This window comes from Dipodomys ordii, unplaced genomic scaffold (genome assembly GCF_000151885.1).
Source record: "Dipodomys ordii isolate 6190 unplaced genomic scaffold, Dord_2.0 Scaffold150, whole genome shotgun sequence".
In the NCBI taxonomy this organism is placed as follows: domain Eukaryota; kingdom Metazoa; phylum Chordata; class Mammalia; order Rodentia; family Heteromyidae; genus Dipodomys; species Dipodomys ordii.
The window spans coordinates 4,280,900-4,425,078 of record NW_012267366.1 but is presented as its reverse complement, the minus strand read 5'-3'; the positions used below and the strand labels follow the sequence as shown (position 1 = coordinate 4,425,078).

The 144,179-nt window shown below is 38.8% G+C and overlaps 4 protein-coding genes across 5 annotated transcripts in view; 2 read left to right on the top strand and 2 right to left on the bottom strand.

Moving 5' to 3' along the window:
- The window catches only part of Ca5b (carbonic anhydrase VB, mitochondrial), a 29,007-nt gene extending 25,607 nt beyond the window's left edge, over positions 1-3,400 (bottom strand). The window contains exon 1 of the mRNA XM_013032151.1: positions 3,320-3,400. The gene's annotated coding sequence lies outside the window, so the exon portion shown is untranslated. The remainder of the gene's footprint in view (positions 1-3,319) is intronic.
- A 47,283-nt stretch (positions 3,401-50,683) lies between these two features.
- On the top strand, positions 50,684-78,624 carry Tmem27 (transmembrane protein 27). Its single transcript, XM_013032169.1, has 6 exons — positions 50,684-50,993; positions 51,296-51,354; positions 53,486-53,571; positions 65,785-65,898; positions 69,379-69,573; positions 77,990-78,624. Exons 1-6 carry the CDS (start codon positions 50,936-50,938, stop codon positions 78,144-78,146), a joined length of 669 nt encoding a protein of 222 aa, XP_012887623.1. The 5' UTR covers positions 50,684-50,935; the 3' UTR covers positions 78,147-78,624.
- Positions 78,625-96,002: 17,378 nt separating this feature from the next.
- On the top strand, positions 96,003-138,228 carry Ace2 (angiotensin I converting enzyme 2). 2 transcript variants are annotated; one of them, XM_013032118.1, is made up of 19 exons: positions 96,003-96,087; positions 96,744-97,033; positions 105,951-106,109; positions 108,443-108,536; positions 108,941-109,084; positions 110,841-110,953; positions 111,617-111,722; positions 113,630-113,727; positions 118,062-118,231; positions 120,551-120,777; positions 123,417-123,561; positions 125,284-125,382; positions 126,059-126,181; positions 127,103-127,275; positions 128,595-128,653; positions 131,693-131,793; positions 133,134-133,250; positions 135,147-135,341; positions 137,470-138,228. In XM_013032118.1, exons 2-19 carry the CDS (start codon positions 96,848-96,850, stop codon positions 137,576-137,578), a joined length of 2,418 nt encoding a protein of 805 aa, XP_012887572.1. In that variant the 5' UTR covers positions 96,003-96,087; positions 96,744-96,847; the 3' UTR covers positions 137,579-138,228. The 2 variants fall into 2 exon arrangements, with proteins under 2 accessions (XP_012887572.1, XP_012887573.1); XM_013032119.1 differs by lacking the exon at positions 135,147-135,341.
- Positions 138,229-142,504: 4,276 nt separating this feature from the next.
- The window catches only part of Bmx (BMX non-receptor tyrosine kinase), a 45,905-nt gene continuing 44,230 nt past the window's right edge, over positions 142,505-144,179 (bottom strand). The window contains 1 exon segment of the mRNA XM_013032120.1: positions 142,505-142,965. Within this exon segment, the coding sequence (XP_012887574.1) occupies positions 142,891-142,965 (75 nt within the window). The 3' untranslated portion in view covers positions 142,505-142,890.

The following is a 144,179-nucleotide window of genomic DNA, read 5'->3' as shown; positions in this document are numbered from 1 at the left end:
TCAGTTTGATTTTGAGAATGGGTGGGAGGAGGAGGAGAATGTTCTGGACACAATGGCTCATGCCCATAATCCTAGCTGTTTGGGAAGCAAAGATTGGTAGGATCATATTCTGAGACCTCTTTGGGCAAAAAAAGGTAGTGAGACCTTATCGCAATAAATAAATAAGGCATGGTGATAGGTATACATCTTTGATTCCAAATACACAGGAGGCCTGCATAGGAGGATCAAGGTTTGAGGCTGGCCCTAAGCAAAACCCCCAAAATCCTATCTGATAAAATGACTAGAGTGAAAAAAGGACTGGGAACATGACTCCAGTGATTAATTGCAAATATGTGACCCTGAGTTCAAACCTCAGTACCTAAAAAAGAAAAGGAAAAGGAAAAGAGTAGGTTTTTTTTTTTTTTTTGGTCTGGTCATGGGGCCTGAGCTCGGGTCTGGACGCTGTCCCTCAGCTCTTCAGCTCAAGGCTAGCACTCTACCACTTGAACCACAGCACCACTTCCGGCTTTTTTCTTCTTGTTTATGTGGTGCTGAGGAATCGAACCCAGGGCCTCAGGCATGCAAGGCAAGCGCGCTACCACTGAGCCACCTTCCCAGCCCAAAAGTAGGTTTTTATATTTGGTGAAGAAGTAGAGGTCTTGTGATTTTATAGCTGGAACGCTGTTGGTAGAATGAAAATGAGGAACAGACACTGGTATGAAAACCAAGGGAGGAGATGATTTGAAGTGCCAATGGGAAAGCCAGAAGGAAAGGTCTTGGACAGGGTTAGTAATGCATCCATCCCACTCAGGAGCCATCACAAAGTGAAAGACCAAAGGAAGATCCCTCCCTGTATAAGTTACAGGTATACTATAAAAGAAGTATTACAGATGCCAAGGCAGGTGCCTGTGACTTATATCTGTAATCTTAGCAACTCTGGAGGCTGAGATCTGAGGATTGTGATTTGAAGTCAGCCTGGGCAGAAAAGCCCATGAGACTCTTATGTCCAATTAACCACCCAAACCACTAAGGGATAGTGCTCAAGTCCTGAGTTCAAGCCCCAGGAGTGGATCACACACATCCACAATCCACACCTCCCCCACCTCTCCCCCCCATCCCTCCTTCACCCCTGCCCCCCATCAAGATGCTAAGAGATTGTGAGGGAGCAAACAGTCAAAAAAGGAACAGAACCTGGAGTATCAGAGAAAAGGAGGGTTCTAAGAAAATCCAAATAGAAACTCAATTTGGCATCACTAGCCACAAAACTTACAACAATATATGAGGAATTTAATACTCAGGTCTATTTTTTCTGTTAAACTCAAGGAAATGATTTATTGAGTTAGTTACGTATAGCTCTCTTGCTGAACTCAACATAGCTAAGTCTGTGAAACCATAAATAATAGTTTAAGCATTAAACATAGCATATAACAATAGACTACCACACATTACTATATTTCCTAAAAAATAGCTTATGTTTAAGTTCGTCCATAAAGATATATCAATAGACTCAATGTGCCACAGGAAACTAAGCTTTGCCATGCTATGCACTTTGCTATAGCTGATTATTTAAATGTACATTTAAATTATTATATATAAATACTCTTGGATTTTCCTGACATGTTTCTTACCTGTTGTTTTTCAGACATAGAAATGTGTGGAAAAGAAGAAAATCTGAAACCCCTTAAAGAATCATTTGAAAACTGTGTGTTTATTATAACAAGTAGCATAAACTCTGCCTCATTAAATTATTTGTATCTATGCAAAACAGATAGCAAAATAAAAGAAACTGTACTCAGACTAAAAGTTACAACTGCATTGAAAGAAATTCCTTGGTTCCCATCAGATTGACCCTTCATTTTCTTGCTTCTTGCTTTCCAAAAGAAGAAGATCTTTTGCAATTCCCTGAAATCTAAAATAGAGATGATGTTGCCTTATCTTGATAAGAAAGCTTAGCTTCCTCCTCTCACCCATTTCTTCTCTAGGAGTGTGATCCCAATCTGAGATGTTTCAAAATACAGGTCTAATAATTGTTCTGTGTGCCACAACTATCTGCCCCAGTGTGGCCATGAGAGTAATACATTTTCCTCTTTTCATCAGATTTCAAAAATGCTCATAGTGGCTTGTTTACTCACAATCCACTCAAACTGCATTTTGTTCCAGTTGTGAGTGGTGACAGACTTTTGCCTAGCTTCAGGGAGAACAGAGCAGTAATATGCGGGCACACACAACGGTATCCTTGCTGCTTTTGATCTTTCAGCAAAGGTGAGTCTTGGTCTAGGTACTGATTTTAAAGGATCTGAGAAAAGAAAGGAAGACCTAAAAACAAAACAAAACAAAACTCCAAAAACCAAACCAAAACAACCTGAAAGGGCTTCCATTTCCAACAGATCCATGACCCATCTGAGGAATATGGGGTTATTTCTCTCCATATTTTGAAAGAAAGGCTTTTAAACAGCAGTGTGGAGATCATTCCCATTATCAATCAGTGAAGAAAGTGGAGAAAGAACTAATGTGGTTTTCAGTGGCTGAGAGAACAAGTTCTGAAGTATATACATATAAAATTAACACTTGGTATCTCTCAAACTTTCCCAGGGGAAAATACATGGGAGGGGAGAACACACATTAATATTCATACTTTGCCACTAGCCACGAAACAGAAGTGTTTAAGGATGAAAGCCACAAAGAACATCAACTTCCAACAAGTTTGCATTTGGGGGTTCCTCTTCTTCAGCTCTTAGAATGGGACACAAAAACCAAAGGGCCAGGAGAAGAACTTGGGGAGTGGGAAAAAAAAGCTCAGATTTCTCCACAGGCACAGCTGTGATGGTGATCCCTACCTTGGGGGTGACTATGAGTCTGTCCCCAGTTCCTGGCACCGTGGGGATGGGGGTGGGGAAGAAGCACAATGCAGTGCTCAGTGAGTTCCAGCTTACTGCGTGCCTTGGTTTCTGGAACTGTAACTTAAGATTTGTAGCCTTTACCCTGGTCTGCAACTGTTTCAGAGCAGGCTGGACTTGATTAGATTCATTCACCGCTGGCAACATGCCCTCTGAAGTACTTGGCCTCGTGTCCCCCACAAATTCTCTGGGACAGCTATTTTCTGGTGAAGTGCAAAGGACTGTAGTAGAGGAAAAGGGCTAGGGTACAGAATACGAAGTCCTTAAGTAGGCCCTCTTTAATCTGGGGCGCTCTCCGGGAACTCAGGAAATACTTGTAAACCCAACAGCTGCTGGGACTTGGACACCAGGAGGGGAGAGTCATGGGGAGTCGCGGCCTTCTTTGGAACTGCCCGTTCCGGCTTCAATAGGGAGATCCCACTCCACTAGGCAACCATCCTTACCTGAGGGTTTTCTTATGAGTACTCACTCAGCTCACAGCCCGCTAGTCTCTCACGACCCGGGACTTGCGCTCGGCAATCAAAGCCACGCCCCACAAGCCCGAGACCTGCCTCTTCCTGGAGGCCACGCCCCCACCCGATATTAGCAGGCTCTACTGCAGTCTCAGAACTTCAATCCTGGCCACACCCTTCCCACCTCAGCCACGCCCCTTCACCCCTCACCACGCCTCTGGGCTGTACTGCCAAATCATTCTGTCCCCCTTTCTCTGCCCATCACTCTGCTTCCCTTTCCCTGCCCACTGCCAGCCACATTCATGGGGTGAAATCAAGACTGCTAATCCAGGAGCCTCGTCTAAAAAGTGACTTTCCTATTTACACTTTCTGGGTAGCTGATGGGACAGGCTCGTGACAAACTGGTCCACTCGAGCAAAATGGGAAACCCCATTGGAAAATTAAAGAAAGCTAAAAGGAGTAGGGGCAGGGCTAACGTGATAGAGCTCCAGCCTGGTTAGCAGAAAGCCCTGAGTTCAAAAATCCGTACCGCCAAAAAGTGACTTTCCTAAGGTTTCTCCTGTCTCCAAACAGAGTGATTTGTGGTAGGTACAGGTGACTCAATCGGGAAACAAATAATGAATGTATTTTTTTATACAATTTACTCAAGCTTCTAAACATCCTTTGAACTTGAATTGTGGGTCCATGTGTCTTCCAGCCAGTTTTCATATTTTTTAAAACCAGAATGTTTTTTTTTGTTTTCTTTTTTTACCGATCCTAAAGGCTAGGCAACTGTATGGAGTAAGTAGAATCCTCTGTTGCCTATTGTCTCTTCCAGGTGAATTTTTCTAGAAACCCAGTACCCTCTTGATAAGGCATGTCTCAACATCACCCCACTTACACTGATTCTGATTATGCTCTGAGAATATTCTGTTCTTGTTCTCATTAACAACTCTGCACACACACACACACACACACACACACACACACGGAGATTATACATCCAGAAATCTTGGAATAGAGACTTCTGGGAGAAAAGCACTCTCCTTTAGCCATTTGACTGGAAAAAAAAAAAGACAGGCCACAAGGAGTTAGTCCCACTTGGGTTTTCACAAAACAAAAATGATGAGAAAGTAAGTGTGGTAAGGGAGTTGATAGGTTAGAAAAGGCTTGGTAATCACAGGTCTTGGTGTCATTAATAGGGTATTTTGGGTCAGCCACTGTTAGGCATTTTTATAATCCTTTATAAAATCTTTCTTGTATGTATATTGTTTAACATGAATAAAAACAGTCTCCTCCACTTTATAAGCATCAAGATTTTCTGCATATAATTCTTCATAGGGCAGCAATAACAATTTTACATTCATATTTTTTACAATTTTTATTAGCATATGTTTGTGGTAGAATTTTTCATTGTAACATTCCCATACATATAATGTATCCTGATAAAACTAATCCGCCTCTTTCACACTCCTTTATCTCCTTCTTCTATCATTAAAACAATTTCAACAGATTTCACAGTTCTGTTTTCATGCATGCAAATTAGCTACTTCGATTATATTCATACTCATTCACCCCCACAATTGGCCCTCCCCTTTCCTGCTGAGGATCATACTTTCATTCTCTTTTACCTATTCATCTTTCCCTTGGAAACACTGGCAACATAGTTGAGCTAGAAGGAGCACAGAGAAAATAATTTTCAACAAAATGTTTTTATTCAGTTCACTCCGACCTTGACTCTGCCTTATTTAAATAAGATGTTTCAAATGTAAGTCATTTCTTCCACGTACAATAAACAAACATGAAATGGGAGCAGATACAGCTTGAATACGTTACAGTGTTCATCTTAATGTAGTTAACATATAACTGATCTTTTACAAGTGATTTCAGGAGCTTACAAAAAAACCCCAAAGGAATCTAGGAAAGAAGACTTTTTAAAGAGAAAATAAAGCTGTTAGTAATAAGATATAGTTAGTGATAAGTACTTAAGTACTTTCTCTTTCTGAACCAAGAGGAAAATGCCCTGGTAAATGGTGAGCCAGAGATTTGACTTTAATGTGTCCATAGCAGGAGAAAAGACAATCATAAGTTATTTTTAGTTCTCATAAAATAAAGGACAAGACTTGGTTTGATTGACTTTTTGAAATTATCTTTAGGTAGCTATACAAAGGAGTTTCACAGAGAACTTAAAAAATTAAACCTTCAAAAGACCCTCAAAGACCAACAACCTGGCTGGGAATGTGGCTCGGTGCTAGAGTGCTTGCCTAGCATGCATGAAATCCTGGGTTCGATTCCTCAGTAACACATAAACAGCAAAAGTCAGAAGTGGCGCTGTGGCTCAAGTGGTAGAGTGCTAACCTTGAGCAGAAAATCTCAGAGACAGCACCCAGGCTCTGAGTTCAAGCCCCATGACCAAACCAAAAAAAGAAAAAGAAAGAAAAAAAGAAAGAAAAACCACAACAACCCAATTAATAAATGGGCTAATGAGTGAAATAGAATCTTCTCAGAAGAAGTAAAAATGGCCAATGGGCACAAGAAGAAATGCTAAACATGCCTGGCCATAAAGTAAAAGCAAGTCAAAACATCATTGAGATTCCACCTCACCCCCATATTTAAAAACAACAACAACAAAACAACCCAAGGACATTTTTGAATGATTTTTGAGATGGCTAGTTTTTTTTTTTATTACCAAGAAAAAGTCCTAAATCCTTATGAGGATACTGTAAGCAAGAAATAAATGTCCCAAAAAATTACACACAGTTCCCTTCAGAGTAAACTGTAGTTTCTATCACAAAGCAGAATGCATTAAATCAGTTCTACAAACTCTACAAACTTCCTTGTTTAACTGGGTACACAAGTTGTAGAGCAGCACACACTGGCTTACTTCAGTGTAGCATTTAGATCACTATTTCTCAGGATGGCAAGTAAGTTTCAATCTGAATCTCAACTCTGAACCATTTACATTAGCTGCTGGAATAGACATTCTTGTGAAATTCTGTTGCTGAATCTAGGCTCAGAAGAAAAAAGTTCTATGTAGGTTGACCTAATGTAACAATGAGATGTATAAGACACTATGTAGAAAACGAACTTTACAACTTTGTAGGGGCAGGGGAGTTGCAGAGGTGGAGAGGGAGGGAATGGTGGGGGAAAAACAAAGGAGGAGGTAACAACACTCAATAGGAAATGTACTCATTACCTTACTCATGTAACTGTAACCCCTCTGTACAGTATTTTTACAGTAAAAATCTATACAAAAAAGAAAAGAAGTCCTATGGATTAACAATGCCTGTCAAGAATAAATGACTGGCTACAGGACAGACTCTATTGGACATCTCTCATTTGTATTGATAGAAACCCTGTATGAAGTAATTTAAAGTCCTTCAAAAGTATTTATTATTACAAGCATGGTAGTTCAGTCACTGTTATTAACTAAAATAGAAGGCCAGAAATTTTGAGATGTTAAATAATTCATGTTGTGTGTGTCAACTAGGAGTAAAATAATTATTTAATGTTCTGTTATGAGATCAACAGCATCTAACCAAAGCCATACATGGCCTAATGCCCCCTTCATCTCTTTGAAAAGCCTGACAAAGGAAATTCATTTGGGCAGGGCTAAACACATTTGTGCAAATTCCAAGAGTCAGCCAAATTAGTGATTAAAAGATCAAAAATCCTACCACCTTCCTCAATGTGTGGCTGTGAGAATTTTAACTCAGAAAGAACATGTATTATGTACCAAATCATGGAAAAACTCCAATATAATGGTCCAGAAACAGTGTACATGTTTGAATATCTGGGAGGAAATGCCAAAATATTCAGTATAGTATTGTGTTTACTTTATGTGACTAATTCTGACTTATTGATGTGTATTTATTCACAAAATGTGACAGACAAGATACCTATGCACTGTATAATAAATCATCTTTTTAATCCTAACCATAGGAAATAATATTGGCAAAATTACATTCACTCAAGTCTGTGTGAGTTAATTTTTATTCTAAAGCAGCAGTGATTAACTTTTCCTGAAGTAAAAACAATGTTAGCCTGTGGAAAAAAATCAAAGTTCATAGTAGTTACACTATTAGTTAACCTATAAAATTTTGATGAGGCTTTTGAATGTACTAGGTTTATAAGGTATTTTCATCTTAAATTTGCATAACATATAAGGATAGAGACAAAAATATGAAAAATCTAAATGTCTTTGTTTATGCTGGAAGCTGAATTCTTTTCTCTCTGGCCAGGAGGTTAAAAAATGTAATAGAACCCAAGATACTTCATTCTGAATAGTTTTAGGCTTCTTGAAGCTCCAATTTATGATCAATTCAATCATATTCAAATATTCATGGCTACCTGGTACCAGGGGTTCTCACATATAATCCTAGTGGCCTGAATATACACAAAGGAGCCTAAATCATACTAATAGAGAGATACAGCCACTATGGAGAATAGTATGGAAATTCTTCAAAAACTAAAATTAGATCTACCATATGATACTACTCTACTTGTAAACATGTATCTGAGGTAATGTAAGTGAGCATACAATAGAGATACCTGCACATCCATGTTTATTATAGCACTATTTAAAACAACCAAGTCTGGTGCCCATCAACTGGTGAATGGATAAAGAAAATATGGTGCCTGTACACAATGAAATATTGTGCATTTACTGAAAAGAATGAAAACATGTCATTTGCAGGAAACATATGGACCTGGAGATGATCATATTATGTGAAATAAACTAGACTCAGAAAGACAAGTAGCCTGCTTTCTCTCATATACAGACACTAGACCTAAAGACAAATATGTGTGTTTACATATATGTGTGTATATAGAGACAAGTTTTCACTCTGGAGCCTCAGCTGATCTTGTATTAGAAAGCTTGCATCAACTTCCTGAGTGCTGGGATATAAGACACATTATATTTAACAGTGACTCATCAGATTCTGTGATGTAGAAACATTTCCTTTAGAATAAGGAAAGAGGTATTACTCTCTTTTGGTAGTGCCACAATTAAACAAAACAACAAAAACAATCTGGGAGTCCTTATTCACACCTGCAATCCCAGCACTCTGGAGGTTGAGGCAGGAGAATCAAGAATTCAAGGCCAGTTGGGATTCCATAGCAAGACCTTGTATCAAAAACAGCACAATGAAAGGAAATAACGAAAGTATCATCAATGATGAGGTTGTGTTGAGAAGCAAAATGGAAGTAAGAGAGAATGATAGAGGAAGTGCCATTGATAGGGAAACATTGCATATATGAGTGGAAATGTCGCAAGGAAATCCTCCACTACAACTAATGTATGCTAGTGAGAATGTACCCCCAAAAAGGGTAGCTATGATGTTGAAAAGGCAAGGAACTTAAGTGTATAGATGACATGAAATACAGGATTGCCTTTCAAAAAAATGCAAGAGAATGATAATATAATGAATTGAAAATTGGGATAAAGGAGAGAGAGAGGGGATGAATTTGATTGGGTTATATTGTATTGTTTGCATGTATAGAATGCCACAATTTGAATCCCTCTTTTACAACTAATACATACTAACAAAAATATTTTAAAAATTGAAAAGTGAGCTAACAAATGATGTCTGTACACACACACACGCACACACATGCACACCCACGCGTGCACACACACACACACATATCCAGGCACAAAAATGAGAATAATGAATACTTCAGTAGGATAGAGGGATAAAGACAATTTTATCTTCATAAAATTTATAAAAAATATACATGACCATTCAACATATATAAATGTTCAACTATACTATGAAACAGAGGTACAAAATCAGTGCAAGACTTAAATACTGCTGTTCCATTTGTTTTGCCATGCTATGAGATCAGAAGAACAATAATATCTGGTAAAAAAATACTGGAAGATGGACACCACGTACTATAAAAAAAATGCATGCTGACACATCTTTTTGAAAAAAAAAAGATGCATTCAACTCTGTTTATCACAACCTTTGACCCCTTAATTTATGTTTATAACATGTATTAATAGAGATTTGTGAAAAATTGTTAGGTTATAAAATATGTACAATGATTATTATGGTGAAAAAATGTGATTCAAAAACATTTGTAGACCCATAAATGAATGCACTACTAGTTATATTACAGAATATTTCATAATGCAGAAGTATATCATTAAGTTAAAGAAGATGACAAAACTATAAGAGTATGCATGCACCTTTTTATTCATGTATATTAATTATATAAAGGAGTTTAGTTTGGCCATTTCCATACATAAATATATATCAATCATATTTACCCTTACCCCTCCTACCAGTTTTTAAAATCTGATCACATTTTAAAATTATCTTTTTATTTTGCTAGTCATGGTGCCTGAACTCTAGGCCTGGGCACTGTCCCTCAGCTCTTCAGCTCAAGGCTAGCGCTCTACCACTTGAGCCACAGCACCACTTCCAGCTTTTTCTGCTTATGTGGTGCTGAGGAATGGAACCTAGGGCCTCATGCATGCAAGGTAAGTACTCTACCACTGAGCCACCTTCCCAGCCCCCTTAAAATTATCTTTAAGTAGTTGTAAAAAGAGGTTTCAGCTCAACATGTCAGCTTATGAGTATAATGAATCTTGACCAAGTTTTGTTTTCAAGAAGAAATATAACTGCATTTATACACATAGACACAATAGAAAACATAGGTTTAAAAAAGTATGTCCTAAATATGTGGAAAACAATAATATTGGTCATCGATGCTGGTGGAATAAGTTATATTCTATTTTTCTCCTTTTGTTTCTCTATTTTCTAGAAGGAACTTCTTGGCATTACAAACTGAGAAATCACAATTCAAAGATTTTCTCCTCGTTTTTTAAAAAAACTTTATTAGCACATTTATGTATCACAATCTCACTCCATCCATCCTTTTTGTTGTTGTTTTGTTTTGCCAGTCATGGGGCTTGAACTCAGGGGCTGGGCACTGTCCCTGAGCTTCTTTTGCTCAAGCCTAGCACTCTACCACTTGAGCCACAGCTTTTTCTGTGTATGTGGTACTGAGGAATCGAACCCAGGGCTTCATGCATGCTAGGCAAGCACTCTACCACTAAGCCGCCTTCCCAACCCCCATCCTTTTTTTTTTTTAATAAATGATCTATACTAAAAGTCAATATTTACATTATCTTTAACTTAGGCATGTAAATAGCTAAATAAAAGCCAATGAGAAAGAGACATTTGATACTTTTCTGAAATGTAAAACTAAAAGAATGCTTTACTAAAAGAAACAGATTTATTTCTAACATGGCTGTGCCATTTCATGCATGTAAAACGCTCGGTTAAATCCCTATGTGTACTGACCTTTTCTTCCCAGGATAACTTCATCTAATTTGACTTTCTTTTTTCAGAGGCAGTTAAGTAAACTCTTCCTTTTAGGAAATTTCCATTGCACCTAATAGTGACATTGCTAGGATGGCTGGGCTGATTTGGGTGCCTTTCCCTCTGGGACAGTTTTTCTTGCTCTTGCATCGGAAATGAAGAAGATGAGGAAAGACTTCTTCATGTGGATTTAGATAAGATAATCGGTCTTCTCCAATAGAATGCCAGCCTTCCTTGAAAGGAAAAAGAAATCATACATCTCAAAATGTCCTTGCTGCTATCTTCTTATGAAGAGATCACACTTTAACAACCCAAATTTCCTGTTTTTCATCAGGGTGACCCAAGCTAACATTTCCATGATTTCAGAGGAATGAGGTAGAATTTGGGAACTGAATTCATGAAGAAGCAGCTTAAGAGAGGAAATCCCTGGCATGGAGCCCTGGGGCTTCTGCTGGCACCATCATTGTTGGGGTGGTCTTTTCCACTCACCATCTTAAATCTCGGAGCATCTCTGGGTTTCGTTTCAACCTCCATTTGGACCTTGAGGACTAGAGATGCAGAAAGGCTCAGCGTGGTTGAGATAGGGTTCCAGAGTTATCCAGGCTGGGAAAGCCCAGGCCTTCTACTTATCCATTGCAGCCAGTGATTTTAACACTGGCCAGGTGCTGGTGGCTCATGCCTGTAATCAGAGCAACTCAGGAGACTGAGATCTGAGGATCACCGTTCAAAGCCAGTCCCTGAGATTCTTATCTCCAATAAACCACCACAAAACCGGAAGTGGCACTGTGGCTCTAGTGTCAGAGTGCTAGCCTTGATCTGAGAACAGTGCCCAGGTCCAGAATTCAAGCCGAGAGGAGAGAGAGAGAGGAGAGAGAGGAGAGAGGAGAGGAGAGGAGAGAAGAGAGAGAGAGAGAGAGAGAGAGAGAGAGAGAGAGAGAGAGAGAGAGAGAGAGTCTGAATCGGGATGAAGCAGGCAAAGTTTGGAAAAAAACCTAACTAATCTGTAGATTTCCACAAATAACGAGCCCTGAGACTGGCTGCTTAAAGTATTAGCCCAAATAATGAAAGTTAATTATTAAACTTTCTAGATGGTACTTCAATTGTTTTTCTGATATCATAATCAGACCATAGAATGGCTAAGGGAGCTAGAAGGAAAGGGCGTATTCTTTTCTCTTTTGTTCTCTCCCTTTACCCTACCAAGTCCTCATGCTCTCATTCAACTTTCTTGCCCACAGCTGACATTTAAAACTTGAGCCAAATCTCCAGTCCTGCCTTTCTTTCTTTGCCTTGTGTTTTTTCCTCTGAGATAATGCTGTCTTAACAGTAAAAGGACTGGGGGAGGGGTAATGGTGCATATGCTAGATTACTTGCCTCTCTGGCAGGCTCAATCCCTGGTAGTGGAAAAAGAAAAATCACTCCGAGAAAAATAGCCCCTATGAACACCTGTGGAGATAGAGTACAAGCTGAGAGAGGATTAAGAAGGAGGAGCCTATAAGGGGGGAAATGTTCAAGGCAAGATGCTGGCTCTTAGCAGGATGCTCTATGTTGGGGGATGTGTTGCTCTTGCTGCCAGACTGCATGAGTCCAGCAATACTGCTGTCATGGGGATGAGTACTGGGGGCTATTCAATGAAGCAGGATGTATTTAAGATGCATCTCAAGTACAAGCTGGATGTCACATGGACTGCCATCTGCATTCCTCCATGCACAGCCTTTTCCCATGGGAAAGGGATCCAACCACACAAGGCAAGATGGGATTGAAAATCTTTGCAGAAGGGCTCCCTTTTGAGAATGGTGGACAGTTGGAACACATCAGTAGCTGGCAACTTGGTCAAGTTTTAAATCTTCTACCTTTCATGCCAGGGGCTAGTGACTCATGCCTATAATCCTAACTACTCAAGAGGTTAAGATTCTCTCATTTTTTACCTTTTGTCCATTGTGGGGCTCGAATTGGATGCTGTCCCTGAGTTCTTAACCTCAAGAAGAGTGCTCTATCACTTAAGCCACAGTGCCACTTCTGGTTTTCTGGTGGTTAACTGGAGGTACGAATCTCATGGACTTTCCTGCCTAGGCTTTGATCCTCAGATCTCAGCCCCCTGAGTAGCTAGGATTATAGACATGAACCACCAGCACCCAGCTCAAGAGGCTAAGATCTGAGGATCACAGTTCAAAACCAGCTGGGGCAAGAAAGTCCATGGGACTCCAATTTCTCACCAAAAAAGCCAGAAGTGGATCTGTGGCTCTAGTGGTAGAGTTCTGGCTTTGAGCAACATAGCACAGGGAGTGTCCAGATCTGGAGTTCAAGCCCCAGAACCAGCACCAAAAAAAATCTTTCAGAGGTCTTTGGGTGGCAATATGGGCAGGGTACATTCTAAAGGGTGCATGTTGTGATCTGAATTGTGTCCCCTTGCAGTTTGTACGTGGAAGTCCCAATTCTCAGTACCTTATATTTGTTTTGAATATTTTTGTGTGTGCCAGTACCGAGGCTTGAACTCAGGGACTGGGAACTGTCCCTTGGCTTTTTGCTCAAAGCTGGCATTTTACCACCTGAGCCACAGCTCTACTTCTGACACTTTTTTCTGGTTGATTAGATGAGTCTCATGGACTTTCCTGCCCAGACTGGCTTTGAACCATGGCCCTCAGAACTCAGCTTCCTGAGAGGCTAGGATTACAGGGGTGAGCCATGGGCACCAGATTTCATCTAACTTTTGATGTGGTCCTAATTGAGAGATCCACCAATTAAATTTAGTCATCACCAATCATACAGAGCTCATTTGTCTCCTGAGGATGCCTTTATAGATGGCAAATACCTGCAGTACAACCTTGATTGTTGAAGAAAAAGAATATCAAGTTGGAGCTGTTCATGGAGCTGTAAGACGAAAGACAGAGCAACATGGCTGGATGCTCCTCAACTCACAGATATGGAGTTGCTGCCTGTTGGGCTGAGAACTAAGCACAGGGCAAGCTGGGTAGTAGAGCAAGGTTGGAGCTGTACTGCTGGAGGCAGAGCCTAGGGAGCATGGAAGATGATACAGGCTAGAGGTACCTGGAGGGGTCTCCAAAGGTTCCACAGGAACACTCTGAATGCAAAGCATCTGGGTGGCAGATGAAAGTGGAAAAGCAAGTGGGAACCACAGAAGACTCTGGCCAAAGCAAGGCTGGGCCTTTCTTATCTGTCTGAACCCCAACTCCTTCTCCCGCCTATAAATGGGGGAGAATGAACATGGGGGAGGGTAGGCATACAGGACAGAGGGCAAAGGACTGCCACTCAGTATCCATTTGGGCAGAACAGATGCATGTTGGAGGGAGGAGGGCAGTGTATTCGACTGGCCTGGATGATGTAGTGGCCGGAAGTGACAGGCAGGTTCCACCACATGTTCCAGATGCCATCAGGATTACGGTAAGGCAGAGAGAGCTGTCAGGGCAGCCAAAGGCAATGGTGTGGGTGAACATAACCATCTTCGTTCATTCTCGGCTACACAGTCAGCCTCTGGAGCGAAGTGACATTCAGGACCAGGAGCCAGCAAATCTCAGCGTGATGGCCAAATCCAATCTGATGCCTGCTTTTATATGGATCCTAAGATAACAAGTTAATAGATTTTAAATGATTTGAAAATTAAAAAGGTTTGTGATACTTGTTACCTGAATTTCCAATTTTAGTCCCATATGAGGTTTTTATTGAAATACTGGTTTAGAAATTTATGTAGCTAGTGTTTCCTGTCTACTTGTCTGCTAGAAATGCAGATGCCACATGCTTTTAGTGGCTGCCATTGTTACCATCTGGCCCTTTCAGAAAAATCTTGTTGACCATTACAGAATACCACAGTTTCTGATCCTAAAGGAACTCAGTGTGGCTTGCAAGGGAATAGGACATAAAAATAATTTCAACAACAAATTACTTTGTGTATTTGAATATTTTGCCAGTCCTGGGGCTTGAACTCAGGGGCTGGGTGTTGTCCTTTAGCCTCTTTGTCCTCAAGGCTAGAGCTCTACCACTTGAGCCACACCACCACTACTGGCTTTTTTGGGTGGTTCATTGGAGGTGAGTCTCATGGACTTTTCTGCCTGGGATGGCTTTGAACCTCAGATGATGATCCTCAGATCTCAGCCTCCCGAGTAGCTAGGATTATAGGTGTGAGCCACTGGCACCTGGCTTGTCTTTGAAATTTTATGCTATAATGACACATTCCTTAGAGTGCACTGAACTAACCATCCATCAATTTTACTATTGAATGAAATTTGTGGTGTGAGACACTTTGAAGGATACAGGAAAAACCCTCAAATATATGGTATATTATTGAACAGTATGGAATTCTCATTTTGATTCTCTTTGTAGAAATGGAATAAGCTTTTTAGTTTACAAGCCCAGTGCAAGATGCAAATGGGGGACTTCTTGTTTAAAACTGATCAAGAATTTTGAGTATTACACCAACCTCTTAAGGGTAGAGATTCATGTGACTTCACAGGACTCAGACAGAAGAAACAAGTGTAGGTAGAAATTATATATTCTAAATATGAAATTTCCTTGAAATTATCAATAAATGTATTTATTTGTGTGTGATATGGAATCTTTCTATGCTACTCAGGCTGGTCCTGAACTCCTGGGCTCGTGTGATCCTCCCACTTCAACCTCCCAAGTAACTGGAAATACAGCCATGCAGTATTGCACCCAGCTGTACCTCATGGCATCAAATGATCTTGCTGTAATCTGTTCATTTTTCTTAGAAGTAGAACACAAGATGAATGAGAAAACTTGATGGATAGAAGGATCTTTCTATTAGCTTATATTATACAAGGTGGCAGATATTTCACTGTTATATGGCCTCACATCTATACTGTATTCCAATCACTCTCACCCTCTCTACCATACTCCCTGCCCCCATATTCCCTCAAATAGCATCCTCAACAGGTTCTCTTCCTTCATTTTCAGAGATGCAAATAATCTTTTTCAACAGCATTCAATCTCCTTTAGAAAGCTCTGGTTTTTATACGTCGTGCTACTGGAGATTTTTAGGACTTGGATTAAACACAGAAACAAGGTGCTTTCAAGTATTTACAGAAATACATCAAATCTACCACAGTGACTACAAAGGAATGTTAGAAACCTTGAAAGTAGTTTCTACAGACTCTAGAATCTAAAGTTGCATCTATTTCCCAGGCAAAGTGGGTAATTTATCTACCAAGTTGATTCATACATTGGCATCAGATAATTGACTACTTTCTGTTAAAAAGAAGTATATGTAACCCTATCTCTTTCAATCTTTCTCATTTAGATGGTGATGGACATGTGATGGGATTTTTACTCTGCTTATTTAAGGATGAATTCTGAGATCTAAAAGGAGTAACATGCTCATCTGTGGACAGGGGATTAATGGCCTTGTGCCTATTAAACAGCAATCCAGCTTCCACCATTGAATCCTGATCTCCAGAACCAATGGCTGGATTCTTACACTTCCGGGAAACCATTGGCACATCTGGCTCCATTGAAGAGAAACAGCAGCAGAACTGCTTCCAACATGCAAGCAGTGAGAAGGAACCATTTTGTTTCTTAACTAGTGATTTCAAGAAGCCATCAAACATCTTGGAATTGTAGAAATTTAATTGTGCTAACAGCATTGGAATTTGTTACATCAAAACATGTTTTGTGCAAATCTTGGGAAGATTCATCTGGAAGATCAGGAAGTCACACTGGTTGTACACAGTCTATAAATAGAAGGAAGCCAGTTGGTATCCTCTGATTCCTTAATTAAACTACTAATCCTTTACAATAATTCTTCATGTTACTTCCTTTTGTAATACCATTTTCCTTTCCCCGTATCTATAGTTCCTTTACAGTATATTCAGGTTTCTTTGGTTTTGTGCTATAATTAGTCTAAATATTTGTTCCTGGGTAAGGGAACTATTAGTACTTTTTCTTTCTTCCCTCTCACATTTCTTACTGTAGCCTCTGTTCAACTGGATTCTCACGAGGTATTTCAGAGAAAACTTTTATAAACAATAGAATGTTAGCCTTATTTCTTCCATTCATTCATTCACAATCACTGAGTGCCAATGGGCTACCATTCGGGAGCTCACAGCACAGGACAGACTTGTACCTTGTCCTCACGTCCCAGGGCCCAGAGAACTCTTCTGTCTTGCAGGTGGACAAACAGTATGATGGTCTTCCTGATGATCCTGCAGCTGATTAGCAAGTGATAAAATTAAAGAGGGTGCTCTTTGTTTAGAGACCATTAAGTTCAAATCACAGCAGGGATTAGAGTGACCCACCCCCCTTTAAACAAAGACTTTGAATAAGCCACCATGAAATCTAGAAGCCCTTTGTCCCATTTCTTGTGTCTATTCTCAGAGCATAGAAATATGGGCATGATTGCTGGGATCACAGGCACACAACACTCTGTGCAGTTTCCCTCCATTGAAATGGTATCTTGTGGGCTTTCCTGACTCTTCTAGGTATTGACTCACATCTGTCATCTTAGCTGCTTATGATGCTAAAAAACAGGAAGATGGCAGCTTGGAGCCTACACAGGCAGAAAAGTTCTGGATTCATTGCTGGATGTAGGAGTACATGTCTACCATTCCAAGCTACACAAAATGTTCAAATTTAGGATCATTGTACCTGACAGCCTGAGGAGAAAAATCTGTCAGACTGTCTCCATGGAAGGGAAGCTGTTTATGTGAACCCAGAGATGACCGAGAGCCTGAAGTAGGGAATAGAAGCTCAGGTGGACACTGGTTGTGAAGTAAGACTCGATCCTAAAATAACTGGTGAAAAACAGGGCTGGAAACACAGTGTTGTGCTAGCCTAGAAAGTGTGAGGACCTGACCTCAACACCCCGCCCCCCCCCCCCGGCAGCCCCAAGTATCACCAAAATCAGGGACTAAAGTGTGTGCTGGCACACAATTATAATGCCAACACTCTGGAAGCTGAGGCAAGTTCCAGGTCAGCCTCAGCTAACCACTGAGACCCAGTCTCAAAAAAGGTTTGTGTGTGGGCAAAGAAGGTACTAAAGTCTGCCCAATATATCTTATGGTTCTTGATCTATGTCATTCTATTTCTTCACAAGTTCACAATGTTCCAATCAGCAAAGGTGAAATAATCTGAAAGTTCTTGACTATAAATGTGGCTTCTTTGGAAAACTTCAGTGTACAGGTGTCAGGGGTCATTATATGCACCAGACATCACTGCATGTTCACATTGATCTCTTGGATAGGATGGCAACTTGTCCATTTCCTTTTCCAAACAGAATTGGTTAGAAAGAAATCTTTAGGTTCTTACCCCCAGGGAAGAGGAAGAAGTATAATAACATTATTGTACCATTTTTATTTTGATTAATTGACAAGTGAAATATAAGTCTTGTGGAAAGGAACTTTGGGATGAATGTTCACAAAACATACATTGAATAAACAAGACAATATTTCCAAGAATGAATTGTTTTGAAAAGTCTATAAAGCTATACAGTTAAACTACTTAAAAAAAGAAATACAAAGCCAAAATAAACGTATGATCATCAGCTCTTATTTAGAGTCACAAAATATATGATTGTAAAACACACATTTTTTGGTAAGAAGTTTGAAAACAAACAAAAGAGGTACAAGGTTTTCTTACACGGGCCTGACTATGCCCAGGGAACATGTAACAATGGAGAGAGCTTTATCCATGACTGGAATGAGGTATAGCATTTAGAGGGCAGACCAAAGAGACAAACAATGTGGTCCAAGGCTCAGGAGAGTCCCATTTATAATGCCCAAAGTACTTCCACCAATGCAGTCCAGTCCAAGCAGCTTCTTACGCTTCATTTACACTGCAATGCTGTATCTTGAAGATAGGTGTTTGTTTTCCTAGTTCAGGGATGGAACCTCCAGCTTCAGATATGCTAGGCAAGCATTCTACTACTGAGCTACACTCCCAGGCCTACTTTTTCTTTTACAGCACTTGGCATCCCCGTCTCCCCAGTGTATTTATTTAATTACTTATCGTCAGTCTCCACCCTGTTTGAAAACAAGTACCATGAGAAAAGGGACTTTACTTTGTTGAACAGCTATATCCTCACTTCCTAATGGACAAAAAAAACCATGAAAATTATGTTTGAACAATATACACAGATTGTAGATGTAACAAAGTATGAAACGACCCTATACCTGGCTGTTGGCTTTCTGTTACGCCAGAAACACTTTTATATTTGTTTTCATATAGTTTATATAAAGAAATAATATTAATTGAACTTAGTAAAATATTGCCAGTAGGAACATCAGTATTTCAAAATAATTTCAGTTAACTTTATTAATTTATATTTAATTGAAAATACATGTCAGAACAATTCTAGTAGTATATAAATGTAGGTATAAAATATAGATATGAATTAAATAATTTTATTAAATAATATTTTGTAGAAAGGGCATTGCACTACATGTTTGTAATCTTTTCCTTCAAAAGTGTATTTTTAAGATTTCGCTTCTGTTTCTTTTGTAAGTGGATGCAGCTCTAGTTCAGTGGTAATCATCAAAGGGTGATGTTGTACTATGGGGATACATCTGCAATGCCTGGAGACACTATTAATAGTTACAACTGGGGTTGTGCTATTAGCATCCACTGGTCAGAGGCCAAGAATGCTGCTTATGCACTCTATTGCTCAGAAAAGGCTCCAACCACGAAAAATGTTCTGGCCCCAAATGTCAACAGCGCCAACTGGCGAAATCATGTAGACTAGTGTTTGCAAGAAAAAAATAAGGCGTTGTCTAGGGTAATGAAACTTCCTGTCTTTATTATTATTACTATTATTATATAAAATACGATCAAATATTTAGCTACACAAACTGGGCCCTTTGCGGGGAGCCCACCTATCTAAGTCTGGGTTGGCAGGGGAGAGGCCTGGCAAGTCTCTTAAGTGTGGGCTCAGCAGGGTAAGGAGGGGTGATCTGGGAGTGGCAGACTTATCAACTGAAGGGATGGGAAGTCTCTGACTTCTGTGGGGGTAGAGCAGGGGTAAGTGGGGTGCAAAGGCTGTGGCTTCAGGAGGCAGGGCCCTGCCTCTGAGGAGCCAAGGGACCAGCAGGGTGGATATGCTCCGGGGCAAACTGTCCCAATGGGCTGCTGGGACGGTCAGGAGGCTTGGTGGCTGGTGGAAGGCTCAGTATTCGCTTGCAATTCTCCAGCTGAGGCTATGAAACCCAGTCCTGAGCAGGTTGGGCAGCAGGCCGGGCAGGCTGATGGAAAGCTACAGCTCTCCCTCTCCGTCATCCTGGTGGCATCCATATTTCTATTCAGTGGCCCTGGCCTGGGCCTAAAGGGTTGGGCCACTCCTTGTCTGATGACAGGTGTGAAGGCAGATGGTCGAGGTGCAGGACTCTGCCCACTTCTCTTGGGGTGTAGAACCTCAAACCAAGGAGGGTTGTTCAACTTCCTTGGGCCCTGTTGCGTTGGCTCTCCTTGGAACTGGCATCCAGCCTCTCCTTGTGGGGAGGGTGGCTGATGTGACACACTCGGAGATGGATCTGGCCTCTCATCGGGCTCTGTGCCCGGTGAAGAAGCTTGAGGAGACCAAATCCTGTGCTTCAGGTAATGGTTGTATTCGCCACCAGGATAGTCGGGCCTCACTGGGAGCCACAGAGACAGCTTGCGAGGAAAGCGGCTTGGAGCAGGTGTGGCGAGCGCCCTTGGGCCTCTGTTGCGGTCAGGGTCAGGCAGCACACTTGGGGTGCGCACCCTGAGACCTGTGTACCTGTGGGCATTCACGGGCCTCACAGAATGGTGCTTCTGGACAAAGCGTTGAACGGTGGCTTTGCGTGTAGCCAGGTAGGTACTCAGGCACCTGTCCAGGTAAATGCCTATGGAGCTATTCATGATTGCATTGCGACATAGGCGCTTAGGCCTCAGAGAGTGATACTTCTGGATGAAGGGCCGCATGGTGGTCTTGCGTGTAGCCAGGTAGGTGCTCAGGCACCTGTCCAGGTAGTTGCTGATGAGCTCCCCACGGCGGGCAGGGCTGAGCTTCACAGAGTTGTGCTTCTGGGCTGAGGGCTGCAGCATGGCCTTGCGTGTGCGCAGGTAGCTGCTTAGGTACTTGCCTAGGTAGGTACCCTGGAAGGTGGCCAGGAAAGTGCTGCGAGGGGCGCGCTTAGGCCTCCGAGAGCGGGTTTTAGAGGCCCGGGGCTGCACGGCGTCCTTACTTGGGCTCAGATAACTGCTCAGGTAGCTACCCATGAGAGCACTGAGCTAGGGGGTCCGGAGACCTCAAGTTGGGGATCTTGTTCTCGATCTCAGTGGACTGCTAGAAGAGGATCGTCCAGGATTCTAGGATAGTTGGCCTCAGGGGAGTACAAAAAGCAGGTGGCACAGGTGACCCATTGTTCTCAGGGTACTGAATGGGCCAGGGACCTGTACAGGGTCAGGAAGACACAGCACGAGGCACAGTGGCAGCCGGGGTGGGGGGGAAGGGGGGGCCTCAAGCTACCTGGACGACAAGGACAGCTCCAGCTTCTTCCTTTCCCATTGCTGGTCTCACACACTTAGCTCCTGGCCGAGGGGCCTGGCACTTGCCTCTACTTTTGTATCAGACACTGAAAGGGAGAAAATATGAGAACTTTTGCAGAAAGCTATTGACAGAGGGGGCTTTCGTTCATCATTGTAAAATTGAGCAAAATACACTTGGCTGCTCTTTTATGGGAAAACAAATAACGAATTTACTCTTTTCAGTAAAAGTGATGGATGCGTCTCATTCTTGTAGGATGGATGGTAATGCGACAGTTTGCAATTTAGCTGTTAAGGAAATGAAAAAAGTCATCCAGGATTTACATTTAGCACTGGTGCTGTAGACTTTTACATGGACTCTCGTATAATTTCCAGCCTTCATAAATTCACATACAGATGGTGGATGGTTACCTTTCCCAATATTAATGACATTACTCTCATTTCTTGCAGTAGAGTGAGGCACATTTTCTGCTAACAGTTGAAAATGCATAACATCAAAACCAAAAGTATCCAAAGTCTGCAGGGGAACTGGAGTACTCCTATTTGGAGATCTGTTCAAGGTGTGGTCATAATCTTTTCTTGAGAACATTCCCTTCAAAATGATGGGGACAAGGGCTGTCCTGAACGTTACAAATGTAAGAGTGCTGAAGCCTGCAACACAGGCAAGATGGGGCAAGAGATTCAGTCTAGATTTGAAGTAGAAAGCGGAATGGTGGAAGACATCTAACAGAGCTTTAGGAAGCAAGGCAGGGTCTGAGTTCAGAGGGACCTAGAGTTTTGGGGGAGATGGGGTGGGGGTTGGGTCAGTCAGCAATGGAGGGGAATGAGATCCTCAACATTCTCTGCTTTTTCATGGAGTTGGTTTTTGGCCAGTTCTAATAAGGAATGATCCCCATGTATGTGATTTTTGAAAACAAACATATTCCTATGGTGTAATCTTCCTCTTAAGACAGATTTCATGACAGAAGTGACTTTTCATACATATCTGAGGTATCTTTTAATACAGTAATGGCACCACAGTGAACAGTCTAATGCCACTGAGTATAAACTTCTTAGTAGGTATTTTTCTTTCCAATGTCTATCAGAAATCCACATCCTTTTTGGCAATATTAGCCCCTGGATATCATTCTAGTTTGCAGTTAAAGGGTCTGTGGCAAACCACAGCCTTCTGGTCACCTACATGTGGATGTAAGTAAATGAACTGTAAAAATGCCATGTACTGGTAAATCAATGTGTTGGTAAACTTGATGTTTTGGTGTTTAATTTTCTTGAGTTCATTATATATTCTGGATATTACTGCCCTGTTGGATGGATGAGTAGCTGGTAAAGATTTTCTCTCATTCTGTAGTCTATCTTCACTCTGTTGTTTCTTTTGTTGTGCAGAAGCTTTTTAATTTGATGCAATCCCATTTGTTAGTTCTTACTACCATGTGTTAATTAAGTCACTCTCAAAGACACTGAAGACACTGGATTCTTCTTCTTTTGCACCAAGAGACAAAGATTTCACGGGTCAGTTGATGTTAGAGATTAATTTCTATCAGTGATATTCAGGCAGGGTAGAACTGGCAAGCAGTAAAATAATGTCTAGAGACATTTTGGGTTGTCAGAGGGAGGAAGGGGAATGGCATTCCACAGGCTATTATACAGTGGATGCCACTAAAGGTCCTGCAGTCCAGCTGGGCAGTGATGGCTCTCGCCTGTAATCCTAGCTACCTACTCAGGAGATGAGATCTGAGGATCATAGTTTGAAGCCAGCACAGGTTAAAAAAAAAGTCTGTGAGGCTCACCTCTAATGAACTACCAGAGCACTAGAAGTGGAGCTGTGACTCAAATGGTAGAGCAATAGCCTTGAACAAACCAGCTAAGGGACAGTGCCCAGGTCCGAGTTCAAGCCCCAGTACAGGCACAAAAAGTTAAAGTAAAAATGAATCTTTATGGTTATTTATGCTTTCCCACACAAACGCTACAAATACTATATATTCATTTTAAAAGCTGTACAGTTAGTTGTTTTTTTTTAACTAGGATCAAATTACAGTTTTTAGAGACAAAAACTTAAGGAAAGCAACCTCAAAGGTGTCTTCATATCCAATAACATGATGAATTTTATTAAATCCTCTCTTCTATATTTCTCAAGAATATTTTTGTTTTCTTGTCTACATTTATGTTAAGCTTATTCAAAGGTATTTTAGGTTTTCTCCTTTCATTCTAACGTTCTTTTCTTGTCTTCTAATTGGAAGTTATATTATGCCCAAATAAGTGATTACAGCTGGGTACTGGCAGGTTACACCTGTAATCCTAACTACTCAGAAGGCTTAGATCTGAGGATTGAGGTTTCAAAGCCAGCCTGGGAAGAAAAGTTTGTGAGTCGCTTATCTCTTATTAACAAGCAAAATGCTGGAAGTGGAGTTAACAGCTCAAGTGGTAGAGTGCCGGCCTTAAGTGAGAAAGTCTGCCAAAAACATGAAGCCCTGAGTTTAAGCCCCAGAACCAGTGTGTGGTATGCGTGTGTGCACGTGCGCAAGCGTGCATGCACACACACACACACACACAGACATGAATTGATTGCTATAATTTAGCACAACAGTCCACTAACTGATGAATTATTTTAATCTTGTTGTTATATGGTTTTCCTAGTGTTCTTTATCCTTTTTGGTCTAACTTCAATAGGCTTCTATCTGAATTTAACTCAATTTAATACTTACTGTGCTAATAAATAGAAGATATCATTTTTGCACTAATGTGCTATTTATATTTGTACTGAGATTAATCTATTTCATAAAGTTAGAGAATTCTCCCTTCATATCTATTGTTTCAGAAACTGATAAATGGGGATGGGGGAATTTTGTATGAAATTGAACCGCTTACATTACTGGAATATAGCCTACTGTACAAATTGTTCTAACGTTAGTGTTGAGTTCTTGTTCTAATGTCTTGTTTAGCAGGTTATTTTTCCAGAAATTATTTATCAGTTATTAGCAAAATTACTCCTTTTTTAAGGAAAGGTATAACAACTTTTGCCATGCAGGCTTTGTAAAACAGTTTCACCAGCTTTTGTTATGGTGAAAACAATCCAAGCAATGAAAGCCAATATAAACAAGAAAAGCAGTTATCATTATTAGAGCTTAGTTGCTTTACAAATTAAACAGGATGTTGTGATTCCAACTAGTTCAAGTTCAAAACCCAAGTCACTTACAAATTTCTGGAGAACCACTGCTGGATTCTTTACTCTGAGATTCTAGTGCAAAATTAACCTTATAGATTTTTAAGCGTTTTGAACATATCCACTGCCACTCTTTGCTCTTCTATTTAGAAGACTTAATTTTTCTAGATTGTACACATGTATAGCAACATACATGTCACTATCAAGAATACAAGTAGAAATTTTTGTTCCAAGTTTTAGCTCTTCTCATTAAGGCCCTAGGTGAATTCACGGCTAAACATTAGCACATTCTAATTAAAATGTACAAATACTATAGACTTTCAAACTGATGGCAAAGTTTGAGCTTAGCCTTGACTTAAACGGGGTAAATTAGTATTTTCTCAGATGAAAATGTGAAGAGAACATATCTAATTAGGATAACTCCTACTAGCTGCTTCAGAATGATTCAGGTGACAGACTTGAGAGAGGAGCAGGGTAGTCAGAAACACCAGGTAGTTCTAATAATGGGGACAGGTGAATATTGAGTGAGAAGAGTTAAATGATTCACAGTCTTAAGAATATCTTGGTGAAGAAAGGAGTTACTGAGGCATTATTTAGTGGTGAAAGCCATCCAGGAATCAGACTATTAAGCAGTGACTCTCAGGGGTGCCCAGGGACCAGCAGGGGACCAGGGATACTCTAGATACCCTGGGCTGCTTCTGGAACACTCACTACTGCTTAGAAAAGAAATCATGCTGTGTATTTCTGACAGTTCTGCCTGGGAAAATAGCAAAAAGCATTTTATCATTCAGAGTGAGTTTATAGCTGCCCCTACAATGTGCCTTCTTGCACAGGGGCCATGGAAATCTCCACACTGTTCCTATTTGAGGATATATGCTTCTGAAGTGCACATGACAATTACCCTTTTGAACTTTTTTTTGCTGGTTCTGGAGTTTGAACTTGAGACCTCGTGTTTGCTAAGCAGGCACTCTACCACTTCAGTCAACAGAATAAAGAAGTAGCCTTATCTTTTAAAAATGGAGTACAAATCAAGAGATGGCACAATCCTGGACTAGCATGCATGAGGCCTTGAGTTCTAACCCTTTCACTGTGTACACACACACACACACACACACACACACAATCAATCAATCAATCAATCAATCAATCAATAGGAATCAGGAAAAGCCGGAATCTTGGACTACAGGAGAAGGGAAAAGAGGGAGATTGAAAGGAGCAGACAAGGGAAGTGAGGAAAGGGGAAGAGAAGGAGAGACGCATGAGCATAGATTTCCAGTGAGCAGACCTTTGGGATTCTGAATATTGCAGAACGCATCTTGGGAACTCAACAGAGGCTATAGGTAACTTATCTTTAAAGCCAGACAAGTTCAAGTTTCTGTGGAACTTTTCTCATTCCCTACTGTGTGAAGTAGCTGGAGAAAGGAAGGCTGCTTTGAGTGTTTTGTCAGGAACAAAGGAGAGGACAGTAGTGGGTTCCTGAGTCTGAGATCGCAATAACAAAGCAGCAAAACTAGTGCTCAGTCTGTGCCCTGAATCGTGGACCACGGCCAGAGCCTCTTAACACAGCATCATACAAAGCAAGTCACGGTGTGCAGCAAAAGGGACAAAGAACCTGAACACAGTTCACCTTAATTACTCTTCCTGATTCAAAGTGCCTCTTTAATGTCTCCACTCTGATAGTGAAATTAAAACATATTTCAAGTGATTTAGAGAGGGAGATTACCTTATGTGTAATCGATGGTAAAGTATCCACCAACTTCTGTAGCTTTTTGGTAACTCACATCTGTGTTCCTAGTTCCTTAAGAGGTTAAGATCTGCAGGATTGCAGTTCAAAACTTTTCTGGGCAGAAAAGTCTGTGAGAGGGGCTGGGAAGGTGGCTCAGTGGTAGAGTGCTTGCCTTGCATGCATGAGGCCCTGGGTTCTATTCCTCAGCACCACATAAGCAAAAGAAAAAAGCCAGAAGTGGCGCTGTGGCTCAAGTGGTAGAGTGCTAGCCTTGAGCTGAAGAGCTGAGGGACAGCGCCCAGGCCCAGAGTTCAGGCCCCACGACCGGACCCCCCTCCCCCCAAAAAAGAAAGAAAAGTCTGTGAGATTGCTGAAACACAGGGCTCAAATGGCAGAGTCACAGCTGCGCAGCAAGCAAGCCAATTAAAGAGAAAAAAAACGTGAGAAACTATAAAAAATAGTTGATAAGCAAGCCCTACATTCAAATCTCACAGAAAGAGAGAGAAAAAACTGAGACACTATAAACAATCAACATCTCACCGCAAAGTAGGAATGAAATGTAAACCAACTACTTTTTGATTATAAACAAAAAGGCCAACAAACAAAACAATCCCCAAATCTGAATGTATACTTAGATTGGCAAGTGAGAATGCTAGAAAAATTGTTGAATTTAATCAAACACAAAACAGAGAAGTCTAATTTGTGGACATGTCCGCAGGTAAAGATGGCCTAAGCTTTCCTCACCTGTGATGGTCCTTGGTTCCCAGGAGCTCTCTAGCTGAAGCCCAGGAGCACACATCTCAACACAGGAAGATTCTACTTTCAGCAAAAGGAGGAATATTCAAAGGCATGTGCCGAGACAACAACTAAGATTTCTATCTCTTATAGTTGATGTCTTATTGATACTGGGAGGCTGGGGCTGTCTTTCCTAAAGGGTAGTTTCTAAAGAACAAATAATTAGGAATGTATCTCTCAAGTATAAACCATCTCCCCCCTCCCATCCTTTGCCCTAATCATTCCAGGTCAAGTATCAGTCAAACATGGAAGGGCTTTATGCCCAGGAGGAGGCTGAAATTATAAAAACTACCCAAAGCATAGAACTGCTTACAGTCTTACCCTTTTTTAGCCATGGAGGGCAATGGAAAGGCTCTTACTCACATTTCCTTGTTTCTTTGGCCTCCTGACTAGCCCAGGCGCGTTTCCCTGAGCCCCTACATGGTATGCCATTCTTCCTACTTCTAGGGATATTAGTATAATAAAATAAAATCCCTCCTTCATGACAGTTGTTCCAAGTCTATGTATTTTATCATATCTGATTAAACCAGACCCTGGGTACCAGTAAGACACTGTTCCTTCAGATCCACAACATTGTGATCTAGGAATGTGTAACCCAATTATCTACTGGCTAGCTAGCTAGCCATGTGACCTGACAGGAAAGCACTTAACCTTGTTGAGCTTCACTTTCTTCATTTGAAAAATGGAGATGATAATACTGTCATCAGTCTGCTCCTGGCAAGATAAACTAAGCACTTAGTGAATATGGAGACACATGACACTCAGAAATATCAGTTCCTCTGATGATCAGTTCTCAGTGATTTGCCTTTGTATTTTTATTCTGTTTAAAGTATATATTTTTTCTTTTTTTTGTGGTACTGAGGGTTAAACTCAGGATCGCATGAAAGAACTGTACCATTTGAGCCATGCCCCCAGTGCAAAAATGTTTTTAATGAGTGGCACATTTTTGTCATTGCTTACTTGTCTTTATCTTTTTATACCAGTGCTTCAAAGCAGAAATATGATGCAAATTTTAAATCTTCTAGTAGCCATTTTTCAAAAAGGAGAAAAAAAACAGGTAAAATTTATTACAATATCTATTTAGTCATATATACTTAAAAATATTAACTTCAATGTGTAATCAGCATGAAAAACCAGGGACTGTTAGCTGTTTTTCTAAATAAACTCAGGAAAATCTGTTGTATATGTTACAAATATTACTTTGTATGCAGTATGTTCAAGTACTGTTTTCCTAAGTATTTCAAAATAATAATACTGTAATGATCTACTTTTTCATTCTCAAATACACCATATCATGTAAAGTTGGTAAGAAAAGTTTTGTGTGTGTTGTTCTTGGGGCTTGAACTCAGAGCCTGGGCTCTGTCCCTAAGCTTTTTTTTTCTCAAGGCTAGTACTCTGCCACTTGAGCTCTACTTCAGAAATTTTGGGGTGTTTTATTGGAGATAAGAGTCTTCCAGGCTTTCCTGACCCCGCGGTCTTCAAACTGCAACTCTTAGATCTCAGCCTCCTCAGTAGCTAGGATGACAGACATGAGCCAATGATGCTCAGTGATTTTTTTTTATTGTGAAAATACCATACAGAGGGGTTACAATTACATGGGCAAGGTAATGAGCATATTTCTTATCAAGCATTGTTGCCTCCTCCTTTGTTTCCCCTTCCCATCTCCCCTTCCCCCGGCCCCCCCTACTCCCCCCTCAGTGATTTTTTTTTGACCTTTAAAAATACTCCTATTGGGCCAGGCACCCAGCGCTAGCACCAGGTACTGAGTTCAAGCCCTAGGATCAACACATACACACAAACACTCCTATCACAGTCTTATTCCAGGTTTGTGTGTCCTCAAAGCTTTCAGATATTACTGCATTCCAACTGTACCACATGTAGCCTAAACATGTGAAAAGTGAGCTTAACAAGGACCATATAGAACTGCTCTAAAATAAGCCAACAGTCTCAATCAACATACAATATTTATAGTGCCTCCTCATCCAAAAAAAGGCACTATGAAAAACCTAACACGATGCTGTGTGAAGTGATATAAAAAGAAAGAAGACGACGACGAAATAGAGACAGGAGTAAGTAACACTGTATTACTTTGGAATAGGGGGACTGACCTGCAGAAATATGAAAGAAAAGACCTATAGTACAATGAGGAATCAACATTTATTTCCACTATAAATTTCTTCTTGTTCATCACTCAAGCTTCATTTCTAGCAGCTCTATCCTTTGAGCCTTCTAACTGCTACACCTCAACATCATGAATAACTGCACTCTGTGTCCACAGATCCCACCTGCAAGTACGATTGCTTTTTATTTCAGGAATGTTTTCTAAAATTTGTTCTTTTTGCATCTCATTGACATTTTCTTGACCTAGGCTCCTGCCATCTGTCATGAGGATTAATCTGACAACCAATAGCTCTAAACTGTTCCCTGAGTTAATATGGAAAAACAAAGTAACTAAATAAAAGTATACCAGACATTCTTCTGTTTTTCAAAAAAGTAACTAGTGTCTGATATGCCTGTCCTCTATCTACTCTTGTCGTCTGCAATAGTCACCATTCTGCTGCCTCTTCCCACAATGTACATTCTACATTCTGCCTTGTTTTGGGGACCATTTCCTGAACATGGCATTACATCTGTTCCCTCAGCCTTTCAAATTGCTACCCATCATGAACTATCCAATATAAACATACCCTCCTTATGAAATCATTACATTGCCCTGGGTAGTACACATACATGACTTCCTCTGTGGTACCACAGCACTCCTATAAGCCTTTTCTAAATCACAATTGCTTGATAATTCTAATTGCAAGTATGTCCCTTTCACTAGACTTTGAACATTGGGTGGTCTTGGCATTTCGTGTACCACCTGGCACTCAGTAAACAATGAATGAATACATGAATGACAAAAATTAATACATATTTCTAGGTAACCAAAATCTCTAAATATGCTTTTTGGTCTAGTTAAATGGTATTATGGGTTTTTTCTTTCTTTCTTTATTTTTTTTTGCCTATCCTGGGGCTTGAACTCAAGGCCTGTGTGCTGTCCCTGAGCTTTTTTTGCTCAAGGCTAGCGCTCTACCACCTTGAGCCACAGCACCACTTCTGGTTTTCTGGTGGTTAATGGGAGCTAAGAGTCTCATGGACTTTCCTGTCTGGGCTGGCTCTGAACTTTGATCCTCAGATCTCAGCCTGGACTATAGTGGTGAGCCACTAGTGCCTGGCCAGTATTATGTTTTAAATTATAAGTTATTTGTAAAGTCAGCAAGCAGAGGGAAATTAGCACATATTCAACACACACACACACACACACACGAGCCCTTATCCTCTATACTAATTATAAAATTTGCATATAGAGATATATGTACTTATTAATAGAAAACTTTACCTATATTAATAGAAGGAAATGTGCATAGAAATATAAGAGAAATTTTTTCATGCACTCAAAATATTCTAACAATTCTGCTTCTGGATATATACCTAAAAGAATTGAAAACAGTATTTTAAGGAGACATTTGAATATACATGTTTACAGCAGTATAATTCCTACTAATCAAAAGGTGAGGGATAGGGGCTGGGAAGGTGGCTCAGTGGTAAAGCGCATGCCTTGCATGCCAGAGGCCCTGGGTTCGATTCCTCAGCACCACATAAGCAAAAAGAAAAAAGCCGGAGTGGCACTGTGGCTCAAGTGGTAGAACGCTAGCCTTGAGCTGAAGAGCTGAGGGACAGCACCCAGGCCCAGAGTTCAGGGCCCATGACCGGACCCAAAACCAAACAAAAACAAAAAAGGTGAGGGATAAACAAGACATATATAATTTCCAAATAATGGAAATTATTCAGCCTGAAAAAGGAGGGAAATCCTGTCACATGCAACAACATAGATAAATCTTGAGGACATACTAAATGAAACAAGCTAGTCACAGACAAATACTGTATAATTCCATTCAAGAAAAGTAGAATGGTGGTAGTCATGGGATGGAAACAGAAAAAAGACAGACTTGTTAAATGGGTACAGAATTTTGGTTTTACAAGATAGAGAGTTCTTTTAAAATGGATAGTAGAGATAGCCACACAATAATGTCAGTGTACCTAATATTCCTTATCTGTGTTTTTTTGGTACCAGTCCTGGGGACATAGGGCCTGGGCACTGTCCTTGAGGTTTTTGCTCAAGATTAGAGCCCCCCCACTTCTGGCTGTTTATGCTGGTTAACTGGAGATAAGAGTCTCATAGACTTTCCTGCCGGGGCTGGCTTTGAACATCCATCTTCAGATCTCAGCCTCCTGAGTAGTTAGGATCACAAGCATGAGCTAATGGTGCCAGGTCTCATCTTACCTGTATTCTTAAAAGTTAGTATGATGACAAAAGTCATGTGTTGTAAATTTTAACACACAAAAAAAGACCACTGAGTTTCATACCCTTTTTAACAAAGAGGTCCCTACTCCCATGGAGACAATTTGATATGTTTTATGTTGCCATCACACTCGTTAACTGAAGACTAGACCACCAAATCTTGTCCTTACCTTATTTATCTGTAGAATCTGCCAATTCCCCAAGGAAAGAGTATCTGTTACTCCAGAAATGAAGACAGGTGGCTGGGTCACAAAGGATGGTGAATGGTTTTAAGCCAGGGTCTTAAACACTGTTGATTGTCCACTGCAAGAAGGTCCAAATTCTCCCAGGGAAGAGGCACTAGAAGACAGCAGTACAGGCTGATGAGCAAGGCTGTCCACTATTCAGCATCATCATGAGGCAATCCCACTTGGCGTGAACTCACAGAGCACAATGCAACTAATGGTCTTAGGGATTAACACTTAGGACTTTAAGCAGTGGCCTAAAGCAGAGGATTTTTTTTAAAAAAGAAAGAGCAGCAAGCACCTTAGATCATCACTGCGTCATCTTGTAAAAACAACTAATATGTAATAGTCTACACATTAATGTTACCTAAGCCTAGTATTACCAGTCTTCTTACAGCCACAAAGGTATGGAGACAAGCACCATGTAGAAATAAGAGTTTTAACAAATGACGTTCATCTCACTGTTAATTTCCTGAGCTCTGACCACCCAAACCAGCTTTATATAGAAAGACAAATACTTTTTTTATGTGTATCCATGTTCTGGTATTGGGGCTTGAACTCAGGGTTTTGTGATCTCATTTGGTTTTCTTGCTTACTGCTGGCCCTCTACCACTTGAGCCACGCCTCCAGTTAATTGGAGATGGAAATCTTGGGGACTTTTCTGCCTGGACTGCCTTTGAACGTTGATTCTCCAAGCATCTGCCTACAAAGTAACTAGGATTAAAGGCACGAGCCACTGGCACACTACAAATAGGAATTTAATTTTCAGCAACAGATTTTACTTTTGACCAAGGAAATGGGGGGGGGGGATGGAGAGAAAGCAAATATTCAACATCTATCATCAGTATTTAATTATTTGGCTAGTAGAAATAAAGGCTCATGTAATTAATTCCTGTAAATTGCTCTTCCCATGTAACTGTGCCTGATGAGTTCACCTTTAAGTAAGTCTGAGAGCTAGGCAGCCACCATTCAAAACCCATGTTGATTATCTCTCAGGGTCACAGTATATCGCGTGACAGTATTATCTATCACAGTATGCACCAATGATTTGTCCTACACAGGAACAAACTAATGGCTGTTGATGTTCTTCTTCCATAGAATCAAGCCCAAAGTCTCCAATATCAGCACAGATATGGGATTGAGGTATTGCTCAAGTAGTAGGATACCAATCTAACAAGTACAAGGCCCCGAGTACAAACAAACAATAAAATTTAACATCTTATCTACTTTAAAAAATTAACGTAGACAGAGATGCATTTTAGAACCACCACAACTGGGTAGAATGAAGACCAAAAGGAAAAATGAGTAGAAATATGACTTGACAAAGGCCATTACAATAACATTCTGCATCTTTCCCCACCACTAAGAATGATTATTGTAGAAAGTGAAAAGTAGCAGCTACTCAGTCAAATTCCTCATGTGTGGCAGAGTCATCCACCTATTTTCTTAAGAAACAGTAACCTACCTCTTATTTTAGTTGCTTCCTGAAGACAGAAATCCAAAGTCTTATCCTTGGCTCTTCTTTTGGGGGATGGAGGAGGCAAAAATGTCCCAGAAGCATAGATACTGAGTCAAGCAAGAGCTCTTGAAAGTGTTACTGCAAGAGGCTGTAATCCTGCCCTGAAAGGATACTGGCAAGATCTGGCAACGGTTTTCAAACTGTTGCAACGGAAGAAGGGTGCTAATGCCACCTAGTGGGCAGTCCCTACAATTATGACGACCAAAATGGTGAGTGACAGTGGAGAAATCTTGTTCTATGAAAAGTGAATATTCCTTTTTTATTCCTTCCTATAACATCTTGTGTCTAGAGAACTCAAAGCATAATGTCTTTTTCTTAATATAAAGAATGTAGAAATGAATAAACTTCCTTAGGGAAGATGAGTAATTTTGAATTTCAGAAACTTGAAACAGAAAATGCATTTGTTTTGAACAGGTAATTTTGGTATTATAACCTGACAAGAAATGTAGATTCCTTATAAAAAGCTTTTAAATGACTGATTTTTTTATTCTTTGCACTACATGTGGGGCTTGAATTCAGGGCCTTGAGTGCAGTCACTGAGCTTTTGTGCTCAAGACTAGCGCTCTGCCACTTGAGCTACAGATCCACTTCCAGCTTTTTGGTAGCTAACTGGAGATAAGTCTCATAGATTTTCTTGCCCAGCCTGGCTTTAAACTGCAATCTTCACACCTCATTCTCCTGAGTAGCTAGGATTACAGGTGTGAACTATTAGCACCAGGCATTGATTGCTCTTTTGAGATTGAGCTCCCCAAGTGGTCCAGGCTAGCCTTGAACTCAAAATCTTCCCATTTTAGGTTCTTGAGTACTAAGATGAAAAGTGCCCCACCACACATAACTCCTGATTAAAAATGTCTACCACAAAGAAACCACACATCTTCTCCTGTGAGGTATTGTGGCTAATAACCCAAGAATTAACATTCTCCAAAGCCAATGAATTAGGGTCTCCTTATGATCAAGAAAAGAACTGGAACAGTGATCAAGTCCCTAAGACAATGTCCTCAGTCATCCCTAGCTGTTACTTTAATTAGGAAATGGGTATTTTCAACTCACACATCCATGTGAACACCAGCTCAAGAAAACTAGGCCCTTTTGTTACTTCAACTGCCCTTGTAGATCATCAGTTTTTGATTTTTAAGTTTAGCTTTTAGTAGGTTTTCTTTTCCCACATTCACCTCTTCTTCTATCAACCTAGACCATTCCTCCACTAGGAGTAGGAAGACTTCATCACTGTTCTCTTGCTAAAGCGAGATTTTTGCAAAGAATTTGTTTTTCTTAAGATAAATTCACATTTTTGTTTCCCCTCTATTTTTTCCTCCTTGTGAACAAAAAGCAGATTGAAATAATGTTTTGCTCATATTCCCCTGAAAATGGGAAGACGAAAGGGTGTTCTAAGAGGCTTTCTTGTCAGGAGTTTCTTTATTTTTTTATTGTAAAAATACTGTACAGAGGGGTTACAGTAACATGAGTAAGGTAATGAGTACGTTTCCTATCGAGCAGTTACCTCTTCTTTTGTTTTTCCCCTACCATCCCTTCCCTCCCCAACTCCTCCCCCCACCCAAGTTGTAAAGTTCGTTTTCAACATAGTGTCTTGTCCATCTCATTGTTACAATGGGTCAACCTGTACCTAATTTCAGCATTTTATTATTTCCCTTCCCCTCCTCAAATCAGAAAAATGATATACAAGATGCAGGACACCGACATCAGGGATTTTCTTACATGTAAGAAATCAATTAAACAGAAATGGTAATTTTATTAGAGATAGTGATTCTATCAACCAAGGCTTACACATGCAAAGGCACACTGTCATTTAGAAGCTATCAGTGATCCATTGCAACATAATCCTTTTAGATTCTATAGTAAGAATGTGCTCAGTTTTAGCTCTTGCATTATGGCTAGTTCTATCTAGGTTTGATTTATTTTACAATCATGCCATGCATTTCATTAGCTCTCTGAATGTAGAAAGTGCACTCCTACATTAGTCCCTTAGGCTGTGAGCTTTCTCCTTTGCTCCAATGTCTCCTCATTCTGCTTGGTGCTTGCTTCTATTTATTACTGTGTGTTTCCTCCTTACTTCTTTGCCACCCTGGTAACAGAACCCCTGTGTGTTATATTTGTTAAAATGATAGTATTCTGATTTTTTCCATTATGATGCTTATTATATGAGTGTAATAATCATATGCATATGTGCTTTTGCTCCTCCCTCGCAAGTCAGGTAACAATCAATACTTTTGGATCAAGGGAGTATGATGAATATCATGAGACCAATTCCATTCTCCCTTTGGCTTTATTTCCTTTTACCCTAATGATCACCACATTATTTTTTCCTATGGATTTTTCAGGGGCATTTCTACCTTATCTTGCCCACAACCATGGGTCTAGTTCAGGCCTCAGCACCCCAGACTTAACAAGAAGCCTACTTAGCAGTGCCCTTAAACTACCAGCTTTGCCACGTTGTACCTGAGCTGAAGGCATCGGGCTATGTTTTCTGTGTCCACATGCCCAGGGGTTCCTATCCAAACCTATCTCTCTCATTTCCTCTTATTCCTCCTCTTTCTTCCCAGGCTTTAGGCTTCCCTGTTGCTCCTGTTGGTCAGTCCAAAATGTGAGGTACTGGAAATGGAAAACCACCACCAAACTTTGAAGACTTGGTAGAAAAAATGCACTCAAGAATAACTGTTATACTGATTATACATTAAAAGTGACTAATATCCTACACATATTGGCTTAAAGAAAATGCACTGCTAAAATTATTTCCAGTTATTATTTACATTTCTTTTACCTTTTGTAATCTATTAGAAAAAATTAGAATTTCCTTTGTGGCTAATATTATGTATCTATTGTCATGTGCCGTCCTTTTTTGTTAGATTGTGCTATTTCCACACATAATTGAAGAACATGTTTGCAAGCCTTTTCTATAGTGTAGTGACAGGATACACAAGGACTCCTCATATGACTTTGCGGAGGAACATGATGGAATTATAAGTTACCTGCTGGGAGCATTAGGGCTGCAGAAGTCCCTCTGATACAGTATCTATTATTCTCAGGATACCCAAGCCATTATCAGCATAGGAAACAAAAAGCCCACATTTTCCCACATTTTCTGGTGGCCAGTTTCAAGGCTATTTGTTGTTCCCAGGGAGCTGAAGATAAACTGGAGGCCACTAATAGATTCTGAGAGGTTCCTAACTGGCTCATTGTTTCCCAAGGTTATTGGAAAAGAAATGAAAGACAATAGAGTCTAGGCATCCCTTTGGCTCAATCAGTTTGTGTGAAGACACTGCAAAACAAGCCTTTTAATACTGTTTTTAACAGGTATGGTGGATTTCAAAATTAACTAGAAAAATAAGACAACCTAGTAACACAGTTATAACATTGATTGTTGTGATATGTACCTTCCGATGATAATGAAAATGTGCAATATAGTACAAGGCAGGCTACAAAATTATGATGAAATTAAATTTACATGTACATTATTATAAGTGGTCTATGGCCACATTTTAGACAGTGCCATTCAAATTCAAATTATCTTTCATTTTAAAGGCATTTTCCAGGCAGGCCTATTTGACCTCAAATTTGTGATCCTCCCACCTCTGCCTCTCAAGTGCTGACATTACTGGAATGTATACTACCACACATGGCTTCCATGTTATCTAAAAGAAAACCCTTCTTTCTAAAAGTAGAAAGATCATGAACAAGAGTAACATAAAACTTGCACTATTTTCATTCTAGCTGATATTCTTTATATGGCATTAAGAATATTATTAAACTCAACTTCCTGTGACTTAGGATCTTATGCCTACATTTTTTCAAAGTGACCACTGGGCTCAATTTCGTACTAAGTGAAACAGATTTTGTTTTCAGCTTGCCTAATAGGCTTAGGTTTTATTGTTATTTACTTACAAGTCCCAAAGTTAGAGCTGTCCAGAATTATAGTCTATAACTGAGATAACAGCAATCAGAGCTGACAGGCAAAAAAGAAAAGCCCAAAGCATAGGACTATTGTGAAATGCTGCTTCCCAAATATTCCATAACCGCCTATTTTCCTTCACTCTTCTGCTGCTTTATCTTAAAAGTAGCCAAATTTAGGGGACAGGCAAACTGGATAAAGTGGGAAAGTTCCTAACAAGCTTGAGACCCTGATTTCAAATCCCAGTGCTGCCTATAAAAAGGTAAGATTTGAGCATCTGATGGAGGCACTGATCCAATGAAGATGGAAAAAAATGATGATGATAACTGTCTTACCAAAATTAGTTGCTAAAATTGAGTCCCAGACATGTGGTAGGTACTAGGATTCTGCAGTTTTATCTTTTCATCTTATCTTTTTTTCAGCAGACATGGTAGTTGTTGGTCATTAGTGTTCACTGGGTATTCCATTGGGGACCTGGAATGCTAGAAACAATGAATATTTTCTTTGCAACTGAGCAGGTAGTGCATGAAACACTCAGTGAGGCAGCAAAACCACTATGCTCTCCTGGGTGAAACAAGTGAAGATAGTGTAATATGCCAAAAGCCAAATAAATAGTCACGTACCTTGCATTCTCTACCAACTCAAAAACAAAAACATATAATCAAGTGGGAAATAAATCAAGTAAAGCTCTACCCCCTCAAGCTTCGACTTTTTCTTTTTTTCTTTTTATAAGCATATTAACTTTAGACCTTAACTTCCCACTTCTGTACATAAAAACATACAACATAACTGGGTGTCGGTGGCTCATGCCTGTAATCCTAGCTACTCAGGAGGCTGAGATCTGAGGATCGCAGTTCAAAGCCAGCCTGGGCAGGAAAGTCTGTGAGACTTTCATCTCCAATAAACCACCAGAAAACCAGAAGTGGTCTGTGGCTCAAGTGGTAGAGTGATAGCCTTGAGCTGAGGGACAGCACTCAGGCCCAGAGTTCAAGCCCCATGACTGACAAAAAATAAATAAATAAAAATAAAAATCAAGAAAAGGGCTGGGAGGGTAGCACAGTGGTACAGTGCTTGCCTTGTATACATGAGGCCCTGGGTTCCATTCCTCAGCACCACATAAGCAGAAAAAGCCAGAAGTGGTAGACCACTAGCTTTGAGCTGAAGAGCTGAGGGACAGTGCCCAGGCCCAGAGTTCAGGCCCCATGACAAAAAATAAATAAATAAAACTACTCCCACAAAACATTAGTAGTTACATAAAGAAGGCCAGTTGCCCCATATCACCCCCCCTGTACCTTGCCTTAGAACACAAAGTGCCAATGTTGTGACTAACTAGCTTAGATAAAATGGGTCATAATTTTCTCAATAAGAACTACACTGAAAAGTAAAATAAAGTTACAATAAAAATTCACGAAGCAACTTCAAGGTAACAAGTTTAACTAGATTAGCCCTGGCACTGCCAATGAATTCCTTTTCTTATGTGCATATAAACTCAAATTCCAAGAGAAAAAGTTGAGAAGGTAAGATTTGAAGTAAGGCAATATTTGCAAATGATTTTAATATATGGTAAATAGCAGAAATACATCAAGTAACTTTAAAAGATATATTTAGCCATTTCATTAATTTCCCCACATTCAAATATACTCCATTTTACCCCAGTGATTTTCAACCCTGGCGTAGATTGGGAAAATTTCATTTGGGTGAGTAGAGATTAGAATGCCATTCAGCACGTACAATGCTCAGGACAGACCCCACAACACAGAGCAATCCACCCCCCATATTGATATCACAATGGAGGATCCCTGCACTGTTATGACATGGCCACCTTATATTTCTGGGGAGAATTAACAGGTTTGAGAAATATCATCTGCCTCCTCACTTGATCTTCCATGCTTACAGTGGAGCATATGCTTGCATGCCTGTCAGTCAGAATTAACTCTGGGATTTGGACTTCAGGACAGAATATATCAAAACTGCTTATAGACATTAATAAACAAAAGAATGAAGATTCACAGGAATATTTTGAAGTCTGTGGATCAGCCTTAATAAAAAGACACTGCTAATAGGAAATGATATAGCTACCAGATTACAAGATATTTGATTCTGGACATCTCTTGTTGTTTCAGTATGACATCATTTTGACATAATAAAACTGGTCAAAAAAGGACTCCCTACATTTAATGAATCACTAGAGAAAGTTGTGCTCACAGTTGTTAGGCATATAATCCTACACTGGAATGCCAATGATGCTGTATCTTCTTAATATGTGCACCTGTTATAAACTCAAGGAGACTTTTTGCTCTCTTTAGGGAAATGGGAGTACTCACAGGCTCAGTTCTGGGTTCTGTAAGTGCAGGTAGAGACTTCAGGGCCTCACTGGCATGAATCTCAGTACCTGGAATCTTCTCCACAGCAATTTTCATGGAGCTGTTTGAAGAATCCCCCTCACTTCATTCTTCACCAACATCTTGAACTTGAGAATTCCATCAGCTGCCAAATAACTTACAGGGATCTAAAAACCTGGGGAAAGACAGAGGAGGAAAAAACTGTCAACAACAGATTGAAAACTCACATGGAAACCTATTAGAAGGACAGCATTCAGAGTAGTAGTTTATACCCTGATATGGGTGCTCATTCTTTAAGACTGCTCAAGTCTTTCCTAATAAGAACTGAAGGAACCACAAAGTTCTTCTGAATCTCAAAGAGATCAATGAATCTAAGTTCCAAGGTGAGGATTCTGTAGAATACATTGTTTCTTTTGTGTGTGTGTGTGTGTGTGCGTGTGTGTGTGCGTCCCACAGTATGGTACTGGGACTTGAACTAAGGACCTGATTGCTATCCCTTAGCTTTTCACTCAAGGCTGGTATTCCACATTTCTACTTCTGGCCTTTTGTGGGTTAACTGGCAATCTGTGGTTTTGAATCAAGATCCTCAGATCTCAACCTGAACAGAGCAGACAAATACAGCATTAGAGATATTGCTGGCTGTACATCTTGGGTTCATTGGACATTCAAGTTTCAAGTCCTGAGGTCCAGTAAGCAACCAACAATAACCAAGCATCAAATGAATAGTTAGTGAACTCTAATACACTATGGTGACAAACAACAGTGCATGAACCACAGGTGCCTGGAAAACTTTATGTATTTTCACTCCAACATTCACTGTCATTTCCTTTGCTCTTGGCAATGTTGGGAGCTGACGCAAAACTAGAGATTTGAAATCTACTGTCAAGGCATGCCATTTCACCTCTTAGGAGCTTCATGAAATGTACACACTGTAAGTGGGGGAGAAAGCAAACCAGTTCATGGCAAGGTATTTTGTTTTCTTAGATTCCATCTTCTACTCCCAAAAGGAGTATGGTCATGTTGGGGGATCAGGTGAGGAGCAAAGGACACATAAACAAAAGTTGGGGGCAATAGCTCATTTTACTTACGGACTTAAACTTTATTTCTTCACACTACCTTTCCAAGAGTTCACGATAGAACAAAATCATAATCTCTAGCAATGTTGAGCAAGGAAGCAAATGGGAATTTCATCCTCCCATTCCTTATGCATATCCTTGTTCTGAACTTGCTCTAGTCTGTACTGCTATTCTAGATATTGCTCTCCTCTGAACTAAAGAGAGAAAAGATCCACGTAGGTGCAAAGACACGACCCATCTTAGTGTGGTATACCCAAGCACAGCAGGGGAATTGGTGTATGCCTCATTTTGCTCCTCTATACACTGAAGTAGAGAGGCAGGGAGGTTCAGTCATTAGGCACATCAAAGGAGAGTGGTAAGAACTTTGGGAATTCCATGGAGGCTCCTGGCCTGCACATGTAACTCCAAGCCTGAATTCTTTAGGGTTGCATTTTTCACGAGATTTCTGACAATTCTGTGTATTCTAGTAAGACTTTTAAATACCAGAGTGGAGACAAACAGTGAAAGAAGCAGAAGAAGGAGAAGGAGAAGGAGCAGCAGAAGGAGAAGCAGAAGCAGAAAGAGAATCAAAAGCAGAAGTAGAAGCAGAAGAAACAAAAAAGCAATGTGGTTTTAAGTGGCTAACACAAGATAAATTCTATCCAATAAGGTGCAGACATTTTTAACTTCAAGTCTAAAACAAACAAAATAACAACGATACTAACACTAATGACGCAAAGCACCAGTTGCTCACTCCTGTAATCCTAGCTACTCAGGAGGATGAGATTTGAGGATTGTGGTTCAAAGGCAGCCCCGGAAGAAAAGCCTTGCGAGACTCTTCAGTTAACCACCAAAAAATAAGTCCGATGTGGAGGTGTGGTTTAAGTAGGAGTGAGCTAGCCTTCAGAAAAAAAGCCAAGTGAGAATGCAAAGTCTTGAGTTCAAGCCCCAGTAAGGACACAAAAACAGAGCCCCCAGCTGCCTCGGGGCAGTAGCTTTAAAAGTCGAATGCTTCCAGAGAATCTCAGGCCCTAACTGTATTTTAGAGGTTCCTCTCCTCCAGCTCTGGGATAGAATACACACCCACACAAGGAAAGACCTGAGGAGTGAAGGCTCAGTTTTGTGCACAGGACACAACTACACAATTATGCTGTTGGTCTCCAAGGCCAGAAATGGCTGAGTCTGTTCAGATTCCTGGCACAGTCAAGGAGGATCAACAATACATCCCCTAGGGAATCCCAGCCTCCATTTCTAAAAACAGCAATTTTCCTACCTTCAAGGTCGCCGGGACAACTGTTCTACCTTTAAAAGGACAGAACCTTAAAAGATGGGGACCTTTTACGGAGGAGTAAGAGAGCCAGAGTGGGAAAGAAATAACTTGCCGCGGCCGCCACCTCTCCACCCATATCCCTCCAAAAACCTTCACGGGCTGCAAGGTACCTCTGAAGTCCACGGGGTACTGCCTGTCCTCTGTGGCAGGCCACGCCGCTCTAATGTTCACCCTGCAAATCGTCGCGCGCTCCCAGACCCCGTGGCTGTAGCGCGCAGCCATTTTGGCCACGCCCCCTCGCACTCGCTCCTCCCCTCGCGCCAAGAATACCATTCGCTAAATCAGGATACGTCCCCATGAAGCCGGAAGTCCCGCCCTAGCCATGCTCCCAGGCGAACTTTCCTGGTTCCTCACCTCATCTCCTCGCGAGAGTCTCGCAGCACTTAGGCGCCCGCGCAATAACTTGCCTGCGCTCTTGCCCTCCGCTTGCTCCCTCTTTCTCTCACGCGAGAGCGGGAAAGCTAACCCTCAAGCATCGGCTGGGCCCTCAAAATTCAGGTCAGCTCTGTGCCCCGCCTACTTCGTGCTTTTCCTTCCTGTTTACGTCACCGGCCCTCGCCGGAGGCACGCTATACCCTGAGTCCTCTTTGCCTATCGCCACGTCTCTGCATTGCGGCAGGCTCGTTCTCTGAGCACTGTTCAGTTCACTTCTCTATAATCAGCGGGACACTCCCCCTCCCCCAAGTCCTCTTTGTGTCCCCCTCCCAGTTACACACTCCAGAAATTCTTTCCCATGGCTGGGGACCTGAGAATTGGCTCACTTTTGCCACGCCCCTTACACGCAGGCTAAGTCATACTTACTCTAATCACGCTGTTGGGAGACGCCCAGGCTACGCTGTACTCTTCCTCTGGACCGTACCTCGTGCGCTTACTGGAGAGGGGGGACGTCCTCGTGGTACCCACGTTCTTTTCCTGCTGTCTGGCCTGGCCGGACCTCTCTGCTTCGCGTCACATCCCTTTTGACCTGTATTATGCACCCCTCCAGCCAAGCCCGTTTTAGCGGTCCTCACAGGCTGCAAACCAGGATTATAGGAATTGTGTTGGTCCACCTAACCCCCCCCCCCGCAGGCGCATTTACCTGTATTAGGTGTGGGCCGCGTCCTGGGTTGCCAAGTCACTGACCATCTATCTGTTTTACAGTACTGCGACCACGCCTCCCTGCCCCCCCTTCTCCCCCCCCCCCCCGCCGGACTAGTTTTCCTGCTAGAGGGGGCCCAAGTTTCTTTAGAAAATATTCCTTGGCCCCACAACTGGATGTTAGTGTTTATAGCGTAAAATGAGTCAGTGGAGCTCTGATCCCCCTTAAATTTATTTTCATCTCATTTTTCGCAGGTCAAAGCTCCATCACTCGATGAGCAAAAACTGAGTAGGAACCCAACCTGGGGGACAAGTGGAACTGTGTTCTTTCTGGTTGGGGCTTCTGTTCCCTAACATGGCCTGGGGGGCGGGGAGCCCGTTGGTACTACCCTTCCAGCCTCTCGACACACTTTAAAGGCCTGGCAGATGTGTGGATAAGTACACTTTATTTCCTGATGTGTCTTTGCTATGACTTTTCCTAGACTTCAGGTCCTCTCATACTGTCCAGAGTGGAGACAATACCACATTTAGATTTCTGCTTGCACCCCCTTGCACCCACCATTTACAATTCTGGGTCTACAAGCATTGGTACTACTTATTCAAATTTAGAAACCTTCCAAGCTTTCCATTTCATCTGATACCCATTGATCTGGCTTAATTCAAACTAGCCTTAGATGTATCTCTATGACAACAAATAAGTTTCAACTCAATTCATACTAAGTGGCTGAGTTCATGCTCAGAAGAAAACAAGTTATGTAATAGTCTAGTAATGTCATGGGTTGGTTGAGCAAGTGTCTGCAAACAAGATGATATCTGATATCTTACAGTAATAAGGGTCTGTCTCGTGCACATCATTTATTAAGCTCATAAACATAGCAATTAGAAAGCTTTTGATGGAATTTAGGCACTACAGGGCCTCAAGGTCAACATTGTTTGCTAAAAAATCTATAGTGAAAACTTTAAGATACTGATTCATGTTTTCTATACCAACCAGAATGAGATCCCACCTCTATTCTCAGCTACTAGGGAGCTGGAGATACTAAGAATTGTGATTTTATGTCAGCCTTGGCAAAATGTTGGCAACATCTCAACAAATAAACTTGCTAATGTGTGCCTATCACCCTATCTACACAGGAGACCATAAGTAGGAGGGTTGTGGTTCAAGGATGACCAGGGCAAAAAAGTGAGACTCTGCCTTCAAAATAACTAGAAGCACAAACAAAAGGTATGAGTATGGTTAAAGTGGTAGAACAACTCATTGTCCATCCAGCAAGTTTGAGGCCCTGGTTCAAACCTCAATATTGCCAAATAAAGAAAAACATACTGTTATGCAAGTAAGAGCATGTAGTCTAAAAGTTATGTGGCCTCAAGCCTCCTTACCACTTTTGTAGAGATTAGCAAAGGAAGTACCTATAGACGGAGATAAATGTGATTGCATAAACTCTGCCAGCAAAATAGATAACTGAGGATGGTTAATACTACTTCACAGAGCATGGCTGTAATTTTATTAGCCCATAAAAAATATTATGACTTACTAAAACCATGAGAAGACTCTTAGAACTGTTTGGAGACAAAATGACAGAAAATTTAGTTATAGATCTAATTGACTTTTGTGATTCATGAATTGGGTCAACTTGTATTTTACCAAAAAAAAAGCACAAAAGTTCACACTGGGCAATAGTAAAACAATAGACTTTTGTAAGATGGACAAGGGAATAGGACAATAGAAAAAAGTACTGATTGGTTTAAGTTTCATGGGTTTCTCTTTTTGTAAGGGTAAAAGCAAAAGGGACTTCCTTAGTATGTATGCTGAATGGAGTAAACTAGAATTTCTTTTTTCCAGGAACAGCTGATGTGCTTGGGATTTCACTGCTTCCTTAATCCTTTTGTTTGGTAGTGTAGCATTTAGCATGAGGGACTCCATTTGGGTTTGGTAAGGCTTGTTGGGATTAGTGCAGACCTGAGTCCACAACAGTGGCCCACCATCATTTTTGTTTACCTTAGCAACATGAAACAGATAAATACACAGAGAGAAAGAAACATCAGTAAAGTGTCACTTTTATTACGAGACCCATTATTACGTATTGCTTTTCTTGCCCGAGATGAGACACACAGATACTACTATATCCCATTAAGAAACTGCTGTTTAAATTCCTATCTTTGGAATATAAAGTTGGCAGAATTACATTCACCCAGTTTGTCTGAATTAATTTTTATTTCTAAGCAGTGGTGATTAACTTTCTCTGAGGAACAAAAATGTTAACCTGTGAATAATAGAACAAAGTTCATAGTAATTATGGCTATTGATTAACCTACAAAATCTGATGAGCTTTTTGAATATTTTGGATATGATATTCTTATTTTAAAAAGGGCATCAGGTGAGAGGGTGTGGAGCCAAAAAGAAAGGCTACCAAGCCCAGGGTTCCTTATTTATCAAGGATACTAGAAATTATTTATCTGTGACTAGGAATGAAAAAGTAAAATTGCAGAGTCCATCACATTACTGTGCTTCATTCCCAGTGCCTCAAGCTTATTAGAATTTCAGTTTATGGTTCAAATTAGTGCATTTAATTTTCTTAAGCTATTCATGGAAGTGAAAAAAATGAACAAAATATAGTCCCTGCCATCTAGAAACATACAGGTTTTTTTTGTAGCACACAATAATAAAGTCATGTTTTGTATAGATTGATGCAAAAATGCTTTGGAAACATGGGGAAAAGGTCAGAATAAAAATTTAGTGAATTAGACAAGGCAGTTATAAATCTGGACAACGAAAAAGAGAAAGGCAAAAGAAAGTTAACAATTTAGTTTCACAAAATCCTGTGAAAACAGATGAACAGAGTAATCCTTAATCAAGTTGCAGGAACTACCTGGGAGACCAATTCAGGGGAGGATGGAGGGAGGGAGCATAAAGTATATGCATTGGAAAATCTATGTTGGTTTAGATCTTAGAGGATAAAGAGTTTTGATTCTCTTACCTCCACAATGTCATGCTATTGAAGATTTTAATGTGGAAATGACTTATGTATAAATGATAAGAAGGATAATGGAAGGTAGAAGGGTATTCCATCAGTGGATATTCAGTGTGCTGGTACTTATTAATCATGGGCCATTGAACTGCCAGCCCAATAGTTGTGCCTAGGAGTTCCAGTAACCAGACAATTATTATTTCTCATTATCTATATGAATAAAAAGATAAATAAGCTTATTTGAATGAGTGGTAATTTGGGGATATAGAAGTAATGGTGTTCTATCTATGATGAATAAATCTTATAGTATGCCTACTTTTAAACACACATGTTCCCTTTCATCTCCTTTTTCCTTGTATGCTTTGTTTCCATTAAGCCAACTACAAGGAGAGAAAAATTACCAGATACGGGCCTACATGATATCTGTAGAGGTTGTAGGATGTTTACCAGTATCCCTGACTTCTACCCATCTGATGCCAGTAGCATTTCTCTACCATTTGTGATAGCCAAAAATATCTTCTTCAGACACTGCCAATGTTCTACAGAGGGCAAAAGTCATCTTGACTGAAAAATCACTGAGTTAAAGTTGAATATTTTTGTGCAATAAACAGAAATATCTCCCCAAGGGTCTTAATACTGACTAGCAATTTGAAAAAAAATAAAAGTATTCCTGTTTGTAGCAATGAAACAGAATAATCAAGGTCAAATTTAAAAGGGTCATTCATTCTCCTTACTTCTTGTTTTATTACAGGTAAATGGAGCCTACCTATTCCTACATGCTCTTACAACTCTAGTAAGCATTAAAACCCTCTCACATGAATCAAAAGAACACATGTGTTTTCATTTTATATGTTCTTATATTTTATTTACCCTACAGCAGTAGATCAATAGTTATGTGCCCAGAAACTGCTTTTCAGTAGTATCCTGTAGTATAAAAACATGGAGAAATCAATTTTTCTTTCTTGTCTCAGGATACTGGAGGCCCTGTTTTGTTGATCATGGTGACAGTAGTCTAAAACTTTTATTTGCTCTAAGTGTTGAACATTTGGTAGTACATAGTAATCTATTCACAATGATTGACATTTCTTCATTTGTCATTACTGGATACAAATATGTTATCAAGTGCTCATGAAATTGTTGAAATGAGCAGTTTATAAAACAAGTTACACAGGTATATAACCTCTGGAAGCTTGATATTAAAATCTGTACATCAAAGCTGAATATTAAATTTGTAGAAAGTTGTGAAATGTGGGAAAATAAAGACAGTAAATTTGAGAAGTAAAAACTCTGACATCTAACTCTGTTTTCCATCTATTTTGTTAAGATCTTTATTAAGCTACCTTCCATGTGATAAGTAACTTGTGGCATCATCATATTTGAAGTCAAATTATCTTATATTCATTATTTGAACTTTTATGTTTTTATCCACAGGGCAGAACATGTACAAAGCTGTATTATTAGTTCCATTTTTGACTGCTATTTTTTGGGTATAGCAAAAACTTTTCTATGCAATTACTGGGTGGAGTATTGAAAAATTAAACCCTATAATTGTGAACTATTTAGAAAATGTGAATGACATCACTGTGTATATATATGTTATATGTCATGATATATGGGAAAGATTAAAATTATTTTAAGTTTATATAAGCCTACTAGCTAATTCAAGATTTATAAATATAACATAACAAATATTTCCAAGCATAGTGATGTACACTTGAGTCTTAGCACTCAGGAGGCTAAACTAGATAATTAGGAATTTAAGGCCATGCTGGACTGTAGAGCAAGTTCTTAGGCTGTATAGTACTACCCTGTCTCAAAAGCAAGCAAAAAAAAAACAAAAAGAAAAAAATGTAACAACTAAAGAAGGATGTTTGTTAAGTATTAATGAATTAGAAAAAAGAATGGAATTGAAAATTAGACCCATGATCTTGTTCTTTGCTTAAATTGTAATAACAAAAGGCAAAACTTATGGCAAATTCAGTGAAAAATGAGAAAAATTAATACATACATTAGAAAATGTAAAGGGAATTCAGCAACAAATGTGCATATTTTATGGGAAATATTTCAGAATTTCCATGAGAATATTGGAATATCTTAGTGAAGTGAATTTTTTTTGGAAACTGTAAAAAACCATAGTGAATTCAGAAAAAGTTTAAAACCTGAAATCAGTAGTAATGTAGAAAATAAATAATTTCTAGGGAGTCTTCCTCTAAAATACACATGGTCCAGATTCTTCAGTCTTATGCATTATAAAGATTTCTATTTTCTTTTTGGTGGCAATGTGGTTTGAAGGCAGGGCTTCCCACTTGTGACACACTATTTCTAAACATTAAAAAATGGTAGAAATCCTTTTGAAGATGATGTCGTAAGGACAAAGAGAAAAACAACTCAAGAATCAGCACTTGAAAAAGAACTTACACAATATTCTTTCAAGAAGATAAGTTTCAAAAGTCCTAGGGAAAAATGAGCAATTTATTTTCAGCACACACTAAAAATGAATTTTAAAACCAGTTTCTCTAGGGGTTTAACCCGTGTAAAGATCCTGGGGTTTGAACTGGGAGCCTGGGTGCTATCTCTGATCTTTCGTGCTCAAGGTTAGCATTCTACCACTTTTGCCACAGCTCTACTTCTGGCTTTTTGGTGGTTAGTTTTAGAAGAGTCTCATAGACCCTTTTGTCCTGTTTGGTTTTGAATGGCGATCCTCAGATCTCAGTCTACTGAGTAGCTAGGATTACAGGTGTGAGCCACCAGCGCCCAGTAAGAAATATTTAATTATTTAAAGAAATAAATTAATATGAGCCATTAGGTAAACTCTATGATCATAATTAAAATGAAAAGATAGTTTGTGATAAAATGTCAATTACTAATAAAAAGCAATTTTGGTAATTAGAAAATAATACTTGGGTTGGGAAGGTGGCTCACGGGTAGAGTGCTTGCCTTGCATGCATGAGGACCTGGGTTCGATTCCTCAGCACCACATATGCAGAAAAAGCCGGAAGTGGTGCTGTGGCTCAAGTGGTAGAGCACTAGCCTTGAGCTGAAGAGCTGAGGGACAGTGACAAGGCCCAGAGTTCAGGCCCCACGACTGACAAAAAAAAAGAAAGAAAATAATACTTTTATCACATAAAATATTATTTTTAAACAATCCACCAGATTCTGTGGTGAAGCAGCATTCCCATTCCAAGTAAAGAAGAAGACAAGGGTCTCAGTTATATTCCCACTATTGTATCACCTGTTCAAATAGTGTCTAGTGAAAACAAATAATAATAATAATTCCATCACATAAGAATACACAAGAAGACACAAACTAAAGAAAGTGAGTTTCAAGTATTAAATGTGTATGTTTTCTACTTTTCCTGTTTTGCTTCTCTGTATTTTCTTTTTTTTTAAATTTAATTTTATTTGTGAACATACTGTACAGCGGGCTTCTCTGTATTTTCTAGGACAAATTTCTCTTCCTTTTTTCTCTCTCTCTTTTTTTAAAACTAGATGCAAGCATTGAAAAACCATAATTGAAAAGTAAGCGATTTTTATTCTCCATTCAAATAAGTAACTCACACTGATTAAGATTCAGTGTTTCACTGTCTTTAATCCTACTCATACAAGAGTTAAGTAAGCTCATAGAGAGACATTTGTTACTTTTTTGAAATTCAAGATGAAAGGAAAAGTTTAATCAGATTTTTGTGTCCCTAATAAGGCTCTGTTCCTTGATGCAAATAGAACGCTTGGTTAATCTCTTTTCTCTATGTTTATTGACTTTTTCTTCCCCAGGGGTGTTTTCTTCCCCAGTAAGCTGTTTTCTAGGAAATTTCCATTACACCTAACAGTGACATTCCTAGAATGGCTGGATTGACTTGGTTGCCTCTTCCTCTGGGACAGTTTTTCCTGTCTCAGTGTTCTTGCATCAGAAGTGAAGGGGATGAGGAAAGACTTCTTCATGTGGATTTAGACAGCCTAAATGAGTTGTTTCCAATAGAATCTCAACCTTCCTTGGAAGGGAAAAAATTTTTTCTCAAAGTGCTACAGATCTGTTCTTGTTTGTATCTTCCTATGAATATATCATGCTTTAAAAATCCAAATTTCCAGCTGGGTGCCAGTGGCTCATGCCTGTAATCCTAGCTACTCAGGAGGCTTGAGATCTGAGGATTGCAGTTCAAAGCCAGCCTACACAGGAATGTCTAAGAGACTCTTATCTCCAATTAATCACCAGAAAACTGGAAGTGGCACTGTGGCTCAAGTGGTAGAACACTAGCCTTGAGCACAAAAGCTAAGGGACAGTGCTGAGGCTCAGAGTTCAAGCATCATGACCAACCAAAAAAATAAATCCAAATTTCCTGTTTGTCACCAGAGTCTCCCAATCTAATCTTTCCATTTATGATTTCTGAGGAATGAGGTAGAATTGAGGGACTGAAAGAGGCATCATTGGAGAGAGGTAATACCTGGCATGGAGCTGTGGAGCTTCTGTTGGCATCATCATTGGTGGGATGCCTAGAAGGAGAAAGTCTTTTGCACTCATCATCTTAAATCTCAGATCATTTCTGGGTTTTCTTGCAATTTCAATTTTGACCATGAGAGATAGAGTGTGGCTGAGATAGGGTTCTACCCTTCCTCAGCCAGACTGGGAAAGTAAGCCCTTCCACTCATGCCTTTGCAGTTATCCATGTCTAGTGGATATCATACTATGTAGCACAGGGGCAAAACATTGGGCAGCCATTACCCCATATAATTCCATTTTATTCTATATTACTGCCAGATATTAGGGCTAAACTAAACAAAGGCGATAGTTTTTGTGAAGTAGAACCTGTCTTGGATGCCTATTTACCTGACAAGATGGTACTCAGGGGAGTACACTGTAGGAAGGATATGTTTTGTTCACTAGAGGAAGAAATGAGTGATACTGGTTTTCCAAATTAGTCTATTTATGAGCCAGATAATTTAGCCCTGAAAGGAGAAAAGTTTATACCAAAGAAAACTTCTGGAGAAAATACATTTTTTTTCACTGTTCCCTTACTCAGACAAGTACAGGAGCAGTGAGGGTGTGTGTGTGTGTGTGTGTGTGTGTGTTTGTGTGTAGCGGTGGGAGGGTGTGGGGGGAGGATTCTGATTGTGTCAGCAAGGGAAACATTCTTTTCAGGTAGCGTTTGTTAAAAAACAACTAATCTGTTTTCCAAACACATTTTTGTAAAGAATGGACTGGAGATGGTCCGCTTATATGGAAGCCCTAACCTGAGTGATGGATGTTAATTATTAAACATTTTAGATGGTAGCTGGCTGATTTCTCTGATATTCTAATCCGGGTCACAGAATGGCTAAGGCAGCTTTAAGTGGAAGGTGGAATTTTTTCCCTGCGTTTGTCTCCTGTTTTCAACTCTGAAAGAATGTTGTGGCTTCTCTTTTTCTTGGTGAATGCTATTCAGGCTGAACTCTGTCAACCGGGTATGTTACCTTGAAACTTAAAACTTGATTTTTCTAAATGATTGATGAGACACTGACTGAACAAACTTTATACTTTCCTAAATCTGCAGGCAGGTTGTGCCTTGAAAATTGAACCCATGACTCATAAGTTTTAGAGAAATATTGAAATCATCTAATGATTTTCATCAAACTTGCAGAAGTATTTGGGGGCAATTTAATGAACTTTCTCCATTCTGTTGATTTGAGTTGCAATAAATAGAATTTTTCAAACTGTGTTTTGATAGATTTTGTTACTGGCTGCTTCCTTTATTTCTTTCTGGCAGATGCAGAAAATGCCTTTAAAGTGAGACTTAGTATCCGAACAGCTCTTGGAGATAAAGCAGTAAGTGGCACCTACGTTTTCACTTTAATTTTTCTTTGCTAACCACACTGTATTGAATGTAATAATGGGCTGCTCTGTACAGTAATCTTAATATTGAGTTGGAAGGCATATACTAGAGGGAATTTAAAACAAATGGGTGATAATACATGTAAAAATAGAAGTGTGAACATTTCCGTTAAGAGTTTTGGCTAGGAAGGGATGGAAAGAAGTTGAGTATTTATTTATTTATTTAATATTTATCTTTTTTTGTGTGTCAGTCCTCAGGGCCTGGGCACTGTCTCTGAGTTGTTTTGTTCAAGGCTAGCCCTCTACCACTTGAGCCACAGTTCCACTTCCAGCTTTTTGGGTTTTTTTTTTGTTGTTGTTTATTTTTTAGGTATTTTATTGGAGATACGAGTCTGAGGGATTTTTGTACTTGGGCTGGCTTTGAACCACATTTCTCAGATCTCAGCCTCCTGAGTAACTAGGATTACAGGTGTGAGCCAACAGTGCCTGGCATATTTTTGCTGTTGTTTGAATAGGAAAAATTTGAGCGCAGTTAAAAGTGAGTGGACAAACCAGGTGCAGGTGGCTCACGTCTGCAATCCTAGCTATTCAGGACGCTGAGATCTAAGGACTGTGGTTTGAAGCCAGCCCAGGCAGAAAAGTACATGAGACTTATCTCCAATAAACGACTCAGAAAAAGCCAGAAATGACACTGTGGCTGAAGTGGTAGAGCGCTAATCCTGAGCACAAAGAGGCCGAGGGACAGTGCCCAGACACTGTGTTCAAGCCCTAGGACTGGGGGAGTGGACAATCTTCAGGTAGATTTGAATATACAAAATAGAGAGGAGAAACAGATATTGTTTAGATTCTGAGAAGGACAGAGGAGATGTTTCCTAATAGAGGTAGAAAGATTAACCATTGGCAGGAAAGAAACAAACACCTCTAGCAGGTAAACAGATGAGTGTCTATGGAGGAAGTTTGATATCTTGGTATCAGGAGGACAGGGAGATTTAAATTTATGACTTGAACTGTATCCATAACTGAAGAAACAAGAAAATATAGTGATAGTGAGGTGTGAGGGAAAGCATGGTGATTTAGATGCCTGTGGGAAGTTTGAAATAGTCATATGACTCATGAGACAGAGATGATGGAGAAACCAAAGGGATTCACAGGCGGTTTTGAAGTAAGTCATTATAAATTCAGAATTAAATTAACAAGCCCTGTGGTGTGACTTCTCTAGTTATGCTTTACTAACTTGTCTAAAGTGTGGGATAAAAAGCAAGGTGAGCAGGGGCATTTAGTGTCTTGGCACACGTAGTATTGAAATGAGGGAATATAGAACCATGGAATATGAACTGCTAGGTAAATATATGCAACTAGACTTAGAAATGGCCACTTCCCCTTATGTTTTCACATTGTCTTCCCTCTGTATGAGTCTGCATTCAGAATTCCTCTTCTAATAATATTAGTCTTATTGGACAAGAGCCTAATAACTACATTTTAAATTCGATTATTTCTTCAAAGATTCTATCTTTGAATATGGTTACAATTTGAGGAATTTCAGTTTTTAACTTCAACATGATTTTGTGTGGGGAGGAGGATCTAATTCAGCCTATAATATAGTCATACCTTAATATTTTCCAGCTATGAAAATTAAGAAATAATTTTTTTATATGTTAAAGGAAAGGAATCTGGGAGGGAGAGCTAGTTTATGAGGGAACAGAAAAAAGAAAGGGATAGAAGGGAACGTATATGGTCATGATGCCCAATTTGGTGACTGGCTAATTCCACTGAAGCTTCTAAGGAAAGTAATACAATAAGAAATACCCCAAATTTGGTATGAAAGTGGTTCAGTTAAAATGTTCAAGAAACCCTACACTGGACCTTAAGGGATGTGAATTATCATGTTCTCCAGTTTTCAGTGTTTGAGAAAGATGTGGGTTAATAACAAATAGTAAGAGGGACAAGGAGAAAGAGGAGAAGAAAAGAGGGAGGAGAGAGAAATGGAAAGAGGATGGCTGGGAGGGAGGGAGGGAATGAGAATGAAGGAGAGGGAGAACGATCTAATAAACCACCTAATGGATTGTTTGTTTGTTTTTTTTAAAAAAAACCATGCCTTTACATTCTCTATTTCCTTCTCTTCCAGTATGTATGGGATACAAACGAAGAATATCTCTTCAAAGCAATGGTGGCTTTCTCCATGAGAAAAGTTCCCAAAAGAGAAAAAACAGAGTAAGTAAAAAAAAAAATCCAACTACTTGCAATATTACTTGAGACTGTTCACTATTTCAGACCTTAAACTTAAAATAATTTCTTAACCAAAATTTTAAGAAATTAAAAAAAATAATTTGTAATTTAGCTGCCCTTACAGATTATATCATGTTCCAACAATGTTCTTTGTTCAACATGTAATATAGAGATAACTTACCAATAAGATTGTAGCTGAGATTTCTATAGTCTATTATATAAATATAATATTTCTTGCAGAGAGATAGATACTAAAGAATCCTACATTCATTTAGGAAAAAAATACCTGAATATATATAGGTTATTCTTTTTACATTAGCATCTATCATAGTACCATGCTAATTTTTCTAAAAGCAATCATTACCTCTAATAGTTTTACATTTTGTTCTAGTCTTCTGGAGGGATATTCTCTGTTTGTGGTGCTTCTTTCCCTTTCTGTTTGTGGTGAGGGCAATACTGCTGGTGTCCTTTCACTTCTACCTGATGCCTCTCCTTAAGAAGGAAATGGCGTGTCTGATTGTTATGCTGGAAGGAAAATCTTGGTTTGGGTCCCTTTCTCTTTGGGAATTAGCTTGCCCTCCCCACTCTACCAGGCATTCTTAGTGCTATTCTCTAGTTCAGTATTGAACTAGAACACATGTTCTGATGGGCACGCATACCTTTCAGGCAATACTTTATTATTTCCATAGAAGGAGCATTTAGATCAGTAGGTGCCGTATCATTTGTTGCTCTAGTACATCATGCTACCTGCCTCAGATCAACTCACCATGAGACAGGATGGATAAACATTTCATTTCAGGATATATTGAAGTTAGAAAGAAAAACTTTATGTTCATTAATGTCATATTCTCCAACTTAGCCTTCTATTTTGATCTTCTATCTGTCTTATTCTTTAGTCTGAGTACTGTAATGACTCAGTGAAGAAGATAATAGTAATCAGCTTCTCTCAACCTTACAATATCTGATGCATGGGCTGTGATTATGAAGTATAAAGAGTAGATGTTAAAGAAGCAGAATAAACATGATATATGTATTTGCATATACATTCACGTCTATTTTAGTATTTTAAAGTAAAATAGTCACATGATTCAAAAGATCAAGAGGAATCTTTCAAAGGTGACTGGATGGAATTGCTGCCTGTTGGGCTGAGAACTAAGTCTTTTTTTTTTTGTCGGTTATGGGGCTTGAACTCTGGGCCTGGGTGCTGCCCCTTAGCTCTTCAGCTCAAGGCTAGTACTCTACCACTTGAGCTACAGTGCCACTTCCTGGGCTGAGAACTAAGCACAGGACAAGCTGGGTAGTAGAGCAAGGTTGGAGCTGTACTGCTGGAGGCAGAGCCTAGGGAGCATGGAAGATGATACAGGCTAGAGGTACCTGGAGGGGTCTCCAAAGGTTCCACAGGAACACTCTGAATGCAAAGCATCTGGGTGGCAGATGAAAGTGGAAAAGCAAGTGGGAACCACAGAAGACTCTGGCCAAAGCAAGGCTGGGCCTTTCTTATCTGTCTGAACCCCAACTCCTTCTCCCGCCTATAAATGGGGGAGAATGAACATGGGGGAGGGTAGGCATACAGGACAGAGGGCAAAGGACTGCCACTCAGTATCCATTTGGGCAGAACAGATGCATGTTGGAGGGAGGAGGGCAGTGTATTTGACTGGCCTGGATGATGTAGTGGCCGGAAGTGACAGGCAGGTTCCACCACATGTTCCAGATGCCATCAGGATTACGGTAAGGCAGAGAGAGCTGTCAGGGCAGCCAAAGGCAATGGTGTGGGTGAACATAACCATCTTTGTTCATTCTAAGCTACACAGTCAGCTCTGCAGAATTAACTATTATTGAAAGCATGCTGTTTTCTAGGCACTTAATTAAAATGATGGATAAACTAGGTCCACACATTCCTGGTCCTACTCTCATGAACTTGGCTATAGTGGACATAAAAAAAGGGGTATAATGTGACTAGAACAAGGGAATTCTTTCAAAGATTATTTTGCAAACTGTAAGAAATTATTTTTATTGATGTTTGCTGAGGTCCTTTTATGAAGCAAAGTGAAAAATATATGAAAAATTAATCTATGCTCTGGTGTCATTATAGTGAGTTACTAGTGATTTTATTGGGAGTTTGGTTGAAGATGGTGTCTAGATATGTTTCACTATTTAAAACATATTTTTGGCAGGTTGCTAAAAACAGTGGCACAGAAATCTCAAAATATTGTAAGCAGTTTCTAAGTTATGATCTAAGTTCAAAGTTTATTATTCCCCAGGAAAACTGGAAATATTACATACTTAAGTTACTCCAATTTTGGCTTTTAGGTAATTTACCATTTTGAGCAAGACAGGTAAAAGGATATCTCAAATATGGTTTTCTCTTTCTAAGCTAGAAAGGGTAGAACATGTAATAGATTTTTGTCTCTGTTTAATTATTCAAAGAGAAGTCTTGTGATTTAAAAAGGAACAATGTGTGCTCTTGTATCCATAGTAAGGTAAGGGGATTAATGGTCTTGTGCTTGTAAAACAGCAGCCCAGCTTCCAGTATTTAGTCCTGATCTTAGAAACAAGAGCCAGATTCTTATGACCCTTTGGATGCCATTGGCATCCATTGATGAGAAATGGCAGTGGAGCCAATTCTTAGAGAATTAGCATTAGACTAGGGCTTCCTATACAGGAGTAGGAAGGAATATTTATACTTCTTAGTAGTGATTTGCTCTAAGCAATCACTTGAATATGTTTTGTAAAAATAATCAGATCTATCTATACTAAACATATTGGAAATGTAGAATTTTAATTGTGCTAATAGCATTGCAGTTTATCACATCAAAATATGTTTTGTGCAAATCTTGGGGAAAATTATTTGGAAGGTCAGGGATAAGTCACACTAGTTGTACATAGTCTATAATTAGAAGGAAGTCAATTGGTGTGCTTTGATTCCTTAATGTCCTAGGGCCCAAGAGAATTCTTGTAGGTGGATGAACAGTGTGGTATGTTCCTGATGATCAGCCAGTGATAAAATAAAAAAGAATGCTCTTTGGTCAGATACCATGAAGTTCTTGACAAAGACTTTGAATAAGCCATATGACATCTGAAGCCCTTTGTTCTCCCCACGTCTTGGGCCTGTACTCAAATAGGGCACAAAGATATGTCTGAATTCTGGCATCTTGTAAATTCTGGGCTTTTACTTTGCTTTTTAATGTCCATGGTGATGGAAACAGAGGAAAGTATTGGGGGCCACAAATGTGTTGAAGGAATTTTCTGTGTTCGTCCACTGTGTATAGCACCCTCCAAGTGCATGCATTTATTTATTTACTTGTTTATCATCTGCTTTTAGACACTTAGAAGCAAATTCCACGGGAAAAGACTGCTTTGTTCATGGTTGTATTCTCTGAATCTTTAATAGAGAGTCTATGAAATTCACATTTGAACAATCTATAAAGAGGCTTGAGATGGAAAGAACACACAAACCAAGTATCTAGATGACCTTATACATGGATTTTGGCCTTCTCTATTATGATAGAAATGCTGGGTGCTGGTGGCTCATGCCTGTGATCCTAGTTATTCAGGAGGCAGACATCTGTGAATCAAAGTTCAAAGAGCCTGAGCAGAAAAGTCTGGGAGACTTTATCTCTATTCAGCCTGTAAAGAAAACAACTGAAGGCATGGTTCAAGTGGTAGAATACTAGACATGAATGGAAAAAAGCTAAGTGAGAGCTTGAGGTCCTGAGTTCAATCCCTGGTACCAGCACACACATACCTATAAGAAATGCTATTTTTCATTCATTTTATATAATGCATATAATATTCCACATCCTATCTTTTTTCATTCATTTTATATAATGCATATAATATTCCACATCCTATCTTTTTTCAGCTGGTGGTTTATTTTAAGATTTATCTTTTTATTGAAAATATGTAGTTGTAGTTCAGTGATTTCCACTTAGGGATGATTTTTTTCCCCTCTGGTGGTACTAGAGTTTGAACTTAGGATCTCATGCTTACTAGGCAGGTACTCTACCAGTTGAGCTACTCTGCTAGCAACTTTTTGTGTTATTTTTGAGATAGAGTCTTTATACTCATACTGACCTAGACTGAAATCTTCCTATTTGTGCTTCCCTTTATTGCTAGGATAACAGGCATATGCTCTTGTACCCCACCATGTGCTCCTCCTTTAGCTTGGGATGACAGGCATTTGTTACTACTATAGCCACTGGTTGGGACAGAGTCTCTTGAATTTTATTTTAAAAAGCCCACACTGGTCTTGAACTGTGATCACCTAGTTTCTGCTTCCCAAGTAGCTAGGATTACATGCTTGAGCCAGTCCAAGTGATTATTTTATCCTGTGGGAGATATTTGTATGTCTGGAGACATTTTTTTTGCCAGTCCTGGGGCTTGAACTCAAGGCCTGGGCACTGTCCCTGAGCTTCTTTTGCTCAAGTCTAGCAGTCTACCACTTGAGCCAGAGCACCACTTCCAGCTTTTTCTGTTTATGTGGTAATGAGGAATCAATTCCTGGGATTCGTACATGCTAGGCAAGCACTCTACCACTAAGCCATATTCCCCAAAATGGAGACGTGTTTAATTGTTATAACTGGAGACTCTACTAACAGTATCTGGTGAATACAGGCCATGTTTGCTGCTAAATATCCTACAATACACAAGCCAGGACCATTGTGCATTGTTATATGCACAAGCTAGGACTGCTGTGCATTGTTCTATCTTCCACAACATAAAATTATCTGGCCTGATTATGCTAAGCCTAAGAAACTTGGGTGATTTTTTTGTCTAATCTGTGGAGTAGTATTTTCTTATTACTATGCATTTGATTTACTTTATACATTTTTATATTAGTGGACATTTAAGTTGTTCTTTTTCTCTGTTGTGATGTAAAGGGCTGCAAGGAACATCTTTGTCAGCCTGTGTGTGTGTGTGTGTGTGTGTGTGTGTGTGTGTGTGTGTGTGTGTGTGTGTGTGTGTGTGTGTGTGTGTGTGTGTGTGTTTCTGGCTCTCTAGAAAATATGTCCAAATACTTCTCTGGAGTGACTGTGCCTATTGATTCCCATAATACTTCCTAGATCCCAATTCTGTCATCTTACCAGCATTTGATATTATTTAGGTTTTAATTTTGTTGCCAATTTGAAACTTTAAAATTACTCCCTTTAAACATTTTCACATTTCCTAATTAGTAAGACCAGATAATAGGAATTATTTCCAAAACAAAGCCTCTTACAAAAGCATTAAAAACCAAAGCAGAAGTCCATATTTTCCAAGAAGCCAGACAAACATATTTAAAATGATGAACACTTTTCTTCCATCTCACCTTTAACACAGTCCTTACTTCTAGCAGTGAAGTTGGGTCACCAGCAATCTCATAGAGCTCATAGTCTACTCAGGATGCTGCTTTGTATTTGACAAATACTTGTAGCACACCCTCCATTGGCCAAGAGAGCAAACATGACTTCTAAGGAGAGTACTGAGTCACAAACATGTAGGACTTTCTGGAGAGATGACCAGGTTTCTTTAGTGTTACCAGTGGAAGAAAAGCCAGAACTCCCTAGAAGATAAAGAGAGGCTCTGGGGTTGGGAAGGTGGCTCAGTGGTACAGTGCTTACCTTGCATGTATGAGACCCTGGGTTCAATTCCTCAGCACCACATAAGCAAAAAGAAAAAAGCTGGAAGTGGCACTGTGGCTCAAGTGGTGGTAAAGCACTAGCCTTGAGCTGAAGAGCTGAGGAACAGTGCCCAGGCCCAGAGTTCAGGCCCCACGACCAACAAAAAGAGGGAGAGAGGGAGAGAGAGAGGGAGAGGGAGAGGAAGAGAGAGAGAGTGAGAGAGAGGGGGGGGGCTTTTGAGTGGGGGCCTACAGAGAGAGCTGTATCATTCTTTCCCTCAAGGCAGGGGTGGGAATAGATTGCAGAGCTTACAGCCCTAGTAAAACCAACTAAGCATCTATATACAACTTTATTTTGTTCATATCTATACCTTTGTTATGTATTATAATCATACATAACAAAAAGACCTAGCTTGACTGTTTCTTGCCAGTAGAGGTCAGTGCTGCTTAGTGGTTCTCTCCCAGTGTGAATTTTGACCTCCTGATTCAGTGATTACTTGGCAATACCTGGAGCCACTGCTGATGGTCACAACTTTGAGTATGCTCCTAGCACACATTGATCAGAGGTCAGGTAAGTTGCTAACACCTTCTACTTCCTAGGGCAGTCTCCAACTACAAAGAATGATCTGTCCCTCATACCAAGAGTGCCAGGTGGAAAAGTCATAGAGTTTTGTTTCCCCATTGCTGGGAATGGAATTCAGGATTTGCCCTAGGTAGAGAAGTACTCTTTCAGTGAGCTATACCCAATTCCTTTAGAATTTTCAAACAAGATCTGATTCTTCAACTCAGGCTCTCTCTCCTTTAACTCTTTTATCCTCCTGCCTCAGCCTCCTGAATGCTGGGATTACAGATATGAAGGGCAACATTGAGCTATGGTGTATAGTCTCTAATAGAAAGAATATTAGTGCTATGTGCCTGGTATCCCAGCTATGTAGGAGACTGATATGGGATCATAGTTTCAGGCCCACCTAGGCAGAAAAGTTCAAAAGACTCCATTTCAACAGAAAGAAGTAAGGTATGGTTGGTACCTGCCTGTCACCCAACCTATAACAGGAAGCCTACAATAAGTGGGTCAAATCCCAGGTATATACTGGGCAGTGAGATTCTATCTCAAAAAAAGGAAGTACAAAAAAGTTCTAGAAGTTCAGTAAATAAATGTAAACCCCTGAGTTCAAACACCAGTACTGAAAAAAAAAATAAAAAGGCACTTTTTAAAATTCAGTGTCATGGTCCAAGTATACAATATTTAACTATGATAGCCTGATGTCTATTGTTTAAAATGTCTGAGTAGACTCTCATTGTTTCAAAACCCAGTCCTCAGTGTTCCCTAGAGGTTTATATGCTTCAGGCCATTCTCATTTCAATGGGACTGCATCAGGACCATTTAAGGGTGGTTTCTTAATGGATTCTACAGAGAGTGATTATATCTCCAAATTAATTTTATTTTTATTAGATTTCTTTTTTGGACATGGAGTTTGAACTCAGGGCCTGGATGCTGTCCCTAAGCTTTTTCGCTCAAGGCTAGCAACTCTAACATTCTGAGCCACAGCATCACTTCTGGTTTTCTGGTGGTTACTTGGAGATAAAAGTCTCATGGTCTTTCCTTCCTGGGCTGGTTTGAACTGCTGTCCTCAGATCTCAGTCTCCAGAGTAGCTAGAATTACAGGTGTAAGCCACTGGTGCCCAGCCTCTCTATTTATTTATTTTTTGCCAGTCCTGGGGCTTGAACTCAGGGCCTGGGAACATCCCTGAGCTTCATTTGCTTAAGGCTAGCACTCTACCACTTCAGGCACAGGACCACACCTGGCTTTTTCTGTTTATGTGTTACTGAGAAATCAAACCAAGGGCTTCATGCATGCTAGGCAAGCACTCCACCACTAAGCCACATTCTTCCAGGCCTCTATTTATTTTTTAAATATGGAACTCTATGTTCTGTTTTGTTCTAAATAAGAAATGTTATGAGAGGACAAATAGGTAGTCAGATTCAGAAATGATGGGAAGACAAAGATATGCAAGTCACTTAAGTAGGGAGGTTCTTCAAAAAAAAAACCTCACTCCTGTAATGCCAGCTACTCAGAAGGCTGAGATCTAAGGATCACAGTTCAAAGCCAGCACAGGAGGAAAGTCTGTGAGACTCTTATCTCCAATTAATTACTAAAAAGATGGAAATGGAGCTGTAGCTCAAAGTGGAAGATTACTAGCCTTAAGCACAAAACCTTAGGGACAGTACCCAGGCCCTGAGTTCAAATCATAGGACTGGAACCGAAAAACACAACAACATAATAAAGAACCCTGATACAGATCTTCCCTATAAGCCAGCCATATAACTCTTGGGCATCTACCCAAAATATCACAGCCCAGGCTACCATAAAGACACTACCATAAAGCCATCTATGTTCACTGCCACACTATTCACAATAACCAAGTTATGGAAACACACCAAATGCCCTACAATGGATGAGTGGATCAAAAAAATACATGGTAACTATGCACAATGGAATTTTACATAGCCATTAGGATGCCTAATATTAAGTCATTTGCAGGGAAATGTATGGACCTAGAACAAATCATGTTAAGTGAGGCAAGCCAAGCTCAGAGAGACAAATGGTATATGTTTTCTCTCATGGAGAAGCTAGACCTAAAATACACCAAGACTCTACGTATTCACACACTGTGAGCCCCAAGGAGTATTCTCTCAGGGGAGGAACTCAAGTAATGCCTCTGTGCCTATGATCATATAAAATACTATTTATCGAAATGGAATGGAACCGTATTTTTGGTCTTGTTTGATTATCTGTCTGTATGTGGGTGGGGGGGTAATGATAGGCATAGAATTGGAGGGGCAAGGGGTAAACAAATACATCAGTGGTACTCACCAGACATTGTTGAAAATGAAGTACACGGCTTGTGGGTGGAGACGGGAGGGAAACCTGGGAAAGAGTGAAGGAAGGAGTGACAAAAAGAAATGTACTCATTACTTGACTTATGAAACAGTAACCCTTCTGTACATCACCTTTATAACAATAAAAATTAAGATTAAAACTATATGTACATGTGAAATCACCCGAGTATATAGCAGAGAACATAACAACAACAACAAAAAAGACTAGGCAATTTCTAGAAGAACAAACTTCTTGTCTTTATTATACAGAACAGAACCAAATATTTAACTACACAAACAGCTCTTTGCGGGGAGCCCACCTATCTAAGTCTGGGTTGGCAGGGGAGAGGCCTGGCAAGTCTCTTAAGTGTGGGCTCAGCAGGGTAAGGAGGGGTGATCTGGGAGTGGCAGACTTATCAACTGAAGGGATGGGAAGTCTCTGACTTCTGTGGGGGTAGAGCAGGGGTAAGTGGGGTGCAAAGGCTGTGGCTTCAGGAGGCAGGGCCCTGCCTCTGAGGAGCCAAGGGACCAGCAGGGTGGATATGCTCCGGGGCAAACGGTCCCAATGGGCTGCTGGGACGGTCAGGAGGCTTGGTGGCTGGCAGACAGCATAGCATCTCCTCCCAATTCTCCAGTGGAGGCTCTGACACCTCATGCTGGGCTGGTGTATGCCCCCGTAGCAGTTTTCCAAGCAGGCTGGGCAGGCTGAGGGAAGGCTGCATCAGATGAGGAGCAGAGGAGACAGGGTGTGGCAAAGACGCACTTCTGTCTCTTCATCTTGATGGAGCCGATGCTTTGGTTCAGTGGCCCCAGCCTGAGGTGGAGAGGTCGGGCCACAGATTTACTGGTGTCACGAATGAAGGCACGTGGTTGAGATGCAGAACTCTGGAGGAGCAGAACCTTAGACCAGACAGGACTGCACAACTTGCTTTGGCCCTGTTCCATTGGGCCTCTCTGACCCAGCCCTCTGGTCTCTCCTTGTGCGGAGGGCTGCTGGGGTGTCACCCTAGACTTCCAGGAATGCAGACAGGGCCTCTTCCCAAGCTCCGAATCCCGTGAAGAAACTGGAGGGGACCAAATCCTGTGCTTCAGGTAATGGTTGTATTCGCCACCAGGATAGTCGGGCCTCACTGGGAGCCACAGAGACAGCTTGCGAGGAAAGCGGCTTGGAGCAGGCGTGGCGAGCATCCTTGGGCCTCTGTTGTGCTGAGGGCTAGGCAGCACAATCTGCTTGCTCACTTTGGGCTCCGTATACTGGGGGGCAATCATGGACCTTGCAAAGTGTTTCTTCTGGATGAAGTGCTGCAAGGTGGCCCTCCGTATAGTCTTCTCCAAGTAAACGTTCATGGAGCCGTTCATGATCGCGTTGTGGCGTTTGCACTTGTTCCGCTCAGAGCGGCGCTTCCTGAAGGGCTGCACTGTGGCCTTGCGTGTAGCCGGGCGGTGGCTGGTGAGCTCATGGCGGCGGGTAAGGCCACGCCTCACCGAGCGGAGCTTCTGGCCAAAAGGCCGCATGTCGGTCTTGCCTGTAGCCCTGTAGTAGCTGGTGAGTTCTCCGCGGCGGGCACGACTGGGCCTCACAGAGTTGGGCTTTGGGGCTGAGGGCCACAGCAAGGCCTTGTACATGCTCAGGTAGCGGATCAGGTACTTGCCCAGGTAGGTGGCCTGGAAGGCAGCCCAGAAAGTTCTGAGAAAGCCATTTCTAGGCTTCCGAGAGTAAGTCTTGCAGGCCCAGAGCTGCACAGCATCCTTTTGTGGGCTCGGGTATTTGCTTACATAGCTGCCCATGACTGCGCTGAGCCAGGGAGTCCGGAGACTAGAGTGCAGATCTCGTTCCGACGCCGGTGGACTGTGGAGCAGAAAAGCGACCAGCAACCTATAAGCAATCGTTAGTCAGCGAGTGGGGCATGCGCACTGGCTTGAAGGACCAAAAAAACCCCCACAAAAACCTAAGGGGCGCATGTCACGGGGTGGGGCTAGGCATGCGCACAGGGTTGGGAAGTCCTGTGCATGTGTCACATGACATCTTGGGGGCGGCCAGACTTGCATACTGGGCATGCGCACCGGGCTAGGAAGACATACTGCGTAGGGCATGTAACAAGGCTGAGGGCAAAGGAAGTGGGGGGGGAGGTGTAGTGCAGGCAGATAGGCACACTGAGCATGTGCAACGAGTTAAACAAAGAGCTTGGGGCACGTGACGTGTGGGGGTGGGTTTCTAAGCATCACACTGGGAAAATCAAGTTAGGAAGACAAAATATGTGTGGTACCTGAGAGGGGTACTGTCTGGGCATGCGTTCCTGCTTTGGAAGACAAAGTGAGTGGGGCAGGCGACAAGAGACTGTCAAGGCATATACTCTGGGCATGCACACAAGGCTAGGCCTCCCTACTCCCACCACTTTGTGCAGTCACAGCCAGGGTATCTCATCCTAATCCTTTTTATCCTCATCACAAAGGCAGTTCCCGCTTCTTCCTTTATCATTGCTGACTCCATACTCTTAGCTTCTGGCTGTTGGGTCTGGCACTTGCCTCTGCTTTTGTATCACATGCTGAAAGGGAGAAAAAAAATGAGGAGCCATTGACAAAGGGTGCTTCTTCATGATTGTAAAGATGAGCTTAATATACTTACAAAGAACAAATTGCTACTCTTTTCAGTTAATGTGATTGATGTGTTTCATTCTTGTGAGATGGATGTTAATGCCATTTAAAAAAATAATTTAAACCCGGGCGCTGGTGGCTCACCCCTGTAATCCTAGCTATTCAGAAGGCTGAGATCTGAGGATCACGGTTCAAAGCCAGCCCGGTCAGGGAAGTCCATGAGACTCTTATCTCCAGTAAACCACTAGAAAACCAGAAGTAGCCCTGTAGCTCAAGTGGTAGAGCGCTCGCCTTGATCTGAAGAGCTGAGGTATAGCGCCCAAGCCCAGAGTTCAAGCCCCATGATGACGGAAAAAAAATAATTTAGCTGTTTAAAAATGATAAGCCAACTAGGATTTATGTTTAGCACTGGCATTTTTGTTTTTCATAGTCCCTCATAATTTCCAGCATTCGTTGGATCATGCTTTTCTTGACAACTGATGTCATTTCTGCCTTTGTAACTGATCTATGTAGAATAGAATGAGTCACATTTCCAATTTGTAGTTAACACATATAAATACAAAATACATTGCTCAAGGGTTCCTGAATTGATTATAGCTCTTCAATTTGGAGATCTGTTCAAGGCAATGTAGAAGAACTTGATCTTGAGAACTTTTTCCTCAAAAATGCATATAGAAGACATAGCTGTCTTGTGATATTCCCAAAACTGTGGTGGGAGAGACAGAGCAAGTACTGCATCGAGAGGCTATGCATTCTGTTTCTTAACCAGCATAGAACACTAGTACACTTGTGAGGACCCATCACAGGTTTCTGTTGTTCAGAGACAGACCAAATATTGAGGAAGTAGTAAGAGTGTCAACCACTAGCTGATGGAGATTTCTACTGCTCTCCACTGCTTATTCCATTTTTACCCCTCAGCAGATCCCTTATTTAAGGAATGATCTTCAAGTATGTGATTTTGAAACAATGAGAACCTCCAACTAATTTTATCTTAACTAAAAAATGGTAGAAATGACTTTTTACATGTAAAGGCTTCATAAGATGATAATTACAACAGAGAGAACAGTTTAATGTCATTTGCAGTGACAATTCTAAATGTATATTTTCTTTCCATCTCCTGCAGAATTTCCCATGTCCTTCTTTGCAATGTAACCCAGAGAGTGTCATTCTGGTTTGTGGTTACAGATCCTTCAAAAAACCATACTCTTCCTGCAGTTGAAGTCCAATCTGCCATAAGGTAATCACCTCTAAACATGCGTTCTGCTGGTCAGTTAATTTGCTGATGAACTCAACTCTTTTCATAAATAGGGAGAGTCCCTACTCTTTCCCCCCACATCATTTATTGATTAAAATGTCAAAAATTCTAGCCAGTTAATTTCATTTTTATTAGCTTACATTAGGTGTATAGAGGGAGATTTTATTGTTACATTTCCACATGTTTGCAATGTATTCCAATCAATCTCTCCTACCTAGTTAGTTTCTGTTAGAGAACTGGCAATATTGGGATACATTTTCTTGTCAAAAAGGATGAGGGACTGGATTTACTACTAACATTTAGTAGGCAAAAGTTAGGATTGTTGCTAAGTATCCTACTATGCACAGGACAGCAGTTCAGACAAAAAATTGTTTGGTCCCAGATGTCAAACTATGCTGTCATTGGTAAACTCTGGTTTACATATGAGTTAAGAATATTTACTATTATCCTCTTTTGACAAGAAGATTGAATGGACTTTTTGGCTTTCCCATTGTGAACTATGTGAATACAGAAAAGTTAACTACTCTCTTTTTGCCTTCATCTCATCATCTGTAACATATGAATTATTATTGTATGCCTATCTCAGAGCTACTGAAAGTAATTTTCAAGTTAGTAAATGTTAGAAGTTTTGAGAATTAAAACTCCTTGGGTTTTATCTTAAAACCAAAAAAAAAAACTTTGTTTCTTGAGTCTCTAAAGATTTGTCTTTTCCAGTCAATGAGGTGTTTACCTTAAAATGATACTTTTAAAACTATGGTAAAAATAATAATTTATCCTTATTAAAATGAATAATAATAAAAGTAGAAACATGTTTGGAGGATGGGGGGATGAGTAGAGGAGGGAATGGTGAGCAAATGCAGTCATTATATTCAATGTACATTATTAAAAATTGAACTGTGTAACTTGAAGATAAGGATGGGAGGGGTATGGGGGAGAACAATAGAATGAGAGCTTATATTAGAAATGAATAGAGTTCATTGGGACTGGAGGAAAATAAATAAAAAATACAAAGAAGGAAAAATAGAAAAAGGATGTATTATCCAGAAGGTGGGTAATAGGAATTTCATAGCTAAAGAATCTGTGTGGTTGGATTAAATAATATGAATTCCACCTATTATTTGCATAATACAAATGCATTTAGACCACTTAATATTAACACCAGTATTGTTTTTCTTTTTTGTTAGTGTGCATTAATAGTACAAAGAAATTTCATTGTGATAATTCCATAAATGCATATAGTGTACTATATAAATTTTTATCCCACATTGTATTTTCTTAATTCCCCAACCTCTAAACAGTATTTGTGGGTTTTATCATGCTATCTCCACATACATATATGTAATGTATTTTTTTTTTTGGGTCTGGTCGTGGGGCCTGAACTCTGGACCTGGGCGCTGTCCCTCAGCTCTTCAGCTCAAGGCCAGCTCTCTACCACTTGAGCCACAGCGCCACTTCCTGCTTTTTCTTTTTGTTTATGTGGTGCTGAGGAATCGAACCCAGGGCCTCAGGCATGCAAGGCAAGCACTCTACCACTGAGCCACCTTCCCAGCCCATATGTAATGTATTTTGATCCTCTTCACCCTCAATGTCCTGTTCCTTCTTCTCCCTCCTATTGGCTATCCAGACAAGTACCCCTTTTATGTTTATGTCCAGTTACCATGATGATGATGATGATGATGATGATGATGATGATGGTCATCATCATCATCATCGTTGTTGTCATTTTAGGTCAACACTCCACAAATGAGTGAAATGTCAAAATTTGACTTTTAGAGTTTGGCTTATGTTGTACAACATGTTCTCGAGTTACATCCATTTTTCTGCAAGCAACATAGTTTCTTTATAATGAAAATATAAATGAATAATACACCATTAATACCAGTAACTTTCTGTGTATGTATGTGCTAGTCCCAGGGCAGGAACTCAGGGCCTGGGCACCGTCCCTGAGCTTTTTTGCTCAAGGCTAGCACTCTACAGCTTGAGCTAGACCTCCATTTACAACAGGTTGCTTTTTTTTTGTGATTAGAGATGAGTCTCAGAGTCTTTGCTGCCTGGGCTGGCTTTGAACTGTGATCCTCAGATCTCTACATTTTGAGTAGCTAGGATTACAAGTGTGAGCCACTACCCCTGATGAACAACAATAACTTATTTTGATGTCTGTGCTGGGGCTTGAAATCAGATGCTGTTCCTGGAGTTTTTTGCTCAAAACTTGAGCTGCAGCTCCACGTCTGGCTTTTTATTTTTGTAGTTAATTGGAGATAAGAGTCACCAAGTCAATACTCTGTGGTGCAATTATATTTTCTTGGCTATATTGAACAATGAAACATTATTAACATTGCTTTTTCTTATTTGTTTTTTCATTTTATAAGTGCAACTCCTAGGAAATTTTCACTCACACAAGGCTCATAATATATTCCTACTTTTCAGAGCTGCTCTAATGGTAGATGAATCATTGTGTGAATTCAGTAAAGGCCATAAAATATCTAGTTATATCATGTAATTTACCTTTTTTTCATTAAATAAATCTTTGCTACCAATCCATTCCTAACTGCCACCACCACTTACAATGCAGATTTTCCCCAGGAAAAGTAATACGTTTACATTATATTTTTTTCCAGACCTTTGAGCTCCCAGGCCTTCATTGATTTTAGTCCTAGGAAACCATTCACAGTTCCCTGAACAAGTAATACTTTACCATGACTTCATTCTTATACTAAGTACTTATAGTTAAAGAATTCCTACTTGTCTTTCAAAATACAGTTAAAAATATTTTCCACAGGAAAGCAACCCTGACTTCTAAGTTTTTCACCTTCTCCCGTGTTCCCACTGTGCCCATATTTGCACTGAATATTTTGTGCTCCACCAGGGTTGTGAATTTACTAATCTGCTACTCTTCTAGACTGTACACTCCTGAGAATTCTTATTTGACTGCACCTAGCACTTTATCTGATACTTGATTAGTTGTTGGCAAATGTTCGTTGAGTTAATGCAGAAAAAAGTCAACTTGTTGGATTTTTTGCCACTCTTGAATCATATTTTCTTTTCTGTTTCCACTTTTCTTTGCCCACTTTTTAGGTATATTTTATTTTGTGGGACTATTTATTAGTATTTCTAAACTGCCTTAAATGGAGTTCTGCCCTGCTAATGTAGATTCCACCTCTCAGGAATGAAACCTATGGAAAGAGCTCAAAGTTCAGGACTTTGGCTTACTTCTAGGATATTTTCATCAATGGAGAACAGCAGAGCATAGATGGGCATCCTCTGGCAGCCAGCATTGTGACTTGCTAAAAAAAACCGCAGCATCCTTGCTCTCAGCCAGCTTTCTAGTCAACTCGAAGTCTTCTGCTAGGAGGATGCTTTTTATAAGGATATTTATAATTATGGAAGGACAGATATGTACTTTGTTTCAGATGTTTCTTTCTGTCTTATTTCATTTGTTTTTAATTATCCTTATATTTTTAGAATGAATAGGAACCGGATCAACAATGCATTCTTTTTGGATGACCATACTTTAGAATTTTTAAAAATTCCTTCCACTCTGGCACCACCTACAGACCCACCTGTGCCCATCTGGATTATTGTATTTGGTGTGGTATTTTGCATTGTCATAGTAGCTACTACACTACTGGTTTTATCAGGGATTCGGCAACGTAGAAGGTAAGATATTTAGGGGCATGATTTAAGGAGCATTTGCTTATTTTTGCATGACTTGGGAAAAGGAAAGAATTTTCCTCTAAGGAAGGAGATGCCTTAAACTTGAAAATTTGGTCATTTTAAACTATCTCTTATGATTGTTTATGTTTCTTTTTTGTTTCAGAGTCCAGTAGTCATTATTTATTGCGTTATGAATGTTTCATATGCAGATTTGATTTTCATTATCCATGTTGTCATTTTGTAAGGTGTATATACAAAACTAAGCATACTTTTTCGATAGGCCAAGTTCACCCTTGGTGGCAATACTATCCAAATGACAGTAGTTTCACAGAAGCACAAGCAATGACTCAGGGAAACTCAGTCTGGAAGAATATGGTTTGTGGTACTAGAGTCAAGTTGGATAATTTATCATTAAATGTATGTACAAAGACAGATAACTTCTCTAGAACAACAGTGAGGTGTACTAGAAATGATTAACTTGATAGGATAAAAGAATTCATACAGTAGGATGTTTAGAGTGGTACCTGGCACTCAGTGAATGTCCAATAAGTGTTACCTGTAACTAGTATTTTATAATCTTGCCATTTGCTGGTCTTTCACCTAGTTTCTGATGGGATAAGCTCTCTCTTTCTGAACAGATTCTGCAGTAATATAATAGTTGGGTGTGTAGCATCATAATCTGTTACCTGGGAGAAGTGAGACTGTTGTTACAACACTGTCTTTACAAACTCATCTCATGTGCAGACTAGGAAAACAGATGGACAAATCTCTTGTGTAAACCTGGAACATATCAATAATTAGCAAATATAGTCAGGACAATTATGATAATCTCCTAGAGATGTGTTATAGTATTTGTTCTAAGTTTAAGTTTGATACAATTGATGGTTAGTTTCTCTTGGGCGAAATATTGCTTGAAAGATGAGGAGTGCAGTTTAAAGTGAGGATGAAACCCTAACTATGGAAAAGACTGGTGTTGTCTTTTTTTTTTTTTTGGGTCCGGTTGTGGGGCCTGAACTCTGGGCTTGGGTGCTGTCCCTCAGCTCTTCAGCTCAAGGCTAGCACTCTACCACTGGAGCCACAGCGCCACTTCCGGCTTTTTTTTCTTTTTGCTTATGTGGTGCTGGGGAATCGAACCCAGGGCCTCAGGCATGCAAGGCAAGAGCTCTACCACTGAGCCACCTTCCCAGCTCCAAGACTGGTGTTGTCTTTACTGCCTTCAGTCTTGAGGAAGACAACTAAATAAATGTTTAACACCTCAATACATATATTAGGTAATAATGAGAACATAGTTTGCAAATTACAAATCTTAAACTTAGTAGCCCCGGAGAGACCACAGGATCATTTAAGTTCCTATTTTTTTCTATGGAGAAGAGTTCCAGAGTCATCTCTGAAGTTGTTAGAAGCAAAACATTAACAATTCTGTAAGTTTTGTCAAGAGCCACTCAGTGGAAAGTTTAGACTGGAGTTCAAACTATGTAAACTCAAGTTCCAGCTTTACTATTTACTTAATTTTTATGGGTCTCAATTTTCTCATCAGCAGTAGGGAGATAATTCTCAGAGAGCTTTTGTGAGGATTGTGACATAGATATACATGAAGTACCAAAGTCTGTGTTGTTAAATAAGCAGCAGTTATTATTAAAAATCAACTTACCCATTGTGATTAAAGGGAGCTGTGAAAGGACCTTTTTCCTATACAAATATTGCCAACATATTTCAGAATAGTCTTCCATTCACTGACTCATTATTAGTTAGTTTATTAGTTAGTAAACACCTATTTTATTAAAATATAATCGACAAATAATATATTTTACAGTGTACAGGTGATGTTTATATATATGTGTTATGAAATAAAGCTAATTTACATATCCATGACCTCACATACTTTTTTGTGGTGAGAACAATTAAGATCTGTCTTAGCAACTTGGAAATATACAATACACTATTATTAACTATAGTCACCATGCTGGACAGTAGGTTTCTTAAATTTACTCATCCTGTGTAACTGAAACTTTTTACCTTTTGATCATACCTTCTAGTCTTCCTGTCATTACTCACTACTCACCAGCCTCTGCACCTAGGAGTGTGACTTTTAGATTCTGTGTGTGAGATCATGTGGTCGTTTGCTTTTTGCATCTTTGTTTATCATAACATCTTCCAGGTTCATACATGTTGCAAGTGACACAGTGTTCTTCCTTTTTTAAAAAAAGTGAAAATTTCATTAGAAATTCATAAATTTTTCATTTATAATTTGTTATAGGTATCAATAAATCTTGGTCACCTAAATAACTAAACAAGAATGAAATTTTGATATCGTACAGTCAGTCAATTCAGTCCATCCTTTCTTTTTCTTGCTCTCTCTCTCTCTCTCTCTCTCTCTCTTTTCTTTTCATTTTTGGTGCAGGGTCTGGGGCATGAACTCAGGGCTTGGGCTCTGTCCTGGAGCTGTTTTACTCAAGGCTAGCACTCTACCACTTGAGCCCCACTTCTAGCTTTTTTTGGTAGTTAATTGGAGATAAGAATTCTATGCACTTTCCTTCCTGGGCTGGCTTTGAACTGTGATCCTCAGATCCCATCCTCCTGAGTAGCTAGGATTACAGGTATGAGCCACTGGTGCCTGGCCCTGTCAGTGTTTTAAAAGAGACTTTTTTTTTTATCAGTGTACATTAGCTGTAAAGGGGGAGTTTCATTGTGGCATTTCCATGTATACATACAATATATCTCATCAACATTATCCCCTCTCTAGCACTCTTGCTTATTCTCTCTCTTTCTTAAGACAATTTCAATAGGTTTCATTGTTCTGTTTCATCTTCTTTATTTCCCCTTCTGCCTTCAGCTGATATATACCTTCCCAACAAAGGCTGTTTTTTTTCTCCTGCCATTTTTTCTTTTTCTTTTTTTAGTGTACTGACATGGTTTTCTTTCTAAAAGACTGAGTATGTATTTATATACTCTATTCTCTCTTTTTATCAAATTGATGGACTATTAGTTGATTTCATACTTTGGCTATTGTAAATAACACTGAAATGAGTGATCTCTTCAGCAAGCATACTGATTTCAATTTCTGATACATTCTCAGAAGTGGGACTGCTGAATCATATGATAATCTTTTGAGGAACTTCTGTACTGTTTTTCATAATGGATATACTAATCTACATATCACCAACAATGGGCAAGTGTTCCCTTTTCTCCACATCCTGGCTCTCTTTCCTCTTTTTTGATAATAGTTATTCTAACATGTGTGAGGTTGATATTTCACTGACATTTTGATTTGCATTTTCTGATTTACCTTAACTTTTTCATGCATTTGTTGGTCATGTGTATGTCTTCTTTTAAATATTGTTTATTCATATTATTTACCTATTTTTCATTGGGTTACATGCTTTCCTGCTGTATGATTTGCAAATATGTTCTTCTACTCTATGTGGTGTTCTTTTACCTGATTAACTTCTTTTTCGAATATAAACTTTCTAGTTTAATAATACCATATATCTATTTTTGCTTTTATTACGTGTACTTTTAAGGTCATATTGAAAAACCTATTGCCCAAGCCAATGTCATGGAGCTTGCCATGTTTTCTTCTAGTAATTGTAGCTTTTTGAATTGGTCTTTGTATTTGATATGAGATTATGACAGTATTTCATTTTTCTGCATTTGAATGTCCAGTTTTCCCAACACTGTTCATTGAATACACTATTCTTTTTCCACTATGTGTTCTCAGTATCTTTGTTGAATAAATTTGTGGATTTATTTTTTTCTTGTTACTCAGTTCCATTAGTCCATGTGTCTGTTTTGATATCACTAATATGCTGAGTAAAAATGTGTCTTAATTGCAAATTATCTTATTCACTTTACTGACCACTATAATAGTGATAAAGTTGGTAACCAGCTCTCTAAAAATTTTCTCTGATATTTAGTATTTTTCAGTTTCCTATCAAGTATGAAAAATTCTGAATGCTTGACAGCTTTTGAAAGTCTATACTAGTTAACACATCACGACAATGATCATATTTTTGTGAAGTAATTTGAGGTCTCAGGTAATATCTAATTCAGAATAGCAGTTTGTGGAATAGCAGTTTGTATTAGTTGAAGGAAAAGACTTGGAAAATGATTTTTTTTTCATTTTAGTCTTGGGCAACAGTGAGGAAGCTGGACAGGTAGGAAAGCAACCATGATCACCTGCATATACTTCAAAATGATGTGTATGCTAGGTCTTTGTCTAGCCCTTGTCCAGAAGTAGGCATATTAGTTATCATCTCCGCTTTATGGTAATAATGATACTGATGATAGTGATGGTTATTGTGATAATGAGGTGATAAAGTTCATGATGTAATGAAGGTTTTAATAGAGCATTTGATCGAGACCCCTTATTTTGGCTTCAAGCACTGGAATTTATTCAACTGAATGACCTTAAGCAGGTCACATATGAAAATTGATAGTATTTTTTCTTAGATGGTTATAATGACATGAAGACAAGAGTTAGAGTATATATGCACATTCATTATATACCAGAAAATGCTTTATCAATATAAGTTAGTAGCATTATGTTACAATTATAAAGTGATTATTTTATAGAACTTGGTATTTCATGGTATATGACAGCACAGGACACAGCACACTTTCACATTTACATGTACATCATTTAAGAATCTAGTATATAAATAAAGTATCATAAACTTAGACTTTTTTTAGGTCTAAGGTCACCACTGGGTCTTAGGAAGGAACCTCACCAGTTATCTAAATCCAACCCCACAGAAGTCAAAGCACAGAGAGGTAAAAATATTTTATTTCTTTATTGATTATTCATTCTGTGATAGGAGATGTAGTATATATCATGGAAGAGATAAAGACAGATGATATGACTAGTACTTGCTTACAAGTAGATTATAATCTTCTAGTTGGTAACAAAGCCGGGTCAAGGACTTAGGACATAGAACCCTGGGTAATGTTCATAGCTGAGCAATCAGTAGTAAATTTGCATGGTTGGTTTCTAGATACATTTCTTTTCCTCTAAAAGCGATAGTAAATGGAAGTGCATTTGTATTTCTAATAACTCTTGCTTTTCAAACAAGTATACAAGGGCTCAGTCAATACATTCATACATTCAAACTTCACATTCTTATGAAAATTAAATAAATTGTATTAGAAATGCCCACAAACCCATTTTCATTGTCACACTATTCACAATAGCCAAGATATGGAAACAGCCTAGATGCCCCACAATAGATGATTGGATCAAAAAATGTGGTGCATATACACAATGGAGTTTTACATAGCCATTAGAAAAAATAAAATAATGTCATTTCAGGGAAATGGATGGACCAAGAACAAATCATGTTGAGATAAACCAAGCTCAGAGAGACAAATGGTGCATGTTCTCTGTGATATGCAGAAATTACATCTAAATGCACTGGGATATGATGGATTATACAGGATTCTAGATACTCATAGTGAGACCAAGAGTATTCTCTTAGGAGAGAAATAAGGGGCAATGCCTAAGTGCCTCTTCATATTTATGTAAAATAATACACGTACTGAAATGAACTCCAAGATATAGAAACAAGAGACTTCTTTTTTTCCTTCCTTCCTTCCTTCCTTCCTTCCTTTCTTTCTTTCTTTCTTTCTTTCTTTCTTTCTTTCTTTCTTTCTTTCTTTCCTCTCTCTCTTTCTTTCTCTTTATCTGTCTTTCTTTTTTAGTTTTGATGAGTCTGTCTTCTTTATCTTATGTATGGTGTATTCAAGAGTACATCTTCAGAGGGATTGGGGGGAGGTTGCAGAACTTGAGAAAAAAGGGTGAAAAGTGCAGCAGTGGAGTTCACACTGATGAAAGTGAACTATACAACTCTTAGGTGGAGACAGGAGAGAGCGACTAGGAGAAGGTAAAGGAAAGGAAGACACTGTAGGAAAGGAAATATACTCATTACCTGACTCATATAATTGTAATCCCTCTGTACATCACCTCTATAATAACAATAAAGTAAATTAATTTGAAAAGACAAATTTAAAAAATCATAGCTAGTTATTTTCCTTTGTTGTGTTTAGAATATATATACCCAATAGGAACCAGTGTTAAGTGTGTTTAGATCGTGCCTGGGAAAACTGAAATAGAATTCTACGTCAGTTTCTTTCACCAATCTTGGTTTATTCTGAAAGATAGTTTGTTATACATACTTGAAACTTTCTTCATCTGAAAAGGAGGAAAACAATAAAATCTGCATAATATTGCAGTGAGAATATATGAGATAATGTATACCAAACCCCTACAGTGAGTTTTTGCATGAAATAAATACTAATTATTTTCATTCTCATTGCTATTAACATGACAGATGTAAAATAACTTACATTCCATACTATGGTTAGAAAATTATTCCTTATTTAAAAATTGTATTTGTCTTTTATTGCTTGGCTGTTTTGGGGCTCTTTGGCTCTATTTTGTTCGAAGAGAGATAGAAATACTATATCTGCTTTTAGGCATAAGGTGCTAACTACTCATATTATTCTATATTTATGACAACACAGGAGGAGTTTAGGCACAGTTTTTTCATTCCCTGTCTGAGCCACTCAGCATTGCAGAAGTGATAGAAGTTATTAACATTCAATGTGACTTTTCAAGAAAAATAACACATGTGTTTAGCAGAACATCAGATCAGAATGATCCAGAAAGACAGTTAAGGTTTTATTATTCTTAGTAAGAGCAACACAGAGACAGTGAATCAGTTTACTGCTGCACACACTGTAGAATGTGACAAAGTGCTATATTACTGTTAGATAACCTTTGAGCTTCTTATCATGTCTACCAGCTAGCAAGTTACTGACATTGTAGTTTATGAGGTCCAATAATGCCAAGATGCTGAACAAGTGGATCTAAGGTCACTATACACACACACACACACACACACACACACACAGACACACACACACACATACACACACACACACGGCTGATTTACCACTGGTTCAGCCCAGTTTGATAAGTTCCTATAGTGATTTCTCTCGGATTCTTTTTGGCTGGAAAATTATTCTAATGAAGAAGACCTTCTCTTCATCTGATCATATGTTCCTTCTTTCCCATTCATTGAGATGTCTGATGGATTATTTTTCCTTTGTGGCTGGGGAGGGAGAGATAAAATTCCTTACATTGATTTGCACATATCTAGCTTTCTGTCATTTTTCTACACCACAAAATTTTCTAACACCATAAAATCATCTTTTACTAAAGAAAGTGGCAAATAAACAGATAATCCATAATTTCTAAGAATACTATTACATTGCTACTGACTTCATAGTACTCCAGTCAATATATTTTCATGCTTCTATACACAAAATTCAGCGTAAGAATTGAGAGCTTAATATCTATTCATTGTTATGGAAAATCATTATTCAAGACCAATAAAGAACAATTTTAGAGGAGTTTAAGCTAGACTTTTTAATGGTAATTTATAAGTTTATATTTTCCTTTTTTTTTAATAGTACTTAATTTTGACCTTCCATGCTGGTACCTATTGATGTTTACTATCTTTCTCTCTCCCACCCCACCCCCGCATCCCGCCACCATGCTTCATCTATTGCTGGTCCTGGGGCTTGAACTCAGGGCCTAGGCAATTCCCTGGGATTTTGAACTCAAGGCTAGCTCTCTACCACTTAAACCACAGCTCTCTGCTTCTGCCATTTTGCTGGTTAATTGGAGATAAGATTTTCATGGACTTTCCTGCCCACACTGGCTTGGAACTGAGATCCTCAGAACTCAGTTATGTGAATTTGCTTTTTGATATTTCAATTGATTTTCACTTGACACTTGTGTGCTATTAATTTGTCTAATCCTATAAAAGGAATTTATTACTGTTTAAACTTTGATGTTAGTGAGGTTCTCCTAGAACTAATTTCCTTTTTTGTCAGTCATGGGCCTAGGCACTGTCCCTGAGCTTTTGTGTTCAAGACTAGCACTTTACAATTTTCAGGGTTTTTTGGTAGCTAATTGGAGATAAGAGTCTCACGGACTTTCCTGCCCAGGCTGGCTTCAAACAGTGATTTTCAGATCTCAGCCTCCTGAGTAGCTAGGATTACAGGCATGAGCCACCAGCACCTGGCTCCTAAGGCTAATTTTAAAAAATTCATCAAAGTACCATATATTTTCCTCAATTCCTTCAAGTGATTTTTTTCATATGTTATATATGCATGTGTATACTCGTATATGCATTCACATATATATATGCATACATGTGATCACTTAGCCTAAGCAATATGTGTATATCATTGATAGTATCTTTTCACCTCATCAGCTGTTTATAGTCCTTAAAATGTATTTGAAAATGTGCAACATCATTGATTACTCTTGTGGTTCTGTTCTCCATGTTTGTGCAAACGACCATACTCAGCTATATTGCCTTCTTCTAGATCCCAATCACTCTTTATATGTTTTTAGGAAGAACAAAGGACCATCTGAAGTGGATGATACAGAAGATAAGTGTGAAAACACAATCACAATTGAAAATGGCATCCCTTGCGATCCTCTGGACACAAAGGGAGGGCACATTAATGATGTCTTCTTGACAGAGGACGAGCGGCTCACCCCTCTCTGAGAATAACACTTGTTTCTATGCCACTACTGAACACCCTAAGATAGTTTCTTTCATAAGAAATTTTAATGTGCTTGAGAGTAATAAGATAATTATACCTGCAAACTGCTCTGAATCATAAGATGCCAACTAAAATATTTTTGAAAATGCAGTAAGTATAGCTATGTGGTGTTTTTATTGATTTAATCATTTATAAGACTAAGGAAATTGTATTCCAGGGTTGAATAGCCACAACATGGCCTAGCAGTAATTGGAAATGAATTCTTTTTGAATAATGCATATATCACCTTGTATATGACCAAGTAATGAAAAATAAAAATGGAATTGATAAAAATGACAATGTTGATTCACAGGGTGAAATTTTATCTTGCTATCATATTTAGAGCTACATGCATATTTTCTGAGTATCAGCCTTTAATAAGGCAGGTCTGTTTGTTAACTATTTGCCAATTTAATAAAGCACTAATCACCTCTTTTTGAACGTGGTCTAAGATTTATTTTTACAAAATAGAACACAGTAATTCTAATTTTTACTAGGTATATATGATTTACATACATAAATAGAAATGAGTTATTTTAACGTGACTATCCTTGTATGAGTATTTTTATTTAAAATTACACTTGATTAATACATGAAAGTCACACACATTTCTAAATGTTCAATATGCACATAATAATACATATATATCATAATGTAGTGTTATGGTGTTATATTTCGATACATGTATATCCCATGTAGTATTTCAATCCGGTTAGACATACCTCTTTCCTCAAAGTTTGCCATTTCTTTATGGTAAATTATTTTATGGTCAAAATTATTATCATCATTTGAATGAAGTATTTTATCATTATCTACAGTCATCCTAACTGTGCAGTAGCACACCAGAACTTCTATTATTTATTACCCATTGGCCCACCTCTTCCCTTCCTTTTTTTCCTCTTATTCTCTAAAGTTTGTGGTGACTACCATTTCAACTTTCTAAGCTTCTAAATTGGTGAGATTATGTGGTACTTGTCTTACTGTGCTTGGCTTATTTCAGTCAGCAAACAATATCCAGTTCCATGTATATTTTCACAAATAACAGGATTTTACTTTTACATTCTGTTAATATGTATAAAAATATGTATTCATTAGTTGATGGGTAGTTGGCTTGTTCTCATTTCTTGGCTATCATAGATAGTGCTGCATGGGAGTGCACATGTCTTAGGACATACTTGATTTCTTTTGACTATAGACTTGATTTCATTTCCAGGTATGCTATATGTCATTTTAAATATTACTAATGATCATTATATATTTATTAATGGAAATACAGTGTGACACTCATTCTCTCTTTGCTATAACTCACAGTTAAAGTTATAGCAATAGTCTCTACCTGACTTCTCTGCATCTAGTGTTATTGCTTGGATACAGACTTTAAGGTGAGTAATTGTATTGGAGGTTTATTGGGGAGTGTTCTCAGATAGAGGAATGAAAGAGGGGCAGATAAACAGGTTTTCTTTCCATCATTCCCATCTCCTAGTGTTTACATCTTCATGTAATCTCCTCCTCTTGAGTGAGTATCAGACCTATGGTTTGCTTCTAATGCATGCAGTATGGCAAAGCAATGAGAAATCAGACTCATACAGTTACTTTGTGTATAAGTTGACTTTGCTAGCAGACTTGTGCAAACTTCCCATACATGCTAGATTCATTAAGTAGCCATAATGAGAAAATCCATGTAAAATAAATTGCAGGATGCTTTTAGGAATTGGTAGTTATCAAAGATAGTCTCCAACACAGTGAAGAAGAAATGAACTCTAGCCATAAATTCAAACAGGTGAGATATTTCCCTTGTTAAATATCCAGATATGAATGCAGTGTGGCTAACCCTTTGCAGCCTAGGTAGAGTATTCAGGTATCTAGGTTGTGCCTAGAATTCTAGCCATGAACATAGGAAAATGAAAAACGTATACTATTTGAAAAAATAGAGCCAGGCCCCTGTATCTCCACATTGGAGTCATGGCTATAGGTGCTCTCAGAGGAGAGGATGTTCTCTTGGGACAAGACAGTTCCCTGTGGCTTAGTACCAGTTTCCTGTTGAAAGCCTGGGTGGCGAGCATTCAGCAGGCAATATTCCTAGCATTTGGAGATATATGCATTGACCGTAAAAGGTATCCTGGAGGCCTCTCAAAATATCTACTGTTCAGTTGTCTGGATGTAGCTTGAATAAATGACCCATACACAAGCTTGATTTTGTTAGTTCACAAAACCATGACTTTGACATAATTTCTCATAATCTTAGAATAAAGCCAGACTTTTGAACATAAGGGCATGCTGAGGATTGACACTTATCTCCCTCTCTAACTTTATTTCTTACCTCTTCTCTCCGTCTTTGTCTGTCTTTCTCCATCTGTTTCACAGTAATTCACAGATCTCTTACTTTCATGCCTTTGCACAAACTATTTCTTTTTTTTTCTTGATTGTGGGGCTTGTACTCAGGGCCTGGGCACTGTCCCTGAGCTCTTTCTCTCAAGGCCAGTATTCTACCACTAAGCCCCAGCGCCACTTCCTACAAACTATTTTTTTCCCTTTTTTTTTTTTGTCAAGTCGTGGGGCTTGAGCTCTGGGCTTGGGTGCTGTCTCTGATCTCTTCAGCTCAAGGCGAGTGCTCTACCACTTGAGCCACAGCATCACTTCCAGTTTTCTAGTGGCTAATTGGAGATGAGTCTCACGGAGTTTCCTGTCCCAGCTGGCTTTGAACCGTGATCCTCAGATCTCAGCCTCCTGAGTAGATAGGATTACAGGCATGAGCCACCGGTGCCCAGCTTTTCCTCTGGCCATTCTTCTAGCTTGCATTTAAAATATTTCTCACTTAAAACTCTTACTATCAAGGAGGGACTTTTTGGCTGTGTGTTTCTAGCATGTCTGTATCATGACACTAAATAAAATATTCTTGAGTCACTGTTCAAGTTTCTTAATATAGCACCTTCCCTCCCTCTTTCTTTCCTTTATTAATTCATTTATTCTACAGTGGTCAGAATAATAGCATAATCCCTGCCCTCGTGGCACTGAAAGTCAACATGATCAGTGCTTGACAACTGTGTGCAAATAAGAAAATGGGGTAGTAGTTGGTATAAGCTCACAACCTTATCCCTTATGGAGAAAAAAACTCTATCTCTCTCTGTCTCTCTGTCTCTGTCTATGTCTCTGTCTCTCTCTCTGTAAGTGGAAGAATTTGAATTTATGGGTATAAGATTTTTGGCTCAGATACCACTTTGTCTTGAGAGCAATATACTTCTTAATATTCTCAGGGCCTCCTTTTAGGAGAATGAGATTTGATCCTTCGGGTGGCAAAGGCATGATTTACTATGGAACCATTTTATATCTTACACCCTCCTGAGTTTAATACTCCAGAAGAATAGTGTAACTTTCCATACAGAAGTCATGAACTGGTAAATATCAAGTGAATATACGCTGTATATACTATCATGTAGGATCTAAGATATGTTCTCAACAAGGCATCTATTAGCTGGGCACTCTTGCCTATATTCCTAGCTATTCAGGAGGTTGAAAGTCGGAATCATAGTTCTGAGCCGTCCCAGGCAGACAAATCCATGATACTCTTACCTTGTTTTAATCATCAAAATGTTGGAACTGAGGGCATGGTTCAGTGATGGAGCACCAGCTGTGAATAAAAAGCCTAGCAAGAATAGGAGGCCTTGAGTTCAAACCACAGTTCCTGCATTTAAAAAAAAACATTTATTGTTCTAGGAGAGATAAATTTTGAGATATTGCAATATTTTGTGGCTTCCAAAGGATTATAGTATATAAACAAACAAAAAATAAGATATTAAATTTAATATATTAAGAAAAACCTCTAGATTATGAAAGCAATTTGAAAAACATTTGTATCAGTTATGTGTCTTATTTTGAAAGCACTGAATTAACTTATTTTGATAACTTTGTTCTGATAGCGTGGGAATTTTTTTTTCTGCTGGGAAAGATCTGCTCCACTAAACGTCCTTTTTGGGGAAGTTTTTGTATGCTAGTAGAGATGTGCTGTAGTTTTGATAGTTACTATAGCAGCAAAATGGAGTTTATGTCTCCTGCCTTCTGCCTTTGACAAATTACTGTAGGCAATTAGGGAGCAGTCAATCATCAACTATACTTCTCATTTTTAATTTAATGATCATGTAATGTGCCATGAGGGAACACATTGTGAGTTGATATGTACTGGAAATAAAATGCTGTAAAGCAAGTGGAAATATAGCTTCTGTCTACTTTCCAAGTCCCTAGCAAACACTACTTGATGAAACTGGGAAATGGTAGGCACCTAAACGCCAACTCAGTGTAGAAAAAAAATGTCTGGGATGGTAGTTCTAGACATGTTTCATAAAATAAATATAAATGCAGATAGCTTGTCTATTTCTGTGTAGTTTCATCATCCAAGTTTTCCATGAGAGCTAACCAGACCAAATCCTAATATGAAAGAAAGCATTGGGGCTGACATTGTGACTATGTAAGAAGCTAGTTGGAATTTAGTTCAAGCAGAAAATTCCATGGGACTCCATGTCCAAAAATAACTAGCAAAATGCTAGGCCAGAGGTATGGCTCAAGTGATAGAGCACCAGCCAAGGAAGTAAACACAAGGCCCCGAGTTCAAGTCCTGGTACCAGCAAAAGGAAAAATATTTTCCTAGCTTTCTGGAAGACTGCTTTGTGTAATTCATATACTAAAAGTTGATTGAGTCATTTGCTCTTTGTACTTTGAGAAAATGGCTAATGAGGAATTGCATTCCTCATTATCTTAGTAGCAAGACCAATGTAGAGGCAGACGCCCATGATGCACCCTGTTCAAACAGCAAATCAGTCTACATCATTCTCTTTGCTCAAACCTCTCTATGGCTACTCATTTTCCCCAGGGTAGAGAAGCCTAAGTGTCTGGTGACAAGGCCGCCACTCAGCCCTTGTAAATCCTCTATATTATTTATTATAAAAATGATCATACCGGAAGAAGAAACTGGAGAAAAAGTGTAAGGAATGCTCATGCATCTCTTCAACATAACCATTCATAACTAAACTAATAATAAATTGAGAGAAAATTGAGATAAAGAATGAAGAGAGGATATGGATGACTTCGGAGGAAAAGGAGAGCGAAGCCTCGCTGCTTTCCCCATCACACAGTTAGAGATACAATGGAAGGGGATTTGGCTACCTATTGTACAAAGGGCCGTACAGAAGAAGCAGGACAGATGTCGGGATGGGTGAAAGGGACTCAGTGAAGCCCATTCTCGAGCAGCGTTTGATTAGACCCCTGGCCACCCATGTCTTTCTCTTCAACCAGGGCCATACCCAAACCCTCTGTAGCCAAGGATAAGTCCTATCCCCTCAGAGAGGCAGACTATATAGTATCCTTCAGTAGTCTGCAGTGGTGTTTACAATTGTCAAGTGAGTCTCCCTTAGGACTAACCATAAGCTTTTGTAGATCACTCTCAGTCCATTTCCTCCTCATTCTTTCTCAAGAAACAGCTCTCTGGGCAGTAATCTTGACATCAGCAAACTTCAAGACAAAAGGACTCTGTCATTTTCATCTATTTTAAAAAATCCAGATTATTTTTCAACAATTGTATTAGTTTTCCAGAACCTCTACTATATATACTTGTGGGACTAGACAGGAGTTGCATTGAAAAATACTGATAGACCCCAACTCTCTCATTGAGTAACACTAACTAATTACTAACCTAACTAATACAGATACTTTATGGTATTTCTCAAAAGCCTTTCCATTATATGTTGAAGTACATAAAGTCCTGATTTGTATTCTTCGTAAATGAAAACTAATAGTTCTTTGCTCATAGGGTGCTGTAAAGATTTAGGAAGGTAGTGATCGTAAAGTGCTTCACACAGCACCTGGTGTATAAATGTTAACCATTATTTATAATATACAAAGTCAAGTCTGTACTCGAGCTAATGCCCTGGAATTCTCTCCCTCATTCTCTCCCCCTCCTTAAAGATAAGCTAAGTGATTTCCTATCCTGCCCTATGTATTACACCCTCTCCCACCCACTTCATTACTATACTAGTTTAGCTGCTTGTCCAGGGATTTTCCTTAGCTGGCAGAGGTTCTGTCACCCCAGTGGAACTCTCCAGGGTGCTGGATTGGTAATGTTTGATTTTCTTTGATGACTATCTTTTAAAAAATATTATCTTTAAGTAGTTATACAAAGGGATTTCAATTCAACATATCAATTTATTAGTACAATGCATCTTGATCAATGTCACCCTTCCATTGTTTTTCCCATCTCTCCCAACTCCACCTCTCCCCTCAAGTTGCCTAGTTCCATTACACACATGTACATTGATTATTATGACTGTATTCACTCACCCTCTCTCCATTCTCTGCCCCATTCCAACTCCCCTTGCTTTCTGACAAGACATGTTGCAGCTTCCTTGTAATCATTTAGCTAAATTATGACTTAGTTGTTTGAAGGTGTTATACCATTTTAAACCTCCCCTGCACATACCATGCTTTAGATACTGTTTGTGGATACATGCATGACTCTATATATGTTTTCATATGTTCATAATTTAGATCTAAGTACAACATACAAGAGAAAACATATACCATTTGTCTCTCTGAGCCTGACTTACTTCACTTAACATAATTAAACCTCAATAGAATGAGAAACCCAATTAATAAACGGGCAAAGGAACTAAACAGGCTCCTCAGAAAAAAGAAGCAAAAATGGCCAACAGATACATGAATAAATGTTCAACATTTATGGCCATAAGGAAATGCAAAGAAAAAGCAACAGAGATTCCATCTCAGTTCATCATCCAGAATATGGACAGCAATAAATGCTGTTGGGGAAAAGGAAACCTATTACACAGTTGGAGGGAATGTAAACTAGTGCAGTCGCTATGGGAGGCAGTTTGGAGATTCTTCAAAAAATGAAACAGAACTACCCTATAATCCAGTGACATCACTACTGGGTATTTTTATCCAAAAGGTTATAAGAACAACAAGGGAAGGGGTAACAATGCTTGACAAGAAATGTACTCATTACCTTACTCGTGTAAGCCCTCTGTACAGCATCTTTACAATCAAATAAAATTTTAAAAAATGTTAAAAAGCGTAAGTCAAGACATAGCAAAGGCACTTGCACATCTATGTTCATTGCTGCACTATCCAACATATCCAATAGTTTAGATGCTCTACAGCAGATGGATGTATCAAACAATTGTGATATACACACAGAGAGAGGAATTTTACTCATCCCTCAGGAAAAATACTATGTCATTTCAGAGAAATAGAAGGACCTGGGTATCATTTATTTAAAATCTGATTATTTGATTATTGAGGCAGCATGTTTTTACTGCTATGAGACCAAGCTGGCCCTGAACTCTATCCTCCTGCCTCAACTTCTGGTGTGCTGGGATTACAGGTGTATGTCATCATGCCAGACCTACCTCTGATTTTTTTAAATTACCATGAACTTTCTTTTTAGATCAGTGCCTGGCTGAAATTCCAAATGAGTAACATGGATAATTTCGTACTCCTTCACTGTTTCTCCAGGTTTTCAAAAAGAATGTTACTTTTAGGCACCCAATGTATATCCACAATGCTCCATGTACACCCCCATTTTCCAGAAGTATCTTATGGAAGCAATGTGTGAATTTTAGGTTCATGCTATATTTGGAATTGAGTTTGAACTTCAGCCTAAGAACTTCTTGAACAGATAAGTTCATGTAGGAATCAGCTTCCCAACAGGATCAAGCTGCCCAGTAAGACAACCAAAGGCTTTGCCTGCTATTCTTAATTAATTTTAATTTTTTTTGTCGTGGTGCTTGAACTCAGGGCCTAGGTTCTTTCCCTGAGCTCTCTACAGTGTTATTTCTGGTTTTCTGGTGGCTTATTGGAGATAAGAGTCTCATGAACTTTCCTGCCTGGGCTGGCTTTGAACCGCGATCCTCAGATCTCAGCCTCCTGAGTAGCTACGATTACAGGTGTGAGCCACCAGCTGCCAGCCTCCTGCTATGCTTTATATTCTCTCTGTCTCTGTCTCTGTCTCTCTCTCTGTGTGGCATTACAAGGAGGGGTTTGAACTCAGGGCCTTATACTAGGCAGATGCTCTACCACTTGAGCCATGCCACTAGCCCTTTTTAGCATTGGTTATATTTTGGATAGAGTTTTATGTCTTTTCCCTGCAGTAGGCTTTAGACCATTATTATTTTGCCCATGACTCCCCATAGCTAGAATATCAGTGTGAACCACCACACCTGGATATTGGTTGAGATGGGGACTTATTAACTCTGCCTAGGAATCTGATCCTTTTGATCTTCACCTCCAGAGTAGCTATAATTATAGCTGTATCATACCATCATACCACACACAGTTGGCTTCCTTGTCTGCCAATATTGAAACTCTGATTATCATTGAAATATAAAAATAGTGTTTTGCACCATGATGGCATTGTCTAAATTTTAGGACAGTAGTTTCTTGTGTGTGTGTGTGTGTGTGTGTGTGTGTGTGTGTGTGTGTGTGTGTTCAAATTGAGTTTGAACTCAGGATCTTTCATTCCTGCTTGGATTTTTCTGCTCAAGACTGGCATAGATCCTCTCTGGATAGAATCCAAATTAATTGTTTTGAGATTGACCGCATTCCAATTGTCCTCTGTAATTTCTAGGCAGTGAACATATTTCTAAGCTCGGGAAGACTCCTGAAGAGATTCAAGAGAAGCAGGCATATTACATACTAAGAGGGTCCTCAATAGCCAAAATGAATACTAAGGCTTTTACCAAACTAGGTTTGTACATATTCATAAAATCCAAGAGGTTTTACTTAAAATATGGTAATGAAGCTAAAGAAAAATTTTGCAATTCCAAGAGTATATATTCATGTGGGCATGGATACAAATAAAGTTTTGGATATTGTCAATGGATATCTTCATTTTTTTTATCCATCATGGGGCTTGAATTCTGGTCCTGGGTGTTGGCCCTTAGTTCTTCAGCTCAAGGCTAGTGCTCTATCACTTGAGTCACAGCACCACTTCCAGCCTGTTCTGTTTATATGGTGCTGAGGAATAGAACCCAGGGCCTCATGCATGCAAGGCAAGCACTCTACAACTGAGCCACCTTCCCAGCCTGATATCTTCATTTTTTGGGGGGGGGCTGGTCCAGTCATGGGCCTGAACTCTGGGCTTGGGTGCTGTCCCTCAACTCTTCAGCTCAAGGCTAGCGCTCTACCACTTGAGCCACAGCGCCACTTCCGGCTTTTTTTCTGCTTATGTGGTGCTGAGGAATCAAACCCAGGGCTTCATGCATGCAAGGCAAGCGCTCTACCACTGAGCCACCTTCCCAGCCCTTCAATTTTTGACTTTGAGATGAGTCCTTCTTAAAAGTTCCAATAATAGGATACAAAATGATTTATCCACTCTTGTGAATAAATGAGGTCATACTGTAACCTCATATTATTTTCTCAATCTCTCCCACTTGCTTAGGTGTGAGAGAGAGAACAAAGGAGCCCTACAATCTAATAAATGTTAACATCCTTGGGCACAGAACCAGTCTTACAGGGTAAGCTAGAAGAAACTTTAAAGCTCCAATTAAGATTCCTTCTCTGGTACTACAGACTAGATAGGCAAGTTTCACTATGACCCTCAACCTGGTCCTACAAGTTTCCTTAATATTCTGATATCTTCAAGCCTTGAAGTTTATATCCTCTTTATTAGCACTGAGGTTAATACATTCTTATCTGTAGGAGGAAAATGTCAGAGAGGGGCACATGGGCAAGAGAATCCTATGTAATGTTGAGTCATTATCATATTCTCTGACTGTGCCATTTTGTCTTTGCAATAACCATTTATCTCAGGACATTAGGAATATTAGTTTTGTAATGAATAAAACTATAACAGCTAAATATTAGTGCCAAAGATTAATTTTGAGTTTGCACCATATTAATCATATATTCTACTTTGAGTCAGTCATTCAACCATTGATTAAGAATCAAATGTGTTATATTTAAAGCTGGGATGATATAATTATCTCATAGAGCACAGAAATGAAGCAACAAGGGATGGCAGAATTCTGGGTCATGTATACAAGAGATTCCCAAAGTTGTGATTCATAGTGTTACCTTATGTTTCTGTAATTGATGTTAACTAATTTATTCTGAAGTAAACACACCCATACCAGACTTGTTGGTAACAGGTGTGGTACCCTCAGGGCCTTCGGATCATAATTATTTCATCATCATCATTCTCCTGATACATTGTCATTGAAAGAATTAATGTATCCAATATTATTGCCAGTGAATCCCACCCTCTTGGTATATGTCTGTGATTATTTGGCTATCTCATCTTTGCTGAAGTTTACAGCTGGCTATGAGGGTCATAGTTAAAGAATAGTGGTGCCTGAAGCAATGATATGGACTCTTTCTCTTATTTTTTAATTGAAACTTGGTACTTGTACATCTTTATACTGTGAAATAATCGAATCAAGGTAATAACCATTTCTATCTCCTCACTCACTGTTTACTTTGATGTGTTGGGAATTTTGCCCTATTCATTTTGAGATATTTTAACCAATAGTTTCCTTGATGTGCTAACTCCTCCACTCTGATTTCCTTGATGTGCTAACTCCTCCACACTGATTTCCTGCTCTTTATTGAATTTCTTTCCATCCTTCCAGCACCCCACCCAGGCCCTTTCTAACATTATTTCAATCTAGTCTTCTACAAGACTGACATTTTGTCTTTCAGGATCTGGCTTATTTCACTCAATGTAAGAACCTCCACGTTATAGACTGTTGGCATTCTTGCCTTACCTCTTGAATCAGGAGCATCACCAGATTATGAATAAATTAACAGTGCTATAATTAGCAGACTCATTTAAAAAATAAAAGTAATGACATAAATGAAAAGATTTCTATTGCCGTCATCTCATTCATTGACACCTCAGTTTCAAATTCATCAATGAGCTTAGGCATCAAAATAATTGTGGCATGAAGATGGTTACACAGTATCAGTCACCTCACCACTGTTGCTACCTAAAACATTAATTTTACACTGAGCTGTTTGGGTCAAGGGAAGGACTAACTAATATTCAACACTTGACTTTGCTACTCAGAAATAGTATGATTTTGGAAAAAGTGGCTTGGTGTAAGCAATCATTTTCTTCCTCTAAAAAAGTAGTAACAATCTCTTACAATGTCTTTTGGTAGGCATCTAGTTACCTATCTCAATGCCTAGCTTATAATAATCATGTTATTCTTTCCCATTTTCACCGATATTAACTGGAATCATGACTCCAAATCTCATATAGCAAAAATTCATTTTTTTTGGTCCAGTCGTGGACCTGAACTCTGGGCCTGGGCGCTGTCCCTCAGCTCTTCAGCTCACTTCTATCTCTTCTATCACTTGAGCCACAGCGCCACTTCCGGCTTTTTTCTTTTTGCTTATGTGGTGCTGAGGAATTGAACCCAGTGCCTCAGGCATGCAAGGCAAGCACTCTACCACTGAGCCACCTTCCCAGCCCCCAAAATTCATTTTTATCAGCTGATTCTAATCTAATTACATCACCTCTTGTGGGTGGACCAATAAATAGATAGTATGTTACATTAAAAATGAGTTATGTTGCTGGCACTGGTGGCTCATTCCTGTAACCCTAGCTACTCAGGAGGCTGAGATCTGAGGATCGCAGTTTGAAGCTAGCCCAGGTCAAAAGGTATGTGAGACTCTTATCTCCAAAAAACAACTCAGAAAAAGCTGGAAGTGGTGCTGTGGCTCAAGCAGTAGAGCAATAGCTTTTAGCAAAAGAAGTTCAGGGACAATGTCCGGGTTCTTTCAAGCCCTTGGACTGGCAAAAAATAACAATATACAATGTCTTCATTCAACAAATATTTATTGTTTTCCTGTTATATTATTATGTGCCAGCCACTTTTGTAAGAAGCTGGGATATAGTAGTGAATAAAACAGAAAAATTTCTGACCTCTTGAAGCTCATATTCTAGGAGAGAGAAAAAGATGGGAAAATGAATTGGTGGAATGTGATTATCAGCATAAGATAGTAGATGGTGCCATGGCATGAAAGAAGGAACTTGTTGAAACAGAGCTAATATCTATGCTGCGCTCTATGTGTACGGGAAGGAGTCAGTTTAATACAGTTATCAGATAGCCTGAGCTCTGTGCCTTGACTTACTAAAGAAGAAAGTCACAACATTAAAACAATTCTGACTTGTCAGATTGGCAAAAGGAAAAGTGTTTAATAAAGTCGAGAAGTTATAGCCTTTGTCAGCATTCCTAGGCTTGACCTTGGAGTAAGTGCAGCTGGCTTTCTCTGGGATTATTTCATTAGCTCACTGTGAGATCTCCTCTTCTAGTGAGGTAGTCAGAGAGAGTCTCAGAGTAAGTAAGGAGGTTGAAGATGAATTCAGTACCTAGATTTGACTAAGACACATTGATGAGATGAACAGGAAAAAATCCCTTATATGAAGAGGAAGGTAGACAATGAAAGATCCAAGATGTGTCTTTGCCATCTCAACATACTTTCTGTTGATTGTTCTCATAAGCCATGACTCTTACGCTTAATCCATAGGTAAATTATGTGTGATATATGGTACATTCTGTGTGAAATAGACGCCAATGAGAATGAAAGCTTATTGTAAGATTTTTGGCAGCAATTAGGTACTGACCAATCTATAAAATTCTTTTTAGTCCATCTTTAAAATCCAGCTGAGAGGTAAAATCTGGTTTCAAAATGACTTCTATGCTTTGAATGTCTGGAACTGCTGCATCCTTAACCTGTTTTAGGTCTAAGTCGTTTTAATTTGGCTATCTTTTATGTTAACTGCCTTCCCTGAACCTGTACTTCAACTCAATCACTATGTGTTCCCAAGACATATTTTTTTCTACTTAGCTATAAACTAGTGAAGGCATATGATGCTCTGGCCAAGTTTCTGGAATTAAACTGTATTACACCTTCTATTCATTTCACATCCTCTCCTTTTCTTTCTGCTAGTACCAGAGCCTGAACCCAGGGCCTCACACTGTTGATTGGCTTTCTTGTTCATTGTTAGCAAGGGTCTACCACTTGAGCCACAATTCCAGCCTGGGATTGTGCTGGTTAGTTGGAGATGGTATCTTGCAGACTTTTTAAATTAATTTAATTTAATTTGCAAAGGCTGCCTTCAAACTGTGGTCCTCCAGGTCTGTCTCCTAAATAGCTAGGTTTGTACCAATCTCTCTCTCTCTCTCTCTCTCTCTCTCTGTGTGTGTGTGTGTGTGTGTCTCCCCCTCTCTTATCAATATATCCCACTTCTCAGACCTGGACTAAGTAATCATTTTCATTACATTGAGATCCTGGGAAAGTAAGATATTTTCCTTTTGGTTTTAGTTATAAAGATATTTGCCTAACCATCGCTACCTGACAATTCTCAAATGTATTTCTCCATCCCTGACTTCTCTGTTGAGCTCCAGACTTGTTCGTCAAATAATATCTCAACATCATTACTTGAGTTTCTAACAGATATCACAAACTACTGAATGTGTAGACTTCCACCAAATCTATTTTATCAGCATTTATCCTCATATAAATTGATATGAAGCTCATCTTTCTATTTGTTTAATCCATAAACACTTGCATGACTCTTCCAATTCATCAGCAAATCTTGTTAGTTTTAAATGTATTCAAAACCATTCAGGTCTTACCTCCACTGCTACCACCAAGCCACTACCATATCTCCAGTGGGTTCTTGCACTAGTCTCCTCATATTTAGTCTCATTGTCTATAGTCTCACCCCATTTGTAGTTTGTTTTCCATACAGAAGTCGGAGTAATTCTTAAATGTGAGATCATAGCTTTCTTCTATTCAAATTATATCATGGATTCTATCACTTATGTAAAAAACATCTCAAATTTTCAGAAGCTGAGTGGTTTTAAACTTAAGACTTTAGAAGCTTACAGCTTCTAGGTAAGAGAATAAATTAGGTTTACTGTGGCAAAAGAGGAACCATCATAAATTCCGGCCAGTCATAATCAGTACAGCCTCCCTGAAATGGACAATTTATCCTCACAAATTTGGAAATCTGTTGAAAATATTTGTCAAGTTGGTTAATGAAGATACCCTTTTGTTCTATCTGTAGGAAAAAGAGATTGCTTTGTGATTCAACATGTAAATAGGAATGAGCTCCCTTTTGCACAGAAAAGCCAACTTGTTTATTTATTTTTTGGAAAACACTTATACATTCACTATAATGTGATAAACATATAGTGAAAATCAATCGTACTAAATGTAAATAATTCTTAGCCACATAAACTTTAAAAATTCTCTATGTTGTGTTCTTGATATCTAGAAGTATTACTCAATCAATTTTAAGATAAGAAATTGCACAGAACATCCTTTCTTCTTCAATATTTGCAACTTGGGGAACTGGAAGAGGTGTTTGCTATAGCTCTTTGCAACCTTGCCACTTGTGACTCAGATGGAAGTACATAAAAAGTTGAGCAGTAAGGGAAACACGGATCTCAAAGTCTATGCACTTTGCTCAGAGGGAAAAAAGCCCCACGTAGGCTTGAGCCTATGAAAATGGAGCTTCCTGATGGAATTCCATGGTTATCTAGTTTATATTTATGTCTTAGCAGATAGCAGATCAAAAACTAGGAAAGGATTTGTGATGGGAAGGGCTACTGGAAGCTGATACTCTTAAGAAGTCATAGTAATAGTGAACTAAAAATGTACCTAGGCAGCAGAACTAGTAGCAATAAGACTATGTGGAACAATTTAATAAAGCTTTATAGTCATTATCATGCTATGTAGCCTAGCCAGTAAATAATGTTCAAGGTGGATACTGAATCATCTAAAAAAGTGAAAACAAAAGCAAAAATAACATCCAAGCAATATTCCATTCTCATTAGAATGGACTCTATTTTAGAAAAAAAATTGACTCAAAATGGGTTACAATGTCAAACTGGTATAATCAAGGCAATGAATTTTAGTTTTGCTTGTTTAGGTCTGCTTATTTTCAGAACATTCCATGTTGATGAGGACTTACTAGCCCTACATGAGACTAGCAGACAACTGCACCTGTAATTTCACAGACAGAATATATGAATCTCTTTATAGCCTGCAATCCAAGTGTAGTCACATGACTTATTAGTTATAGGAATTTAGGCTAGTCATGGGAAAACTAGAAGCTCAGTTTCCTTAGTTATAAAATGGATCAAACAAGTTCTATCTATGCATGTTTTTTTGTGAAGGGTCCATATACAGAGCCTGGTACAGTGTATATGCAGTCAGATACAGTATTTTTAAGAATTGGGAGGGAGTGATTTATATTTCCTTCTCCTTCAAGATAGCAGTGATAGATTAGATTTTCTTCATTCTGTATATAGGAGATTTGATAACAAGACCTGTCCACAATTAGGTAATCAGTGCAACTGACATTTTCCCCAGGGCTGGGCTCAAGCAGACTCTCTGGCTGACTCCCTTTTCTTTAATAAATGACTCTGCTCATTCTATGAGCCAACTCCTCCATCCTATGATTTCATCCCAGGCTAGCAAAGGCAGAATATTGCAGTCCAAATGAACGTGTGTGCGTGTGTGTGTGTGTGTGTGTGTGTGTGTGTGTGTGTGTGTGTGTGTACCAGTACCAGGTCTTCAAGTCAGGGCCTCATGCTCCTTGCTTGTTCATGGCCACTTGCCACATGTGATTTATTTCTAGTTTATCTCTAATAGGGCAGACATACATTTTCCCAAGTATGTGGTACTGAGCTTTGAACTCAGGACCTCATGCTTGCTAGGCAGATACTCTACTACTTGATGTATGTCCCTAGTACTTTCTGCTCTTAGTTTTTTTCCCCCTGATTGCCTGGAGCTGACCTTGGATAGAATCCTCCTATTGATACCTCTGTCATAGCTGGGAATACAGGCATGTATTATCATGCCCATCCCTAAAAAATATATTTTATAATTTTGTCAAATGTCTCAAAGATGAACTCTTCCCTGTATGAAACCCACCCTCATCTCCAAATTTTTTGAAAATTCAACTTTCTTGCATGTCCAATCTTCTAATTTTTCTGGTCCTCAGTTATTTCCCAAAGATAGCATGCTCTTTCAGGGCAGTTATTTTTCTGGGTCCCATCCTGTAGGTCTTTTTTTGTCATTTATAGGGCTTGAACTTGGGGCCTGGGTGCTATCCTTGAGTTCTTTACCTCAAGGCTAGCTCTCTACCATTTTGGGCCACCACAACACCACTTTTGGTTGTTCTGGTGATTAATTGGCGATAATTGTTTCACAGACTTTCCTGCCACAGCTGGCTTTGAATCATGATCCTCAGATCTCAGCCTCCTGAATAGCTAGGATTATAAGCATGATCCACCAGCATCCAGCCCTTAGGTCTTCAGTGGATTTTTTCCATTCTCATAATGAGTTTAAAGAGATCATTTCCAAGTTATTGTCAGTACACTGGCAGGTTCTCAATGGAGAGTGTAGAGAAATTCTAGCAAGTCAGTTCTTGCAGTTGGTAATCATGAGCTGGTTTTCCTGCAGAATCACTATAAGAAAATTTCTCACTTCCTTGCTTCTCAGTTTCTTTGCTTCCGATATTTTCTTGCCTTACCTCTATCACAGGCTTTGTGTCCATCTATTTTTAGCATGGATTATACTTTCTACATTTCAATTTGATCATGTCCATCTTATTTTGTGGTTCAATGAATTAAATTTGGAGGATTATATCCCCTTACCCCTTAAATTTGGAGGGTTGTATTCCCCTTTTCCCTTTATCCTCATATTTTATTCAGGAAGTTATCTGAGTAAAGGTGTGTTTCATTTTTTTGGGGGGGGTCTGGTCATGGGGCCTGAACTCTGGGCCTGGGCCCTGTCCCTCAGCTCTTCAGCTCAAGGCTAGCACTCTACCACTTGAACCACAGCAAGAATTCTGGCTTTTTCTGCTTATATGGTGCTGAGGAATTGCACCCAGGGCCTCATGCATGCAAGGCAAGTGCTCTACCACTGAGCCACCTTCCCAGCCCCTCAGTTTTTATTTATGTAACATCTTTCTTCTAATATTCAGGTACAATTCCCCTTTTCGTCGCCTGTTTTTCTCCTAATGTGTCTGAGCAGTGAGGAGATTTCACCTCCCTTGAATGTGTAAGGAAATTTATTGTAATTTCTGGACAGATTTCTCCCATGTTATTTTCTTTAAAGTCTTTATTATTATTAAAATTTGGTAACTTTTATTTCTCCAAAGGTATTGAATTAAAATCATATTTGGTGCAATGAAGCCACACCCATCATTTTTATTACAGGATCAGTACCTCTACTGTTCTTTACCTATGGTTCTAGTATTGCTCTTAGACTACTATACTACTACTTAGCCAAGGGCTAATCAGTCTGTATGGATCCATGTCCTGGCTCAACCACTTAATTACTGAGTGAGATCTGGCAATTTATATAAGCTCAGTTTCATAATCCATAAAATGACAATGAAACATTTGCCTATAGATTTGTTGTGATACTTAAATACAATATTATAACACAAAACATTTTGAACAGTTGTTATTTTTTCCTATTCTATAATATATACAACTTTTCAATAAAATTTAGTGCAGTAGTAGAATTTTTAAGGCTAGGTTATTACCATTTCATCTGAACCTGGAAGACTTGTTTTTCTAGGTGAAGAAATGTTTTCTCTGTGTGAAGGTTTCATAATCACAATGAAGCAGGCCTATGTACCTTGCCATTTAAAGGGACTCCTTTCTTTTCTCTAAGACATACTTGCACTTCGGGATTGAGAACACTGAGCCAGCACTTGAACTTCATCTGGATAACCACTAAACTCTCTTTGCATTCTATGTTGCTCTGATCCCATGAGTGTGGATGACCAGAATTACACATGGATACTCTTCAGATTTCTTACCATGTGGGGGAACTATTATTTTCTTATGATCTTGACTGAGTTTTAAACAGGTAAGTGAAGGGGAAGGAGGTATTTTTCATGAAGTAAATCATGGAACTAATGTTTAACATGGTCATCTCAGAAATAGCAAATGAGCCTTTTTTAAGTTTTCCAAAGCCAGATCAAGAGAGTTAACCTATATAATGGATAGAGTCTTATACTTAAAAAATGGCTGCAGAAATTAAAATTGATCAGGGAAAAAAGAGAAATTCCATAAAGACAAAGGAAAAGGTCATTTATTTGGCAGAGAATTTCTTTCCAGAGTAATAAGTTTCTTTAAAAATATGCATGAATATAAAAATAGGGGAAGGAGAACTGATTATTAATGGAATTGTCAGAAAAACGTATAAATGCCAACAATACCCTATAATCCTTATTTCTAGCTTTATTTCATTACTGTAAAATCATAAAACCCTCAGTGTATCTTTAACAGCTTTTTAGGAACATATTAACCAAATGTCCAAGTTTTGATTTGGCCATATAGTGCTGGGAGAGCTAAGATTTTCTAGGATTAATGAATAACATGTCTTTATTTGGTTTACTTAAAAAATCTTTCTAAAATCTGTTTACATATCTGTCATTTCCAGGATTAATTTTTTTTATTAGTTCAGCAGATTATTTACTGCTTTGTTCTTCTTTTCCTTTTTTTTTGGTCTTTCCTTCTCAGTCAGTGCCCAACCCAAGTTCAAAGGCTGATGAGATAGCAAAACTCACGAGATTTTACTCTAGGGAAAGTTGTTCAGTGGATGGGATCTTGGCGCACGGAGAAAGATGTCACGCTCCTCCTGGCTCCTTCTCAGCCTTATTGCTGTAACTGCTTCTCAGTCTTCCATCGAGGAACTGGCCAAGACATTTTTGGACAATTTTAACCAGGAAGCTGAAGACCTGTCTTATCAAAGTTCACTTGCTTCTTGGAATTATAATACTAATATTACTGAGGAGAATGCCCAAAGAATGGTGAGTTCTCACGGCTTCATAGGGGATATTTGTTGCTTGTAAGTGATTACTGCCTATAAAATTAAATAGGGAAATAAAAGAAATCTTTTAGCATTAAGGTTGTATATTTACCTCTGAATTTTTGGTTTTTAGAATCCCAAATGACTAAACTTAATTGACCTTGGAGTTCATTTGAAAAGTTGTTACAGGATAACATACTGGTCTCAGTCCAGATTCCAGAAATAAGTGAATAGCTTTTATAAAGTTAACAGATTCATAATCAGTGTTTTAAAGCATTTTAGGGAAATGTCATAGTTATTGAGTTAACAATTTTCACTAGCCAGTAATGTCAACAGAAATATATAAAGACTCCTAATAACATATTACGTGAAAAATACAACTGGAGGTTTATTGAAGCACTAGTAGACAGTTAAACTAACTGTGGATTAGGTGAAACTGGATTTGGGAATTATTGCATTGTCACAGATCTCAGAGGGATTTCAAAAGGTCATAAAAGGGCCCTCCAAGAAAAACGATAACTAAACCTGTTCTGAAAAAATCTCAGAATGCTCTGGGAAAGCAAGATATTTTGCTGGAAAAGTACAAAGGTTTATTAACCTTCTTCTCTCACATATCTCAAAGCAATAATTTTTATACATTTAAATAGTAGAAAATTGAATGATCAGTTAAGGCTTTTGTGTCGGCCATTCAGCAACTTTTTGCTTCAAAAATCTAGCTTGAAAGCTTATGTGTTGTGTGTTTAAATCAAATCACCGACATTCACTGAACAGAGCAATTCAGAACTGTTGTGTCATTTTCTGGTTTTATTTTTAAGCTCAAGAAAACAGGAGATTTTGACAGCCCAAGATATTTTGTCTTGTCTCACATTTTGATATTACCTCTCTTTTCTTCATTATATCTTTTTGTCTCAATTTTTCTTTGATTTTTGTTGGAGGTAACTGCAGGGTATTGTGTGTTTCTCTTTATTCCCAGCTGAATGTTCATTGTGATAGTAAAAGTGATAATACCACAACTAAGCACTCTAAAACCAGACCACATATATACACATCCTGGGTGAACTTGAGCTAGTTCATTAGATTCTCTGGGTCTTAGTTTCTTCATTTTTGAAAAGTAAAAAACACTTATATGTGCTTTATTGGGTTTCTTTTCCTTCCTTCCTTTTTTTTTTTTGTTTTTCGGTCACTCATGGGGCTTGAACTCAGGACCTGGTGCTGTCCCTGAGCTTTATTGCTACTCTGCCACTTGAGCCACAACATCACTCTTGTTTTTTTTTCCTGGTTAATTGGAGATAAGAGTTTCATGGACTTTCCTGCCCAGGCTAGCTTTGAACTGCAGTCCTCAGATCTCAGCTTCCTGAAGAGCTAGGGTTACAGGCATGAGCCACCAGCACCCAGCTTCTTATTGGGTTTCTGTGAAAAGTAAATATACAAAACTACCTAAATAGTGCTTCTTGCTTGTTGGACATCAAAGAATAGTAAGACATCATTGTTATCAGTGATGGGGAGTCCGTTTTTTTTTTTTTTGGTGATACTTGTTTGCTAGGCAAGTACTCCATCACTTGAGCCACACACTCAATATGAGGATAATCATATACATGACATGAACCTTGGAATTTTGGATAAACATATCATATTACTGTTGGGAGCCCACATGCGGATGAGTCATGTTATGAGATGAATTGTAGTGAAGTTTGTTGAAATAATTTTTGGTTCAATAAAATATTATTATTTTTGAATGGGGTTGTAGTGCAGTGGTAGTGTTCTACTTTTTTAAAAAAATGTTATCAGGCCAGTGTTAGTGGCTCATGCCTGTAATCTTAGGTACTTAGGAAGCTAAGATCTGAGGATCAAAGTTTGAAGCCAGACTAGGCAAAACATCCCCAACACTCTCAGGTCTAATTAGCCACCAAAAACCCAGGGGTGGAGTTGTGGCTCAAATGGTAGAGTGCTAGCAGTGAGCAAGAATGCTCAGGGGAAAAGTCTGGAAATGCCTGGGAATACTCTGGGAAAGCAAGATGCTTTATTGGATAAGTATGAAGGTTTAATCATTTTTATCTCACAGATCTCAAACCAATATTCTTATAAATTTAAGTGGTGGACAACTGAATGATCACTTAAGAAAAGATTTTTATGTCCTTTATTCAGCAATAGCTTGGTTCAAGTTCAATTCTCAGGACTGGCACAAATTTTTTTAAAATGATCTAAGTTGATTAAAGACTAGGAAATCAGAGCAGAAACCACTATAAATAAATCAATTTGAGACAAATGTGAATCTTTTTAAGGAAGAGTGAGTATATTTAAATTGAATAAGCAGTAAGGGACTGGACATCTTCATCGAGCAGTGGTGGAGGGTTTATTACTTATTCAGGTGAACTTGCATGGGAAAAGAGAAAAGGTGAGAGAGAGATGGCTTCTTCTTCTATCTCTGATTACAGGTATTGAGATTCTTTAAGGCACTAGGCTGTATAGACGTTACAAGAGATACCAAAATGAGAAGGTTTCTGAGATAGGGTCTTCTATATGGGTAGCTAGTGCATGTACACTGTGATTGTGTTTGGTATAGTAAGTAGACTTTAGGGGCAGCTGGGGTTCAAATTCTAGCTCTGAAGGTTCATTTGCCTCATCTGTAAACCAGAGAAGTTTATTATCATAATATTAGTAATATAGCCTATACTAGATAGGAATACTGATGTTAGTGAATATGTGATATGTGTACGTGTACACGTGACACTTGCTATCATGTCACTTGATACTGTCTGGCATTTAACCTTCTCTACATTGCTATTGACAATAACAATATTATTGTTCAAGGGTTTTGCATTCTGGAAAGTCCACAGTCTCTCTGCTATTTCAAATGAGTGCCTTTTTTGTTGTTGTTTTCAGTGCTGAGGATGGAACCCAGGGCATTGGACATGCTAGGCAAGCACTCTCAATTCTCAGCCCAGGTGTAGTTTTTAATAAATATTTCCCTGAAAAAAGTCAAATATAGGAGGATCCAGAACCCCCTACCTCTGATACATTTCTGAAATTCACAGAAGAGCTGCTGGGAGAATATGAACTTGGAGGCCATGCAGTTCCCAGAAACAGCCATAATGTTCCTTCCTTTGCCTGCTTGTTGGCCTATAACCAGCAGAGAATTCAGGGTCAAGAATTAAGAAATATCAACCTTTTTGTGTATTTTGACAGTAAGCCTTTCCTGCACAAAGGGGAGAACTTGTTCCCATAAATTTACATACTGCTGACTTTATCCTACGCTTTATTTACAGAATAGCATCTGTTGTTATAAGACATGTACTGACTCACTAAATTAAAAAAAACAATGTGGATTTATTTTAATAAGACTATCTGTTGCACTGGCTTATCTTCTTTGGAGTTAACTATAAATGAACTTATTGGGCAGAGAAAATAACTGAAACTCTGATTCCTTGTGCTTCATATCTTTTAAGCAATAACTGACTGAACTGAAAATCAATAAGATATTCGAAATTACCATTAATATTTAAATGCCATCTAGTATCTATAATCACGGATTTGTTGTAGGTTTATTGCCTCAAAGAAGTTTTATAAATCCTGAAAAAGTTCTCCAATAAAATGAATATTTGTAGTATGTCCACAAAAGACTTTCCCATATCACTAACACATAGAAAAGTATCAAAAAAGAAAACAATCCAAAATAAAAAGAATAATCATACCATAAAAATTGTGAAAAAAGAAAAAATGGTATATAGTAAAATTATATAAATGAGAACTAGTCTAGAAAATCCAAGTTTGTGTTTGTGTTGGTTGTGTCTCTTTGTGCAAAAGACTTAGAAGTCACTCAGGATTGTCTCTTAAATTTTTAGTTGGATAATGACAACAGCAGTTAACATTGTTTAAAGGTTGCGGAAATAAAAGAATGCTATTCCATGCCTTTGGAAACACGATCCTGGTGGTCATATTTATATCAAGAGATAATTTTGAATTATGTACACTGTCTCACCAAAAACATCAGTCAGAATAATTTCAAGGGTTCTGAGAGATAGGGAGCTACACAAAGCTTCACTCAAAACGAACAAGAAAAAGAAGAAAGAAATAAGTGTTTGACTTGGAACAAGAAAAGAGACTGTGTTCACAGTTATATTGATCCAATCTTTCTTCTAGAGAGAAAAATACAGCTGCAAGCTCTACAGAGACCAAGTTAGTAAATAGAAGGAAGTGATGTTTACACCACAGGTGGTAAAACTGATAAGACTCATAAAATTGGCCCATTCTTTAATAAAATGTGAGACATTTAAAAACTATAAATATGGTTTTGAAATATTTAAGCAAGTGTGTGCTTTGTAGATTCACTGTGAGTTAAGGAAGTATGGCCAATTTCACCGATGGACTCAGTTCTTCATCCTTTCCCATAATAACGTGTAAGGTCATGTCACTCTGCAGTGCCATCCCATTGCAGGCCATGTGACGGTGTCCATCATTTATCTTGCTTTGTGTTAGAGGAGATGATGAAAGCAGAGGCTTAATGGACTTGAATAATAGGGCTTGTCCTATGAACCTTTGCCTCTGCCAAGAGAACTTGCCTGGGCTCTCCAACTAAAAAGGAGAGACACGTGGAGCAATTGCCCAAGCAGAAGCCAACATCCAGAGTTGTAAGCAAATTCAGCCAAGATAAGCAAAGTTACCTGCCAACCTCCAGTGATTCTAGGCAAATAAACAATAAACACTTATGCCATTAAGAGATTTGGTTACTTATTATACAATATTGTAACAATAGATAACAGACACAGAAGGGGAAAGTGGATCTATATGACCTGTATAAGTTCATATGATATCAGGGTGACATTATTGAGGACAATCTGCTATTTTCATATTCTCTTGGTGTAACTTTCAGGAATCAGGATATTGGGCTAGACAGCCAACAGTCTGCCTCAATATGGTAATCCTTAGATTAAGTTGTTCAAATATACCTTAAAATAATAAAGGACATCAAACTTGGTTAACATAATGCTCTAAAAGCAGCTTCCCTAGGGTGTACCAGGAACCATTACATAGGAGTCGGGGAAAAAAAGCTTGGTTTGAAAACAGGTTTACAATGTTCTTTGCTTTTCTCTGCTATTGTGGAGTGTGTGGTTGACTCAATGCTTTGTTTTATCTTCTCATGAGATTTTGAAAATTAAGTGATTTCTGGCCAAGGAACAAAACCAAGATCATCCCTTTCTTTAATAGATTTGGATGAAAATGGGTAATAAAAATAAAAATAATATGCTTAATAATATAATATGTTTAATATAATATAATAATATAATATGTTTAAAAACAGATATCAAAGAATTCAGAAGTGCAGTGAAAAATTAATTACAAATCTTATCATATGCTACATAATAAATTGTTCTCTTGCTTTATAGCACATGCATATAGAATATTCACCAGTTAAACTGTAACTAACTTCTCAGTTAAATAATACTGCTTTAGCTGGACTATCCCTTCTTTGTGGGTTTATTGTTTGTTGGTGTTTTAAAAATAAGATCCTTTAACAGTCTTACCAAAGGGTATATTAGAAATTAGAAATTTTACTTTTATTAAGCAAGCCGAAAGATAATAAAGCATTTCTTACTTGTTAATCCAACTCAAGTCTGCCCTTAATTTGCACAAAGATAAACCCAATGTTCTCATGAGAAATTGGAGCCTCCTACAAGCAGCCTCACATACTCTTGAAATACAGTATTTGCAACTATGAAAATGAAACAAAGAAGCCTGTTGGGAATGCTACTGGGATAGGGAGGGAGGCAGGGAGTATAATAGATAAAGTAAGATTGATTGAAATACAGCGTAAACATGTATCCCAAAGCTGTAACAGTGAACCTCCTTCATATCACTAATACAAGCTCTTTTTAAAAAAAAAGCAGTTTCAGAAAGACGATGACTAACTTTTTAGTCACAAGGCCACAATTTCTCCAGCAACATAGGAAGTCTCTGGATCGTTTTTATCCCTGGAGAAAGTAAGAAGATCCCATTGCTAACACAGGCATCCTGGTTCAATGTTCTAGTATTTGGCAGTAACAACTATAACTACCCGAAACTATTGAAGTGAGTGGTGCAGACAATCCTATAAATATTTCTTGGTGAGTTATCAGAAGCTATAAAGAGAGACCAAGAGGCCCACGTTTATTATTTAGATGGTCTCTAGGGCTTCTTCAGTTCCTTTGTGCTAAGGCCAATAAGGTCTTTGGGCATGGCTGGTTCCTGAACCTACAGGGCCGGAGTCACAGTGAAGTCAGAACTAAACTGCTATTATATACCTAAGAAAAGAATGTTGACTTACTCTCTATCTCTAATGATCCTGTCCCACGCTTCATTACACATATAACACCTACATACAAAAACAGGAGTGGAGAAAGATTATTGTGATGTAAGTAAAATGGAATTCAGAGGAAAGTACTTTTTCCTCACGGTGTAAAGTTCAGGAAAAAATTAAAATGTTAGTAAATGTTTTAAATTTTATAATCTTAAGCCATCTATCTAAAATACAAAAAAAATGAATTCTAAAGTGGAGTGATAAAATTCATAGTTATATGACTTATATTGCCTACTCTATTGAACAGAGTATTTTTTTAAAATGTGCAAGTCTCTGGGACTATTTAAAAAGAAACCAAGGTGGCTTTCATCCATAAGACTCAGATGGTTTTGAAGGCCATACCTGGAAACTGGACCAGCATAAGGAACTCAAAGGTATAAGTTTTCCTAGGAGCTGGTTGGGCTCCAAGGACTGAACAGCTACTAGGATTCTATCCAGCCTTTCATCTTCTGTCTTCAGGAAACTGCCACATGTCCAAAGGAAGAAGTAGTTTAGTGGTTGCTGAAAGTAAAGCCTGGTTCAGAGGGTAAAGAAATGTAGAAAAAGAAAATAAAATGCCAATTCTGTAAATCTCCAAACAACTTACCACAAGATGGATAATACAAAGCTCATGTGAAAGCATTTAAAAGCATCACAAATCCTTGTATTTAATTTTCTAAATATAGTTAGGGCTAAGATGAGCAGAATGCATTTTTAATATGGAAACAATACAGGTTAGAACTTTTATACTTCCAATCCTTGAAAATGCAAAGATCTTCCACAGGATAGGAATATGGTATTCACTACAGGAATAGAGGGAGTCAGAGAGTGTTTTCATTTCTTGTGGTGGTGCTGAAAAATGTGTTTTGTCCCCAAGTCCCCCAAACTAGCTGTGGACAATTTTGCTGTTGCAGTTGCTTCTTTCTTGCCTTTGCACAGAGGGAATGTTCAATGCTATCTCTTTTGTCTACTAGCTCCCATCAATCCCTGGAGCTATGTGAACTGTGGTATATGTTTCATTTCACCTATTGTTCAGGCCCAAAAACTACTACTCATAATTATTAGCCACAGTTTAATCTAATTGGTATGTTTGGACTGACTTTGATTTTCCATATAAGAGCTAAGCTATCTGTTTTATTTAGGCTCAAGAGAGTTAGGGTGATGATATGGAATACCCTGTCAATAATATTCAAAGAACTTGGGAAGGAATATTATGTTCTATGGGGCCCAAATGCAAGGCAACGTAAAATAACTTTTTGATGGTATTAAGTACAACATTTGTAGAGTGCTAGTAACAAAACTCAAATCAGATGGCCTCAGAGTTCACATGTATAGCATAATAAAAATGTTCTAAGACCGAAGCATTTGGGAAAATATGGATTTTCCAAAATGGGTCAAGAATAAAATTATTACCATAACTTGATACCAACATTTTATCAGAAATTTTTCTTGACAGTAAATTACCCTGGACTGGAGTAAGAAAAGTAGGGATTGATTGGTGAATGATGGGAAGGATATAGTATGTTCTGTAGATCAAATTGTTCTTCCCATATAGCTCACTCCTCATTCATGCAAACTAGAGGGAAGAAGAGGATGTGTCAAACACATTCTATAGAACAATGGTCCATAGTATTTGCTCTAGATGTAACCACACCTAGTTTGATTCCCTAATTCTTTTTTTTTTTGTCGGTCATGGGGCTTGAACTCTGGGCTTGGGCGCTGTCCCTCAGCTCTTCAGCTCAAGGCGAGCGCTCTACCACTTGAGCTACAGCGCCACTTCTCCCTAATTCTTTCAATTGCTAGCTATGTGACCTAGAAAAAGCTACCTGCCCTGTCCCTCATTCCCCTAATTTTTGAGGTAGAGATGATGATAGTTTCTACACATGCTACCTCTTCTTTATGGTCCAATGAAGTATGATGTACAACGCAGTTGTTCATTTGAGCCTTTGATAAATGGAAATGAATGTTTGCATCGAGAGAAGACTGCACAAGGAGGCCAAGACATATATAGTAAAATCCTGCCACAAACAAAGAAAGGGGAAAAACAGGGGAGCAGGTATATCCTGGAATCCTCATTTGCTTATTAGTTTCCTTTGCTTGTAGAAAAATCAACAGGGTTACTTAATTACCATTTTCTGAGAAACTTTCTTTAAAGATCAAAAATTAAGATCAGAATCCCTGTGCTGTCTTGATACCTAGGAGTGTACTATGACCTGTTTTTCATTTCCCATGGCTCCAGTGGTCAGGAGGGACAAGATTCCCATTATGTCCAATCTGAGATCTACTGGGTTCTCCTTTTAGAGCACTCATCCTTGAATTCTTAGCCAATTCACCCACATCATAACACTAAGGCCATAAGTTGCAGGGCCTCACAGTGTGAGTTATCTGTGAGAATTCACTTCCAGTTCTGGGGACAGGACCCTTGGGAAAAACTAGGCACTTGGCCAGAAAGAAAGTGGCCTAAGAGTGGCCTGGTCACTCTTAACCTAAACCTTGACCTTCAGCAAAGCAGAGGAACAAGCCACTCAGGAAATGGTAGATGTTTCACCAGATGTTCTTTAGGCTAGATCTTCTGTCCAACTTCAACTTTTTTTTGTCCTTTCAGAATGAAGCTGGGGCCATATGGTCTGCTTTTTATGAAGAACAGGCAAAGCTTGCCAAAATATATTCCCTACAAGAAATTCAGAACCCCATTCTCAAACGCCAATTGCAGTTCCTTCAGCAGAGTGGGTCTTCAGCACTCTCAGAAGACAAGAGCAAACGGGTATGTTTGTGAACATTTTAGCACTGACTCCAAGAGTTAAAATGTTTGGGAAATATTGAACAGGAGTATCACTCATGGCTTCTTCCTTAATCTACAACGATAGTGACTCAGACATTAAAAAGAACTCTGTGCCTATATAAGGTGTTCGTAGAATTTATCATCCAAGCCAAAATTTTGTTTTAATTTTCAGAGCGAAAGAAGACTCAGTTCTGATTTGGACTGACATGAGCAGGAACGTGACATTCTTCACTCCATGGGCTATGCCTACTAAGGCAGTCTAGGACTATAGATTTTAATTTTGGATAGACAGATATCAATGAAGTCTCCAAACTTCTTGCACTAATAATTCCGTATTATGGCACATTAAAATTTCTATTCTCAGTCTGATGAAACTCAATAAGGTCTCTATTCACCCCTGTTTAATCTCTAGCATCCCATTCCTTTGGCCCAGGAGTTATCTAGCTGTTTTATTTCTATAAAGGGATAGATAGAAAAAAGTTTAGGGTTTTCAGGACATGTTGTCTGTGTCACAACTAGTCAACTTTGCCATTGAAGCAGGAAATCAGTCATAGATAATACATAAGTGAATAGATGTGGCTGTCTTCCAACAAAAGTTTATAAAAACAGGCAGGAGACCACAGTTTGCAGATCCCTGATATAGACTATTGAAATATTTTTATCTAAAATATTCAACTATGTTACATCAAAGTCTTCTTTCTCAGTTACTTGTCTTCTGGAACTCTGTATGTCCTAATCTGCATTTATAAAAATAAAAAGACATGATAAGGACAGAGATAAAACCATATGGTATTTGTTTCTACAAGTTGATATTTATTATTCTGCATTCTTTGGGGCAAGTCATTCCAGTAGTTATTAATCCACTTTATCTTACCCATTGTATATTTCTTCATCTTTTCCACAAAGGAAACCATGAGAAACCTTGTCCATTTGACTCTAGACAGTCTAACCCAGCCTAGCATGGAACTTGGACATTCTATTTTTAAAAGAATAATTCTGATGTGTAGCCAAGATTGAAAACCACTTAACTGCGAGCAAGAGCTTAAGTATTGGAGAAGAAGGAAAACTCAAGAATGCATGGGTTCAATGGAGAGGAAGGACAGGGGAGGGGGATGAAAAAGCAAATAAAGAGACCATGAGGTGTTTGGTGCCATAGTAAGATGTTCAGATTTATTGGTTGGAGTATGGGATCTTGCAGAAGTTTTAAGCATGGTATCTACTTTATGTCTTAGGTTAATGACTCTAAAAGAATGAAAGAGTATTAAAAGACAGTATTAGGAAAAGAGGAAACAGGACCTTTAATCCAGCACTTCTTTAATCATTTGTGGGAGAGGATTATTCCTCTCTCTCTCCCTTTCTCCCTCCTCCCCCAATTCCTTTCTCCCTCTATTCTTCCCTCCATTCTTTTTTGCAGTCTGTCACAGACCAGCATATGGTTAAGTTGCTTGATTACTGCTTAGATGTTATAGAAATATCAAATTGTTTAAAAAGTTGAGAAACATTTACTTTCTGAATTTCTGTACTTATTACAGAATGGAAGCAAACTAAAGTTTCAATTATTATGGTGTAGACTATCCCTTGTGATCAGGCCTCTCCTTACTTCTCCAGTCTCATGTTCACTGCTTACCACAGTGAGCATCATCTCTCCAGTTTCAGTGAACATCTCAGTACCTCTTGAAAATGCCATCTATTTTCTAACCTCCCCTCATCTTTTAGATTCTGTCTCCTGCTTCCCTAATCTACCTGATCAAGTCCTATTTTGGCAACAATGTTCTAATGGTTCTTCTTCTTGAAGCATTCTTGAATATCTAGGATGTGAGTCCTTCTTCCCCCATTCCCCTGCCAATGTTGCCACATCACTTTTTAGTGACAGTCATTCTGTCACCAGCTATCATTCTTGGCAAACTGTTATGCAGCTACTACTTTCAAGATTGCTTTACTGTGTCATGATTTTGGGGTCCTTGAGGGTTTTTTTTCCCACTTCAGAATTGTCAGAGTATAATAGAGGTTCAACAAATTCTGAATGAAACAAAAGTGCATTTTTCATTATATGATGGATGTGAAAATGTTCTTTGGGATTTGGTAGATCTGTTCATCTCAACTATTTAACATCTATTTTGTGCTTGTAGGCTTTACTAAAGTTTACAGTGGGGAAATTTAAGGGATCTATTCCTTCCCTCCGTACATGAAGACACATAGCAAAGAAGAAGAAATAGTTTTGAGACATCAAAAACCACCTGACCAAAAGGACATATTTTATGTTAACATTATACTAAAATTCCATTTCTAACATTGCTTATTATATTTCATTTCAGTTAAACACAATTCTAAATAAAATGAGCACCATTTACAGCACAGGAACAGTTTGTAACCCAAATAATCCACAGGAGTGCTTATTACTGGAACCGGGTAAGCTATTAACTCAGAGTAATGAGTTTTTACTCTCAAGTTTTAAAAATGAGATTGACTTTAGATGAGGGCATTGTACTTTTTGCACAGGTAATCCAAAGATGATAAGGTTTCAAATATGTGAGTGTTAACACACAAATAATTTTAACTTTGAAAACCCCCATTGTAAATTCTATAGCATTCAAGTTAGTAATTAAATGTTTTTCATTGGTACATTTGCTCTGTGGATATATTTGGACTTATAGAAAGGCAAGGAAATGAATCACAATATTTCAATTAAATATTTTATGATCTTTATGTCTGCCAAACTTACTTTTAATTCCTTCAAGTTCCTATAGTTGCTTATAGATGAAAGTTTTACAAGTTCACAAGTTAATTTTCTTTTGGGTACTTTGGGCTAACAGGTTTGGATGACATAATGGCTAAGAGCACTGACTACAGTGAGAGGCTCTGGGTATGGGAAGGCTGGAGGTCTGAGGTTGGCAAGCAGCTGAGACCATTGTATGAAGAATATGTGGTTCTGAAAAATGAGATGGCAAGAGCAAACAGTAAGTGTGCTGGTCTGTAGACACTCTCTACCTTTCTACGCAGTCATTGCTCTTGCATTACCAAACCTTTCCCCAATGGATGAACAACAATCACTTGCTAAACAATTCAGGCTACCTGTCTCAAGAAGAAACTACTGGAGCACAAGAAGGTCCATTGGAGCTCTATAGTTTAAAGAGCTAAGGAATAAGATTCAACTCTCAAACGAACTGTCCAGGATTATTTCTCAGATAGGATGAAGACAGAGACAATATCCCTTACCTAAACCCTGGCTACAGTTCATTCTCAAAGGTCATTTGTGTGTCTACCTCAGGGTGATGTGCCAAAAAAAAGTCAGATTACTTTAGACTGGAAGACTTTTGTTTTCTGCAGATGTAATTATAACTCAGGCAGTCACAAAATACCTTACCATAGGAAGGAATGTTCAAAGTTTTTGCCTTTTTCTCCTGCATTAATAAGCTGAATTCATGATATTATGAAAAACTATGCTTTGGTGATTCACTGCCCCCTGGGTTTGAATAAGAAAACATTATTTCTAATTTCTCCTACTGTCACTTAACTTCATCTGCACAAGCCTTAAGGAAGTTGTAGATGGTAGCTTTTATTAATTTTTAATAAAAGCTCACCTATCCATCTATGTTCTCATTTTCCTAATCATACATTGACAAAGCAAAAATAAATATGGTTAAAATACATTTGTAAGATTTATTAGCGAATATTCTGACACAAGCTTGTGTTTCTTGATGGTTAGACACTAAGTAAAGCCCATAGAAGTATGCTGTGTATACACATAATGTACAAAAAACGCAGGCTCACTGTTACAATGTCTAAGATTAGTTCAGACCATATCCGAAAATATAAGACACTGAACAAGCTGGGTGGTGATAGTGGCTCACGCCTGTAATCCTAGCTACTCGGGAGGCTGAGATCTGAGGATTGTGGTTCAAAGCCTGCCCAGGCAGGAAAGTCCATGAAACTCTTATCTCCAAGTAACCACCAGATAAACCAGAACTAGCATTGTGGCTCAAGGGGTAGAGTGCTAGTCTTGAGCTTAAGAGCTGAGGGACAGTGCCCAGGCCCAGAGTTCAAGCCCCATGACAAACAACAACAACAGCAAAAGACATGAACAAGATGAGGGTTTAAAAAATTAGAGATTCAATTGCATTGCCATTTTCTTCTATAGGCCTTTGTGCTATCCCTGAGCTATTTTTGCTTGAGGCTACTGATCTACCACTTTAGCCAAAGCTCTTTGGTGTTTAATTGTAGACGAAAGTCTCATGGACTTTCTAGCCCAGGCTAATTTCGAACTGAGATCCTCAGATCTCAGCTTCCTGAGTAGCTAAGATTACAGATGTGATCCACTAACACCAAGCCCAAAATTATTCTAAGAATTAGATGTTTTAAAATATATAGAGTTAGAGGCTTTGCTTAAGTGGTAGGGCACCAGAGTGAAGCATGAAATTCTGAGTTCAAAACTCAATACCACCCCCAAACCCCAAACATGTTACTAATCTGTACAATGAGGACTATAACATGATAAACTGGCTTTGTGCTTATTAACTGAGATAGTTGAAACTTCTGACATAAAACAAGTGCTTAACAGAATTATTTAGTCTTGTCATTCATTCCTATGCCTTTGAGTGAATAAAAATGTGATAAACCTTTAGATTTCTATTAACTTCCCAGCAAGACTAATTTATGTCATCTGTATTCTCTCTCTCTTCTTTCCCTTATGTTCTCTTTCTCTTTTTGCAAAAGATTATGAAGACTATGGAGATTATTGGAGAGGGGATTATGAAGCAGAGGGGGCAGACGGCTATAACTATAATCGCAACCAGTTGATTGAGGACGTGGAACGTACCTTTGCAGAGGTAACTGAGGAACTATGGACAGGAGACAGTGACAATTGCCAGAAGCATTCTGAATTGGTCTTAACATAGGGATTATCCAAGTCTTGTAGAATTTTATAATATCAGAAATTGAAAAAAATTGAGACTAATAGGGCAGCCCTTACAGATGATCTGTTTTCATTTGTGTCAGTTACTTATTATTAATAGTAATTATAATGAATAGAGACCATAAGAAGGTATGATATTATGATGTGAGATATCTGAGGCTAACAGTCTTTCTTCATAAGCAGAAGAGTAATCTCTACTTCCTTTTGTGGGACAATTAATACCACGATTTCATCTGCTATGTCATCTGCTCTATGTCATACTGCTCTGCTTAAGAATATATAGGAAGTGAGAATCTTACAAAAAACTAAACAGGTAATGTGTTAAAATGACTGTTTTGCAACTTGTTCCAGTTTTGAATCTCTATTCTTTCAGTTATTCTTTTAGATAGAGGTAGTGGGGCTAGCCATCCTAATATATGGAGAAAAGGGATGCTTTCAAACTATCTAGAATATTTGATAGGAGAAAAAATATTTTAGAGAAATTCTGCTCATATAAAGAAGCTCTTATTTCTAGAGGTGGCATTGTAAATTTAAATTAGCTACTTTTGGTCTTAAACTTTTTTTCTGGATCTTTCAGATTAAACCATTATATGAGCATCTCCATGCTTATGTGAGAGCAAAGCTGATGGATATTTACCCTTCTCATATCAATCCAACTGGATGCCTTCCTGCTCATTTACTTGGTAAGAAACAGTAGGAATTCCTCCTATTCTTTACCATCTTAGAAATCTTAGACATGAATAACATGATTTTTTGGAGTAAAGCCTAACATAAAACTTTTGGAAAATTCTGCAACATAGAAGTCACATTTTGAATGCACTTGCTTCAACAGAAAATCAATATCAAGTCCTTATTGTATCACTAATTTTTCATAAAGAGTTATTATGTTGGTTCCAATCCAAAGGATGAAGGAGATTTTAAAGATAACTGGAGAAGGAATTCCAGGTTAAAACAAGCACAGAAATGAGGGAAAGAATTTTTAGGATTCAAGTTGGTTAACTAACCTCTTGTGGAAAATTTGGGATTTAAGTATCGTATTGTTAGAGGAATGAAACTTGACAGACTAGTGGTTAGGAGTGAGAGTAAGGCTTTCTACAATCAAAGTATGACCTCAGGGAATGCTTTTGGAGTCCATTATAAACTATGCCAATAAGTCTTGCTGAAAAGTACTTGGTTTGGCATGACATGAGTAATAGATAAAGGAAAATGGTTATCCTCCTCTCTTTGACCATTGCATCCAAGGCAAAATAAAATAGAGGTATCAGAAAATTTTGTGCCATGAAAACATAGCATCCCTTCTTACAGCCAAGCAGACTTCTAATGCCTTTTAGCGATTTCTACTATTTCCATGCTATTAAGTTACTCAGAATATGTTCATTCTTTTACAAGATGACCTTACAGATCTACATAAACAACCATCATATATGACAAAGCATAGCATTAGCCTAGGTTATATTTATTACACTTTAGTGAGTGTTATTGTTATAATCATGTATATTATGTATGTACTGTTTTCTTTTTACTTCATGTTGAATATAGTATACAGATTTGTAGCCATTCCTTCAAACCCAACTTTTCTTATCTGTTGCATGAGCTATAATTTATCTAATTGTCATGACCAGAACAGTTATTTTAGGTAAAGTTCAGCAAACAGACAAATCAATATCATATCTGCCTTTATTGTAGGCACTATCATTTTATCAATTTAGCTGAAGGTCATGTTTGTGTTTTAGAAGACATGCCATTCTACTTGTGGGCCATTTTGGCTCTTTTACTGGTCTTTTACTTCAGCCTAATGATTGATACACACACACACACACACACACACACACACACACACACACACACACACACACACATAGGTATAATATATATACTTCTATGAAAGATATGCTTTTAAAAATTGTTCTCTCTTAGCATATATTAACTGTGCCAAGGGGCTTCATTAATAGTTTTCTTAAGGCTTGTAAAGTACTTCAGTCATATTCACCCACATTTCAGCCTCTCCTTTCACTATCTCTATTACATTTTATTTATTTTAAAATGTACTAACTGGAGTATTCTTCACGTAGTTGTGCTGCCTTGTTTCTTTGGTGCTCTTGATAGTAGATTGAAGTTTTCTGCATATGTGCTTACCCAGTTAAATATATTATTATAATAATAAAAATAAAGCTTAGCTTTCTTAGAAGTTTTGAATAATGATCTTATATGATCATTTAAAATCCAATATGAGGCATTTGTAACATGAATTGGAGCTTATATAAATTTCTAATCTATACTTGCTGTGTATTCCATATATTTTAATAAATTGCACCTTTGATTGGTAATTTAAAATGGAAGAAACTGGGCTGATTCACTAACAACCTTTGCCTAACCACATACTTCCTTGCCATTTTAGTGTCATAAAAGAGGTAGAAGAAGGAAATTCTGGAATTTAAAATTAGAGAAAGAAATAAGAAAAACAGATGCATTAAAAAGGAAGCAGAGAAACCAGATTGTTTTGCAATTCAACCTCATGCACATTATAAAGTTTGGACTGTCTTGTGCTATCATTGTTATATTACTAATGTGCTTTCTTTGTCTCAAATAGGTGATATGTGGGGTAGATTTTGGACAAATCTTTATTCTTTGGTCATTCCCTTTGAACAGAAGCCAAACATTGATATTACTGATGCAATGGTACAGCAGGTAGGATGAAGCCTTAAAAACATTCTCAGTTCTCAATTGTATTCTTTGTGCGCCTCCCTTTAGTTTATATCTTTTGTGTGTGAAATCATGATAATAAAAAAATTCAAGTTAACTTAAATGTATTTTTCCAGGAAAGTAGTTTCCAATGCCAGTGACCTCAAGTACCTTGAATAATAGTATAGTGTTGATACGGTTGCTGATTAATCAGTCAGTATTGTTTGTGAATAGTAGCAAGAATATATTTTCATATTAAATCATTATTGTTAAAATATTAGAACCATTTAAATCATGCTCTTTCCTTTTTTTTCTTTTACTTTTGGCAGTACTGGGGTATGACCTTGAGACCTCACACTTGTCAGGCAGATACTCTACCAGTGAGCTACACTTTCACTCTTTTTTTGGTATTGCTTATTATTTTCATGGGGTCTTGCTTCCCATGCAGGAAAGTGTCTGGTCTGTTGCCTGCCTATTTTTGGCTTTTTATCCTGTCTAGGATAACAGGTAAACATGACTGTGCCCTGATCTTAGTTGAGAAGGGCCTTGTGGACTTTTTCCTTCCAAAGGCTGCCCTTGATCCCTGGTCCTCCCAGTCTCAGCCTCCCAAATAGCTAAGATTATGGAGTTAGCCACTGGTAACGAACTTTTTAAGACACATTTTCTTATCACCATGATACAATTGTTTAAATTCTATTTTCTTTCTATCAATGCAATCATATTAGAATTTTAATTACATATTTTCCTTGTTCAATTAAATTCTGTATTTCTGTATAGAATTAGTATTCACACTTCCATTTGCCTTCAACATTTATTCAGATGATGAACATTTGCTTGTTAACAGTTTAAAATCTGTATATAGTAATATAATAATGGACATCTTTTTTCTTTTCTTTTTTCTTTTTTTTTTTTGTTAGTTGCGGGGTTTGGACTCTGGGCCTGGGCACTGTCCCTTGAGCTTCAGCTCAAGGTGAGTTCTCTACCACTTGAGCCACAGCACCATTTCTGGTTTTCTGGTAGTTTATTGGAAAGAAGAGTCTCACAGACTTTCCTGCCCAGATCTCAGCCTCCTGAGTAGCTAGGATTACAGGCATGAGCCACTTGTGCCCAGCTAAGAACAATCATCTTTATATAACATACTCTAGGAAGATGTTCACAGAATAATAACTTAAGGCTGCAACTCCTCCAGACTCTTGCAGCTTTCCTCAACCTTTTTTGCAGTTGAACAGCAGCAGATGCCCACTTTTATGTTAGTCTGTCCCTTTTCCAAAGTGTTTTCCCATCCCACCTGTTCTAATGTTATTTATGAGGTTATGAGAACGGGTATTATTAGAATTCTGTGCTGTTAAGTGAGGCTCAAGCAAATGATTTTCCCAAAGTTACATACATAATGGCAAATAACAATTGAACTCAGAAATTCCAATATTTTGACTTTGTTTTTCTCTTTATTCATTAATTCATCAATCCATTCTTCATTCAAATGACTAGATGAAGAAAGAAGAGAATTTGTTTGAGGACACTGGAATAAGAAAGTCTCTGTTAACATAATCCAAAGGCACAGGGCAAAAAAGGAAAAACCAAAAATAATAAAAACCTTTTGCCTAGCAAAGGGAACAGCCTACACAATAGCATGACCACCCACAAAATGGGAGAAAATACTGGGAACTTTATATGACATCAATACAATATATGACAATGTTGTGTATTAATATCCAAAATATATAAGCAACTTTAAAAAATGGACCCCACACTTAGAAATTTCTCAAAATAAGGCGAGTAATCAATAGTTATATAAAAATTTTGTCAACAAACATAAGGGAAATGTATATCAAAACCCACTTTAAAATATGACCTTATTCCAGTAAGCATACCTAAATATCAAGTGATGGTGAGAATATGAACCAAAAGTAATCCTTTCACACTGATATTGGGATTGAAAATTAACATAGCCATTGTTGAAAACAGTATAGCACTTCCTCAAAAAATTAATAATAGGCCAGGCGCCGGTGGCTCATGTCTGTAATCCTAGCTACTCAGGAGGCTGAGATCTGAGGATCACGGTTCAAAGCTAACCTGGATAAGAAGGTCCATGAGACTCCTCTCCAATAAACCACCAGTAAACCAAAAGTGGCACTGTGGCTCCAGTGGTAGAGCGCTTCCCTTGAGCTGAAGAACTGAGGGACAGTGCCCAGGCCTAGAGTTCAAGCCCCATGACCAATAAAAAATAATAATATGATCTAGAAATTTGATATCCCAATGATGGGAAAATATCCAACAGAAGTTAAATCAGCGTGTTGAAGAGAATCTGTACTTATATTTATTGAAGCACTATTCATAATAGCCAAGAAAGTGAAACAGTGTAAGTGTACCAATTGATGCATGGATAAGGAAAATGTAGCACACAAACACAGTTGAATAATATTCAGTCATAAAAAGAATGAGTCCCTGTCATTTGCAACAATATGGATAGAAGTGGAGAACATTATGTTAAGAGAAAAAAGCCAGGCACAGTAAGTCAAGAACTGCATGTTTCTCTCATAGAATTGAGAGTAGAATGGCAGTTACTAGAGGCTGAGGACAGTAGAGGGGAGAGAAGCATGGAAGTTAAGTAGAAGTCAGAATTTCTAGTGTGCTATATAGCACAGTTTATTGACTAGAGATAATGATAATGTATTGCGTATTTGAAAAAGCTAAAAAAATCTCAAAAATTTTCAAGAAATGAACTAGCTAAGTTTATAGCTAAGTGTTGCTTAGCATGCACAAGGCCATGGGTTCGATCTGCAAGACAGCACATAAATAAATAATAAAAAGATTATAAATGAGCTAGATATGTTTACCATGATTTGAACATTATATAATAGATACTTGTATCAGACCATCACATGGTACCCCAGAAATATGTACATTTTAATATCTTTATGCATTAGTTAAAATTAACTCAAAGAAGATTGTCACAATCAGTATCAATTGCCTTTAATGCTGGGCTTTGTGAATCCAGAAGACAGCATTATCACTGAGCTCCGTCTCCAGCCTGATACTATACTTTTGAATTTTAATTTAAAATAACACACAATTTCTATTCGATTTCTTACTCCCAGGGTTGATACAGGAGAAAACTAAACTTGGCTAGTGTCCAAGATCAGAGACAGTTTTTCCATGTTACTAAAAATGATTCCTGAACTACTTATCAATTACACAAACTTATTTTTTTCTGATATAGGCCTTATGTCCTAAGCAAGGTTGGCTGTCTCCTGAGACATCAGTTTCAAGAAGAATTTGCTAGATGGCAGATACCCATGACTGTCTTTCTCCAGTTCTAAAACATTATGAAAGTTTAGGTCCCATATGCATCATGAAGCCAAGGCCCAACTAACTAATGGGCTTTTAGGCCACATCTGAACCTTTTTTTCCCGTAAAGGCTGGTGCCTTCATGTCCACTCTAATGTGTCTTCTATCAAGGCCCTAACCCCCAATCAGGTCCTTGATTTGATCAATTATTTTTGCATTGAGCTGAAGTCTTTAGTAAATAGAAAATTGAAAATCATTGTGTTTTTGTTTGTACTTGAAATATAACAACAACAAAAAATGACCTGGGTGTGTAGCTCAGTAGCAGAACACTTGTCTAGAATGTGTGTGGCCTGGCCTCAATTCCAACTAGTGGAAAATAATTTTTAAAATATCACATGTAATCTCACTTCCTCTACTGCTAACATTTTCATGCATTTCCTCATCAGGATGAATTCCAAATTTGTGTTTTTATATTTTACTTTCTATTAAATTATATTTTATAATATCATTAAAATCCTTTAAATATAATTCAGCTGGCCACACAATTTTCCTTCTATAATGGTATTATTATTTATTGAATTATTCTGATGATTATTTCTACATTTTTTTTACTATTAAAAATAGTACTCAATGTAAGCCAGGTGCTGGGGGCTCACACCTGTAATGCTAGCTACTCGGGAGGCTGAGATCTGAGGATCTCACTTGGAAACCAGCCCAGGCAGGAAAGTGCATGAGACATTTATCTCCAATAAACTACTCAGAAATATTTGGAAGTGGCACTGTGGCTCAAGTGATAGAGTGCCACTGTTGAGCACAAAGAGGCTCAAGGACAGTGCTCAGGCCCTGAGTTCAAGTCCCAGGCCCAGCAAAAAAAAAATACTTTGATTTAACTTCTGGTAATTTCCTAAGAAAGGAAAAGAGTATAAACATTTCAAATATGTCCATATATGTTGTTAAATTTCTATATGCACAGATTATGCTAATGGATGGATCCAACTGAAATGTTAAATGCGGGTATCAAACATTATTTGTTATTTGCTTTTTGCTTCCAGGCCTGGGATGCAGATAGGATATTCAAGGAAGCAGAGAAGTTCTTTGTGTCTGTTGGCCTTCCTAAAATGACTCAAGGATTCTGGGAAAACTCCATGCTAACTGAGCCAGGAGACAACAGAAAAGTGGTCTGCCACCCTACAGCTTGGGACCTGGGGAAGGGCGATTTCAGGTAATTGGTCTGTTATTTATGGTGCAGATACTTCAATGGGAAACAGTGAAGTCAGGGATTACTTCTCTTTTTCTCTGAGTGCAAAAGAGATAAGCAAAAGCTCCTTGGAATAAGGCTGGGAATCCATGAAAGCATAGATGGTTTTCCCAGGCAAATATTACCAAAAAGGCACTAAATGAACCTTTAGCCAATTTGCTTCATTGAAACTATTATATGCCAATTCAATTCTCAAAGTCATGAAGGAAGGCAATATGTGAATCAGAAGTTGATCCTCCTCTGTGCTTTGCCTTGTAGATGTGATTGGATAAGTGGATGAATAACAAGCTAGGCTAAAAAGGAGAAAGGGATGTGTCCTAAGAGGACACTTGGCCACATCTGGATCAGATATTTTTTGTTTGGCATTAGAGTTGGGCTTAATGTGCAAGAAGAGGCTGGACAGACAACTGGGAAGACATAGCAGGGTGGGAGAACATCAGCGAGGCCAGACTTGTATGTATTAGACTCAGCAAGAATAATTCAAGTTAGGCTAGAATAACAAATATGTGAAGGCTAATCTGTATGATGTGGCTGAAGGGACAAAAGCTTTGGAAACCCAGGTGTGTCTCTTAATGAGTAAGCAACCTTGGACAATGAATTTAACCCTCTTGGGTTTCACTTTCCTTATTCATAAAACTAGGACAGTATTTCCCAGGTTGAAGGCTTGTGTGTTTAAGGTGGGTTCTCTAGCTTAAATCAGAGACTTTTTAAGAAGTGCTTTATTGAAAGAGAACACTCAGGCAAGTAGGAGCAAGGCTAGAGCAGTGAATGGAGATAAGTAAGTAAGGATGTAATTGCAGTGCAGGCCATGTGGGTTCAGGTATAAAAGTGAGCCTCTATTTAGAAAATAACTAAGGTGCCAGGCACCGGTGGCTCACGGCTGTAATCCTAGCTACTCAGGAGGCTGAGATCTGAGGATCACGGTTCAAAGCCAGCCCGGCCAGGAAAGTCTGTGAGACTTTTATCTCCAATAAAGCATTAGAAAACCAAAGTGGTGCTGTGGCTCAAGCGGAAGAGTGCTCATCTTGAGCTGAAGAGCTGAGGGATAGTGCCCTGAGTTCAAGCCCCATGACCAACAACAACAAATAAGCCTAAAGCAAAAAAGATGGATGGCACAGCTCAAATTGTAGAATGCCTACCTAGCAAGTTAGAAGCCTCGATATCATAAAAGAAAAATTATATGGAAGTTATCCAGCATACACTTTTACATACAACTATATCAATACAGAGAAATCAAGTGAGAAAGGCAGATTGGAGTTATATTGGAGTGTATGAAAGAGGCAGATTGGAGTTATATTGGAGTGTATGAAGGAGGTTGAGTATATGACTGGGCAGTGAAGGGTATTAAGTAGTGGTGATATGACTAGCATGGTAGGAGAATTAATTTGGAAATCTATGAAATTGTGATACCTACACCTACCTGAATGAAAATGCTCTTGCCACGCTGAAAGAGAACCACCATCTAATTGCCAAATGTAGTTCTTATCTCATTGGGCCACATCAGCGTCAGATAGTATTTACCAGTTGTCATTCAATTGTCATTTTTCATTGACTTCCACCTCATCCTGCTCTTTCAGATTCCTTTGACCTCTGGGTGTTTTCTGTGTCTCTCCTGAGACATCTTCCTTTCCCACCCCCCCCTCCCCCCACCCAGTACTGAAGTGTCCAAAGGCTATGTCTTTGGCCCTCTTACTTCCCATTCTACTCTTGCTTCCTAGGCCATAACCCACTCCATGACTTTATTCTAATATTTTCTCCGTCTCGATGTTGAGCCCCTTTGACTATGTTTCTATCCTGACTATATTAAAATGCTTAAAGGATCCCGAATGTCATCTTCTTTCTCAAGCCTTTTTCTCTGGGCACTTCCTGGAATGTCAGCCTTCCTTCCAAATTCCTCCACATTGATCAAGGTCTCATTGCTCTTTGCATCCTCAGTTATGCCCTTCATGGTGCTTTTAGGAGGCAGTGCCTGCATTCCCTCATTGCTATGCCCACAGGCCATGTTCACTAGTTATTTAAACAGCACTTTCCTTGGAGTTTTTGTAGCAGAGGGCTCTGCTTATTTTCTTCCTACTAGTGTGTGAGTAGACTAGGATTCATCCCTGCTCACTGCTTTATATTGGGCAACCCATTTATAAGAACATTAGAAGTAGATACTCAAACTTCAGTTGTGCCTACAACTGTGAAAGAGAACACATGCCACCCAAACTTGTGAACTTATAGCAGAATTAAATTGATTAAATGAAATTCAATAATACTCGTTTTAATTTCCATTTTGTGTAGAATCAAGATGTGCACAAAGGTGACAATGGACAACTTCCTCACAGCTCATCACGAGATGGGACACATCCAGTATGACATGGCATATGCCACCCAACCTTTCCTGCTAAGAAATGGAGCCAATGAAGGGTTCCACGAAGCTGTTGGGGAAATCATGTCACTTTCTGCAGTTACACCTAAGCATCTGAAATCTATTGGTCTTCTGCCACCCAATTTTCATGAAGATAATGGTAATTTTTTTTTCATGATTAGGGGGTTCATTAGTCCAAGGTGAGCAAAAGTGTTTATTTTCATGTGTATGAGATATTTCCTTTTTTTCTACATAAAGTATATAAAGCATACCTGTACAGGTAACTGGATATTGATGCTGGTACTAATGTATCAGAACATTCCAGTTTGTACTTTTTTTCCCAGGGCTGGGAATTGAATATCAAGCCTTGTGCATGCTAGGGAAATAATCTCAGACTTCACTGCCTCTCCAGTCCTTGTTTTATATCTATATCTATATCTATCTATCTATTATCTATCTATCTATCTATCTACTATCTATCTATCTATCTATCTGTTTTTGGGGGGGTCCAGTCGTGGGACCTGAACTCTGGGCCTGGGCGCTGTCTCTCAGTTCTTCAGTTCAAGGCTAGCGCTCTACCACTTGAGCCACAGCGCCACTTCCGGCTTTTTTCTTTTTGCTTATGTGGTGCTGAGGAATTGAACCCAGGGCCTCATGCATGCAAGGCAAGCGCTCTACCACTGAGCCACCTTCCCAGCCCCCTGGTTTTATATTTTTAAATGAGGAATAAGAGAATCAACTGAAAGAAAGGTATTGGGACTCTAAAAATATCTAATAGAAACTGGGTGGGCTTTTTAAAGATGCTGAAATAATCCCATACAACTGAAAGGCTTTGTCCAAGGTCACGCCTCTAATCAGTGTCAGGCTTCTGAGTAGAAGATTCTGGTCCTGGGTAAAAACTTCCCCCAAAGATTAGAACAACAGGAACAGATACTACAAAAAAATCATTTTACCAAGGAGGAAACTAAAGATAAGGGAGGAAAACTAGTTCATAGTAGAAAGCAACATAGTAGCAGATCTAAAAACAGAATCCTGATTTAAAAGGCTTTCCCACAGTATAATGCAAAGCAAAGTGTGGTTTGAATTTGGGGGGGATTTTTCAAGAATGAGTGATGAAAGCACTCCAAAAATGAGTGGTAAAAGTCACTGAAACCTTTCTATTTTTAGTGAAAGCCATGTTTTAGCTGTAGCTTCCCCTCAGACCCACATAATTCCTCCAAGTCTTTGAGGCAGCTCACCTTGACCAAGGTGGTCTATTTTGCTTTCTGTGGATGGCTTGGACTGGTGGAACACAAAAATGTTCAAGAGATGTCCATTTGTCAGTGACTATACTATAGTTTTTTGTAAAAGGGCAATTAGACTTTAATACTTTCTCCTCTTCCATATATTCCTTTGCTCTTGTTTTGCTCTTATGTATGGCACACTGATCAGCTCTATTGGCTGGAACATTTGGTCAATGAGGTCATGAACTCTGTCCTGTCTAGGCAGTTCACTTTGCCTTGATTACTGGCTTCAGACCCTTAGTGATCTCACAGGGGCCTGGAAGTAGGCCAATGGAAAGTCACCATGATGTCTTAAAAGCATTTTCAGTTCTTGCTAAGGAAAAGGTAGTACATTTCAAGTCCATTGCACTATTTTGGTTATCTGTGGATTTTATGGGCTGTTTCACCCCTTGTTCTGGGTCTTGAACTCAAGGCCTGGGCTTTGTCCCTTAGCTTTTTCACTCGAGGCTGGAATTGTGCCACTTGAGTCCCACTTCTAACTTAGGAGTCACATGGACTTTCCTACTAGGGTGGCTTTCAATTTTGATCCCCAGAGCTCAGCCTCTTGAATAGGTAGGATTACAGGCATGAGCCAACAGCACATGGCCTGATTGATATTTTTAATTAAATTTATTCCTAGCTAGTACATAAAATTGTACATGCTAATGAAGTAACATGACCTTTTGTCACATTATATAATGTTTAAATCAGAGCAAATATATACATATATACACATATACACACATATAGACATATGTATATGCATATATGTCTATGATATATTGATATATATATATATATATATATATATATATATATAAAATCTCCCCACACAGATTTAACATTTCTCTATGGTGGAAATGGTCAAATTATTTTCTCCGGTGTTTGTGTTTTGTTTTCGCAGTGCTTAGGATCAACCCCAGCACCAGGTACATACTGGGCAAGTGAGTTTTCACTGCTCTATATATCAGCCCTCTTTTAACATTTTGAAATATACGGTACATTATCCTTATCTATACTAGCCTACTGTGTAGTAGCCCAATATTTTTTCCTCTCCCTGCTTTACTGGCTTTGCACCACATCTGCTCATGTTTGCTTATTTACCAAGGGCTCACAGAGGACATTAGGTAGCAGACACTGGACTAGATATACAGTCTTGAATGAGGCATTAACAATCACTGCCTTCATGGAGCTTTCAAAAATAAACAGAATGACTGGGAAAGTAGATGAAATAGCCCTAATTAACTCTGGTAAGGAGTCATTTTAAAGAAGACCATGGAAACGAATAAAAGACATAAGGATTAGGGTTAACATTTAGATTTTTATTTATCCATTCAGTTCCAGGGCTTCATCCTACTTTAAATCCCTTAGTTGAAAAGTGAATATATATACATGTTATTATGTTAACTGCCAATATTGCTTATGTAATTAAGGGTATCTTGTAGAATAATATCTTCACATTAGGCAAATTATTTTGCACACAAAACATCCATTGAGAGTTTCATCTTGATAATTTCATTTTCTATTTCCTTTTTAGAGACAGAAATAAACTTCTTACTCAAGCAAGCACTCACCATTGTTGCAACGCTGCCCTTCACATTCATGCTAGAGAAGTGGAGGTGGATGGTCTTTAGGGGTGAGATTCCCCAAGAGCAATGGATGAAGACGTGGTGGGAGATGAAGTAAGTCTGTGAATATGGAGTCATCAGTGTTTTCTTATGATTTTGCTGTGTATTTAAAAACATTTGAGGCCAGGGGCTAGATGCTCAAGCCTGCCATTTTAGCTACTCAGGAGGCTAAGAGCTGAGGATCTGAAGCTAGCTCAGGTAGGCAAATCTGTATATGAAACTCTTATCAATTATTTACCTCTAAAATACCAGAAATGGAAGTGTGGCTCAAGTGGTAGAACACTGGTCTTGAGCAAAAAAAGCTAAGGGACAGCACTCATGCCCCAATTTCAAGCCCCAATACCAGCATATGCACACACACACACACACACACACACACACACACACCAAGACTGACCTCTACAGACATTTGTGCATACACACATGTATACACACACACACATACACCTCTATGTCAAGAACACTAGAACCCACAAATGGCAGAAGTGGCTGAAGACCTAGTGCCATCCCCATCAGTCTAACCAATGACTGATGGGAGTTGATAGCCAAATACTTCAGCACCCCTAATCTCAAGGTAGCTAAGTCTTGTGGTAAGTACTCTATAAGAATCATGGAATTCCTTAGTGGGAATAGGCTCCAATTACCTACAGTAGGAGCTTCCTTGATAACACATCTTTTGCGGGTGGGGTGGGGGACCTACTTTCCTTTCCTGGTCTCATGTCCTTACTTCTTTGCCAGTATACCCTCGAATCCTGTTCCTGAGAGAATGTGTCTAAAATATCTAAAATGACTAGAATTGGGATTCTCAAGGGAAGTTTCATAGTGAGAAAAACTAGGATCTAAGGAGGTAAAATCTTGACAGTTGGTAATAGTAGAATTGTATTCAAGTTAGGGGAATGCTATCACAATATACAGCCATGTCTCCCTCCGCGCACACACACTCAAGCTTCCTTTTAGTAAATCTTACTTGAGAAAGGAGTCAGAACTCTGATTTTAGTATTTGATTATGATTGCAGCTCTCCACAGTGATCTCAGAATTATGAAGGGCAAAGCATTTCTTTTAAACAATGCCAAATACATGGTTACTTTACCTATTTTTCTGTCTAGGGTAATTTTTTATTGCTCTTAATTTTAAAGGGACATAGAATACTTTTATAGTAATTAATTAATGCATAGCAACTAAATGTTCACTTAGTCATTCACAAACAGAAACGAGGACTTTCCTTCATGCCCAGGACATGGTATGTACTGTAAACATGGCTAAGACACAGCCTTACTCTCTAGGAGCTCATATTTTCAGGACAAGAAGAAGTGCTATGTGAAAAACTACAACATAGAGAAATGGCAAAGAAGGCATAGCTAGAGAAGACTAAGGGAGTTGAAAGTTAAGTATGTTGTAAAGCAAGTGATAGCAGAGGCAGGCTTTCTAGAGGAAGGGACATTTCAGCCAGCCTTGGAGAGTAAGCTTTCTATTTTACCAAATGATATCTTCCAAGAACACAAAAATGTGGTAAGAGTTATTAGGGTAATGGCAGGTGATGTCCTTTATGACTGTATTAGTGTTTTGGAGATTATTTTCCCTTGGTATATTTGGTTGAATGAAAACAATGAGATAATCACAGAGGGCCTTTACTTTCTTATCTTTTTACACCATTGTTATTTCACCTCTCCAGTATAAATCCTGTTGTTTCAAGAAACTGCAGTAGTGGTGAGCAACTCTACCTTCTCATGATAGTTGACTCACAGTTAATCTAGCTCTTCCTTTTATCCCCAAAGGCGAGAGATCGTTGGGGTGGTGGAACCTGTGCCTCATGATGAGACGTACTGTGACCCTGCATCTCTGTTCCATGTTTCTAATGATTTCTCATTCATCCGGTAAATGACCATTTTCTTCTCTCTATTTCACTTGTAGGGTTTAGGGACAACTTGTTAAAAAGAAACCAATGGGGCTCAATAAAGTGATAATTCCTTTTCTTTTTCCACTTCTCACTCAATGCTCAAAATAGATGATCAATCTCCATTCAATCCCACGTGGTTAATTGAGTTAAATAAAACTGGAGTGAGATATTTTCTGCATCATCAAGGAATCAGTAGGCTCACAGGGAGACACAGAAGTATTTTCTTTCTCTTCTTCTACTAGCAGAGTTCATCATGTATTCGAAGAACATTTTAACATGAAGTCTAAAAGCCTATTTTCTTAACCTATTAGTGACTGATCTTGAAAAGATAATGTCTGGAAAAGATAATACAAATGTGAGCAGATGCTTAACATAGTAAATAAAAATAACAGAGTAAATAAATAATACATTTTATTTAACAGAGTAAAATAGTGATAATAATGATATATAAAATGAGAATCTGCTAATACATAAATGCAAGTAGATTTTGATGTGTCTACAGAGTTCATGTTTAGATCTTTTTGGAAACCACTAGTTGGTTAGTAGTTCTGTGGTCACTTGGGCACATAATTTCAATATATGCTCCAATCAGTGACCCTACCATAATCATTAAATATGGAATTTCTTTTCACTGTTTTTTGTCTTTTGTACAGATATTACACAAGGACCATTTACCAATTCCAGTTTCAAGAAGCCCTTTGTAAAGCAGCTAAATATGAAGGCCCCCTGCACAAATGTGACATCTCAAATTCTGTTGAAGCTGGACATAAGTTGCTGTAAGAAATGCCTCAAGCTGGGCGTGGGTGGCTCATGCCTGTAATCCTAGCTACTCAGGAAGCTGAGATCTGATGAGTCCGTGAGAATCTGATCCCCAATTAACCACCAGAAAGCTAGAAGTGGCACTGTGGCTCAAATGGTAGAACCCTTGACTTGAGCTGAAATGCTCAGGGACAGTGCCCAGACCCAGAGTTCAAGCCCCATGATCGACAAAAAAAGAAAGAAAAGAAAGAAAGAAAGAAAGAAAGAAAGAAAGAAAGAAAGAAAGAAAGAAAGAAAGAAAGAAAGAAAGAGAGAAAGGAAGAAAGAAAGAAAAGAAAGAAAAGAAATGCCTCAAAATGTCAAACCTCTTCTAGAACCCAATTATTACTCATTTGAATGTCTAATTTTGAAGGTGATTTCTCTTTGAGACCTCAAAAATTACTTATCCATAGAATAGATGTTTAATTTGTGATTAAACAGAAACATAAGCCATGAAATGTCTGAATAGCCATCTGGTCTATGTCATAACTACAGAGCTCTGTTTGTAATACTTGGAAGAGATTAGGGCTTAATTCAGCCCTTAGTTTGGATTAGAGGGACATTGGTGGCTCATGCCTAATCTTACCTTCTTGGAAGGCTGAGATCTTGGGATCAAGGTTCAAAGCTAGTCAAGGAAGGAAATTCCATCTCCAATTAACCACAAAAAATCTGGAAGTAGAACTATATTTCCAGTAGTAGAGTGCCAATCTTGAGCAACAAAGCTAAAGGACTGCACCCAGGCCCTGAGTTCAAGCTCCAATATTGGTACAAAAAATAGAGTGAGTCTATCTGTTAATGATTCTAATTTTCTTACCAGCCAGATGCAAATTTAGCTAAATCAAAGAAAAACACCTGAAGTTAGTCAAAAAGCCCTGAATACTCTCTTATTTCCCCTGTAGCAATATGCTGAGACTTGGAAAATCAGAACCCTGGACTTTAGCTTTGGAAAATGTAGTAGGAGCAAAAAATATGGATGTGAGACCACTGCTCAACTACTTTGAGCCACTGTTTATCTGGCTACAAGAACAAAACAAGAATTCTTTCGTGGGGTGGAACACTGCATGGAATCCATGTGAGTACTGAGTTGACACATTTTGTATCATGCTCTGTCTGCTTCCCTGGGTCTCCTTTGGTCCCAGTCTTATGGTGGCTATGACACATCTGAGTCTATGTTCCCTCTATGTAGAAACCCTTGCTGAGTCTACTTCACATTTTTTCAAGGCTTTTATTAGTCTCAAATTTACACTATTATAATAGTCTCCACTTGATTCTTGCTCTTCAAAGACAAATAGAATTTTTATTACTATTACCACTTCTCTCTGGCACTTTCTTATTTCTAGATAATTTGTATGTATTGCTAATTTGTTATTGATTTTCAGCTTTAAACCTCCTCTTCCACCTACAATTCCACTTCTATTTCTCATTTTCCCAGTAAAACAGCTATCGATGTTGACAGAGCCAAGCAATAGTCTTTTTTTTGGATCATTTCTTATGTGGCCTGTCATAGAGTTTCTATGTGTCTCAATTTTTTTTGCATACCTAATTTTTCATCTGCATTGTGGTTGCTTTTCCCCAATTCTTCCAACATTATTTTTCTTAGTCTTAGGTTTTTTTTCCCCCAGAGATGCCTTTCTTACAGACTTGTATCCTCCTGTCACAATATAAACCACAGTTTTCCTCCTGAGTCAACCCTTTTTTGTGCTCTTGGGATGAATCCACCCATTCCTGTTTCCATGTCTTCTTTCTGGAATTACCCCTTGTCAGAGTACAACGTGTATGTGACTGTCAGAGCAAGGGTCCACAGAGTAGGGGATTAAATGTTCCTTTACCCATTAAAAGTGCCTTTACCCACACTCTGACTTCCAATTCCTTTGTTTTCAGGGCACTATCATCTTCCCAATTGTACTATACCTGAGTCTCAAACCTCTGTGATTGTGTATCCCTTCTGTCTAAACCTCGGGCCATGGCTTCCTATTCCCTGAGAAAGCAATTGCCTTCTCCCATCACTTTCTCATTTTCCAACAGTGTGTTTATACCTTTTAAAACATTGCTTAGCTGGGCACTGGTGGCTCATGCTTGTAATCGTAGCTACTCAGGAAGCTGAGAACTGAGAATCGCCATTCATAGCCAGCCCAGGCAGGAAAGTCTTACCTCCAGGAGACTCTTACCTCCTATTAACCACCAGAAAACCAGAAGTGGTGCTATGGCTCTTAGTGGCAGAGAGCTAGCCTTGAGCTGAAGAGCTCCAGGACAGCGATCAGGCCCAGATTTCAAGCCCGTGACCAAAATAAATAAATAAATACATTTATTAATGGGATCTTGGGAAGGGAGAGAAATAAACGTGTCAATCTGCCATCTATAACTAGCACTCTGTGATTTCTCTTTAATCAGATAATGACCAAAGCATCAAAGTGAGGATAAGCCTGAAATCAGCTCTTGGAGATAAAGCAGTGAGTATTCTGGGTGGTTTGTTCATGTGTTTCAGTGTATTCTCTTCCTTGAGCAGGAGACAGTATACCCATTCCAGTGTGAGCTACACACAGAGGAAACCAAATAGTTCTCTTTAAACTATAACCCATTTTATCTAGGTAATACCTATTTTTTACTTACTACATTGAAGGTGTTATGAAATCAGTGCAACATCATCTAGATAGATCATTAAATATCAAATACTCATCCTTCCCATTGATACTTAACATCATTACTTGTATTCAAGGAAGAAGACATGGTTGTATTTTGAGTCATTTGATTTTAGAAGCATTATGTTTAGATTTTTGTTAGTAAATCATCTATATCCATATCTAGATCTAGATCTAGATAGTTCCTGGCTTTATTCACAGCATTGTCCATGGACCAATCAAGGGCACTTACATCTTTTGATCTGAATCAATCAAATGTAGACTCTCAGGCCCCAGCCTTATGCCTGCCTAATCAGAATCTGCATTTTTTTAACCTCCCTCATGCCTGTAATCCAAGCTATTCAGGAGGCAGAGATCTGAGAATAGTAGTTCAAAGCCAGCCTGGCCAGGAAGGTCCTTTAGACTATTTTGGGGTGTTCTAGTACTGGGGCTTGATCTCAGAGCCTGGACACCATTCTGAGCTATTTTACTTAAGACTAGTGCTCTACCACTTTGAGCCACAGCTGAAGGTAGTGGAGATAAGAATCGCACGGGCTTTCCTGTCTGAGCTTTGAACTAGTACTTTTGTCTCCAATTAATCACCAAAAAGCCAGAAGTGGAGCTGTGGCTCAGGTGATAGAACATTATCATTGGGAGAAAAAGCTAAAGGACAGTACTCAGTACCACCCCCCCCCCCAAAAAAAAGTTTTCAAATCTCTTTGGGTGATTCTAATTCCAGTAAAGTTTCATAACCAATGACTTAGTGATATATTTTGGGGTAACAAAGTGTTTTATTGAAAATCCTATTACCTCTTTATACAAATTAATTTAATTAGCTATTATTCTCTCCTGAATCTCTATCTCAGGTAACTTACCCTGAGGAAGTATATTAGTAACTTTGATTTAGGAAAGAAGAGAGGACAGATAGTCTCAGACAAATGGGGATCAAAGACCTAAATGGGGTGTGGCAACATGACAGCTTTGCAAGTTTCCAAGTTGTCCTGGAACTTTCAGATAAAACAGTCCAAGGTGCTATAGAAAATTACTTTCTCATTGCAAAAATCCAAAGATTGCATTTCTACCCTTTTGCTGATCCTAAGAATTAAAATATTGCTCAAGATTCAACAGTACTTCTAGGATAATTCTAATAGTTATGTAAGACATGGAAATATAGGTAGCACAGGTATAGAAAAATTTAAGAAAATAACCATAGAAAATTTTAAGAAAATAACGGTAAAAATAGAAGTTCACTGCTTTACAAACTCCTACACCCATTTATTAATAATTGTTAAATGTCCTTGAACTTACTTATTTTTGTCATAGTTATATTAGCTCTTCATTGGCCTAATGACTTTTAACTACTGAAAGATCAAAATCCTTTTCAATTATCATCTGTTTTTCTTTTGTATATATTCATGTTCATGTTTTCTTTCTATGCATCAGAGACTGGTAGTCTTCAGCTGGTTTGATGGTTTAATGCCCTAAGGCCAATTAATCAAGTTGAGGGGAACCAAACTGAACCTTTAGTGTATTTGCACATCAGAACAAAACCAGCTGCCCATTCCAGCCAGTTAGTGGCAAACTTCAACCTAGTCTATGGCATTATTTCAAAATTCATCATTAATTGTTTTAATATAAAAGCAATAACATGGATATTATTAATCACAATATCAATAGTATTATTGCTACTCTTTTTTTTTTGGTTGGTCGTGGGGTTTGAACTCTGGACCTGGGTGTTGTCTCTCAGCTCTTCAACTCAGGGCTAGTGCTCTACCCCTTGAACCACAGCACCACTTCCAGCTTTTTCTGCTTATGTGGTGCTGAGGAATCAAATGCAGGGTCTCATGCATACAAGGCAAGCACTCTACCACTGAGCCACCTGCCCAGCCCCTTATTGCTACTCTTAAAACAACTCCATCCTCCCCAAACTTGGGTGAAATCAAGCTGAAGTAAAAATGATATTTTTTAGACAATTTCAACACAACGTAATAAATGTTATAAACAAATGCATAAGAACAACTGTCTGGAAGTGTAATTACTCAGTTACACTTCCTGGAACATTTCCTTTTTTAAATTAAATTTAATTTTCCTACTGTTCTTGATTCTGGTACCCTGTATCTTGTATATACCTTTATCTGATTTGGGGAAGGGAAAGGGAACAACAAAATAATGAAACAAAGGACAAAGGGTGAAACAATGCAACAGTGATACTCACAAGACACTATGTTAGAAATGAACTTTACAATTTTTTGGGGGGATGGGAGGAAGAGGGAAAGTGGGAGAAAAATGAGGGAGGGAGTTACAATGTTTGACAAATGTACTCATTTACCTTACTTATGTAACTGTAAAAGTGACATTGTTTTGTGAGGTCATGATTCTTTTTGTCTGAAGGGAAAGTAGAAATGCAAATCTGCTGCTGCCTCCTGCTGGAGAAAAGAGTCAATGCTACTTTTTCTTTGTCTTTTAACACACAAGACCTTTAGAATTGGAAAACAAGTTTACCCCCTCTGTTCACAGGGACTCCCACCTATAGTCCTGTCTTTAGAGTGCTTATTTGAATTTAGATCAAATCAAAGAAGGAAAGATAGTGAGACCAATGGTTGCTCAAGGAACAGCATTAGCCACCCACCCAAGAGCTTCTTCATGATGAAGTCTCTTCATTCTCAGCACGACAATCTGAATCAGGAGCTTGAGGGTCTTTTAAGCAGTCCTCCATGTATTGCTGGGGCCCATGAACACTGGAAGTCACTGATACAATGAATAGCTAGAGTCCTTGGGATGGTAACAATAAGGCTTAACAAGTATTTGGTTTAAAAAAAATCTGTCCTCTGATCCTTTCTGAGCAGTATCTTTTTTTTTCTGAATTTGCAGTATGAATGGAACGACAATGAAATGTATTTGTTCCAGTCATCTGTTGCATATGCTCTGAGAAAGTATTTTTCAGCAACCCAAAACCAGACAATTCCTTTTCGGTGAGTTCATTTGCTGGGTTCACATGTTCTCTAGCCAGCAATTCCCTTATTCTCAAGTCTGAGGAGCTGCTCTGCTTAAGCGTTATTCTAAGTTAAATTAATAATAATAATTTAGAATAATAATAATTATATCATAATTTCTCTAAGGAAGATTAGGAAACATTTCCCAATGACTTAAATGTCTTTTACATCCTAGAATTTGGGACCACCCTATTTAGGGATGGTTGTGGTTTATTTGACTTGGAAATGACAAGGACAATGTTCTTATTAAACATCTTGTGCCCTCAGCTCCTTAGAGTAGTAATGGAAAAAAAAGATTAAAATTTCTACCTTCATTATTAATGTGTATATAAGTGAATTCTACAGAAATATGTGTGTTATAAGTGAAAAAATAGAATTCCATAGAAATACGTGCTAAGGAGAAATATACAATAGGAAGAGTCAGGGAAAACTGGTGTGTGTGTGTGTGTGTGTGTGTGTGTCTGTGTGTGTGTCTGTGTGTCTGTGTGTGTGTATAAGAGTTCACTTTTAACCAGAATGGTCAGAAAAGACCTTAGTGATATTTGAGCAAGTATATGAAACAGGAGATTCAGTGAGGCAGACAATGGGAGAAGCAGATTCAGCGGGTGTCAGCAGCAAGCACAGACTCTGAAGGAGGACTATGCTCACCTGTTGAAGGAACAGCAAGAAGGCCATGGTGGTTAGAGCAGAGTCTAGAAGACAAGTAGGAGGTTGTGGGTAGGGGTGAGCAATGAAAAGTCATGTGGGCCGTGAAGGTCATTTTAAGAACTTTGTTTTTTTATTCTTAGAAAACAGGACTATTGGCCATGTGATCTGCTTTAGTTTCTCTAGGATTATGGCAACTATGTGGGCACTGTCTTTTAAAAATTCATATTCTATAGTAAATCTCACTTTCACCTTCCCCCATGGGTGAAATGTTGTTTTATAATCTTAGGAGGGGCTGGATTAGAGAGCATCAACACGCCACCTCTTTTGATAGCACTGACCCATGTCTGTCCACCACATCTTTTTCATGAAAGTCCTAGGTTATCAATTCCTTGTGGATTCTGTCAATGTTTTCGCCTGGAAATTTTGCTATCATTGGAAAAAGTGGCTTTGTATGATGCAGAATTACCATTGGATAGCGTAGCTTCTATGTAGGTGCTTCCATGTGCTTCCAGAAGTGTTCATTTGTTTGAACAATGATGTTTTCCATTGTTTACTGTGTCTCACATCTCTGTCTTATGGTCTGCTCCAAAATCTCTGTTCCATGAGTACGGAGAGTATCTTTATTGTGTTCTCTGGATCACAGGGAAAATGTTTCTTTTGTTTCCCCACAGGGAGGAGAATGTGAAGGTAGAGAATTTGACACAAAGGATCTCCTTCACATTCTATGTTACTATGCCTAATAACTCATCTGACATCGTCCCTCGAGATGAAGTGGAAGCGGCTATCAGGTGACATTTTGCTTTCAAACAAACCAATAAGGACAAAGGGATTAGCAAATGTAACAACCATTGCTAGCATTTAGTGTGCAGGTGTTGTTCTGTCCCTTCTACATGCTTTACCTTATCCCAAACCTGTGTTTCAATTCCAGAAGAATCCAGCATCAGGAGAACTATCTTGCTTTTACATTTTCTAGACCCTTAAGACAAGGATTTAAATAGTTTATTTGGGAAGCACTAATAAAAATATAGATAGGAGGAAGATAGGGAAAAGAAGACACTAGTTGTATCTTGTCAAGAACTTCCCACTGTCAGCAGCTAGAGCTCAATCCTGCTGGGTAACTGTAGAACACTGTGCAGAATGTGCCTCTGGATTGTTTCTGGCCTGTGAATGGGGCAGGTTTTTCAGTCTGACAATGCAGATGGCTGATGGAGGTCTGACGAGCATCGTGGAGAACAGTCAATGTAGAAGGGACATGGATAGTTATTACCATGATATGTTGTAGGAACATTGATTTAGGGTTGATTTAACTGCCCAAAGCCTGAAAGAAGGTATATACGAAGAGGATTCCTGAAGCTGTGGCTATACTCCATACTTGGATGGGGACTTATATGAGCAGCAAGAGCTTAGAAGAAATCATTTTCCCTCAGTTTGTCTCAGCACTTTTGCAAAAGACAGCAGAGGTGGAAAATGGATAGTACTGATAGATGATTCCCCCTTGTCATTACCAAAGGCCTTATATACTGAGCAGCTCACTAAGTGCCACCTGTGCAGTGTGTGTCTAGAAAAATCTAGCTGGGTTGAGGTGTATGACACAACCATGCTGGGCATTCCTGTCTTCAAAAGATTCCTGTGTGTCTTAGGAGAAAACGCTGGCTAAGATGGCAAAAGAGCCTTACCTTCCAAGATACGTGGCTACAAGCTGTAGGGGATGTGAAACTTCATTTCCAGAATGACTTGAAAAACAGGCCCTTGAGTTTGCAAGGGGTTGCTTGGCTAATACTGTTTTGACCTCTTTCTTTCTCTGCTGGAATGTGACTGCCTGATCTGGGCTCTACCTAGGGTAGGAAGATGTGATGCCAGAGACTTAGGTCTTTAATCCAGAATGGTCTCTATTTCACTGTTTTTGTCGTAAATAATCATGATTCCTGGTCTCTCCATAATGTATACCCATTTCCCATCCTGGTGCTGGAGAAACTGGCAAAGGTCTTTCTGTATGCTAGTCCTCAGTGATGTTTTAAAATGGCAGTACCTCTTACTTGGAAAAATTTTCCTACAGGGACTTGGGTATAGACATGATTTATTTGTAGAAGAGAAGTATTCAACTATCCTTTCCCATTACTTTATATATAGTCAGTGTAGACATACTATAACCAATGAGAAAACCTTCCAAATAAGCTAACTTGGGGTTTAAAGCACAGTCGTCACAGTTGAACAGGTTTTCCTCATTTCCAAATTTCCACATTTTGCAGCTTAGCCTTCCAAGGAGGCTGTTGATGAGCGTCAAATTATGAAAGATGTCTGATTATCAGACATTCCCATGTGTATTTTGGTTTCTTTTTCTTTCTTTCTTTTGTGTCAGTCCTGAGGCTTGAACTCCAGACCTGGACACTGCCCCTGAGCTTTCTTAATTTTTTTTTTCCTCAAGGCTCATACTCTGTCACATGAGCCACACCTCCACTTCCAACTTTTTGGTCATTCATTAGAATTAAGATTCTCATGGACTTTCCTGCCCAGGATTGAGTCTCCATCCTCACATTTCAGCCCCCTGAATAGCTAGGATTATAGGCCTGCACCACCCGTGACCAGCTCTACCTTGATTTCTTTATTATTTTCATTGTAAATGACTAAATACAACTTCATTTTGCTTAAGTGTCCTCTTTTCTGTGTTTTGCTTTTGTGACTAGGATGTCCCGAGGTCGTATTAATGATATTTTCTGCCTGGATGATAACAGCCTGGAGTTTCTGGGCATTAATCCAACACTTGGACCTCCTTACCAGCCACCTGTCACTGTATGGCTGATTGCTTTTGGAGTTGTCATGGGACTGGTAGTGATTGGCCTTGTTTTCCTGATCGTTGTTGGGATCAGAGAACGAAGGAAGTAAGTACCCTTTCCTAGAATTATCTCTATCTGAAAAGAGGAATATTTAGGGAATACTCAATGGAAGAATTTGCCACAAGATACAGGATCGCAGTTGGAAACCAACCAGGGCAGGATAGTCTGTAACTCTTATCTCCAATAAACTACTCTGAAAAATATAGAAGTGGCACCATGACTTAAGAAGTTGAGTGCTAGCCTTGAACACAGACAGACTCAGGGACAGAGCCCAGGCCTTGAATTCAAGTCCCAAGACTGACAAAAAATGAGGGGTGGGGGAGGAAGAAGAGAAAAAGAAAAAGGAAAGAAAGGAAGGAAATGAAAGAAGGAAGGAATTTTGCTCCTAAATATTCAGATGTATGTCCCCTAGAAAGTTAGCAGATATCATCAGCATTTTGCCTTCCTAGCAAGTCCACATAGTGGATACATAGCCTGGAGTTTATTAGCATGCTTTAGTAAACTCCATCTCAGCCACAGCCATTCCCCGACTTAGGAGAGGCACTGAAACTCAGCAGGGGTGACATCTAAGTGGCCCCAGGGGATTATCCTCATTGCATAGTCCTCCTTAGTCTACAAGCGACCCCAGAGACTGGATTGACAATGGATGTGAGCTGCTCAAGAATAAGCTCTAAGATTTGCTTCAAACTGCTATTCCCTTTTGCTTCTTTGGATCATTGACACTCCATGAAATTGTAGTGCATGGACAGGCATCTCCAACTTGGAGTTATAGTGCAATCTTTCCATACATGCACACAATGTACCTTGATTAAACTCACTCCCTCAACCACTCCCCTCCACCCCCTACTCCTTGATTGAGGATTTCAATTATTGCACATCTGATTGCTAGTGTTGCTTTGCCACTAGATTTTTTTCTGACTCTGAGAAATAATTGACTCTGATTTTGTTAAGCATATGAAATAGATTAACAGTATTTTACAACACCTACCAAGACTCTATGTATACTTTCTGTTCTCTCTCTCTCTCTCTCTCTCTTTCTTTCTTTCTCTCTCTTCTTCCTTCCTCCCTTCCTTCTTCCTTCTTCCTTCTTTCCTTCCTTCCTTCTCTACTCCCTCTCTTCTCTCTTTCTTTCATTTTTTTGTCAGTACTAGGGCTTGAACTCAGGGCCTGGGCTCTGTTCCTGAGTCTGTCTGTGCTCAAGGCTAGTGCTCTACCACTTGAGACATGGAGCCACTTCTAGCTTTCGTGGAGTAGTTTATTGGAGATAAGAGTTACAGACTATCCTGCCCTGCTGGTTCCCAACTGTGATCCTCACATCTCAACCTCTTGAGTAGCTAGAATTAAAGGTGTGAGCCTCTGGCATCCAGCTTTCCTTCTTTTTTCTTTTTCTTTTCTTTAGTTCTTTCTTTTTTTTTTTTTGCAATACAAGAGTTTGAACTCAGAGTCTTGTGCTTGCTAGGCAGGCAGGCACTTTACCTCTTGAGCCATACTCACAGCCCTTCCTTTTTGCTTTAGTTATTTTTAAGATAAGGTGTCATGCTTACATGTGTTGCTTTGCATGGCTACTTTGTTGAGAAGAGCCTCAAATCATGATCCTCCCAACCTCTACCTCCCACGTAGCTGGGATTACAGATATGAGCCACTGCACATGGCTTTATGTTCTACATACTTTATCTTCTAGTTAGCATGTTTTATTTTATACATGTTTATTTTACCTAACTTATACATTCTTATCTTCTACTTAGCATGTTTTGAGAACCTCCCATATTAGTTACATGAAGAGACTTTCTGTTTGCTGGGAAGATAGTTTCTTATTTTATGGATCAATCATAATTTTGTTAACTTGTCCTCCACGAATTGACATTTATTGCCTGTGTCTGCTTTAAAAGAGTATGATGACTTGATATAGGTCATTCCTTTTGGGCATCAGTTTAGCTGAGCAGCAGAAATACAGTGTTGAAGCCAATGTGGACTTCTAATTTTGGTGACTATTATTCCCCAATGGACTTCAATAGAGACTCAGTGAGTATATACTTGTATCATCCATTCACAAGTGTTCCTGTTTTCCCAAATAGGCATCCTTACACAGGATGCCACCAAAATCGTGACGCATCTGGTTAATGCAAAGTGCCCTTCGAACATTACATCGAGGTGACTTTGTTTTCTTTAACAGGAGATCTGAAATAAGAAGGGAAGACAATCCCTATGCCTCGGTGGACATCAGTAAAGGAGAAATGAATGCAGGATTCCAGAACACTGAGGATGTCCAGACATCATTTTAGATAAACTCTTTTATTTCCTGAGATAATTTTTACTAAATAAAATGATAAAGATATCATTAAATGTCAAAACTCTGCCTCTGTTCAGGAAAAGTTGTCCAGAGACAACCTGACTGAGCAGTGAGCTCTCAGTGTTTATTTCTGCCTCCACACTTCTTCTCTTTCCTATTAGACATCTTTATGCTAGAGTAAAATAGGCAAAGCATATCGCTGGCCTCACAGGGCTGTTGGGAATGAAGGGAAGTGGAATGGAGGGGGATAAAGGAACAATGGCTATGGCAAAAAGGGAGATGTATCATGGGTGTGACTGTCGTATATTGTTTGAAATCTGTGGTTTCAGGGATGGAGACTGGTGAATACTGTTCACCTGAATTGAATCCAAGTCATTTGTAACAGTTATGGTTAGAATGGACCATGATGGCGTCAAGGTGGCAAGTCTAAAGGAGAAAGAGAATCCAGAGATCAGGTAGAGGAGATTGCCTTTTCCTGACAGTACAAACCTGACACAGGGGTTTCCATGAACTCATGTGAGCTTGCCTGTTAGAATCTTACCACCATTATTTTCTATCTGGGGTGAGTGGAAATTCCAAGCAAATGTTCCCCCTCTAAAGTGGATCTTTTGTATTAACCCACAGTGTATGAGGCATGCTGCACACAAAGTAGACATTCAATAAATGCTTACTTGATTTATACACTTTGATGGTCTTTTGAGCACTTGTATACTGGGGCCCCTGCTCATCCTGTCTGCTTTTTACATTGATATACAAAATTATAGTGTGATTATCTGTGATCTTTGACATTCCAAATATGTTGGCATGTTTCCTAAATTCTTAGATTGCTTTATTGGACAAAATAGTTGTTAAATCATTCAAAAAGACTTGTGTCCAGATATATTATCAAATCAGAACTGAGGACTGCTTTGTATTTCTAGAGTACCTAGCTTAGTTCTGAGCACAATATCTACTATATACTTGAAGAATGATTAATAGTAGCTTAAAGAGATTAATATATCCAAATTCTACTCATTAAGTTGCAATATATGCTAACTTCACTGGAGTGATTTTAAACTTAATTCACTATAATCATGGTAATAGTGGATCAATTAGTCACTACAGAGGAGAATGAAATAGCCTCCTGATAACTAAATCAGGCTGGGTAATAACTAAGGTGTATGAATCTCAGATGGAGTTCTTTGTCTGTGTACAAAACCCATGACCCCATGGTCAAGCTTCCATATTATCATCTACTTTACCATCATGCCAGATGTTGGGCCTACAGCACAGAGCGTCATAAACCCATATATACTCCTTATTTACATTCCCATTTCATAACACCTTTTTCTCCAATCCATGAGGAAAATATTATGCCAAGCTACTGTTATGGAAACAACCCACCTTTGAAATAGCCACAGTCTCTTTATGGAGTTCTAATTCCTAGTATTGGTTTAACACAATGTAAAGGTAACCTCTATAGGGATCAAATGTACCACCTAACACCTTCAAAAGAGCTTCCCCAACTATGGCAGAGGATGAGTGGTCAATGGGCACATGACAGTGACAGTCTCCATTTGAAACACAGAAATTAGAACAACATGCTGGTTTTCACACACACACACACACACACACACACACACACGCATACACACACACCTATTCACAAAACATGTACAGAACAGTGTGATCCTCATCTCTGTCCACCAGGAGAAGCTTGTGGTCCTACTACTAAGGCACTAGCATCTTCTGAGAGAATGGAGATTCTACAGAGAGGAATCTGTATCTGGGTATAGGATGAGAGTTGCCAAACTATGATGCCTGGCCAAATGCTTTCCATCACCTGTTTTTGTATGGCCTGTGGGCTAAGAAGGATTTTTGTGTTTTTTTTTCATGGTTGGGAAAAAAGTGGTTTCATGACACATGAAAATGATATAGAATTCAATTTTCAATGACGATAAGTAACATTTTATTGGAGTACAGCCATACCCATTCATTTTCATATTGTCTAAGAGTGCTTTTGTGCTACACAGAAGAGGGAAGTACTTCACATTCAGATGGCATGGCACACAGCACCTTTTTATATGCAGACATCACTGACACCTGGGATATGAGGAAGTAAGTATTAGATGAAATTACAAATGTGAAAAAACATTGTGGAGCTCAGAAATCTAAGGAAGGTGAAGTGAGTATTTCCTTCTTGGGAAGAAAGGCCCAAGACTGACAGGAATCAAGGCAGAAAGGCTAGGTGCAACCTTCCACTTTCTGATGTCTCCCAAAGACTTATTCTTCATGTGAGATTCAGCCTGTCCTCATATAGGTAAATTTGGGGTTTCAAGCTCATTATCTCCCCTTCCTATACCAGCTCTCAGGTCACAATCAGAACTGAGAAAACTCAGCTTTTTAAAATCTACTATGTCAGAAGCTTTCTTTTGATTAACTCAAGAAGATATGATATTACTTTGATTTTTGGCAGATCAGAAAAGGCTCAGAAAAACTGCTAAATTCACCTAGTTATTTTAACATCACCATCATTGTTATGGTTTGTGCTGATACTGGGGCTTAAACTCAGAGCCTGGGTACTATTCTTGAGCTATTTTGCTCAAGACTGGTACTCTGCCACTTGAGCCACAGCTCCACTTCTGGCTTTTTGGCGGTTAATTGGAAATAAGAATCTCATGTTCTTTCTAGCCCAAGCTGGTAATGGAACTGTGATCCTCAGCTCTCAGCCACCTAAATAGCGAGGATAATAGACATGAGTTCACGGATGGCCAGCTGGGTTTTACCTAGTAGTGCTACCTGTGAAGTTGTGCTCTGTATTTGCCATTTGGGAAAGGGTTTTTTTTGTCAGCCTTTTCTTCACTATACTCTCTGCACAGTGTAGGCAGAATCCTGGTTTAGAAGGGTAGCAATAAGTGCTGTATATCACCCTGAAGCAAAGTTCTACATCGTTTCAAGATCCATTATGCTTGTTTAAAAAAATAGCACATTCTTCTATTCTATTCTATTTAGCTCTTCCTGGCATCACTGGACTTATTTTCTGATAAAGTTTCTACTAGTACCTTAAGTTGTTCCTTCATTTGATTTTTGAAGCTAGGCTTCTAAGCAAAGCTTTACCTTTTTTTTTTTTTTTGGTCAGTCGTAGGGCTTGAACTCTGGGCTTGGGTGCTGTCCCTGCGCTCTTCAGCACAAGGCAAGCGCTCTACCACTTGAGCCACAGTGCCACTTCTGATTTTCTAGTGGTGTATTGGAGATAAGAGTCTCACGGATTTTCCTGCCTGGGCTGGCTTTGAACCGAGATCCTCAGATTTCAGCCTCCTTAGTAGCTAGGATTACAGGCATGAGCCACTGGTGCCTGGGGTTCTTTTAATAGTAAACAATTCTGTATTGTTTAAAATTTAGCAACCAGCATGTATGACTTTTTTGCCAGTTCTGGGACTTGAACTCGGGGCTTGGGCACTGTCCCTAAGCCTCTATTGTGTTCAAGGCTAGCACTTTACTACTTAGGCCACAGTACCACTTCTGGATTTTTCTGAGCACTTTTTTGGAGATAAGAATCTCATGGACTTTTCTGCCCTGGCTGGCTTTGAACTGTGATGCTTAGATCTCAGCCTTCTGAGTAGCTGGATAACAGGTGTGAGCCACTGTCATCTAACTATATTACTTTTCTTATAAAAGCAGAATAAGATTTCAGTGGCTCTCATGTATAATCCTGGCTAGTAAGGTGATTGAGATCTGAGGAACATGGTTCAAAGCCAGCCCTAGCAGGAAAGTCCATAAGACTCATCTCCAATTAACTCGTTAAAAAACTAGAAGTGGAGTGTGGCTCAAGCCAGATTTGAGTGAAAAAGCTCAGGGACAGTGTTCAGGCCCTGAGTTCAAGTATAGTACCAGCACACACTCAAAAAAGTACATTTTTTAAAAAAGATCAATTATATAAAAGTAAGGGCAATAAAGGAAAACAAGCTTGAAGGGGGGGGGAACTGGAAAGAAAGGCTTAGCAGTCTGTAGCAAAGGTTACCACTGCATAAAACCAGAGAGAGCAGGAAAGGCTCCCCCTACCTTTTGAGTCTGAGACATTAAGAAAGAAGGGTTGTGACACACTTTCCTTCTTTTTCCCTTAGGTGGGGAAAGAACCTGGCATACAGCAAACACTAAATAAATGAAGGATGGTACCAATACCCGAGTGCTTCTTTTCATTATACATTGACATCAGTGTGCTTCTATTAAAATCAGAAGCACCAGATTGTGGCAAATCTCTGCTGAAATAAAGGAATCACTAATTAAATGTCAAGGAACAAATAAGCAAGGGTGACATTTGAGCTAGCTGGTAGGAGAGGGAGAGGTGGAAAAAGAGAGGGTGTGAATGGTTCTTAAGGGAGACTATTAATTTATATCTGAAAATAGCAATAGGGCTTACCTGAGATGTTTTTACTGTAATAGTGACTTCCACATAACCTTTTGCTGTCTATTGTTGATACAGAAAATACAATAATAATTTTCCCTAAATGATGAAAATTTATGTATTCAGCCCCATGCTATAGGAACCATTGAAAACAAAATCTTTTATAATAGCCTTCTGATTTTTTTTTACTGGTTAATGAAAGATAAGAGTCTCTCATACTTTTCTGCCTTTGAAGCAGGCTTCAAACCTTGGTCCTCAGATCTCAGCCTCTTGAGTGGCTAGGATTACAGGCATGAGCCACTAGTGCCCAGCAGTATGTACATTTTAATAACAGATTAATCTCCACTTCATACCCAGGAAGGCTAAACTTTGACAGCACTGAAACATAAAGGCAAATATCCACATTTCTTGATAGTGTATTTATTATCCTGATAGTGAAAATAGAAAAGTATGAGTATTCCACAAATAATCTTTTTTAAAATTTTATTCTCTTGTAAAGATGCTGTACAAAAGGGTTACAGTTCCATGAGTAAGCTAATGAATACATTTCTTTCTGAGCATTTTTACCTCCTTGTTTCAACAAGTAATTTTTTAATTCTTCTTCATCTGTACACATGATTTGCACCTTCACTGCATTGCAATCTGGAAACATACTTCTACTAGAGGCTAGAAACAATTACACTGACAGCAGCACAAAGAAAATGACCTATATTTTAAGCATTTTTTTTTGTTTGAAAACCATTTGTCCTCAATTTCAAACACTGTTGTTTCCTATATTGTCCATTTCTAGCTAATATAATAATGCAACAGAACATTACTAAGAACTAGCTAAATTATCTTGGGCCTTGCTACTTTCCTTAGAAAGAACGAATGTGTCGGCCAACATTTATATCATTCTGATCATGCTCCTAATTTCTCCTTCAAGGCTTGTCTTTTTCTCGAAGTGGTTCAATGGAAGACAGGAGCTGCTGAAATGTGGGACGCTTTTCTGGAAGCTGAAAAAGAAAAAGCCATTGTTTTAGATGACAATCGTAATGATTAGAAATAAACATACCTAAAACTTTTCTAATTCAGTTTCAATCCAATGTATTTTGAAATGTGGAAGTGCCACAAACATTTCTGCTAAGATTAGGAACACAGGAAGGATGGTGGATATCACTACTGCTCTTAATATTATACAGAAGGTGGTTTGCGAAGGTGGCTCAGTGGTAGAGCACTTGCCTTGCATGCCTGAAGCCCTGGGTTCAATTCCTCAGCACCACATAAGCAAAAAGAAAAAAGCCGGAAGTGGCGCTGTGGCTCAAGTGGTTGAGCACTTGCCTTGAGCTGAAGGGCGCAGGGACAGCGCCCAGGCCCAGAGTTCAAGCCCCACGACCGACAAAAAAAAAAGATTAAAATGCCATTAACCATATCAAAATATAAGGGAGAAGCTGGGGGAGTGGGGAAATAGTGGAAACTGCTAACAGATTTATGGCTCAGATGAAGTATTAACATCCCTAATTCAGAAAGTGATCTTTAATATATGGTAGGAAAAGGAGAATTATGGTTTTTAGAAAGATAGGCACATGGCTTAAAACAGGCAGAAATCTTTTTCTCTGGGTGTTTCTAATTTGGATGCATAATTAAAAGCTGCTTGATGTTTTTCAGCTGCAGTGTGTGTGTGTGTGTGTGTGTGTGTGTGTGTGTGTGTGTGTGTGTGTGTGTGTGTTGTGATGACTGAGGGTAGAGGTGGAGCCTGATGTTTAGTGCAGCCTCATACCCGATATCTCCTAGTAGTTCTATGAGGACGATGGATACTTTGCAGATGTATCCTGTATAACATTAGGTCCATGACTTCTCCATAAAACAGCCTTAGCTTCGACCTGCATTGGATGCTGTCTTTCAGTGTATGGAACGCTCAGGAGGTCATGATGGGATAGTGTCTTTTTGTGTTCTCTACATGTGCTTAAAAACTTCCATCACACATTTTCTCCTTGAGGAGAGAATCTACAGTTTCATGATGAAGAACAAGGACCTTGGCATTAGCCACACCGCCTCTTACTAGTTGTGTGACCTTCCGCAAGTCACTTAGTCTTCCTAGGCCCCTCTCTCTTGTTACTTCTTGTGATGATAGTCGTGCATAGCCTCCCCACTGTGTGCTTGCTGATGAACTACTGTTTACAGATTTCCTAGAGTGTGCTGGACATAAGGTGTTCAATAAATGACAGGC

Excerpts from the sequence above, each read along its gene's own strand:
- Ace2 (XM_013032118.1), top strand. The coding sequence starts at position 96,848 with ATGTCACGCTCCTCCTGGCTCCTTCTCAGCCTTATTGCTGTAACTGCT. Across the intron at positions 97,034-105,950 it reads AGGAGAATGCCCAAAGAATG|AATGAAGCTGGGGCCATATG; the intron begins GTGAGTTCTCAC and ends TTGTCCTTTCAG. Across the intron at positions 108,537-108,940 it reads GTGCTTATTACTGGAACCGG|GTTTGGATGACATAATGGCT; the intron begins GTAAGCTATTAA and ends TTGGGCTAACAG.
- Tmem27 (XM_013032169.1), top strand. The coding sequence starts at position 50,936 with ATGTTGTGGCTTCTCTTTTTCTTGGTGAATGCTATTCAGGCTGAACTC. Across the intron at positions 50,994-51,295 it reads GGCTGAACTCTGTCAACCGG|ATGCAGAAAATGCCTTTAAA; the intron begins GTATGTTACCTT and ends TCTTTCTGGCAG. Across the intron at positions 69,574-77,989 it reads GGGATTCGGCAACGTAGAAG|GAAGAACAAAGGACCATCTG; the intron begins GTAAGATATTTA and ends ATATGTTTTTAG.